This window comes from Oncorhynchus nerka, linkage group LG9a (genome assembly GCF_034236695.1).
Source record: "Oncorhynchus nerka isolate Pitt River linkage group LG9a, Oner_Uvic_2.0, whole genome shotgun sequence".
Classification (NCBI taxonomy): Eukaryota; Metazoa; Chordata; class Actinopteri; order Salmoniformes; family Salmonidae; genus Oncorhynchus; species Oncorhynchus nerka.
The window spans coordinates 32,698,039-32,841,665 of NC_088404.1; the positions used below are offsets into that span (position 1 = coordinate 32,698,039).

Genomic DNA, 143,627 nt, shown 5'->3' on the forward strand with positions numbered 1-143,627 from the left:
CACCTGTCCATCTGCTCATTTGAATTCCATTCTATCAGATGTCCACTCAAGCTTTACATTGTCGTCATCTATTGCCCACCATGCGCCCTTGGAGAGTTCCTCAATGAGCTTGACACCGTAATTAATAAGCTTATTTCCTGACGATGGCTCACCGCTCTTCATACTTGGCAACTTCAACCTCTTGACGTCTGCCTTCAGTTAATTACTTTCCAACTCTCTCTTTCCCCTCCTTGGCTCTTTTGACCTCACATTTTCTCAATTCCCTCCCACTCACAAGGAAGGCAATACATTGACCTCATCTTTACTAGAGGCTGTTCGCCTACTATTCTAATAGTATCCCCCCTCCAGGTCTCTGATCACTACTTTGTTTCCTTTTCTGTCTCCCTTTCCTCCAACCCTATCCACTCATGCCCTACCCAGATAGTCATGTGCCATCGCAATCTTAACCTTCTCGCTCCTACTACTCTCTCCTCTTCTATCCTATCATCTTTCCCTTCTGCTAAATTCTTCTCCCTCCGGTCTCCTGATTCTGCTTATTTGACCCTACTCTCCTCTCTTTCCTCATCCTATGACTCACATGGTCCCCTTTCGTCCTGGTCGGGCCTCCCCTCCTGCTCCGTGGCTGAGGGACTCATTGCAAATTTACACAACAGGGCTGCGGGCAGCCGAGAATTTTTTGAAAATATAAACTTCCATGGGACCTATCATCCTTTCACTACCTCCTCTACCTTTTCACTGCATCTGCTGCTTAAGCCACTTTCTATCACTCTAAATGTCAAGCTTCTGCCTCTCACCCTAGGAAATTATTTTCCTCCACCTTCTCCCTCCTTAATCCTCCACCCACTCCCACTCCGCCGACAACTTTGTCAACCACTTTGAAAAGAAGGTTGATGACATTTTCTCCTCATTCAGTCAGCCTATTGAGTCCACTGGTCCCACTCATACGGAACTACCTTACTCCTTGACCTCTTTCTCACCTCTCTCTCCAGACAGAATCCTGTGACTAGTGATGTCTGGGCACCCGACAATCTGCCCACTCAACCCCATCCCCTCCTACCGTCTCCCATTCCTCACTTCCCTCAACTCATCCCTGACCACTGGCTGTGTCCCCTCTGATTTCAAAATGGCCTGAGTTGCTCCTGTTATGTCTGTACAGTAGGATAGTCACTCAACAGGTTATTGGTTACAGTTGTTGACCCTGGTGTTATGTTACACCCCACATTCTGTATTGTTCAGTTGACATTATGGTTGCTTCTATCCTTTAAACTTAACATTTGGCGACTAGGATGGCTGAATTTTCCCTACCACCACCCTCTCCCTTTGTCGCTCTGCCTGGTGAACCCCCGGTTCCATGGATTAGAAGAAGGGATACTGGTCTGTAGTTGTTGACATCGGAGGGATCGAGTGTAGGTTTTTTCAGAAGGGGTGCAACTCTCGCTCTCTTGAGGACGGAAGGGACGTAGCCAGCGGTCAGGGATGAGTTGATGAGCGAGGTGAGGTAAGGGAGAAGGTCTCCGGAAATGGTCTGGAGAAGAGAGGAGGGGATAGGGTCAAGCGGGCAGGTTGTTGGGCGGCCGGCCGTCACAAGACGCGAGATTTCATCTGGAGAGAGAGGGGAGAAAGAGGTCAGAGCACAGGGTAGGGCAGTGTGAGCAGAACCAGCGGTGTCGTTTGACTTAGCAAACGAGGATCGGATGTCGTCGACCTTCTTTTCAAAATGGTTGACGAAGTCATCTGCAGAGAGGGAGGAGGGGGAGGGGGAGGAGGATTCAGGAGGGAGGAGAAGGTGGCAAAGAGCTTCCTAGGGTTAGAGGCAGATGCTTGGAATTTAGAGTGGTAGAAAGTGGCTTTAGCAGCAGAGACAGAAGAGGAAAATGTAGAGAGGAGGGAGTGAAAGGATGCCAGGTCCGCAGGGAGGCGAGTTTTCCTCCATTTCCGCTCGGCTGCCCGGAGCCCTGTTCTGTGAGCTCGCAATGAGTCGTCGAGCCACGGAGCGGGAGGGGAGGACCGAGCCGGCCTGGAGGATAGGGGACATAGAGAGTCAAAGGATGCAGAAAGGGAGGAGAGGAGGGTTGAGGAGGCAGAATCAGGAGATAGGTTGGAGAAGGTTTGAGCAGAGGGAAGAGATGATAGGATGGAAGAGGAGAGAGTAGCGGGGGAGAGAGAGCGAAGGTTGGGACGGCGCGATACCATCTGAGTAGGGGCAGTGTGGGAAGTGTTGGATGAGAGCGAGAGGGAAAAGGATACAAGGTAGTGGTCGGAGACTTGGAGGGGAGTTGCAGTGAGGTTAGTGGAAGAACAGCATCTAGTAAAGATGAGGTCGAGCGTATTGCCTGCCTTGTGAGTAGGGGGGGAAGGTGAGAGGGTGAGGTCAAAAGAGGAGAGGATCGGCAGTTCGGCAGTTCCAGAGGCTACCGGAGACCTGGAACTCCACGTGGGTCGTGCGCGCTGGGACCACCAGATTAGGGTGGCCGCGGCCACGCGGTGTGGAGCGTTTGTATGGTCTGTGCAGAGAGGAGAGAACAGGGATAGACAGACACATAGTTGACAGGCTACAGACGAGGCTACGCTAATGCAAAGGAGATTGGAATGACAAGTGGACTACACGTCTCGAATGTTCAGAAAGTTAAGCCTACGTAGCAAGAATCTTATTGACTAAAATAATTAAAATGATACAGTACTGCTGAAGTAGGCTAGCTGGCAGTGGCTGCGTTGTTGACTTTGTAGGCTAGCTGGCAGTGGCTGCGTTGTTGGCACTACACTAATCAAGTCGTTCCGTTGAGTGTGATAGTTTCTACAGTGGTGCTATTCGGGGGCTAGCTGGCTAGCTAGCAGTGTTGATTACGTTGCGTTAAAAGAACGACAATAGCTGGCTAGCTAACCTAGAAAATCGCTCTAGACTACACAATTATCTTTGATACAAAGACGGCTATGTAGCTAGCTATGTAGCTAGCTACGATCAAACAAATCAAACCGTTGTACTGTAATGAAATTAAATGAAAATGTGATACTACCTGTGGAGCGAATGCGACCGGGTTGTTGAGTGAGGAAGTTCTATTCGGTAGACGTTGGCTAGCTGTTGGCTAGCTAGCAGTGTCTCCTACGTTAAGGACGACAAATAGCTGGCTAGCTAACCTCGGTAAATTAAGATAATCACTCTAAGACTACACACTCTAAACTACACAATTATCTTGGATACGAAGACAGCAAAGACAACTATGTAGCTAGCTAACACTACACTAATCAAGTCGTTCAGTTGAGTGTAATAGTTTTTACAGTGCTGCTATTCGGAAGACGGTGGACGTTTGCTAACTGGCTAGCTGGCTAGCTGCTGGGCAGATAGCAGTGTAGCCTACGTTAGGACGACGAAATACGATAATTACCCTAAACTGTTCGATGGCTTGGACTGCCTCACCTCCTTTGCACACTAGACCCCCGTCATACAACCTGTACGCCACATCCCACTGGCCCTTCGCGCAGATGTTGATGCCGAGCTCTGGCGCCAGATAGAGGAAGACATCATCGAGCATATCGATGCATCCCCCTGGATCTCAAACCTAGATGTGGTAAAAAAAAAAGTATCATCAGTGGGCCTGCGTACCTGTGTAGACAAACAAGGCCATCATCCCAGACAAATACCCCCTGCAAAAGAGCCCACTGACCTGTTCTACGGCTTCACTGTGTTCACCAAGCTGGACTACAGCAGTGAAATCTACAGGTGCCGCTACACCCCAGCAGCCGCAACCAACTTAGGGGTTTTCCGCTACAGGTGTCATGTTCTTTTGGCAGCAGCTGAGGGCAGAGCTTAATCCAAATGCATGGGAGGGAATCCCAGGAGTTGTTCATTGGCCCACCACCATGGTCCATGATGAGCACCTACACAGCGTGTTGACTGCACTGCCAAAACACTATGTCACTCTCAATGGAGAAAAGTGTTTATTCTCTGTCCCGGCCATTGACTTTGTGGGATTTCTCTGTATGCCTGGCAGATAACTCTGCTTGGATGTCGGCCCACCATCTCAACCAAGACGGAGCTTCTCATCCTCCCAGGGAAGGCCTGCCCACTCAAAAACCTCTCCATCACAGTTGACATCAACAGTGTCACCCTCTCTGTGTGCAAAGAACCTTGGCATGACCCTGGACAACACCGTCGTTCTCTGCAAACATCAAAGCAGTGACTCGCTCCTGCAGGTTCATGCTCTACAACATCTGTAGAGTACGACCCTACCTCACACAGGAAATGGAGCATGTCCTAATCCAGGCACTTGTCATCTCCTGTCTGGCCTACTGCAACTCGCTGTTGTCTGGGCTCCCCGCTTGTGCCATCAGACCCCTGCAATTTATCCAGAATGATGCAGCACACCTGACTTTTAACCTTCTCAAGTTCTCCCATGTCACCCTGCTGCTCCACACACTCCACTGGCTTCCAGTCAAAGCTTGCGTCGACTACAAGACCATGGTGCTTGTCTACGGAGCAGCAAGAGGAACTGCCCCTCCTTACCTTTAGATAATACTCAAACCCTACACCCCAACCCGAGTACCCCATTACGCCACCTCTCGTCTATTCCTTTCGCACCCCTACAGGCATTTGCCTGTGCTTAGCTCCATTCCTTTTATCCTACAAAACTCTATAGTCCATGACAAGCACACCCACAACATGATGCAGCCCCAACCATTCTTGAAAATATGGAGAGTGGTACTCCGTGATGTGCTGGATTTGCCCCAAACATTTTCTACTCAGGACAAAGTAAACTCAGTAAAAAAAAGAAAAGTCCTCTCACTATCAACTGCGTTTATTTTCAGCAAACTTAACGTGTGTAAATATTTATATGAACATAACAAGATTCAACAGAAAAACTGAACAAGTTCCACAGACATGTGACTAACAGAAATGGAATAATGTGTCCCTGAACAAAGGGGGAGTTCAAAATCAAAAGTAACAGTCAGTATCTGGTGTGGCCACCAGCTGCATGAAGTACTGCTGTGCATCTCCTCCTCATGGACTGCACCATATTTGCCAAGGCACCTGCATGTTCCCGGACATTTCTGTGGGGAATGGCCATAGCCCTCACCCTCCGATCCAACGGGTCCCAGACGTGATCAATGAGATTGAGATCCGGGCTCTTCTTCGCTGGCCATGGCAGAACACTGACATTCCTGTCTTACAGGAAATCATGCATAGAACAAGCAGTATGCTGGTGGCATTGTCATGCTGGAGGGTCTTGTCAAGATGAGCCTGCAGGAAGGGTACCACATGAGGGAGTAGGATGTCTTCCCTGTAAAGCACAGCGTTGAGATTGCCGGCAATGACAACAAGCTCAGTCCGATGATGCTGTGACACCTCCCCAGACCATGACGGACCTTCCACCTCCAAATCGATCCCCCTCCAGAGTACAGACGTCGGAGTAACGCTCATTCCTTTGACGATAAACGTGAATCCGACCATCCCCCTTGGTGAGACAAAACCGAGACTCGTCAGTGAAGAGTACTTTTTGCCAGTCCTGTCTTGTCCAGCGACAGTGGGTTTGTGCCTATAGGCGACCATGTTGCCGGTGATGTCTGGTGAGGACCTGCAAGCCCTCAGTCCAGCCTCTCTCAGGCTATTGCGGACAGTCGGAGCACTGATGGAGGGATTGTGTGTTCCTTGTGTAACTTGTGCAGTTGTTGTTGCAATCCTGTACCTGTTCCGCAGGTGTGATGTTTGGATGTACTGATCCTGTGCAGGTGTTGATACACGTGGCCTGCCACTGCGAGGATGATCAGCTGTCCGTCCTGTCTCCCTGTTGCGCTGTCTTAGACGTCTCACATTACTGACATTAGGGCTAGGCGATATGGCAAATCAATTATCACGATATATGTATTTTTTTTCTTCATTCGATAACGATATTTATCACGATATGAATCAAATCATATTTAATAAGGTGCGTATCTGCTTCAGCCTCAAGAATGCCTCATGCCTGAACAAACCACTAGGCAGGTAGCCGAAAGCATTGTCAGCTCGGGGATTCCTTTGACAGCTCTTTGGTCTTGGCCATAGTGGAGTTTGGAGTGTGACTGTTTGAGGTTGTGGACAGGTGTATTTTATACTGATAACAAGTTCAAACAGGTGCCATTAATACAGGGAACGAGTGCAGGACAGAGGAGCCTCTTAAAGAAGTTGTTACAGGTCTGTGAGAGCCAGAAATCTTGCTTGTTTGTAGGTGACCAAATACTTATTTTCCACCATAATTTGCAAATAAATTCATTAAAAATCCTACAATGTGATTTTCTGGATTTTTTTCTCTCATTTTGTCTGTCATAGTTGAAGTGTACCTATGATGAACATTACAGGCCTCTCATCTTTTTAAGTGGGAGAACTTGCACAATTGGTGGCTGACTAAATACTTTTTTGCCCCACTGTATGCTGAGAACTTGTTGGCTGCTTTTCCTTCACTCTGCGGTCCAACTAATCCCAACCCATCTCAATTGGGTTGAGGTCAGGTGATTGTGGAGGCCAGGTCATCTGATGCAGCACTCCATCACACTCCTTGGTCAAATAGCCCTTACACAGCCTGAGGTGTGTTTTGGGTCATTGTCATGTTGAGAAAAAAAGGATACTTCCACTAAGTGCAAACCAGTTGGGATGGCGTATCGCTGCAGAATGCTGTGGTAGCCATGTTGGTTAAGTGTGCCTTGAATTCTAAATAAATCACCAGAAACCATAACACCTCCTCCATGGTTCACGCTGGAAATCACACATGCGGAGATCATCTGTTCATATCCTCTGAGTCTCACAAAGACACGGTGATTGGATCCAAAAATCTCAAATTTGGACTCATCAGACCAAAGGACAGATTTCCACCAGTCTAATGTCCGTTGCTTGTGTTTCTTGGCCCAATCAAGTCTCTTTTTATTGGTGTCCTTTAGTAGTGGTTTCTTTGCAGCAATTCGACCATGATGGCCTGATTCGCACAGTCTCCTCTGAACAGCTGACGTTGAGATGTGTCTGTTACTTGAAGTCTGACTACGTCATTTCCGGTCACAACTTGCAGGCTTGTTTTCGAGTTGCTGTGCGTTTTGTTGCCAACCTATTTTGCTACCTGACAACTTTACGGTTTTCACTTTTTAATTACCGTTCATATATTTATTTATTTTTTCCTCAACTTTTTCACTCCGGACGCTTTATCTGGACACGATTCGTCAGGACCTCCAACAGCCGAAGCTAAGTAGTAGCATTAACATGATACCTTCTAATTGCAGCCGCTGTACTCGCATTACGGCGAGGATAGCTGTGCTGCAAGCCCGGCTTCAGACGCAATCGTTAGGCAAGGGTAATTTCAGTGTAGGAAAGGATGAAACAGCGTCTGTGCCACCAGTAAGTACAGATAGTAGTATAAATCCCCTGGCACAGTCCCCGCAGCCGGACAACTTTCTCACGGTTTCTGTCCTCCTGTTACGGGTCTGAGACGCCGAAGCTTCCCACCATTAGCTCTGACAAATTGAAAACTCTAGTCATTGGCGACTCCATTACCCGCAGTATTAGACTTAAAGCGAATCATCCAGCGATCATACACTGTTTACCCGGGGGCAGGGCTACCAACGTTAAGGCTAATCTGAAGATGGTGCTGGCTAAAGCTAAAACTGGCGAGTGTAGAGAGTATAGAGATATTGTTATCCACGTCGGCACCAACGATGTTAGGATGAAACAGTCAGAGATCACCAAGCGCAACATAGCTTCTGCGTGCATATCAGCTAGAAAGATGTGTCGGCATCGAGTAATTGTCTCTGGCCCCCTCCCAGTTAGGGGGAGTGATGAGCTCTACAGCAGAGTCTCACAACTCAATCGCTGGTTGAAAACTGTTTTCTGCCCCTCCCAAAAGATAGAATTTGTAGATAATTGGCCCTCTTTCTGGGACTCACCCACAAACAGGACCAAGCCTGACCTGCTGAGGAGTGACGGACTCCATCCTAGCTGGAGGGGTGCTCTCATCTTATCTACCAACATAGACAGGGCTCTAACTCCTCTAGCTCCACAATGAAATAGGGTGCAGGCCAGGCAGCAGGCTGTTAGCCAGCCTGCCAGCATAGTGGAGTCTGCCACTAGCAGTCAGTGTAGTCAGCTCAGCTATCACCATTGAGACCGTGTCTGTGCCTCGACCTAGGTTGGGCAAAACTAAACATGGCGGTGTTCGCCTTAGCAATCTCACTAGGATAAAGACCACCTCCATTCCTGTCATTACTGAAAGAGATCATGATACCTCACATCTCAAAATAGGGCTACTTAATGTTAGATCCCTTACTTCAAAGGCAATTATAGTCAATGAACTAATCACTGATCATAATCTTGATGTGATTGGCCTGACTGAAACATGGCTTAAGCCTGATGAATTTACTGTTTTAAATGAGGCCTCACCTCCTGGCTACACTAGTGACCATATCCCCTGTGCATCCCGCAAAGGCGGAGGTGTTGCTAACATTTACGATAGCAAACTTCAATTTACAAAAAAAAAAGACGTTTTCGTCTTTTGAGCTTCTAGTCATGAAATCTATGCAGCCTACTCAATCACTTTTTATAGCTACTGTTTACAGGCCTCCTGAGCCATATACAGCGTTTCTCACTGAGTTCCCTGAATTCCTATCGGACCTTGTAGTCATAGCAGATAATATTCTAATCTTTGGTGACTTTAATATTCACATGGAAAAGTCCACAGACCCACTCCAAAAGGCTTTCGGAGCCATCATCGACTCAGTGGGTTTTGTCCAACATGTCTCTGGACCCACTCACTGTCACAGTCATACGCTGGACCTAGTTTTGTCCCATGGAATAAATGTTGTGGATCTTAATGTTTTTCCTCATAATCCTGGACTATCGGACCACCATTTTATTACGTTTGCAATTGCAACAAATAATCTGCTCAGACCCCAACCAAGGAACATCAAAAGTTATAGCACAGACAACACAAAGATTCCTTGATGCCCTTCCAGACTCCCTCTGCCTACCCAAGGACGCCAGAGGACAAAAATCAGTTAACCACCTAACTGAGGATCTCAATTTAACCTTGCGCAATACCCTAGATGCAGTTGCACCCCTAAAAACTAAAAAAAAATCTCATAAGAAACTAGCTCCCTGGTACACAGAAAATACCCAAGCTCTGAAGCAAGCTTCCAGAAAATTGGAACGGAAATGGCGCCACACCAAACTGGAAGTCTTCCGACTAGCTTGGAAGGACGGTACCGTGCAGTACCGAAGAGCCCTTACTGCTGCTCGATCATCCTATTTTTCTAACTTAATTGAGGAAAATAAGAACAATCCGAAATTCCTTTTTGATACTGTCGCAAAGCTAACTAAAAAGCAGCATTCCCCAAGAGAGGATACTGGCCCCCCAATGGTGGAACAAACTCCCTCACGACGCCAGGACAGCGGAGTCAATCACCACCTTCCGGAGACACCTGAAACCCCACCTCTTTAAGGAATACCTAGGATAGGATAAAGTAATCCCTCTCACCCCCCCCCCTTAAAAGATTTAGATGCACTACTGTTCCACTGGATGTCATAAGGTGAATGCACCAATTTGTAAGTCGCTCTGGATAAGAGCGTCTGCTAAATGACTTAAATGTAAATGTAGGATGACTTTCACTTTAGCAGTGATAAATTCATGAACTTCTTTGAGGAAAAGATTATGATTATTAGAAAGCAGATTACGGACTCCTCTTTAAACCTGCGTATTCCTCCAAACCTCAGTTGTCCTGAGTCTGCACAACTCTGCCAGGACCTAGGATCAAGAGAGACGCTCAAGTGTTTTAGTACTATATCTCTTGACACAATGATGAAAATAATCATGGCCTCTAAACCTTCAAGCTGCATACTGGACCCTATTCCAACTAAACTACTGAAAGAGCTGCTTCCTGTGCTTGGCCCTCCTATGTTGAACATAATAAACGGCTCTCTATCCACTGGATGTGTACCAAACTCACTAAAAGTGGCAGTAATAAAGCCTCTCTTGAAAAAGCCAAACCTTGACCCAGAAAATATAAAAAACTATCGGCCTATATCGAATCTTCCATTCCTCTCAAAATTTTTAGAGAGGGCTGTTGCGCAGCAACTCACTGCCTTCCTGAAGACAAACAATGTATACGCAATGCTTCAGTCTGGTTTTAGACCCCATCATAGCACTGAGACGGCACTTGTGAAGGTGGTAAATGACATTTTAATGGCATCGGACCGAGGCTCTGCATCTGTCCTCGTGCTCCTAGACCTTAGTGCTGCTTTTGATACCATCGATCACCACATTCTTTTGGAGAGATTGGAAACCCAAATTGGTCTACACGGACATGTTCTGACCTGGTTTAGATCTTATCTGTTGGAAAGATATCAGTTTGTCTCTGTGAATGGTTTGTCCTCTGACAAATCAACTGTAAATGTCGGTGTTCCTCAAGGTTCCGTTTTAGGACCACTATTGTTTTCACTATATATTTTACCTCTTGGGGATGTTATTCGAAAACATAATGTAAACTTTCACTGCTATGCGGATGACACACAGCTGTACATTTCAATGAAACATGGTGAAGCCCCAAAATTGCCCTCGCTAGAAGCATGTGTTTCAGACATAAGGAAGTGGATGGCTGCAAACTTTCTACTATTAAACTCGGACAAAACAGAGATGCTTGTTCTAGGTCCCAAGAAACAAAGAGATCTTCTGTTTAATCTGACAATTAATCTTAATGGTTGTACAGTCGTCTCAAATAAAACTGTGAAGGAACTCGGCGTTACTCTGGACCCTGATCTCTCTTTTGAAGAACATATCAAGACCATTTCGAGGACAGCTTTTTTCCATCTATGTAACATTGCAAAAATCAGAAACTTTCTGTCCAAAAATGATGCAGAAAAATTAATCCATGCTTTTGTCACTTCTAGGTTAGACTACTGCAATGCTCTATTTTCCGGCTACCCGGATAAAGCACTAAATAAACTTCAGTTAGTGCTAAATACGGCTGCTAGAATCCTGACTAGAACCAAAAAATTTGATCATATTACTCCAGTGCTAGCCTCTACACTGGCTTCCTTTCAAAGCAAGGGCTGATTTCAAGGTTTTACTGCTAACCTACAAAGCATTACATGGGCTTGCTCCTACCTATCTGTCTGATTTGGTCCTGCCGTACATACCTACACGTACGCTACGGTCACAAGACGCAGGCCTCCTAATTGTCCCTAGAATTTCTAAGCAAACAGCTGGAGGCAGGGCTTTCTCCTATAGAGCTCCATTTTTATGGAACGGTCTGCCTACCCATGTCAGAGACGCAAACTCGGTCTCAACCTTTAAGTCTTTACTGAAGACTCATCTCTTCAGTGGGTCATATGATTGAGTGTAGTCTGGCCCAGGAGTGGGAAGGTGAACGGAAAGGCTCTGGAGCAACGAACCGCCCTTGCTGTCTCTGCCTGGCCGGTTCCCCTCTTTCCACTGGGATTCTCTGCCTCTAACCCTATTACAGGGGCTGAGTCACTGGCTTACTGGGGCTCTCTCATGCCGTCCCTGGAGGGGGTGCGTCACCTGAGTGGGTTGATTCACTGTTGTGGCCATCCTGTCTGGGTTGGCGCCCCCCCCCCCCTTGGGTTGTGCCGTGGCGGAGATCTTTGTGGGCTATACTCAGCCTTGTCTCAGGATGGTAAGTTGGTGGTTGAAGATATCCCTCTAGTGGTGTGGGGGCTGTGCTTTGGCAAAGTGGGTGGGGTTATATCCTTCCTGTTTGGCCCTGTCCGGGGGTGTCCTCGGATGGGGCCACAGTGTCTCCTGACCCCTCCTGTCTCAGCCTCCAGTATTTATGCTGCAGTAGTTTATGTGTCGGGGGGCTGGGGTCAGTTTGTTTTATCTGGAGTACTTCTCCTGTCCTATTCGGTGTCCTGTGTGAATCTAAGTGTGCGTTCTCTAATTCTCTCCTTCTCTCTTTCTTTCTCTCTCTCGGAGGACCTGAGCCCTAGGACCATGCCCCAGGACCACCTGACATGATGACTCCTTGCTGTCCCCAGTCCACCTGGCCATGCTGCTGTTCCAGTTTCAACTGACCTGAGCCCTAGGACCATGCCCCAGGACTACCTGACATGATGACTCCTTGCTGTCCCCAGTCCACCTGACTGTGCTGCTGCTCCAGTTTCAACTGTTCTGCCTTATTATTATTCGACCATGCTGGTCATTTATGAACATTTGAACGTCTTGGCCATGTTCTGTTATAATCTCCACCCGGCACAGCCAGAAGAGGACTGGCCACCCCACATAGCCTGGTTCCTCTCTAGGTTTCTTCCTAGGTTTTGGCTTTTCTAGGGAGTTTTTCCTAGCCACCGTGCTTCTACACCTGCATTGCTTGCTGTTTGGGGTTTTAGGCTGGGTTTCTGTACAGCACTTTGAGATATCAGCTGATGTACGAAGGGCTATATAAATAAATTTGATTTGAATTTGATTTGATTTGAAGTCTGAAGCATTTATTTGGGCTGCATTCTGAGGTGCAGTTAACTCTTCTGCAGAAGAGGTAACTCTGGGTCTTCCTTTCCTGTGGCGGTCCTCAGGAGAGCCAGTTTCATCATAGCGCTTGATGTTTTTTGCGACTGCACTTGAAGAAACTTTCAAAGTTCCCGTATAGACTGACCTTCATGTCTTTAGGTAATGATGGACCATTGTTTCTCTTTGCTTATTTGAGCTGTTCTTGCCATAATATTTTATTTTTTATTTTATTTTATTTCACCTTTATTTAACCAGGTAGGCTAGTTGAGAACAAGTTCTCATTTGCAACTACGACCTGGCCAAGATAAAGCATAGCAGTGTGAACAGACAACACAGAGTTACACATGGAATAAACAATTAACAAGTCAATAATACAATAGAAAAAAAAATGGGCAGTCTATATACAATGTGTGCAAAAGGCATGAGGAGGTAGGCGAATAATACAATTTTGCAGATTAACACTGGGGTGATAAATGATCAGATGGTCATGTACAGGTAGAGATATTGGTGTGCAAAAGAGCAGAAAAGTAAATAAATAAATAAATAAAAAACAGTATAAAAACAGTATGGGAATGAGGTAGGTGAAAATGGGTGGTCTATTTACCAATAGACTATGTACAGCTGCAGCGATCGGTTAGCTGCTCGGATAGCTGATGTTTGAAGTTGGTGAGGGAGATAAAAGTCTCCAACTTCAGCGATTTTTGCAGTTCGTTCCAGTCACAGGCAGCAGAGTACTGGAACGAAAGGCGGCCAAATGAGGTGTTGGCTTTAGGGATGATCAGTGAGATACACCTGCTGGAGCGTGTGCTACGGATGGGTGTTGCCATCGTGACCAGTGAACTGAGATAAGGCGGAGCTTTACCTAGCATGGACTTGTAGATGACCTGGAGCCAGTGGGTCTGGCGACGAATATGTAGCGAGGGCCAGCCGACTAGAGCATACAAGTCGCAGTGGTGGGTGGTATAAGGTGCTTTGGTGACAAAACGGATGGCACTATGATAGACTGCATCCAGTTTGCTGAGTAGAGTGTTGGAAGCCATTTTGTAGATGACATCGCCGAAATCGAGGATCGGTAGGATAGTCAGTTTTACTAGGGTAAGCTTGGCGGCGTGAGTGAAGGAGGCTTTGTTGCGGAATAGAAAGCCGACTCTTGATTTGATTTTCGATTGGAGATGTTTGATGTGAGTCTGGAAGGAGAGTTTGCAGTCTAGCCAGACACCTAGGTACTTATAGATGTCCACATATTCAAGGTCGGAACCATCCAGGGTGGTGATGCTAGTCGGGCATGCGGGTGCAGGCAGCGATCGGTTGAAAAGCATGCATTTGGTTTTACTAGCGTTTAAGAGCAGTTGGAGGCCACGGAAGGAGTGCTGTATGGCATTGAAGCTCGTTTGGAGGTTAGATAGCACAGTGTCCAATGACGGGCCGAAAGTATATAGAATGGTGTCGTCTGCGTAGAGGTGGATCAGGGAATCGCCCGCAGCAAGAGCAACATCATTGATATATACAGAGAAAAGAGTCGGCCCGAGAATTGAACCCTGTGGCACTCCCATAGAGACTGCCAGAGGACCGCACAGCATGCCCTCCGATTTGACACACTGAACTCTGTCTGCAAAGTAATTGGTGAACCAGGCAAGGCAGTCATCCGAGAAACCGAGGCTATTGAGTCTGCCGATAAGAATATGGTGATTGACAGAGTCGAAAGCCTTGGCGAGGTCGATGAAGACGGCTGCACAGTACTGTCTTTTATCGATGGCGGTAATGATATCGTTTAGTACCTTGAGCGTGGCTGAGGTGCACCCGTGACCGGTTCGGAAACCAGATTGCACAGCGGAGAAGGTACGGTGGGATTCGAGATGGTCAGTGACCTGTTTGTTGACTTGGCTTTCAAGACCTTAGATAGGCAGGGCAGGATGGATATAGGTCTATAGCAGTTTGGGTCCAGGGTGTCTCCCCTTTGAAGAGGGGGATGACTGCGGCAGCTTTCCAATCCTTGGGGATCTCAGACGATATGAAAGAGAGGTTGAACAGGCTGGTAATAGGGGTTGCGACAATGGCGGCAGATAGTTTCAGAAATAGAGGGTCCAGATTGTCAAGCCCAGCTGATTTGTACGGGTCTAGGTTTTGCAGCTCTTTCAGAACATCTGCTATCTGGATTTGGGTAAAGGAGAACCTGGAGAGGCTTGGGCGAGGAGCTGCGGGGGGGCGGAGCTGTTGGCCGAGGTTGGAGTAGCCAGGCGGAAGGCATGGCCAGCCGTTGAGAAGTGCTTATTGAAGCTTTCGATAATCGTGGATTTATCGGTGGAGACCGTGTTACCTAGCCTCAGTGCAGTGGGCAGCTGGGAGGAGGTGCTCTTGTTCTCCATGGACTTCACAGTGTCCCAGAACTTTTTGGAGTTGGAGCTACAGGATGCAAACTTCTGCCTGAAGAAGCTGGCCTTAGCTTTCCTGACCGACTGCGTGTATTGGTTCCTGACTTCCCTGAACAGTTGCATATCACGGGGCTATTCGATGCTATTGCAGTCCGCCACAGGATGTTTTTGTGCTGGTCGAGGGCAGTCAGGTCTGGAGTGAACCAAGGGCTGTATCTGTTCTTGGTTCTGCATTTTTGAACGGAGCATGCTTATCTAAAATGGTGAGGAAGTTACTTTTAAAGAATGACCAGGCATCCTCAACTGACGGGATGAGGTCAATGTCCTTCCAGGATACCCGGGCCAGGTCGATTAGAAAGGCCTGCTCACAGAAGTGTTTTAGGGAGCGTTTGACAGTGATGAGGGGTGGTCGTTTGACTGCGGCTCCGTGGCGGATACAGGCAATGAGGCAGTGATCGCTGAGATCCTGGTTGAAGACAGCGGAGGTGTATTTGGAGGGCCAGTTGGTCAGGATGACGTCTATGAGGGTGCCCTTGTTTACAGAGTTAGGGTTGTACCTGGTGGGTTCCTTGATGATTTGAGTGAGATTGAGGGCATCTAGCTTACATTGTAGGACTGCCGGGTGTTAAGCATATCCCAGTTTAGGTCACCTAACAGAACAAACTCTGAAGCTAGATGGGGGCGATCAATTCACAAATGGTGTCCAGGGCACAGCTGGGAGCTGAGGGTGGCCGGTAGCAGGCGGCAACAGTGAGAGACTTATTTCTGGAGAGGGTAATTTTCAAAATTAGTAGTTCGAACTGTTTGGGTATGGACCTGGAAAGTATGACATTACTTTGCAGGCTATCTCTGCAGTAGACTGCAACTCCGCCCCTTTGGTAGTTCTATCTTGACGGAAGATGTTATAGTTGGGTATGGAAATCTCTGAATTTTTGGTGGCCTTCCTGAGCCAGGATTCAGACACGGCAAGGACATCAGGGTTAGCAGAGTGTGCTAAAGCAGTGAGTAAAACAAACTTAGGGAGGAGGCTTCTGATGTTGACATGCATAAAACCAAGGCTTTTTCGATCACAGAAGTCAACAAATGAGGGTACCTGGGGACATGCAGGGCCTGGGTTTACCTCCACATCACCCGCGGAACAGAGAAGGAGTAGTATGAGGGTGCGGCTAAAGGCTATCAAAACTGGTCGCCTAGAGCGTTGGGGGCAGAGGATAAGAGGAGCAGGTTTCTGGGCATGGTAGAATATATTCAGGGCATAATGCGCAGACAGGGGTATGGTGGGGTGCGGGTACAGCGGAGGTAAGCCCAGGCACTGGGTGATGATGAGACAGGTTGTATCTCTGGACATGCTGGTTGTAATGGGTGAGGTCACCGCATGTGTGGGAGGTGGGACAAAGGAGGTAACAGGGGTATGCAGAGTGGGTCTAGGGGCTCCATTGTGAACTAAAACAATTATAACTAACCTGAACAACAGTATACAAGGCATATTGACATCTGAGACAGACATACAGCGAGGCATACAGTAATCACAGGTGTTGAATTTGGAAAGCTAGCTAAAAACAGTAGGCGAGGCTAATCCGCTAGCACAACAAACAGCAGGTAAAATGGCGTTGACTAGGCAACGGGGCCGACAGGTAAGACAAACAAGCAGAAAGGAGTACCGTGATTAATGGACAGTCCAGCGTGCGTCAGCTATGTAGCCAAGAGATCAGTGTCCAGGGGGCAGCGGTGGATGGGCAGGGGGGCTGGGCTGGCGAGTGTTATCCAGGTTTTTTTTTAAAACTAACAATGACTAACTAGCTTGTAGCTAGTTAGCTGGTTAGCGTCTGGAGGTTCTTGAGTGTGTCATAAAAATAAAAATAAGAGTAAAAGTAATAGCGATTCCGTATCACATTGGGTGAGGCAGGTTTCCGGAAGGTAAAACAAATTAAAAATCAAAAAGAGATAGAAAGTAAATGGGGTCAGAGAGTGATTGGGACGCGGTGGTTCAGACAGTTAGCAGGTCTGTGCTAACAAGCTAACAGTTCGTAGGCCCGAGCTAGACAAGGTAGCAGTTAGCGGACCGGAGCTTGACAAGCTAGCCGTTAGCAGGCCGAATTAGCAAGCAGGGAGATAGCGAGGGCTAGAGAGTTAACCTTTGGGGGACGTCGCGATGGGGTGAGTCTGTTTATTCCTCTTCATGCGGTGAGCTGGAGATACAGCGATTCAGAAAGCTCAAGGGCCTTGGCCAGCAGATGGATCTTTGGCGATGTCGCAGCGGAAAAGCCTGTTGAAACCCCTCGGACGATTATGTCGGCGGACCAGTCGTGATGGATCGGCGGGCTCCGTGTCGGCAGTAGAGGGTCAGTAGAGGGTCCAGGCCAATTGGCAAATTAGGTATTTTTGGACCTCTTCGCTAGTCGGGAGATGGGCTTAGCTCGAGGCTAGCTCCAGGCTAACTGGTGCTTGCTCTGGGACAGAGACGTTAGCCAGGAGTAGCCACTCGGATTGCAGCTAGCTATTTACGATGATCCGGTATAAAGGTTCAGAGCTTGCGGTAGGAATCCGGAGATGTGGTAGAGAAAAAGCAGTCTGATATGCTTTGGGTAGATGTCGCGCTGGTGTCCTAGTTAGCGTTGAAGACCGCTAGCAGTGGCTAGCTAGTAGCTAGTTAGCGGCTAGCTTCTGATGAGGGTTCCGATTCTAAAGTATAGAAAAAGCAGATCCGTACCACATTGGGTGATGCGGGTTGCAGGAGAGTATATTCAGCCTGTAGTTGGAAAGTGGGATTAAAATATGTACGAAATATATACAGAAAAAAAAGAGGAAAAACTATATTTACACTATACAGGACGGGACAAGACAAAACACACGTCCGACTGCTACGCCATCTGGACTTTGGACTTTATATTTGACCAAATAGGGCTATCTTCTGTATACCACCCCTACCTTGTAACACAACTGATAGGCTGAAATGCATTAAGAAGGAAATAAAGTAACTTTTAACAAGGCACACCTGTTAAATGAAATGCCTTCTTGATGCTGGTTGAGAGAAGGCCAAGAGTGTGCAAAGCTGTCAAGGCAAAGGGTGGCTACTTTGAAGAATATAAAATATATTTTTGTTTAGCTTTTTTGGTTACTACATGATTCCATATGTGTTATTTCATAGTTTTGATATCTTCACTATTATTCTAAAATGTAGAAAATAGTAACAAATTTAAATAAATAAAAACCTTGAATGAGTAGGTGTGTCCAAACTTGACTGGCACTGTATGTTATGTAGGAAAAAGTCAGTTATAAATGATTCTGTCTTGGTTAAAAACAAGTTGTCATAGGCATTTGATTATATTTTCAATATACTTGCCCTCTCGTAAAATTCTGTAAGAGTAATGTGAACACCAATTATTTATAGTGCCAAAAATAAAGGGTTAAATACATAAAACAAATAATGTTCTGATCCTTCTTATATCGCCCAGATATAGGACATACACTTCAGAAAAACTTTCTCTGTTCCATGTAGTGAATATGTTAGTCAATGTGTTTGTATGGGCTAATAGCAGTATGTCCAAATACAATGTTCATCAAATACTTATTAAATATTGTTGGGGGATACTTCAAGCTGTCTTAGAATTAAAACAGCAATAGTATCCTTGGTATGACCTTAAAACAATTCCATATAGCTTAGTAGGCATGATTACCAACAATGAGACAGCCTACAGGGAGGAGGTGAGGGCCCTCGGAGTGTGGTGTCAGGTAAATAGCCTCTCACTCAATGTCAGCAAAACAAAAAAGAGATGATCGTGGACTTCAGGAAACAGCATTGGCCACTTTAATAAATGGAACACTAGTCACTTTAATAATTCCACTTTAAGAATGTGTACATGTCTTGCATTACTCATTTCATGTATATACTGTATCCTATCTATTCTTTACTTTATCTATTGCATCTTAGCCGCTGTCATTGCTCATCCATATATTTTCTACTTATATATTCTTATTCTTTTACTAGATTGTGTATTAGGTTTTGTTGTGGAATTTGTTAGATATTACTGTTGGATATAGAAGCATAAGCATTTCGCTACACTCGCAATAACATCTGCTAATCATGTATGTGACCAATTAAATGTTGTTTGATAACTCCACCGCTTCTATTCATAATATAATACCATTTAAAAAAAAGAAATCCAGAAAATGTTTTAATTAATCAGTATATTTGATGTTAAGTGGCACGATGGATGCATTTACTCATGCTTTTTCCATAACCTAGTCCTCTGATCGGAGAAAAACAGCGGGAACCGGGATTCATCAGACCAGGCAATGTTTTTCCAAATGTCCAGTTGTTTCGTTCTTTAGCCCACACAAATGTTGTACTGGACTGTCAGTTGACTAATTGTAGCCCGTCTGTTGCTCTGCACAATTTGCCTCCTTTGTCCTCTTTAATCAATCACCCGTGTTCAACCACCGGCCTGCGGGTTGGCCAGATGTCCTTTGGGTGGAGGACTATTGATACACACAAACCCATTAGCGTTGCAATCTAGTGCACGGGACACCTACTACCATACCCTGTTCAAAGGCACTTCAATTTTTAGTCTTGCCTATTCACCCTCTGAATGGCACACATACACAACCCATGTCGAAAGGCTTCGAAATCCTTCTTTAACCTGTCTCCTCCCCTTCCTTCATCTACACTGCTTGAAGTGAATTTAACAGGTGACATCAATAAGGGATTATAGCTTTCACCTGGTCATATGTCATGGAGAGGGGTAGAAAGTGCCCCATAAATTAACATTATATATACATTCTACAGACCCTAGTGAATAATCCCAACACCTAAATAAATTTTCTCTCTAAAAACCAATGTATAATATACCGTGTATGCATTGGGGGCATTTATTTGACCTTGGAACATGTTTTAAACCCCAAATGTAATGAAAATATCACTCAACAGTATTTAATATTTCTTAATGTTTAACATTTAAACAATTTTTCATATATCATGAATAAATACAGATTAATATTGGAACTCTTCTACTATTACATGAGAGACTTTTATTATGAACGTTTCCGAAATTTCGTGACCCGGAAGTACTTTTTGAGTGTTGCTGACGACACACTGACGCTAGTCAAATTCAGCAGAAAACGAGGAAGCGGAGATATGAAGTACTGTATCTCTGGAGAAAGTATCTAACGGGTGGCATACAGTAATCTACCGAGGGGACATTACCACAATTATAAGAAAGAGCTAGAAACTAACAAGGTTATTTACAAATATCTTTGACATTACTCTCCAGCCTTCAAGGGGGACATCTCACCACTGGTAACGTAATACAGTATCCTTTTATCCCCGTTTTATTTTTGTAGCTAGCTACTGTAACTTTAGTTATTTTTGTTGAAGTTAGCTAGCCTAACTAGCTAGTTAGTTTTCTAACTGTTACTGCCTAATTTACAGTTTTTATGCGATGTTATTGGTAGCAAGTTAACTAGCTAGCTATGTCTGATCATTCAAGTTAATTTAGCCAGCTAACTGAATCTGACAGCGAGTTGGGACTCAATTCATTCTGAACTACAACCAGCCAAGTCAAACAGCGATGCAGTCGGGCCAAAATGTGATGGAGTGTCACAGTGAAGGGGCGCTTGACAAATCTGACAAGACGGCGACTTTGAGATACATTCCCACTCTGAAGACTGACACTGGTCCAACCGTGGATAATAAAAATGTTGGGGACACCCTGGTCATCAATGAGAGCAACCTCAGGGCGCCGAGTCCCCGTGGAGCAAATGGTGATGACGACTCTGAAGCAGAGTCGTACCGGGATGGGCGGACAGAGGTGGTGGACATGGATATGAAAGGCAGAGCGTTCGCCTGGTGCCGAGACTTCCTTTCCGGGTCATGGAAAAGCATTCCCGAGGCAGATTTTCAGATCAGCATTGTCAGGTAATCTGGGATGAGGATTGAAAGATCTGGGACTTTTTCTCACACAGGCAAATCATAATCTCTCTCTCTCAAACACACACTTAAAATAATGCCACACTATCTGACATAACTTTGAGTATCCTATATGGTATTGTACTGTGCTCCACACCGTCCACGTTAGCACACATGAACGTGACAATCCAATGTCCAATTTCTCTTTCTCTCTGTTTGTCTACAGTGGTGGACTCAGCAACCTGCTGTTCATGTGCAGTCTGCCAGACCATGCCCACACTATTGGAGATGAACCTCGCAGGGTCTTGTTGCGAGTTTATGGGGCCATCCTACAGGTCAGCCACTTTAAATCAAGCCGATAATTGTCCCAGATGGCTAATGGAGTTTGTCTAGCTATAGCCTAGATTTAGTTTAACTCTTCCTGTTCACATTGAAGTGACTGGGAATTTATAATCAGAATTAGAATCGCCTTGATTCGCCAAGTAAATAAATACATCTTGCTGATACTGGCTTTCTAGAACACAGTCTGAATTAAAGCTTTGCAAAAACTTGGCAAGTTTCTGTACAAGCCAGAATGTTGAATACAATTACAATTGAAGTCGGAAGTTTACATGCACCTTAGCCAAATACATTGAAACTCAGTTTTTCACAATTCCTGACATTTAATCCTAGTAAAAATTCCCTGTCTTCAGTCAGTTAGGATCACCACTTTTATTTAAAGAATTTGAAATGTCAGAATAATAGTTGAAAAAAATGATTTAATTCAAGCTTTTATTTCTTTCATCACTTTCCCGGGTCAGAAGTTTACATACAGTCAATTAGTATTTGGTAGTATTGGCTTTTAAACTGTTTAACTTGGGTCAAACATTTCGGGTAGCCTTCCACAAGCTTCCCAAAATAATCTGGGTGAATTTTGTCCCATTCCTCCTGACAGAGCTGGTGTAACTGAGTCAGGTTTGTAGGCCTCCTTGCTCACACATGCTTTTTCAGTTCTGCCCACACATTTCTATAGGATTGAGGTCAGGGCTTTGTGAAGGCCACTCCAATACCTTGACTTTGTTGTCCTTAAGCCATTTTGCCACAACTTTGGAAGTATGCCTGGGGTCATTGTCCCATTTGTGACCAAGCTTTAACTTCCTGACTGATGTCTTGAGATGTTGCTTCAATCTAGCCACATAATTTTCCTTACTCACGATGCCATCTATTTTGTGAAGTGCACCAGTCCCTCCTGCAGCAAAGCACCCCCACAACATGATGCTGCAACCCTGTGCTTCACGTTTGGGATGGTGTTCTTTGGCTTGCAAGCCTCCCCCTTTTTCCTCCAAACATAACGATGGTCATATTGGCTAAACAGTTCTATTTTTGTTTCATCAGACCAGAGGACATTTCTCCAAAAAGTACGATCTTTGTCCCCATGTGTAATTAGTTGCAAACCTTAGTCTGTCTTTTTTATGTCAGTTTTGGAGCAGTAGCTTCTTCCTTGCTGAGCGGCCTTTCAGGTTATGTCGATTATAGGACTCGTTTTTACTGTGGATATAGATACTTTTGTACCCGTTTCCTCCAGCATCTTCACAAGGTCCTTTGCTGTTGTTCTGGGATTGATTGGCCCTTTTCGCACCAATGTACGTTCATCTCTAGGAGACAGAACGCGTCTCCTTCTTGAGCGGTATGACGGCTGCATGGTCCTATGGTGTTTATACTTGTGTACTATTGTTTGTACTGACTTGTGGAGGTCCACAATTTTTTCCCGAGGTCTTGGCTGATTTCTTTTGATTTTCTCATGTCAAGCAAAGAGGCACTGAATTTGAAGGTAGGCCTTGAAATACATCCACAGGGTACACCTCCAATTGACTCAAATGGTGTCAATTATCCTATTAGAAGCTTCTAAAGCCATAACATAATTTTCTGGAATTTTCAAGCTGTTTAAAGGCACAGTCAACTTAGTGTTTGTAAACTTCTGACCCACTGGAATTGTGATACAGTTAAACAATTGGTGGGAAAATTACTTGTCATGCACAAAGTAGATGTCCTAACCAACCTGCCAAAACTATAGTTTGTTAACAAGACATTTGTGGAGTGGTTGAAAAATGAGTTTTAATGACTCCAACCTAAGTGTATGTAAACTTCCGACTTCTACTGTACATACACACTGATTATACAAAACATTACGACATAGCTTTCACATGTTCAGTCTATAATCCCTTATTGATGTCACCTGTAAAATCGACTATGTACAGAAAGTGCTGCAATTTCTAAATTATTCACCTGATATGTGTAAAAAAAAATACCCTCAAAGCAAAGCTGACAGTCTGCACTTACAGAGCCAAAACAATGAAATGTGTCACTGTCCCAATACTTTTGGAGCTCACTGTATTGAAACATCAATTTTCAATAGTATCGCATCGCAATACATATAGAATCGCAAAACAATAGTATCGTGAGGTCCCTGGCATTTACCCTAGAATATATAGATGAGAAGAATAGACGATGTGCAAGTGACATTATCCTAAGTCATACTTCTGGGGTCATGTCCTGGCTCTTTTGAATGTGCTTCAAGATTGTCATCATATTCATGAAAATGTGGTAATTTAAGTGTGTGTGTATATACACTGCTCAAAAAAATAAAGGGAACACTTAAACAACACAATGTAACTCCGTCAATCACACTTCTGTGAAATCAAACTGTCCACTTAGGACGCAACACTGATTGACAATAAATTTCACATGCTGTTGTGCAAATGGAATAGACAACAGGTGGAAATTATAGGCATTTAGCAAGACACCCCAATAAAGGAGTGGTTCTGCAGGTGGTGACCACAGACCACTTCTCAGTTCCTATGCTTCCTAGCTGATGTTTTGGTCACTTTTGAATGCTGGCGGTGCTTTCACTCTAGTGGTAGCATGAGACGGAGTCTACAACCCACACAAGTGGCTCAGGTAGTGCAGCTCATCCAGGATGGAAAAATCAATGCGAGCTGTGGCAAGAAGGTTTGCTGTGTCTGTCAGCGTAGTGTCCAGAGCATGGAGGCGCTACCAGGAGACAGGCCAGTACATCAAGAGACGTGGAGGAGGCCGTAGGAGGGCAACAACCCAGCAGCAGGACCACTACCTCTGCCTTTGTGCAAGGAGGAGCAGGAGGAGGCCCTGCAAAATAACCTCCAGCAGGCCACAAATGTGCATGTGCCTGCTCAAACGGTCAGAAACCGACTCCATGAGGGTGGTATGAGGGCCCGACGTCCACAGGTGGGGGTTGTGCTTACAGCCTAACACCGTGCAGGACGTTTGGCATTTGCCAGAGAACACCAAGATTGGCAAATTTGCCACTGGCACCCTGTGCTCTTCACAGATGACAGCAGGTTCACACTGAGCACGTGACAGATGTGACAGAGTCTGGAGACGCCGTGGAGAACGTTCTGCTGCCTGCAACATCCTCCGGCATGACCGGTTTGGCAGTGGGTCAGTCATGGTGTGGGGTGGCATTTCTTTGGGGGGCCGCACAGCCCTCCATGTGCTCGCCAGAGGTAGCCTGACTGCCATTAGGTACCGAGATGAGATCCTCAGACCCCTTGTGAGACCATATGCTGGTGCGGTTGGCCCTGGTTTCCTCCTAATGCAAGATAATGCTAGACCTCATGTGACTGGAGTGTGTCAGCAGTTCCTGTAAGAGGAAGGCATTGATGCTATGGACTGGCCCGCTCGTTCCCCAGACCTGAATCCAATTGAACACATCTGGGACATCATGTCTCGCTCCATCCACCAACGCCACGTTGCACCACAGACTGTCCAGGAGTTGGCGGATGCTTTTGTCCAGGTCTGGGAGGAGATCCCTCAGGAGACCATCCGCCACCTCATCAGGAGCATTCCCAGGCATTGTAGGGAAGTCATACAGGCACGTGGAGGCCACACGCACTACAGAGCCTCATTTTGACTTGTTTTAAGGACATTACATCAAAGTTGGATCCGCCTGTAGTGTGGTTTCCCACTTTAATTTTGAGTGTCACTCCAAATCCAGACCTCCGTGGGTTGATAAATTTGATTTCCATTGATCATTTTTATGTGATTTTTGTTGTCAGCACATTCAACTATGTAAAGAAAAAAGTATTTAATAAGAATATTTCATTCAGATCTAGGATGTGTTATTGTAGTGTTCCCTTTATATATATATACATACATACATACATACATACATACATACATACATTGCAGTGAAAAAGTATTTTCCCTGCTGCTGATTTTTGATGCTGAATGTTATCAGATCTTCAACCAAAACCTAATATTAGATCAAGGGGACCTGAGTTAACAAATAAAGTTATGAAACACCCAATTCCCCTGTGTGATAAAGTAATTGCCCCCTTACACTCATTACTGGTTGTGCCACTTTTAGCTGCAATGACTGCAACCAAATGCTTCCTGTAGTTGTTGATCAGTCTCACATTGCTGTGGAGGAATTTTGGCCCACTCTTGCATTGCAGAACTGCTTTAACTCAGCGACATTTGTAGGTTTTCAAGCATGAACTACTCGTTTCAAGTGCTGCCACCAATATCTCAATTGGGATTAGGTTTGGACTTTTGACTAGGCCATTCCAAAACTTAAAATGTTTTGCTTTTTAAGCATTTTCATCTTGACTTGATTGTGTGTTTTGGATCATTGTCTTGCTGCATGACTCTGCTGTGCTTCAGCTCACAGACGGATGGCCTGACATTCTCAAGTATAATTCACTGATACGGAAAATAATTCATTGTTCCTTCTATTAAGGCAAGTCGTCCAGGTCCTGAGGCAGCAAAGCATCCCCAAACTATCACATTACCACCACCATGCTTGACCATTGTTATTCAGTATCAAAAATATGCAAAAGTAGAAAAAATTAGAAAGGGGCAAATACTTTTTCACAGCACTGTGTGTGTGTAATATATATATATATATATATATATATATATATATATATATATATATGTGTGTGTATTGATTTAGCCATACCTGATTTCCTTTTATCAAAATATTTGACGCTCAAGAAGTAAGACACATTGCCAATAGTCTTATTCGGACCACGTCTCCTGCTGCTTTGATAGTCAGTGTTCCTGCTGAGGATTTAGGGGATGGTAAGAACCCATTTGTTACAGGCCATTTGTGTATTATATTAGATTAAGCAGTTAAAAAAAAATCTTTGCCAGCCAATACTTTTTTTCAAATGTTTAATTGTAGACCAGCAAGCTGTCAAAATATTTGTAGTTCATGTCTTTAGATTTAATGAAACGGATTAAACTTTTTGGGTCGTGCTACTTCTTGGCCGTAAAATACGGCAAGTTAATTCACTTGGAAACACGTTTTAAACAGTTTAAAAAATATATATCTTAATTCGTCGCATTTTCATGACTTTGACGGTGCAACTTTGAGGCTCATTCTTAACCTACAAAATAAGTAATATAGAAATAAAATGACGTGTCGCTTGCACATCGTATTATAATTAAACAATGCCTTTGTTTATTCAAAGCAACTTAGTCATGATGTGTGCTTACTTTTGAGTAATCCCGGGAATCAAATGGACTATTCTGGCGTTGCAAGTGCAATGCTCTACCACTTGAGCTACATGGGCTAAGCATTGCTACACCACATGAGCTAAGCATTGCCACATTCCATATACAATATGTACATTGTAGATCTACACCGGATGAGAATTCCTGTGTTGAGATTAGTCATGTAGAAGCCTATTGTCTGTTTTTCTCATATTTGCTTTATGTACAAAAAATGCAATGCGATAGGGAAGGATTCATGACAAAGACATGGCAGAGGCTAGACCTTACATCAAACATACAGATTACTGTTATGTACTCAATATTACACAGTCCCTGAGCAGAACATATTCAGTCCTCATCAGCAACCTATGAATTGCTTCAATGGTTTCTGACTCATCTCGTGTGTGTGAACAGGGAGTGGATTCTCTGGTCTTGGAGAGTGTGATGTTTGCCATCCTGGCGGAGAGAGCCCTGGGGCCACGGCTCTATGGAATCTTCCCTGAGGGACGCCTGGAACAGTACCTACCGGTATGCACACACACACACACACACACACACGAGAATAATAAAATCTATAAATATTGTAATATCCAGACCTTGCAACTTTTGCTGTGTGTTAGGTAGGCACACATTCATAACTGACTGAAACTTTGAAAAGGCTTTTAATTAAGTACAACTGGAATTTATATAAATGCCTAGAATATTTCAATTTTGGAGAATCTCATACAATGGTTTAAAGTGATGTATTTATTATGGATCCCCATTAGCTGCTGCCAGGGCAGCAACATTTATTTGAAAAACATTACAATACATTCAGATTTCACAAACACTGTGCCCTCGGGGCCCTACTCCACCACTACCACATATCTACAATACAAAATCCACGTGTACGTGTGTATAGTGCATATGTTACTGTGTGTAGGCACAGACACATGTTTATGTTTGTTGCTTCACAGTCCCCGCTGTTCCATAAGGTGTCTTTTATTTGATCCATTTTCAAATAATGCTGTAATGTATCAAAATGTGGAAAAAGGGAAGCGATCTGAATACTTTCTGTAAGCACTGTATATATTTTGTGTGTTTTTGTTTTAATATATGGGGGATTGGAAATGATGCATAGATTGCAGCTTCCAATGTATCTGCAATATTAAAGCTGATCTCACCATAATAATATATATTTATTTTATTTATAATTACTTGAATATAACTTATGAATGCCTCATGAGCTTAGTTTAACTGTAGTACCTGATCAGAATCCCAAATAAAAGCTTTTTTACATCATTGTAAACAAATGTATACCCTCAACATGGTTAACTATAATCTCATGAATGGTCAGTCCTTGCTTCAGCCCCATCTCTTTGCTGTTTACCAAATTAGTGGTGGGAATATCCCTTTGTTATTGTTTGAACAGCAGACTGCCCCTTTAAAAACAGTATCAGTTTAACAATGTGCAATACCTATGCATCGCTATATTGATCAATCAGTGCTTCCAGAATGCATGATGTTGACGGGTCTTCTCTCTGACCATCACATTACTTGTAATTTCTTATTTACACTTTCTGACAAAGGCTCGAATAGATTTGACATTCGCAAACTGTCTGTTTCAACCATGTGTTTGAAAGTATCTCTCTGCCTTCGTGTTTTTCACTGTGAGCTAAATGTATACAGATTCCCTTTCACATTCCATGTGTGTAGAGAAATGTCTGCATATCCTTTTGTGTCCTGTGTTTATTTTACCATACGCACTTGTGATGTGTGTTCATAAAAATGTCTCTCAAACTCATATCGAACTCAACATACAGGTTGACAATAACATATCTCAATTGATAGTTTTAAGTTAGCATCTTTGTACTGATTGAGGGGGGACGGCGCTGGGATTTATGACTGACGAGTGCACCTTCTTTCCATAAAGGTCCAGACTTTTGGGCAGATGTTGCAGAAATGTCCCATACATTTTAAGTGAATATGAGTGTAAAGTCCTGTATCTTTGTGCTTATCTCCTAGAGCAACCGCCTGCGTACAGAGCAGCTCTTTGTTCCGGAACTGTCCGCTGAGATCGCCTCAAAGATGGCCCGCTTCCATAGGATGGTCATGCCCTTTAACAAGGAACCCAAGTGGCTGTTCGGGACCATTGGCAGGTGAGGATAGGATGGAACTGCGCTCTCCAAGTCAAAGCCTACACCAAGTATTGCCTGAGGAGTACTGTAAAATTATGTATTGATTTGAGGTAACTGTTTGCAGGTAGTACTTTTCATCAGCTGTTTTCCACAATACTCAATCATGCTCTGTCTGGTGTTGTCTCAGGTACATGGATCAGGTGATGAACTTAAAGTTTGCCCGGGAGGCTCACGTCAAGAAATACAACAAGCTGATTAAGTACGACCTCCCGGCAGAGCTGGAGAGTCTCCGGTGAGTCAGGAGATACTGGGGAAGGGAATGGTTGGAAAGGACAATGATCTGGCAAGGGAGATGTCTGGGAATGGCAAGGCTATGGGAGGAGGTGGGAGTGGCCAGGGAAAGTAATGCTATGGCGGGGGAGCTAAAAGGGGAAAACAGGAATGTTTAGGGAAGGCGGGAGCGTTGGTAGATCCATGTCACAATAGACCTCACTCAACTGCACACAAAGACACACACACATACACATGAGCAATCTCTCACATCCACAAACATGTTACTCTCTAATAAATATGTAGTTCTCTCTCTGCAGCCGTTAGAAAGTTGACCTCTCCCCCAGTGCCTTTCTCTGACACTGCCCTATCAGGAGACTGTTGGACTTTAGCTTCCTGTGACACCACACACACCCAGACCAGCAGTGTGTGCCCCATAGAGATAGTTAGAGAAGGACGCAACTTTGTATTTGGCCTATTATGTGTCTCAGAGCATGGGCAGTACCATTGAGGCCATCTCCATTTTGAAGTAGTACATTTTCTTCTACTACTTCCATGAGTTTGTAACAAACTGAAAGGGTGCATACTGCCACCTGAGGGGTATACCATGTACCAGGTTTGAGGAGTTAGTGAGGTAACATTAGTCAACTCTGAGTTCAACTCAAGATAACCGGTCATACGAAATGGCTCACCTGTTAGCCAGGTACATTTCTATGGCAATGAATCCTTCAGAACTAACCTGCTATGGGCAGGCTAACTCCATTTTATCCTGAATGAGCCACAAGTTGAGGACTAATGAAATCAGATGCCCTCCCTCTGGCAAAGATTGTCATCATCCCCTTCATTTGAGGAAGACAACTGATCAAATATTTTACTAATATAATTTAAAAAATCACATCACACATTTAGTATGATAGCCTTTGCTTTACAAACTGTATGTTTTTCTCGTGGTTGTAGCCTTTGCTAGTGTACCCATGAGTTTAACAGTCAAATTAAGGTTCCAAAACCCTTCTATGGATGATGTCTATGACCACAACACGTCAAGCTGTTCCACAGATAGATGGAGCAATAGGAGTGGGAAAATGGTGCTCGTGCATTAATAAGCACACCAAAGACGGCATTAACAATAAATAAAGACTGCACATAAAGGCCTATTTCACACCATAGCCTGCTGATTTTGCAAGATAATGTTTCTTTCATTTTGATATCGGCACAAATGAAAATGTGGCACTGAGTCGCCCAAGGATTCACGTTTCAGCATTGTCTCAATGAAGAGTTCGGCCTTTCACAAGCCATGTGTGAGATGCACGCACAGTTACAAGCCTGCTAGAGCTAGCGGCAACTGGACGAGCAATATTCACCGTCGTAGTACGGATAAAGCTTGACCTGGAATGTGAAGCTAACTGAAGCTGGATAGCTTTATAAAAGCCTGAGTAGATTGCTCTGTAGTATACCTCTCCAGAGTGTGTTGTTTGAACAGGTATAAGGCAAAGATTGGCGATTATTGCCACTTGCTGTTTATGGAATGTTTGCTCAAGTGTAATTCAATGGCTGATCCTTCCCAATGACTTGGATGGAATTATTTGAACCTTCCGTAACCCATAGGAAGTCCCACTGAGTTAACTACTTCAAAATGTTGAAACTCAATGGTGCTTCGGCGCTGCCCATGCTCAAATGTGCTTTTGGGCACTAGAGATGTCTATCGAAGTCTATGGTGTGCCCTTACTGTCTGGCAGCCAGTTCCCTACACACCTCAAGGTCGCCTGCTCTAATAATAATGATAGCTCACATTCATATAGTTTTCTACTACGTCAAGGTGCATTCAAGCGATCAGTCACATTTTATCACATGCTTAACAGCAACCTGGACCAATATTATACGCATCTGTACAGCTTTGTTATATCATTAGTGGTGTATCTACATGTCAATGTACTAGCTACGAATTGCTTTGTAATAGTTGTAGAGCTACTGAAAGTGTTACCACATACAGTGCCCTCAGTAATTATTGAGTCAGTGACAATTTGTTGTTTTGGCTCTGTACTCCAGCACTTGATTTGAAATGATACATTATTTACAGATATCATACCCCTCCAGCATCCTCACTCATCACTCATTCAGGGCTATCTGTAATCATGGTAGCATCCACATTAATGTGGAAGTGTTTAGAAACATATTCTATTATTTACAATAAAAGTGATTCCAAAATGACACAATACATTATTTACCATTCATTTCTATTGGGCACAAAATAATCTCAAAAGCAACCAAAAAAACAGCAAATGGATCCAACAAGTTTTTAGTGTCACAAACTTGATGAAGTCTTTGTATGCTAGGAATATGGGACTAAATACTGAACTTTTGCCTACTTTAATACCTACATAAGTGAATTTCTTCCAATACTTTTGGTCCCCTAAAATGGGGGAGGGACTATGTACAAAAAGTGCTGTAATATCTAAATGGATTAAACTCTCTAAAATTAAATCTATCTGTACTATAACCTCATAGTCATTGTATCATTTCAAATGAAAGTGCTGGAGAACAGAGCCAAAACAGCAACACATTTGTCACTGGCTGGCACTGCATCTAAACCTACAGTTGGCTAATCTTAGTGTGGTTGAGACTCTTCTGTATATCTACCTGTGACTATATCAGGAGCATAGATCAACATATCTTACAGAACCTGCATTCTGAACATGGCTGCTCAATCAATCACAAATATCACAATCGCGTATTTTACTTTTGCTCAGTTCATTTCCTATTGAGCTACCCTTGGAGAGTCAGAGGCATGCATGACATGCCATTATTGCACAATCCAACTAAATAGTTACTCCTCTGCTATGTCATGGTGTCCAGTACTCATTGCTTCCCATAACTACTCTACCGTCATGATCATGCACTTGAAACCGTGAAGGGAGTAATCAGGTCTACCAAATAGTAAAGGGAATGTGTGTTGTGTAATTCCGTAGTCTGTCTTTGTCTACAATAAAACATATATTTTTTGATATTGTACAGAGTGATACAATGAACTGTTGACATGTACCATAACCTCTGCCACTTAAAGTTAACTGAAAGTTGAAGTGTGTACATAATACATGAATGTCATGTTCTCTCTCTCCCTCTGACAGAGTGTTGTTGTCAGCGACCCCATCTCCAGTGGTGTTCTGTCATAATGATGTGCAAGAAGGTAAAGGTCTATCTTTGTGCTCTCTTCCCTTCATTCTCTCTACCATCACCCTCGCTCCCCTCTAACCATATTTACCTCTAATTTGGGCTGCTTGACCCTCCCCCTGGCTCAACAGTGGATGTCCGTCACTTCCTGAAAGGACAGGATATTAACGAAGTTGGAGAAAGAAGGGGTGGAGGGTATCTATTTTTAGAGACTGAACACATTCATATGCAACACCCTCAGGCAGGTGCAAACCAATAGAGTACATGGTACAGGTGGTGGCTGTAGATTGCCTATGTATACATGCAGTTGACTCCTGAAGTGCACATCAGGACACACTGAATGTACAGTCATATTTAACTCTGGAGGAGGAAGTGGGAGTGTTGTAACCTCCTGTCTCTTGTCCTCAGGTAACATTTTGATGCTGGAGGACAGAGACCACACCTCCACTGGGAAACTCATGCTCATAGACTTTGAGTACAGCAGCTACAACTACAGGTAAAGGCCTTTTGTGTACATACACACTCAACTCTTACACCTGTAGTTTTAGTTGTGACCACACACACTCTCAGCTACAACTACACAGGATGCAGGAGGAAACTGGTACAAAAGTATCTATATCCACAGTAAAACGAGTCCTAGATCGACATAACCTGAAAGGCCGCTCAGCAAGGAAGAAGCCACTGCTCCAAAACCACCATAAGAAAACCAGACTACGGTTTGCAACTGCACATGGGGACAAATATCGTACTTTTTGGAGAAATGTCCTCTGGTCTGATGAAACAAAAATAGAACTGTTTGGCTATAATGACCATCGTTATGTTTAGAGGAGAAAGGGGGAGGCTTGCAAGCCGAAGTACACCATCCCGACCGTGAAGCCCGGGGGTGGCAGCATCATGTTGTGGGGGTGCTTTGTTGCAGGAGGGACTGGTGCACTTCACAAAATAGGTGGCATCATGAGGGAGGTAAATTATGTGGATATATTGAAGCAACATCTCAAGACATCAGTCAGGAAGTTAAAGCTTGGTCACAAATGGGTCTTCCAAATGAACAATGACCCCAAGCATACTTCCAAAGTTGTGGCAAAATGGCTTTAGGACAACTAAGTCGAGGTATTGGAGTGGCCATCACAAAGCCCCGACCTCAATTCTATAGAACATTTGTGGGCCGAACTGAAAAAGCATGTGCGAGCGAGCGAGGAGGCCTACAAACCTGACTCAGTTACACCAGCTCTGTCAGGAAGAATGGGCCAAAATTCACCCAATTTATTGTGGGAAGCTTGTGGAAGATTACTCGACACATTTGACCCAAGTTAAACAATTTAAAGGCAATGCTACCAAATACTAATTGACTGTATGTAAACTTCTGACCCACTGGGAATGTGATGAAAGAAATAAAAGCTGAAATAAATCATTCTCTCTCCTATTATTCTGACATTTCACATTCTTAAAATAAAGTGGTGTTCCTAACTGAGGGGATTTTTACTTGGATTAAATGTCAGGAATTGTGAAACTGAGTTTCAATGTATTTAAACTTCTGAATTCAACTGTATGTCTCTACAAGTAAAAGGGACAGATCTAAGTATTATATTATCCATATGTAGTGGCGCTTGTCTCTTTCTTTGATTGTCGTCTTAGATTGTGCTGCAATGTGTTTGGTTGTTTAGGGGTTTTGACTTTGGGAACCACTTCTGTGAGTGGTGCTATGACTACACATACAACCAGTGGCCCTTCTACAAGTGTACACCTGACAACTACCCCAGCAGAGAACAACAGGTGACTATAACCTCTACCACACCTATATCAAAATGCCCTATAACATATCTATGCAAACACAGTGGTTGTGTCCGAATACCCATGCTGACGTACTGCATACTATGTACTCGTCATTGCATACTATTTAGTACATACTGTTTAGTAAAAAGTATGCAGTATGCCATGGTCGTAACGTAATATTGGTTGGTGACTGGTTGAGTGGGTGCGGTAGGGCAGAGTACGGGTGGATTTTTCCAAATTTGACAGACATGCATCGCATTGATAATAGCTCATTTCCAAGTTCACTACATTTCTCTATTCTCTGAATAGAATAGGAAGAGTTATATTCCTACCCAGGCTGGTTATTGGCATCACGTTCAACCTATACCATAGCCCATCTATCCAATAACTGAAGACAGAAACCGATAATTTGGTTCCATTTCAACATGATTTATTAGTGAAACCAAAGTGCTGTAACATATATAAATACAATTGCTTTGTACACACACACTTTTTAAATGTTCAAATCAAAAGGCTACTGCACAGAAAAATGTGGACGGTCAGGTGATGCGCTAATTCAGAACCACTGGACATCAACATAATAAACTAAAGCACTGATTATCAGAATGATTGCCAAAGCTTGATCCATAAGATAAATAATTACATGGGTTCAAATCAAAAGGCCTGCTTTAACATGACATCAACAACGCAGCCGAGTCCCCGTGCCAACACATTCAGAAATCAAAATATGGTTTTGCATTTAGTTTAATAGCTCTGACAAAGGTCAAGAGAACAAGAAACACTTTTTTAATGAGAAAACAGAAATCCACTTTGGGTATAAAAAAAAAAGACGTTTTTTCAAAGATGTAGACTACGATGAAAAATCTGTGATAATTTTAAGGAGAACAAAAACAACTTCATTTGAACACAACCGCAGAAGCGTTGCTATTCGGCATCTTCCCAATTAAGTAGCATAGTTTTGTTGTTTGGCTAAATAAAGATAACTCAGGTCTATCACGCGCAGCCCACCTCTTCCAATGCATTGTGGAAAAGTGTGCATCAAATTTTACCAGATGAAGAGCCAAAATTAGTATATCATCCTGGCATTTAAACCATACTCGATTTTAGAAAATTCACGTACTATAAAATTCTGTTTTCGCATACTGAGAATACGTCATGTGTAATTGCGTTGTTTCCCGCTATTTGTTGATTTCCCCACATCTAACTGATCAGCTGTTGTCAAAGCCAAATGAGTATGACATCCGGGCATTTAAAGTATGCTCGATTTCTAAATGTGGAATACTATGAAATGTTCTTTTTTTGCATATTCAAACGGCCTACTGTTTAGGATGCAAGTGTGGGTATTTGGACTCTCTTTCTCTCATGCATACTTCTCCCCATTATCACACTCCCTTTTCTCCCTATGAACTATCAGTATGAAGTTTCTGTCTCTTGACTTTTCTTCTGGTAGTAGTGTGATGCAAAGGTTAGCATCCATACAAGGGAATACCGTTAATAAGTGATCATTTCTAGATCAATGGGCGTGTTCGAGGGGATCCATTTTGTCTAGTCGGTTACCATCATTAGTCACCACTTTTAAAAGTGTGTTGTATTATGGGGATAAACATTTCATGACTTGCAACTACATGTCAACTGCATGGTTTAAAAAATCATGATCAAAGGTCATGTAGTTTTTTATGAAGTTGCTGCAGTTGCTTCTCACCAACTTCACCATGCAGCCATTGACGGGCTAGTAAGAGGCACTATTTGTCAATGGATAATTAGGTTGTTTTTGGTTGACCGACGCGACCATGACCTGACTAAAACAGGAACCAACTTTTGCCGCGATTCTAAAGCTACAGGGGATACAAATTAAAGTGATATTCAAGATCTCTCTCTAACCAATTAATTGTACACATACATTTTCAGTTTGAGTGTGTGATCTAGAAACATGTATTACAATATTAATAAAGAAAAACCTTTAAACAATAGCAGCTATATTAACACTGCCTTGTTATGAGCCTTGCTATTGGAAAACCACTACAATGTCTGACTTTCATCTGTCGCAGATGCACCTCCCCCGACTTCAATCATTAACTGTCTACAGTCAAACACACCCATTATCTGTCATCAGTCACTATAACATGTTCATGAGTCCACCACAGAAATCCTTCCAGTGAGCACATGTCACGTTCACTGTTGGTATCCCAGTCTTACATCATTATTCTAATAAACACATTATAGCTAGTGTAACTTTCTTTACCAACCACACCAGTAGCCTCAGTGTATCTAGTTTTCCTCAGTGTGGGACATAATGTACATAATGTATGTCTGTCCAGTCTTGTAGATCACTGTTTTTCTGACCACACTCTAATTGAAACAAAACTATGCGTGCACATTTCCAGAACTCATGAAGTCAGCTGGTCTAATACAATGACGCAATTGCAAATGCATTATTTTTAAGTTAATGATACAAGCCAGGGAATTCCATTTATAGATGAAGTCGATGTGGTGTCCCTCATCTCTGAGCGAGTGTGTTTCTCTGCAGCTGCATTTCATCCGCAACTACCTGGAGGAGACGGGAGGCTATTCAGAGAGCACCATGCACGAGGACCAAGCTCGTATAGAGCAAGACTTGCTGGTCGAAGCCAATCGGTAGGACACAGACTTCTACCACAGATGAATCCAAAAAGGACAGTTCACTCATAAATCAAATATATATATATATATATATATTTTTTAAAATTATTATCTTAAAAGGAGTCTACAATATGTGCTCTGTTTTGTAACAATAATCATAAATGATTGGATTTATATTGCTTTTCCACCTAGAGCTTTACATAATAAGAGGGAAAAGTCACTACCAATGTGGTACTTACTTTTGAAAATGTCTAATCAGTGTTGATTTTGGTATGAACTATTCAATGCTACTGTATCCACATGTACAGTAAGTAGCCAGTCTTTTGGCAGTTAATCTAGGGATGAATGATTTCCCCACAGATTCGCCATGGCATCTCACTTCCTCTGGGGCCTGTGGTCTATCATTCAAGCCAGGATATCCAAGATCGAGTTTGGCTACATGGTAAGTACATTAGTAGACTTTACTTCACCTGGTGAGATAGACTTCACCTCACTAGAATGAAAGGATCCAGTAGAGCTTCAGCGTACTGGAACATTGATTGTCATTCACGTGACATTGCAGGTGTTTAGTGGTCACTCTTCCCTGTTGCTCTTGTTTATTTGCCGAGCGATTTGTTCTATGACCTGGCTAAATAGTGCTTCTAAAACACACGATCCCTCTTGAAGTTTACACCTGTTCATTTGATCTCTGTCGTTTCAGGACTATGCCCAGTCACGATTTGATGCCTACTTCAAGCAGAAAAAGTTATTTTCCTAAATCGCTAAAAGAACAGATTGACTTCAATGGAATGTACTGTCATTTTTATATCTGCTGATTCTTCCTGTACGCAACTGTCCTGATGCAGAAACGTAGTTAGCTAGGCATATCTGTTAAGTGTTGAAACCAAACCAAATATGAGGGGTAAACGCCCACTGAAGAGTCTTAGGTGGATTTTTACAAAATGATCTATTGTTTGAACTTGATGTTTCTAATATACCAGGACCCCATCCGTCTAGTAGCATCCAATACGTTGTACTGACTGCGACAAGTAACAGTGAAGCAGGGACTCAGCTGCACTCCAACAAAATGCACTTATCTTCCCCTACTATGAAATGTGAAATTCTGTGAAAATGCACAGCAAAAAAAAGCATGTTATTTGTTTCCATTAGTTCTGATCTACTGGTTCCATACATTTATGTTTCAAACCCTGTAGTCATGTGCTTTATTTGAGTCTTTCAACTCTGCTTCTTTCTTTACCCCACCTCGTAATTTAATTGTTGTTGAACTTCAGAACGCCCTTGATTTCAGGGTCGAAATATGCTCATTTTGTGCCGTCTTTTTTATTTTTCCTTGACTTGTTTGTTAAATGCCTGTTCTATGCATGGACACAATACAGCATGGCAGAGAATCAAGCTGCATATCACAACTCTGTTCATACTGTAGTTCTGTTTCTTTGTAGTGCAGTAGGGAAATCTGGACTCTTGGCCCTATTCATTCAGAACTAGTAAGAAAAGAACATGCTCCATTGCATAGTAAGTCAAATATGTTCTTAAGCAGGATGTTGTTTTTGACCTTTCTCTATGACTGGTTCTGATTGAATTGGGCTTAAACCCCATGTATGACCTGTCTGTTTTAGCATTTTCTCTAGTCAAACTATATATAGAGGGGTTGCAGTTGTCAGAAATCACTTAACAATCATGCCAGGTGCCATGTTGGACGACCAGTCACTGTGGTGGCAGAATGGTGCAGCCTGCTGGCTGTTTGTGAGCATGCACACTGCATTGCACTGCCAATTTTTTTCTTAGCAAGGCCATTTGTTTTCTCAGCTACAATGTCTTGGCTGCCAATAACGGCACAGAAATTGACCATGGTGATGAACCAAGTAGGTTTAGGCACTGTTATCATTCAGCTTGGGGTTGCCACTCAGTTGTCAGAAGAATTGATGCGGTGGTCTTCCAACATGGCTGCCAGGAGGTGTCGCATTTCACCTCCTGGCACAAGTGTTTTGTGTCATTCTACCTCTTCACAACAATGGGGGTCATTTTACACTTTGAATGATAAATGAGTAAATGTAGACCTGAAACTAAATGATTAAAAAATGAACATTTTTTGGGTTATAGACAATAACAGCTTATTGCACAAACTCTCAGAAGAGAGCAGTATATGAAGAAAAAAAAAATATATAGCTTTTGTCTGGCTTTGATGTTATTGCATTCTGGCTAGGTTTACCATTCATTCTAAAGCTGTTCCATTACTAGTAAACTGGTATAGAACTGTCTGTCACGGTTTGACTCTGCCCAAGGTTTGGATGTTTGTCCTTTTCCATTTCTGACCAAGAACCACAATGGTTAAAGAAAGCTGTCCATGACTTTGAACAACAGATGTTGTATCTTATTTAAATGTGCATTTGGCTCCTGTGCATGTCTGCCTGCCTAACATTATTAAAACAAAATGGAATATCTGCATGCTTTTGGAATTCAGATCCAAAGATTTTGAAAATGGGATCATGTTTTTTTTTTTTTTCCAATGGCAATCATTTGAACACATGGAAATGTTTTTCAGTATAATTTGTTATAATTTATTTGTTTGCCCAGTGAAGTGCTCTTTGTTTTGATGTGAGTTATAATAAAGGTGGACCTGTGAGTTTACCCTTTTGTATGTTAGAATATATGTTGTGGATGTAGGCCAATGTTCGATTTCCGAGAATATGAAACTGCCTAGTATAGAAGCCAGTGTCTCGTCAACTAGCTAAATTAAGTAACTTTCTTTCATTGCACATCAATCCTGTCCAAAACCCTTTGATGTTCTTGATAGTCTCCCTGCAATGCAGCTGCTGTGTAAGTATAACTGAACTGCAAATAAACATGCTTGATACCTGATTATGTCTTCATTTATTGATGATTAGAAATGAAATCAAATGTTATGGCAAAAGTTATTTTAATCTCAAATCTATACTGTAGAAAATACATTTTCAGGAATGGGAGCTCCCCCTAATGGGACAATTCATAGCAGATTTTTGGAAGTCCTATTTCTAACTTGCAGACTTGGTCCATTTCAAATCGATCCCTGGCTTCATGGCACTTCATGTCAGTCTGCAAGAATTTGATAGATATTCAATATGCCAATAGCTGCACCTCTTACGAGCTGGGAGTTTCACTGTATCACTTATATCTGTTCCTAATTTCCAGTGCATAGAAGGTAGGGGATATGGGGAGTAGCTAGGGCATGATTTAGAATAAGCACGAGTCCCCCATGAGGCCTAAAATCAGTCCTGTAGAGCTGTTTTCCTGCACAGAGTTCCAATGCGGGTATATAACTGACTGTCTGCTCACTCTGCTCTCACATGGGGATCAAAGCTGGATTTATGCAAATTTGGGATGTCATTTTTAGGGGTCCAAGCAACAGTTGCTGGAGGCCAATTGTATTTCTTGCCATTTGTTCTGTTGCGTATCCACTAGTGTGTGGTGTTTAGGCCAGTCTTATAACTGCTGGTCTGTAACTTATCAGACAAGTTAATCTGAGCTGCTACCTATCAAGGAGATAAATGTTTGTTAGGACCCTGGAGTGTCTGTTCATTTTCCATCGTGCTCTGGATTGTTTCTGTATAATGTTAGCGCTTCTCCTTGTTCTCTCTATCAGGATGTTGTTCAATGTTTCCAGGATCTAAGGTTAAATATCTGTTTCTCACAGTTGGTGTCGAGTGTAGGGCCGTTTCTCTTCCTGTGACAAATATGACTACAATATTAGCATAATTGTTCAAAAGTATTACATAATTCTTTAAAGAAATTATACAGATTTTTGACAAGTCCCAACACTGTTTTAAGAGAAAGTTATGTACTTAAATGTAAATGTACAAGAAAGGTAGGTCCCTTTGAATATTAGGGTGCATTTGTAAATTCAACTCTGGCTAGCTACTCTGATTTCTGCGCACTCTCGTCTGAGTGTGCCAGAGTGCAGAATATCTGATGAATTTATGAACGCTCAACACCTGTTGAATATGACTGGTGTCAGTAGAAATGCAATTAAATTGTTCCCAGCAGCACAGTTCGTCACTAACAATCTAGATAACATGAAAATAGCCTAACCAGATCTACTAAGGAGAATAAAATAGAGTGCGGTGTTCTCTCATTTGTGTCTGGAAGTAGCTAGCCAACTTTAGCCAATTACCTTGGGCACTTGACTGTCGTGAGGTCAATGCTTGGATCAACCGTATTCCTCGGCCAGAGCGCCCAGCTTGTGCTCCGAAATGCTCAATTTACGATCAGACAATCTGACAACCCTCTGAATTTACCAACGACCCAGAGAGCACTCTGACACACTGTAGGCAATTTACGACCGCACCCTTAGTAAATCTCGTCTCCTCAGTATGATGAGTCTTCTTAAGACAGTGTGTAACAGTTGTGCTGCTGTGGATCAGCGGGTGGTTGAAGTATGCTTTAGAGAGGGTGTGGCAAACGCCTAGCTGACATCATCAGGTGACTCAGGTGAAGGACAGGGTGTCAGAGGAGTGGCAGACCAATGAGGCATATCATACCTATGACCATGGAGATGGAAGCGGAACCATGGTTACAGTGCAGACCAGCACACATACCTTCCACGTAAGTTAACAGCTACTGTATGTCATCACATCATCCCTGCATTGCCTTTAGAAATGGTAACGCTCACTTCTCCATTATGTAGTGTGTCCCATCAGACTTTGCAGCATTTTGCCATAGCTTGACATAATGACAACGCTAACCTTCCATCTCTGTGTATAAGGTAAGCCTGGGTCATCGGTCTGACTGTAATGAGTACTTCAGAGCCATGTCCCAGTCCAGTATGAGAGAAACCTCAGAGAGCCTGATTCTCCTGGACCACATTCCCTTCTCAGTTTTCCACTCCCTTCTACAATTCTGCTTCTGGAATGACTTCCAGCTCCTCCTGAGGAACGCTGGAGAACACATCTAAGTGGGTATTATTCCTCATATATCATACTTAATTTTCCATTCATGGAAATTCATCTGGCCCAGGCTGGCACATCACACACAGCACAAGCAATTTATTGTTTGTAAGGTTGTAATGTTTCTAATGTGGCAACGCTCTCTTTCTGTCTGACTCTGGAGGTGGGCAGCTGGCTGAGACCTTGGTGTCGCAGTGCCTTTTGGCCCTGTCAGGTGTTCTAACCCCAGACACCTGCCTGTCCTACCTGGCTCTAGCCCGGGACATCTGCTGTACTGAGCTGGAGACGACTGTGTTCTTCTACCTCAGCAGGCACCTGCTGGAGCTGCCTCACCTCACCAGGTGCAGCATGACATACTGTACACCCATTCCCCCCATACCTGACCGCAATCAGCCTACTTGATGGGTTTCAAGTTCCACACCAAATAAATAATCTTAAATTGCAAGGAGTGAACTCTCCTTTCAATTGAAAACTGTTTATTCATATTGTGAATGCATTGCCAGGTGTCTGCCGGCTGAAGGCATGGCTGAACTGACCTCTCTGAGGTAGCAGGGTGAGCTCTGGCTCTGCAGCATGAGGAAGGAGAACCTGAACTCCTGGAACGACCCAGAAGCCGGCCGCCACCTCTTCACCCTGGATGGGTCAGAGGTCACCGGTGACTGGCATCCAATAACAGAGCTCCCCTTCATGGCTGATAAGTGGTGCTTCACTGCAGTGATTCTATTCAACTACCTCTACCTCATTGGGGGCTACAGGCAATGGGCCAAGAGGGTCTGGGAGTTTAAAATGGCCTCCTTTAGGTACAACCCCTTCATAGCATGCAATGGCCACATCAAGATTGTGGCTCTACAAATGTCTACCTTTTGCCTACACACATAAGTACATTTTTTTATACAAAAAGCATTACAAGAATATTGACGTCTTGATTTTGTCCAAAGTAACAATAATTCAAATCAGGTAAATTGATAAAACACACGTTCTTTAACCTCAATGTCAACTTGTTTGGACATCGCATTGTGGTTTTTAGCTGTATGCATGATGTATTTTGGATGTTTTCATTCTATTTTCAACACTTTCAGACAATGCGATTAATCACGATAACAAAAAAATGTGTGCACTAAAATTGCAAATAGTGAACTCGAGTTGAACTACCTCTGTCCAACCATAGGTGTGTGTGTGTGCTCCACTGCAGGTTTGTTGTCTCCTTTCTGCCTCTGACTGACTTTCAGTTCACCCTGTTCCTGTCCCATGACCTCCCTCTGGCCACAAGCCTGGGCCCCTGTCTCTATGTCCTGGGGAACATCCAGAGGACTGGAGAAAAGCTGCTACTACAGTATGACTCCAGGCAAGGTCAAACAGTCTTGTCTCAGGTAGTGAGTGGAGTTGTTCATTTCAACCTTACATGTTGGTCAATTGCAAGCTGCAATCTAATGAATAACAGCATTGAACCACCTTACACACACACACACACACACGTTCGTACGTGCACACACACTTGTTCTCTCTCTTTCCCAGAATTGTGGTCTGAGCTGCTCCCTACCCTAACCAAAGCCACTGTTGACCTTCCCAGTCTCTACTTCCTGGGCACCACCGACCGGCTGTTTGTGATTGGAGGAAATAACTCAGAGAACGTGGTGGCAGCATTCTGTGTGGTGTCTGGGCAGTGGGGGCAGGTGAGACAACCACCTGAGTGTTATCTTGAATGAGATTAAGTTGTTTTAAATGCCATAGGCCTATCTATCTAATCCTCCCGTATCTGGTCCTAGGTGAAAGGGGCTGAGAAGGTGGCGTTAGCTGGTGTGAGCGGACCAAGTAATTGGGCGTCACTCTAAAGCGGAAAGGTGGAATAAACGAGTCAGGAGTAGGTTTTCTTGATTGAACACAGTTCTCTATTGAGGGCATTTGGGCAACACAAACACTCCAACATAATAAATGAAAATCTCCCAAGGACAAAACATACATCTTCTTCTCCAGATTTAACAGGAACACAATACGACTATCTTTAAACTACAACAAAAGTCACAGGATTGTCACCGTCTTCATGGTTAGCTCCTCTGTCTCTGTGGCCATCTTCCAGAGATAGTTTTCACCCCTTCTCTGCTGGTTCCATACTCTCTCTTATAGGGGAAGGAGAATATGTCATTAGTACCGTCAGCTGTGCTTAATTGCCTCTGGTTACCTTGTCTCCCGTGCCTTGTTGGGCTACTATCCATGAGCCCAGCCTGCCCTCTGGTGGTCCTTCCACACTGGACAAGGGACAGTGTTGGGTGACCAGGTATACATGCCAGGTATAGAACACAGCACTGCTGTAATGCTGGATCGTCACTCCCTCTCTCTCACTGTCCTCCCTCCTCTACCCATCTGCACCCGCTATGAAGTCCTACTTCAACTCTCCTTCTGACACAAACGTTCATCAATCAATCTGATTTGCCTTGGTTTGCTCTGTTTGGGGTTCAGGCCCAGATTTTTATTGAGCGTATCTGGAAAAAGGCAACGTGGGTCTTTGCTGGGGTGGCAGGGTAGCCTAGTGGTTAGAGCGTTGGCCTAGTAACCGAAAGTTTGCAAGTTCATATCCCCGAGCTGACAAGGTACAAATCTGTTGTTCTGCCCCTGAATAGGCAGTTAACCCACTGTTCCTAGGCCTACATTGAAAATAAGAATTTGTTCTTAACTGACTTGCTAGTTAAAATTAAAATAAATTGCTTTATGAGGACTGTACCCGTTCTGTGTCAGCAACAATAAGCCATGCTTTCGCTCTGCCTTTAATGACATCTTGAACTAAAGTAGTCTAAAGGAGAAAACTCACCCGACAATTGTCGGTACAGTAGGGGGTCATTTGTTTGCCATTCGTTCACTTGGTGACGGCGCGTTGTGTAATATGCGTATATAAAAAAAATACTTTTCTCCCGTTTCTACATATCGAATCGGTTTGGCTCGATTTGCAAATTACGTTCAGAACTCTGTTCAGAGGGGCTAAGTACTCTCAGCTGGCAGACAATACTACCGATCTGTACATGCCTTAAATCTCTACCCAGAGGAGGATGGGCTCCCAATCTCGTTTCCGTCCTTTTAAAGAATTCCTATGGAGTTTGCCTTTCCCACCGTTGCCTTTGTTTACTCTTTTTGGGGGTTTTACTTACTAATAACCACTTTGTGACAAACGTGTTTGTGAAATAAAGGTTAAAGAGCAGTTAAACATATTTGAAACATAAAGCCATTGATCTTAACTAATCCAATGACTCTTGGGTGTCTGACTAAAGCTTAAAACCTGTCAGACCATGAGAGAAACAGTGAGTGACATATCCACAAGTGTAGTGACATTAAAAGGGAACATGGTGGGTTATTACATGACATATAGCCACTATAGACGCACTGCTTACCGAGAGACAGCGAGATGAAACTTGCCTCAAAACATGCCTTAGAACTATTCATTATTAATGAACCATTTGTCACTGGTTGCCCTGAATGACACTTAATATATATGTAAATAGATTGATGAATCAACATAATGTATTTATAAGTGTACTCTGTAGGGGTTTGAACACTATGTGGTCAGCAGACACGTGAGGTTACAGTCTAGCTCTCGATAGTGTCCAGTTACAGATAGAAAAGTCTGAGGGGGGGGGCATAGGGGAAGTACAGAGAGAGGGGGAGGGAGGGAGGGAGGGAGAAAGCATAGGGGATAGCATTGCTCTCAGTACCTGAGGAAAGCCACTTCAAGGGCATAGGAATCACACACAGAACACAGAGAGGTTCAGCCCCAGTCCAGAGGAATTCCACTGAGAGAAACCACAGTCAAGGCCTTCTTCTGTTTCACTTCAGCAACCTTGAATTGAATCCCTAAGCAAAAAGGTATGGAATTACTGAATGTTTGGTTTTTAGATTGCTATAATGTGTCATTTCTTAGGCTACTGTAGCTGTCCATGACACACTAATGTATGTAATACTGTAACCTAGTATAGTTAGATACCATATGGATTTGTTGTTGGTGCTGGCTATTGTGCATTTCAGATGTTTGACAAACAAAGCAAGCCAAAAGTTAGTAATTGTGTAGGCTCCTTGTGGCACAAAGCCTATTTATTGGAATATGTTTTTATGAATTCACCTTGCAAAATGTTTCATTATGTGGTTTGTGGTGTAGTAGACCTCGCATGCTCTTCCTAGTCTGCAGTGTTTATATTTTTAAACCAGTCCTACATCTGAGCGCATGCCAGTAGCCTAGGCTATATCTGTCATTTCAACTTTGCCCCACTTAGCTGCTGGCCTGTCATATGACATGGAAAAAGAAATTCAAGCCCACTTTTCAGTCAACCGGGCCACAACATAAACAGACTTATGACCTCCACATACAGTTAGAAAATATTTAACAAATCCCTGAAATTACAAGAGGGCTGGATTACCGAACGCGCAAGCAGGGCATGTGCCACGGGGCCCCTGAGATGGCATATGAACACCTCATAAGCAATGACAAAATGTGTAGAATTCCAGGAAATTAGCTTTAAAACTGCAACAACAACAAAAAAGGAGGTAGCAAATGTGGTAATGCAGCCCTGTTTCTCTCACCAGAAATTGATTAAGGGTTGACTTTGATTCCCACATCCATCCATTAGCCTAAAGTTCGTTTGGTTTGATAATTGTGCAAGAGCAAACATTTTAAAATAAATTCACGTGTGTAAACAATTGAAGTTCAACGTCCCTGTCTATCTATCTTTCTTAACAGGGTCTTCAACGTCACCGGGATGGCGGAGGCACATCAGGCGGTTGGCTTCCAGTTCACCGTCACCCCAGATGGCATCGACCTCCACCTGAGCCGCGAGGTACTCAAACACATCTACCTGTCAGGAGTGACATCATGGATAAAGCGCGCCATAAGATTTAAGGTTTGTTTTCGAATGATTAAGTAGCCCTACAGTCATTACCAAACCTGAACCTGATAGCTAGTTTGGTTTTTGTTGCAGTCCAGCACTAAAACAACTGATTCAAGTTATTATTATGGCCTTGATTGAATCAGGTGTGTGTAGCCTAGTGCTTGGCTGGGACATAGGCTAGCACATCCAGGAATAGCCTTGTTGGTCTGTTTGTAGGCTAACTATCTAAATTAACATTAAATTATTTTATTTCAGAATGGGATATTGACAGGGGTCTACCCTGCCAGCCCATCCAGTTGGCTGATTGCTGTGATAGCCATCATGAGCACCATGTATGCCAGGATAGACCCATCACTGGGAATGATAGATACCATCAAGAGGACCCTGCCTGTCAGGTCAGTGAGCAAATAATTTAATGATGAAGAGGCATTGGGGAAGAGCGATGCATATTTTTTCAGATTAAGTATGTAACTGTTGGTATCCATTGATAGAATGTCCTGTTAAAGGACAATAAACATAATTTAGATGTGAGGTTCTCTCCTCTCTCCAGTGACTACATGACAGTGCAGACCCAGACAGTGCTGAGTGCCATCCTGTTTGCCACGGGCCTGTGGCTCTCTCTCATCCTCATGCTGAGGTACATTCTCAAGGCCCTTCTCTCCTACCACGCCTGGATCTTTGAGTCCCACGGCAAAATGAGCTTCTGCACCAAACTCTGGCTGGTACGTCTGTCAAATGTCTCTATTTCAATAGAAACATGACCAAAAGAGCAGCTCACTTATAGTTCAGAATCAAGACAATATATTTTCTGAGCTCTTATTGTCATTTATGAGTATTTGATTATTCTGACAATTAACCCAGTCATTGTGTTGTGTTGTTTCTCTTCAGAGTCTGGTCAAGATGTTCTCTGGGCGCAGACCTCTCCTCTACAGCTTCCAGGCCTCCCTACCCAGACTACCTGTGCCTAGCGTGGACGACACCATAACCAGGGTGAGAGAGAGGGGGTTATGTGTCTCATATGCTTAGATTAAAAACAATATGAAACTGATCAAATGTTTTCAGGAAAGTGATGGACCAGGACCAGTGTAGAACCATATATGTACACTACATATCAGTATTATATCATATAATCGCTTTGTGACCTTGCAGTACCTGGAGTCAGTGCGCCCCCTGCTGGATGATGAGCAGTACAACCAGATGGAGGTGGTGGCCAATGACTTCAAGAGAGATGAGGCACCCAAACTCCAGAAATACCTCATCCTCAAATCCTGGTGGGCTACTAACTACGTACGTATTCTGAAGTGTGATGTCAGGTTACATGAAACGATAATGTGGTAACTTTATTTATTAAGTTGTTTTGGTGAGTGCTCAAAGTGCTCTTTAGAACAAATGATTGTAATAGATTATGTTTTTACAGGTGAGTGATTGGTGGGAGGAGTACATCTACCTGAGAGGCAGGAGTCCCATCATGGTCAACAGTAACTTCTACGCCATGGTAAGACATGTCTATATGGGTACTCATACAGGGAACATGGCATTGCTTGAGATGTATCCAGTAACCTTTACCTAATGATGTATTTGATGATCTGCTTTAGGATCTGCTGTACGTGATTCCCACACACAGACAGGCAGCTCGGGCAGGGAATGTGGTTCACGCTATGCTGCAGTACCGACGCAAACTAGAGAGAGGAGAACATGCACCGGTAACGAGTACCCCTCTCTCTGTCTCTCTCACCCCCTCTCTCTCCCTCTTTGTACCCTTGAGAGTATTCAGGTCCCTCCCCCATTTCCCCTTTGGCCCTCAGCCCTCTCTCTACCACTTAAATAACCCAGGTCATCTCCCTCCTTCTCTGTTAACCTAAATCCTCCTCCCACTGCCTTCGACTTGTTTCTGGTCTTAGGGCATTTCCATTTCAAATGCCCCATGAGCACTAACATATGAAGTCCATAGGAACACATCAAATTTGGTGTCAAATGAAAGCTAAGAGTCTATTTTTTGAAAAATTAAGGCATATATACATTTTCCCTGCTAAAAATTAGGAATAAGCAAAGGCTTAGATCTTTGGTCAAACTCATGGAAAAGAGGTCCTAGAAAACATCTAGCAGAAAAAGTATTTAAGGTATTGGAAATACATAAAAACACAATAACAAATATCAACACTTATATTTTGTTTTGCAGAAATGATTTGCCTTCTGTAAGTTTAACTCTTAGAACTACCCATCCCGGATCCGGGAGAATTGTCATCAACTACACTAATTAGCATAGCGCAACGGTCAAAAAATATTACTAGAAAATATTCATATTCATGAATCACAAGTGAAATATAGTTAAACACAGCTTAGCCTTTTGTTAATCACCCTGTCATCTCAGATTTTTAAATTATGCTTTACAGCCAAAGCAAGACAAGCGTTTGTGTAAGTTTATCGATAGCCTAGCATAGCATTATGTCCAGCTAGCAGCAGGAAGCTTGGTCACGAAAATCAGAAAAGCAATCAAATTAACCGTTTACCTTTGATGATCTTCCGATGTTTCCACTAACGAGACTCCCAGTTAGACAGCAAATGTTCCTTTTGTTCCATAAAGATTATTTTTATACCCAAAATTCCTCCATTTGTTTGTCACTTTATGTTGAGACCGGAAATAGCGGTAACGACAACACCGGGAAAAAAAATCAAATTATATCCATAATATCGACAGAAACATGGCAAACGTTTTTTATCATCAATCCTCAAGGTGTTTTTCAAATATCTATTCGATAATATATCAACCGGGACAATAGGCTTTTCAGTAGGACCGAGAGGAAAAATGACTACCTCTGTCTTTTACGCAATAATCACTGAGAGCCCTCAGCTGGCCTCTTACGCAATGTAGTCGTTTACGCTCATTCTTCAACATAAAGGCGTGAAACTACGTCATAATGCTGTAGACACTTTAGGGAATACGTAGAAAAAGGAATCTGGTTGATATCTCTTTCAGTGGCCAATAGGGGTGCATAGGAAGACAACGGTTTCAAAACATGAGTCACTTCCTGATTGGATTTTTCTTAGGCTTTCGCCTGCAATATCAGTTCTGTTATACTCACAGACAATATTTCGACAGTTTTGGAAACTTTAGAATGTTTTCTATCCTAAGCTGTCAATTATATGCATATTCTAGCATCTGGTCCTGAGAAAAAGGCGGTTTACTTTGGGAACGTTATTTTTCCAAAAATGAAAATAGTGCCCCCTAGTTTCAAAAGGTTAATTCATATATATTGTATTTCTGTGACCAAATACCCACATATCTTTGAGATAAAAAAGAAAATATATAATTAAAGTTCAGAGGTAAAAAGTAAAAGTAGACCTACCAAATAGTTAGTGTTTTTACTGATAACAATTTGGTTGATGATATATTAAGTGATTAAAGCGTGTCATGAACTGGACCCATTATGTTATGTTACCACCGGCTGTTATTCCACTTCACTAACCAAAATATATGTTTTTCAAAATCAAGTGGTCATATCATAGCTGTCACCCGATTCTTTCTGCAAAGATCTTTGAATCATAATTCGGAGTAGATATTTAAGAGTTTTTGTCAGCATATTTTGGTGGGATTCCATTAACAGCTAGTTTTCAGTTTTCCCCTCCCCACTCAGACCACTCCCAGACAGTCCTAGTGAAATTCCTGCTTGAGAAATTGCTCTTTGCTAAGAAGCTTTTTCTGTGCATTTTTGACCAAGCATAGTAGTAAGATTTATACATTTTTTTATTGTATTTAACTAGTGAAGTCAGTTAAGAACAAATTCTTGTTTACAATGACAGCCTACCGGGGAACAGTGGGTTAACTGCCTTGTTCAGGGGCAGAACAACAGATTTTTACCTTGTCAGCTCGGGGATTCGATCCAGCAACCTTTCAGTTACTGGCCCAACGCTCTAACCACTAGACTACCCCCCACCTAGTGGTTAGATTAAGGTACTTAATTGTTACCCAGAAATGATTTGTTGTGGTGATAAAAATGGCTGCTTTGGACTTTTAAATGTAGTCCTTGTGCATAGAGTTGTATGGTTTGCTTATCTTTGCAGTCAATGGTTTTTGTTTGGCATACTCTCTCTCTAGTTGAGGGCTCTGGGGGTGGTGCCCATGTGTTCCTATCAGATGGAGAGGATGTTCAACACCACACGTATCCCTGGCATAGAGACAGGTGAGCACACTGCTGCCTTCTGGCATAACACTATCAAACTATCGCTGGGTAGTTTCATGAATCAATATGAACATGAGTTTGTGTCAGACACATCTTCTGACCATCTTAAACAAAAACTTTCATTCAAGAGAAGTGTGCATTCCCCAACCCCTTATAATGTTCTATGTCCTCACCCCCTCTCCTACTCCTTGGTCCAGACTTTGTTCAGCACCTGAGTGACCGGAAGCACCTGGTGGTGTACCATAAGGGCCGCTTCTTTAAGGTGTGGCTGTACTACGGGGGGCGTCACCTCTGGCCCTCTGAGCTGGAGACTCAGTTCCAGAGGATCCTCGACGACACCACGGAGCCACAGCCTGGGGAACTCAAACTGGCTGCCCTCACAGCCGGCAACAGGTATACACACATATAGGCACGAAAGCGCAACCTCCCCTCCTTCCTCACACACACACATCAGAAATAAAATGTCCACCTCTTATCCTCTCCCAGAGTTCCTTGGGCGCGGTCTCGTCTGAAGTACTTCAGCCAGGGTGTTAACAAAGCCTCTCTGGAGGCCATCGAGACGTCAGCCTTCTTCCTCACCCTTGACGACGAGGCACACGGTTACGACCCTGACAAGCTGAGATCATTGGACCTGTACGCCAAGTCCCTGCTGCACGGGAAGTGTTATGACAGGTGAGACAAATCGGAAGTGTTATGACAGGTGAGACAAATGGGAAGTGTTATGACAGGTGAGACAAATCGGAAGTGTTATGACAGGTGAGACAAATGGGAAGTGTTATGACAGGTGAGACAAATCGGAAGTGTTATGACAGGTGAGACAAATGGGAAGTTCTATGACAGGTGAGACAAATGGGAAGTGTTATGACAGGTGAGACAAATGGGAAGTGTTATGACAGGTGAGACAAATCGGAAGTGTTATGACAGGTGAGACAAATCGGAAGTGTTATGACAGGTGAGACAAATGGGAAGTGTTATGACAGGTGAGACAAATGGGAAGTTCAGGTGAGACAAATGGGAAGTTTTATGACAGGTGAGACAAATGGGAGAGTTCTATGAAGTGTTATGACAGTGAGACAAATGGGAAGTTCTGTTATGACAGGTGAGACAAATGGGAAGTTCTATGACAGGTGAGACAAATGGGAAGTTCTATGACAGGTGAGACAAATGGGAAGTTCTATGACAGGTGAGACAAATGGGAAGTTCTATGACAGGTGAGACAAATGGGAAGTTCTATGACAGGTGAGACAATGACAGGTGAGACAAATGGGAAGGTGAGACAAATGTTTATGACAGGTGAGACAAATGGGAAGTGTTACGACAGGTGAGACAAATGGAAAGTGTTACGACAGGTGAGACAAATGGGAAGTGTTACGACAGGTGAGACAAATGGGAAGTTCTATGACAGGTGAGACAAATGGGAAGTTCTATGACAGGTGAGACAAATGGGAAGTTCTATGACAGGTGAAACAAATGGGAAGTGTTATGACAGGTGAGACAAATGGGAAGTGTTATGACAGGTGAGACAAATCGGAAGTGTTATGACAGGTGAGACAAATGGGAAGTGTTATGACAGGTGAGACAAATCGGAAGTGTTATGACAGGTGAGACAAATGGGAAGTTCTATGACAGGTGAGACAAATGGGAAGTGTTATGACAGGTGAGACAAATCGGAAGTGTTATGACAGGTGAGACAAATGGGAAGTTCTATGACAGGTGAGACAAATGGGAAGTGTTATGACAGGTGAGACAAATGGGAAGTGTTATGACAGGTGAGACAAATCGGAAGTGTTATGACAGGTGAGACAAATCGGAAGTGTTATGACAGGTGAGACAAATGGGAAGTGTTATGACAGGTGAGACAAATGGGAAGTGTTATGACAGGTGAGACAAATGGGAAGTTCTATGACAGGTGAGACAAATGGGAAGTTCTATGACAGGTGAGACAAATGGGAAGTTCTATGACAGGTGAGACAAATGGGAAGTTCTATGACAGGTGAGACAAATGGGAAGTTCTATGACAGGTGAGACAAATGGGAAGTTCTATGACAGGTGAGACAAATGGGAAGTTCTATGACAGGTGAGACAATGACAGGTGAGACAAATGGGAAGTGTTATGACAGGTGAGACAAATGGGAAGTGTTACGACAGGTGAGACAAATGGAAAGTGTTACGACAGGTGAGACAAATGGGAAGTGTTACGACAGGTGAGACAAATGGGAAGTTCTATGACAGGTGAGACAAATGGGAAGTTCTATGACAGGTGAGACAAATGGGAAGTTCTATGACAGGTGAGACAAATGGGAAGTTCTATGACAGGTGAGACAAATGACAATGACAGGTGAGACAAATGGGAAGTGTTATGACAGGTGAGACAAATGGGAAGTGTTACGACAGGTGAGACAAATGGAAAGTGTTAAGTGTTACGACAGGTGAGACAAATGGGAAGTGACAGGTGAGACAAATGGGAAGTTCTATGACAGGTGAGACAAATGGGAAGTTCTATGACAGGTGAGACAAATGGGAAGTTCTATGAAGTTCAGACAGTGAGACAAATGGGAAGTTCTATGACAGGTGAGACAAATGGGAAGTTCTATGACAGGTGAGACAAATGGGAAGTTCTATGACAGGTGAGACAAATGGGAAGTTCTATGACAGAGACAAATGGGAAGTTCTATGACAGGTGAGACAAATGGGAAGTGAGACAAATGAGACAAAAAGTTCTATGACAGGTGAGACAAATGGGAAGTTCTATGACAGGTGAGACAAATGGGAAGTTCTATGACAGGTGAGACAAATGGGAAGTTCTATGACAGGTGAGACAAATGGGAAGTTCTATGACAGGTGAGACAAATGGGAAGTTCTATGACAGGTGAGACAAATGGGAAGTGTTATGACAGGTGAGACAAATGGGAAGTGTTATGACAGGTGAGACAAATGGGAAGTTCTATGACAGGTGAGACAAATGGGAAGTGTTATGACAGGTGAGACAAATGGGAAGTGTTATGACAGGTGAGACAAATGGGAAGTGTTATGACAGGTGAGACAAATGGGAAGTGTTATGACAGGTGAGACGGGACAGAAAAGAAAAAAAGATGCGTTGTAAAGTAGGCCTATTTCAGTGAGAATAGTTTAGCGCTATATTGCTTTTATGTGCACTGCCTTTATGATGTGTGTTTCAGTGTTTAACCTGATATGCCTTCTCTCTCTCAGGTGGTTTGACAAATCCTTCACCCTGATCGCTTATAAGAATGGTAAACTAGGGGTCAATGCAGAACACTCGTGGGCAGACGCTCCCATTGTAGGACACATGTGGGAGGTAATGTTATTGATGCTCACGGCAAAAAAAAATGTGGAAAAAAAGGAGAAAAATGTACAATTTATACCTAATTTCCTGCAGTTCTGCCCATTTTGCATGTGGTGGAGAGACATTTCTGCAGTTTTAAAGCTAATTTTCACAAATTCTACACAATTTGCCATGACTTATTGTAACAGTATAACTTTAGACCGTCCCCTCGCCCATACCCGGGCGCAAACCAGGGACCCTCTGCACACATCAACAACAGTCCCCCACGAAGCATCGTTACCCATCGCTCCACAAAAGCCACGGCCCCATATTAATATGACATCTGAGTGAGAATGACTAACATAATCTATGTGGGCCCCCAGGAGGTCAGGGCCCCTGGGCACGTGCCCGGTCGGTATTCGGCCATGATTACTACAAGCTGGCTAGAATAACTACAAATCAAAAAATGTGCATGGCTGCACCTTTTGTTTTCTACTATTCTTACTCTGAACAGTTAGTTGAGACCCTGACTGAGTTCCTTTTTTGGGGGTTGGGGGCCCCCTAGCGACCGCTTATGTCTGGAGCCGGCCCTGTTGATGGTGTATTAATGATGTATTACAAACATGTTATTCTAAAACACAATATATGACATGGTGTGATTCATTGGGAAGTGTGTTGTGTGAATCTAATGGTTGCTGTGCTGCTGTCTCTGTGTAGTACGTCCTAGCAACAGACTGCTTCCATCTGGGTTACACAGAGGAGGGACACTGCAAAGGAGACATCAACAAGGGCCTGCCTCCCACCGCCAAACTACAATGGGACATTCCATTGGAGGTATGGCTTCTAATGTGTTAAGGATCAAAAGTTGTAGCTTTAGTAAAGAGGAAAAGCTAGTTTAGTGTGTTCAGTAGACCAGTCAGTAGTTTCTACAGGCTGTCTTGTGTCTTGTCTGAGCCTTTCTGTTCTCTGGTCTCTCCTCATCACTCAGTGCCAGGAGGTCATTGAGGATTCCTACATGGTTGCCAAGGAGATAGCTGATGACGTGGACTTCCATGGCTGTCTGTTTGATGAGTTTGGGAAAGGCCTGATCAAGACGAGTAGGACCAGTCCTGATGCCTTCATACAGCTAGCACTGCAGCTGGCTCAATTCAGGGTGTGTGTGTGTGTGTGTGTGTGTCTGTGTGTGTGCGTGTGTGTGTCAGTCACGAATAGACAAGACAAACAATATCATGTCTCTAATAAACTGAATTTATTTGTTGTCTATGCATTGTAGGATAAGGGGGAGTTCTGTCTGACGTATGAGGCCTCGATGACCCGGATGTTCCGTGAGGGTAGGACAGAGACGGTTCGCTCCTGCACCATAGAGTCCACAGCCTTCGTCAGAGCCATGCAAGACAAGAACACTAAGGTGAGGACACACACCTTAAACACACACCTCTCTTACTGTGTACCTTTGTTAATCATTTCAGAGGCAATATAGAATGCACTAATGACAGCACAGGAGCAGTAACAGTTCCCTTCCACATACATGCTATGCATGCTAGATATAGATCATCAGATGTTTGACTATATCTGTGGTTAAACACAGTGTGGGTGCAGCACTGCAGGTGAGTAGCCTTGTCTGTGGGAGTTACTGATAGACAGTGACATGATGTAACTCTGCCAGTGAGGCTCAGGTCATTCTGACTCTGAGAACTAGGTGACCAGGACCCAAATGTCTGTTTCTTGTACCTATCTAGCCAGAGGAGGGTGTCCTCTAGAGCAAGCATGACCAACCCTCCTTCTGGAGAGCTACTGGCTATGCACATTTTGCTTTTGTTCCAGCCCTGCACTAACATACCTGATTTAGCTATTCAAAGTGCTGATGAACAGTTGATTAGTACAATCATGTGTGTCTGAGTAGGGCTGGAGCAAAACCCTGCAAACCCAGTAGCTCTGCAGGTGGAGGACTGGCCACCACTGCACTATCTGTTGTGTTTTTTAGGTTTTGATTGAATATCATCTGTTGTTGTCTCTGTGAGCAGAGTGCCCAGAGGTTGGACCTCTTCCGGAAGGCTGCAGACAAACACCAGAATATGTATCGTCTGGCCATGACAGGCTCTGGCATCGACAGACACCTCTTCTGTCTTTACATCATGTCCAAGTACCTCAACATCGACTCACCATTCCTCAAACAGGTCAGCTCGCTTCTGAGTGTTTGTGTAGTCAACACCATTATATGTCTTAAATTATACTTTGGAGATTTACACTTACCCATCTTCTCAATTGACCCCCCCCCCCCTTCTCTCTCCCCCCTGTGTAGGTGTTGTCAGAGCCCTGGAGGTTGTCCACTAGTCAGACTCCTCAACAGCAGCTCAACATGGTCGACATCAACAAGTTCCCAAGATACGTGGGTGCAGGAGGGGGGTTTGGCCCTGTGAGTCTACCGCACGCACACAACACACACAAACACATTAAGAAATTAGCTGGGACCAGATTCTCAAGTCCTACTGCCATTGTGTCCTCTGTTACTTCATCGGTCTGCTTCTTACTTCTATGAAGTAGTCAATGTCGGGGCGGCAGGGTAGCCTAGTGGTTAGAGCGTTGGACTAGTAACCGGAAGGTTGCAAGTTCAAACGCCCGAGCTGACAAGGTACAAATCTGTCGTTCTGCCCCTGAACAGGCAGTTAACCCACTGTTCCCAGGCCGTCATTGAAAATAAGAATTTGTTCTTAACTGACTTGCCTGGTTAAATAAAGGTAAAAAAAAATAAAAAAAATGTTAGGGGTGATTGGTACTGTCTCTCCTGCGCCCCCAGGTGGCTGATGACGGCTATGGCGTCTCTTACATCATTGTAGGAGAGAACCTCATCACATTCCACATCTCCAGCAAGTTCTCCAGCCCTGAGACGGTGAGACCATTGTGTCACACTACATGATGAACCATAGAGTATATAGCACTTACATACTACCTTAATGACAATCTAGCTGGATCTTTATCAGGTCAAACAACTGTCTCTTTCTCTGTAGGACTCGTACCGCTTTGGACAGAACATTCGACAGGCCATGCTGGACATTCGTGCGCTATTCGACCAAAACGACAAGAAAGAGATGTGATGAGTAGACAGGCTGAAAGGTCTTTATAGACTTCATACCACATTTTCATGCTCTGTGACATTACATTATTTCCAAAACGGCTAGTCTCTTCTGGGTAATGCCTTTAGAATGGGTCAAGTTATAGATATTTTGGATATTTACTCAGTTAGCAGGAGGGAACTGTTTTGTAGAAATAAATATTTAATAAAGCATTATGACTTTATTTCGCACTATCCCTTCTATAAAATGGCAGTGAATTTTTAACATAGTATTGAACCAATTTTGGCAAGAGCAATGAAGCACAAAATGCCTTGGTAGCCTTAAAGAACATTGATTCATATGATATAGTAATGTAGGTTAAGGATAGGCAAGGCATCTGTTTAGTTCAAAGGCAGTTATATTTGCATCTGATTGTAATATGTGTACACTTGTAAATAGCACTGTTTTGAGTATTTAAGTGTTGTAATATATAAGGTAGTATATCTGAATCTGTTATCTGAATCGTATGTACAGTTGAAGTCGAAAGTTTACATACACTTCTGTTGGAGTCATTAAAACTCGTTTATCAACCACTCCACAAATTTCTTGTTAACAAACTATAGTTTTGGCAAGTAATTTTTCCAACAATTGTTTACAGATTATTTGACTTATAACTCACTATCACAATTCCAGTGGGTCAGAAGTTTACATACACTATGTTGAATGTGCCTTTAAACAGCTTGGAAAATTCCAGAAAAGTATGTCATGGCTTTAGAAGCTTGTGATAGGCTAATTGACATCATTTGAGTCAATTGGAGGTGTACTTGTGGATGTATTTCAAGGCCTACCTTCAAACTCAGTGCCTCTTTGCTTGACATCATGGGAAAATCAAATTAAATCATCCAAGACAAGCAATTTCCAAACGCCTGAAGGTACCACGTTCATCTGTACAAACAATAGTAAGCAAGTATAAACACCATGGGACCACGCAGCCATCATACCCGCTCAGGAAGGAGATGCATTCTGTCTCCTAGAGATGAACATTTGTTTGTGCGAAAAGTGCAAATCAATCCCAAAACAACAGCAAAGGACCTTGTGAAGATTCTGGAGGAAACAGGTACAAAAGTATCTATATCCACAGTAACACTAGTCCTATATCGACATAACCTGAAAGGCCGCTCAGCAAGGAAGAAGCTACTGCTCCAAAACCGCCATAAAAAGAGCCAGACTATGGTTTGCAACTGCACATGGGGACAAAGATTGTATTTTTTGGAGAAATGTCCTCTGGTCTGATGAAACAAAAATAGAACTGTTTGGCCATAATGACCATCGTTATGCTTGGAGGGAAAAGGGGGAGGCTTGCAAGCTGAAGAACACCATCTCAACCGTGAAGCACGAGGGTGGCAGCATCATGTTGTGGGGGTGCTTTGCTGCAGGAGGGACTGGTGCACTTCACAAAATAGATGGCATCATGAGGGAGGGAAATTATGTGTATATATTGATGCAACATCTCAAGACATCAGTCAGGAAGTTAAAGCTTAGTCACAAATGGGTCTTACAAATGGACAATGACCCCAAGCATACTTCCAAGTTGTGGTAAAATGGCTTAAGGACAACAAAATCCTTAAGCCACCCAACTTATTGTGGGAAGCTTGTGGAAGGCTACCTGAAACGTTTGAACCAAGTTAAACAATGTAAAGGCAATGCTACCAAATACCAATTGAGTCTAAACTTCTGACCCACTGGGAATGTGATGAAAGAAATAAAAGCTGAAATAATAGTTCTCTACTATTATTCTGACATTTCACATTCTTAAAATAAAGTGATCCTAACTGACCTAAAACAGGGAATTTTTATTAGGATTAAATGTCAGGAATTGTGAAAAACTGAGTTTAAATGTATTTGGCTAAGGTGTATGTAAACTTAAGAATTCAACTGTATCAGGTTCAGGTTCAACTGTATGTGTTTAGAGTGTATTATAATAAAGGATATGTTGATTGTTTGTTTTACCTCTTCTTTGGACTTGAACACATAAAAATGTATACTCTCATACCTGAACTGTGTGGCCAACTACACCACATACATTTCATACACATACATTTCCAGTTGCCATGTATAGCAGAGGAAGTACATTCTGGTGTGCAAAATACTTAGTTACTACATGGCATAATGACAACATCCTGCTTTAAGAAACAATAGGAGAGAACAAACGCAGTCATTCAGTGTAAGAGAGGATCCAGTGTTATTTCAGTTTGTAAGCAGAGTGCAATACAACCCTTTATGGTACCAGACATGAGAAAAGGCCTTGATTCAGATGACTGGAGTACTAAGGGCTAGATTCAATCAGATTGACATCTGCATAGCGGTTGTTTTGGCGATGTTGGAACTGCATAGAGCTGTGAAATCCACAAGCATCTCATTGTGTTACCTTATTGTGGACACTGCCGTTGGATACACTGAAACCACACCCGACTATAATGCAACATCCCATGCAGCCACGTTAGAAGTTCAAACACTTGAATTAGACTGATACGCTATAAATTCCCCATTCAAATGAACATGAAAACATGCTTTAGCCTAACATCAATGGTTTGACATCTAATTCATTCTTTCTTAACACCGATAGCCTACACTTTCTAGAGCCGTTTTCAACTTCTAACCCGGTAGGATTAAGGGAGTGGTTTGTGACATACAGAAGCAGCCACTCACCGATAGAATATCTCATACCTCAGTTACAACTCTAAAACATCTGCTATGCGGATGTCGGCCAATGCTGGTTAATGCTCCATCTGATTTGAATCTAAGACTACACTTATCCCAACCAGGATGATTAGACGCAGATTGTACATTTATTGGGATAGTGTGGCAAATCTAGTGTTGGAAAATCTGAGCAAAGTACTTTACCGGTATACAAATTGTATGGAACCTCTAGGTACTGGAAGATTCTATAGAAAATCAGCTAGTGTAAGCTCTGCTGCAGATGGATGCACTGGTACTATTTTCATGGAGCAAAGTGTCAACCAAGACTTGAACACTCACCATTTCATCTGCCTCTTACAATACCTGCTTCCTTAAAAAGGTAGGTGTGTGCAATACAACAGAGTTGAGACACCATGCTCAGACTTCTTCCGAATCCTACTCAGTATGATCACATCTCCATAGGCAAGTATATCAAACTATACCAGGACGTTCTGTTTATTGCCTGTAAGATGACAGAATGGATTTAATGTCCTTGTAACTGATTCTATCACTGATTAGAAGTACAAAACAGCAATATGAACAGAGGGAGTCCAATTTGATAATGCATTCCTTTAGATCCATCAATTTGATAGTGCTCTTGTAAAACTGGCAAGAAAATAAAAATCTATTTGAATAATTTGTTTTTTGGGGGGATACAAAAAGTGAAAGTAAAAAAAGCAACCCTTATGTTCACTCTTTCCAGGCATTGGTTACAGCTTTAAACTACAACTACGTTTTTAAACTGTACACAAAGTGAACGGACAAACAAAAACGCTATATCACTACCCATCGCTTTAAAAAAACAAACTCACATACTTGTCGAGAACAAGCACCCTTTAAAAAGAGCCCTGGAGGCAACGGACACCAGAGTCTCCTAAAGATTCTAAATGAATCAACAGAATCGGATAATCATAATCTATTCTTAAACCCAGAAGCTGCCTGCCTCTTCAGTCAAACATAACAGATTGCAACAGACAAAAGGCAAATGGATTTTTACTTGTTTTCTTTTTAGGGATTTTTTTGTTTTTGTTGATAAGTGCGTCCATTGTGTGATGACCTGCCCCTAAGGCTTCTGTCGGTCTGAGGCAGGTGTACATACACCTCAACCCAGTTAATTGTATATACAGTGCCTTGCGAAAGTATTCGGCCCCCTTGAACTTTGCGACCTTTTGCCACATTTCAGGCTTCAAACATAAAGATATAAAACTGTATTTTTTTGTGAAGAATCAACAACAAGTGGGACACAATCATGAAATGATTTTTTTTAACAAATCAAAAACTGAAAAATTGGGCGTGCAAAATTATTCAGCCCCCTTAAGTTAATACTTTGTAGCGCCACCTTTTGCTGCGATTACAGCTGTAAGTCGCTTGGGGTATGTCTCTATCAGTTTTGCACATCGAGAGACTGAAATTTTTTCCCATTCCTCCTTGCAAAACAGCTCGAGCTCAGTGAGGTTGGATGGAGAGCATTTGTGAACAGCAGTTTTCAGTTCTTTCCACAGATTCTCGATTGGATTCAGGTCTGGACTTTGACTTGGCCATTCTAACACCTGGATATGTTTATTTTTGAACCATTCCATTGTAGATTTTGCTTTATGTTTTGGATCATTGTCTTGTTGGAAGACAAATCTCCGTCCCAGTCTCAGGTCTTTAGTAGACTCCATCAGGTTTTCTTCCAGAATGGTCCTGTATTTGGCTCCATCCATCTTCCCATCAATTTTAACCATCTTCCCTGTCCCTGCTGAAGAGAAGCAGGCCCAAACCATGATGCTGCCACCACCATGTTTGACAGTGGGGATGGTGTGTTCAGGGTGATGTGCTGTGTTGCTTTTACGCCAAACATAACGTTTTGCATTGTTGCCAAAAAGTTCAATTTTGGTTTCATCTGACCAGAGCACCTTCTTCCACATGTTTGGTGTGTCTCCCAGGTGGCTTGTGGCAAACTTTAAACAACACTTTTTATGGATATCTTTAAGAAATGGCTTTCTTCTTGCCACTCTTCCATAAAGGCCAGATTTGTGCAATATACGACTGATTGTTGTCCTATGGACAGAGTGTCCCACCTCAGCTGTAGATCTCCGCAGTTCATCCAGAGTGATCATGGGCCTCTTGGCTGCATCTCTGATCAGTCTTCTCCTTGTATGAGCTGAAAGTTTAGAGGGACGGCCAGGTCTTGGTAGATTTGCAGTGGTCTGATACTCCTTCCATTTCAATATTATCGCTTGCACAGTGCTCCTTGGGATGTTTAAAGCTTGGGAAATCTTTTTGTATCCAAATCCGGCTTTAAACTTCTTCACAACAGTATCTCGGACCTGCCTGGTGTGTTCCTTGTTCTTCATGATGCTCTCTGCGCTTTTAACGGACCTCTGAGACTATCACAGTGCAGGTGCATTTATACGGAGACTTGATTACACACAGGTGGATTGTATTTATCATCATTAGTCATTTAGGTCAACATTGGATCATTCAGAGATCCTCACTGAACTTCTGGAGAGAGTTTGCTGCACTGAAAGTAAAGGGGCTGAATAATTTTGCACGCCCAATTTTTCAGTTTTTGATTTGTTAAAAAAGTTTGAAATATCCAATAAATGTCGTTCCACTTCATGATTGTGTTGTTGATTCTTCACAAAAAATACAGTTTTATATCTTTATGTTTGAAGCCTGAAATGTGGCAAAAGGTCACAAAGTTCAAGGGGGCCGAATACTTTCGCAAGGCACTGTGTATATATATATACACGTGTATACATTTGACACACTCTAGGATGGTTTTCTATGAGTCTCAAAAAAACTCGGCCGAGCTCTGTGGTTCCGGTCTGCATTGCAGGGGAGAGGAAAGGTATTATGAGGTTGCACCGGGTGTGGGATTGACATTCTGTGTGGAGAGCTGAGGAGCGACCTCGATGATTCGTGGTTTGTCGATGATGCGGGCGGTGCGGTTGCCCTTCTCCACAATGCCGATGATCCAGGCCTGGTAGCCCTCGCCGTATTTAGGAGATTTGATCTCAGCACAGAAACGAGCTGCCTGCTCCCTGGGAAGACAGATCAACAGACCCCCTATAGATAGAGACAGAGATGGCTGATGAGTATGTGTGTGAAAGAGGTGAGAGAACCTAGACAGACAACAGGCCGACAAAAACACATGCACGGCCAGAGACACAAACATTCACACATACCTGATGTCTCGGGGCAGGTGCCGTGCATGAGTCCGAACATGTTCCCGCAGGCCTTGGACACAGCGGCCATCTTGGCGAGCACAGGGAGGTTGTGAATGACGAATGAGACCTCGCTACGCTGTTGCCGTGCCAATGTCTGGGCGTGGCCCAGAATCCCGAAGCCAGTGATGTCAGTGGCGGCGTGAGCGTTGAAGGTGTGCATCAGACCTGCAGCTGGAGAGATAAAAACAACAAATACATCAATATTCACATTACATTCATCCAAACAATGGTAGAAGTTACACAGGAGAGAAGGGGAAGAACAACTTGAGGACAGGTACTTGTTCTGTTGAGTCGGGCGGTGTGTGTACCTGTCCTGTTGAGCCGGGCCATGTTCATCATAGCTTCCTGATAGGCCAGCTCTACATCCTCCTGAGTCACCACCAGCTTGATCTTATTCCACTTGTCCGGCTGAGGGACAGACATATACACACGATTTTAGACCACTTTTGAGGCACGGCAATGACTGATAAAGCGCTGATTGGGTCCAGCTGTCCCTCCCATTGATATTTTTTGAGGGATACAGACGTCTCATTCATTACATTGACATTTTGGTGTTTAAGTTACAATACAGTAAATCAAAGGAGAGGTTTGTGTGTTGAGACTTACAATGTCCAGCCACTGGTGTACCGCCACAGCCACCTGAGTCCCAAGAGGTTTGGTGAGAATCAACACATCTCCTGGCACTGCGTTGTCTGGCCTGGAAGACATCATCACCATAGCTATCATTACTATCACAACACAGCACACAGCTCAAATGATCAAAGCAATTAGAGTTTAGAGGCTCAGAGAGAGATCTGAATAATAGTGAAATCCCCAAAAGAGTGAAAGACAGGAGGGCAGCTGTCTGTGAGGAGAGGGTTCTTACATGATGAACTCATTGGGTTGACAGACCGTGGTGGCCACCCCACCCAGGACCACCCAGGGGTTAAGAACAGTCTGTCCCCCCGTAACAGACGTGCCTGCTTCCTCCGACGCATCTTTGAACCCCTGGATGATCAGAGGCATCACCTTGTCCCGCTCCTGACAGGGACTCAGAGACAGGGGAGGGACTATTTAGTGGCTGGGTGCTACACATTGGTATATATATATATATATATATATATGTGTGTATGTGTGTGGCCATGCACCTTTTCTGACAGTTTGTTACTGATCCCCAGCAGCATCAACATGTTGTCACATTCCGTCACTCCCATTGCGTACAGGTCACTTAGAACATTGGCACACGCAATTCGCCCCTATAGACACAGACAGGAATAAAGAAGGCATTATTGACATGATTTACTGTAGATATGAATGAAGATAACACATACTCTGCTCAAGGTGAAAGAAACGACTCCAGTCCAAAGCTCTCAGTAACTACTCAATCTATACGATACTCACAGGACCTAAAGCATGTAAGGTATGCCTGAAAACATTAACACAAAGAGGGGTAGAGAATGAGAACCTACCATCATATAGGGGTCGTCCACTATGGGGTAGATGTAGTCTGTCGTCTGGACTAGAGAAAGGCCCCCATGCCTGAGGGGGATGACACAGGTGTCCATACCAATGCCTGCAAAGAACAGTTATTATTAAAACTGTCAAAGTTATCTGAAGAATGGATGTGAATAAAGTGTGTGTGTGTGTTCATACCAAGTCTGGGCATGACGGCTCCAAGGAACTGTTCATCCTCCTGATAGTGGTTCTCCTGCAGGGCTTCTAGAAGCTTCTGTAGCACATCCTGGGGTACCTATGGAATAACAAGCAGATTACCTCAGAACTACAAGTCAAGCTTAATCATCATCCTAATGTGTTGCATTTGTAGTGCTTTTCTCAAACTCACCAAACTTTACATTGTATAGTTATGAAAATAAAGTAAATGTCTGCTCATTGCTCCCAAACATGACTTACTGTTGACGCTAGAGACACAGCAAGGAAACTTTTGAAAGCAGCAAAGACTAAGTGGCCAATAACATTCTATTCACTGACATTATACCAGTAGCCGGTCTTCGATGTACCCTAATAACTCTGTTCACAGCGCCAGGGGTGTAGAGAAACCCACCTTGCAGCCCGTTCCTTTGAGCTCAGTGAAGCGTGTGAGTCTGAAGCTCTTGTCTAGCTCGTAGCTCTCTGGGTTAAACGACTCTCTGACAGACATGGCTGGAGACACTTTGGGACCTCAGTCAATAACCTGAGGACAGAAGATAGGGAGAAGGGGAGAGAGGGATGAGAAACATGGCTGGAGTAACACTGGACAGTCACCCCTGACAACATCTCTTCTCTGTTCAACCAATTAGCATCCAGGATCAGGATACAGCAAAAAAGGAGAGAAGGACCGAGGGATGAGTAAAGGAAAGAGGTTGTGAAACTTGAAATATTCTGTTTTGGTGTAACTACTACTAAACTGAAAAGGTAAAGGCATAGTGGATGCTTATGCAGACATTTGATGAGCACAATTTTGTACCTCAAAGTGCTATTAATGAAGATTAGGTTATATCTAAAAAAAAATGACAAAGTAAGTAAAAATACAAAAAACGAATCTAACTAAAAAAAGCTGTGCATGTATGTACAGTGCCTTGCAAAAATATTCACCCCCCTTGGCGTTTTTTCCTATTTTGTTGCATTACAACCTGTCATTTTAATGGATTTTTATTTGGATTTCATGTAATGGACATACACAAAATAGTTCAAATTGGTGAAGTGAAATGAAACAAATAACTTGTTTCAAAGAAAAAAAGAAAGAAAAAAAAGAAAAGTGGTGCATGCATTTGTATTCACCCCCTTTGCTATTAAGCCCCTAAATAAGACCTGGTGCAACCAATTACCTTCAGAAGTCATATCGTTAGTTAAACAAAGTCCACCTGTGTGCAATCTAAGTCTCACATGATCTCAGTATATATACACCTGTTCTGAAAGGCCCCAGAGTCTGCAACACCAAGCAAGCACCACTATGAAGACCAAGGAGCTCTCCAAACAGGTCAAGGACAAAGTTGTGGAGAGTACAGATCAGGGTTGAGTTATAAAAAAATATATATCTGAAACTGAACATCCCACGGAGCACCATTAAATCCATTGTTCAAAAATTTAAAGAAAATGGCACCACAACAAACCTGCCAAGAGAGGGCCACCCACCAAAACTCACAGACCAGGCAAGGAGGGCATTAATCAGAGAGGCAACAAAGAGACCAAAGATAACCTTGACAGAGCTGCAAAGCTCAACAGCGGAGATTGGAGTATCTGTCCATAGGACCACTTTAAGCCGTACACTCCACAGAGCTGGGCTTTACGGAAGAGTGGCCAGAAAAAAATAAGCAAACATGTTTGGTGTTCACCAAAAGGCATGTGGGAGACTCCCCAAACATATGGAAGAAGGTCCTCTGGTCAGATGAGACTAAAATGTCGCTTTTTGGCCATCAAGGAAAACACTGTCTGGCGCAAACCCAACACCTCTCATCACCCCGAGAACAACATCCCCACAGTGAAGCATGGTGGTGGCAGCATCATTTTTTTTCCATCGGCAGGGACTGGGAATCTGGCCAGAATGATGGATGGCACTAAATACAAGGAAATTCTTGAAGGAAACCTGTTTGTCTTCCAGAGATTTTAGACTGGGACGGAGGTTCACCTTCCAGAAGGACAATGACCCTAAGCATACTACTAAAGCAACACTCGAGTGGTTTAAGGGGAAACATTTAAATGTCTTGGAATGACCTAGTCAAAGCCCAGACTTAAATCCAATTGAGAATCTGTGGTATGACTTAAAAGATTGCTGTACACCAGCAGAACCCATCCAACTTGAAGAATGGGCAAAAATCAAAGTGGCTAGATGTGCCAAGCTTATAGAGACATACCCCAAGAAACTTGCAGATGTAGTTTGCTGCTAAAGGTGGCTCTACAAAGTATTGATTTTGGAGGTGTGAATAGTTATGCATGCTCAAGTTTTCCGTTTTCCATTTGTTTAACAAAAAATATGTTGCATCTTCAAAGTGTTAGGCATGTTGTGTAAATCAAATGATACAAACCCCCCAAAAATCCATTTTAATTCCAGGTTGTATGGCAACAAAATAGGAAAAATGCCATGGGGGATGAATACTTTCGCAAGCCACTATCTTTAAAGCTGAATCAGTTGATCAATGGCTTGAACTTGTTGCAAAATCCAATAAATCATAAATTAATCACTCAAAAAAAGGGAAAAGTTAATTTCTTAGATCAAATTAAATTGTATTTGTCAAATGCGCCAAATAGAAGTTGTAGACATGACAGTGAAATGCTTACTTACAAGCTCTTTACCAACGATGCAGTTAAATAAGCCATATACAATGATTACCAATACCATGTCAATGTGCAGGGATACATGGTAATTAAGGTAGATATGTACATGTAGACAGGGGTAAAGTGAATAGGCATCGGATAGATTGAAACTAGCAGCAGCGTATGTGTGTACATATGTGATAATGTGTGCGTTAGATTTTTTTATATGCGGGATAAGTCCATCCACACAAATTGTTCCGAAGATCATCTAAGAAACGAGAGCTAGTATTTGATTGTTCTAGTGAGCACAGGTGTGGTTTTCTGAGATAATCAATTAAAATCCCATCATGCTTTGGGCCATGTGTAAAAATGCCCAGTCGCCCATTATTTTGGCTACCATGGCAAGAAGAGGTCTGTCACTTTGAAAGAGAGGTCTCAAAGTAGCATAGGGGGCTTAAAGGTTGTGCGTCTCAGTCACCAGATCTAAACCCAATTGAACACTTATGGGAGATTCTAGAGCGGTACCAGAGACAGCGTTTTACGCCACCATCAACAAGACACCAAATTATGGAATTGTTCTAGGAAGAAAGGTGTCGCATCCCTCCAACAGAGTTTCAGACACTTGTAGAATCTATGCCAAGGCGCATTGAAGCTGTTCTAGTGGCTCGAGGTGGCGCAACACCCTATTAAGACACTATGTTGGTGTTTTCTTTATTTTGGCAGTTACCTGTAGTTTTGGCCAAATTCACAAGTCTTCCATTTATATCCTTTAACATAAACACCTGTTTACAGTGACAAGTACAGCCGAGAAAACACAGACTAAACGTGGTTTCACATTGAGCTATGTTTTCCTCTAGTTCTGCAGAGTATAAAAACTGTGCTTTTGTTGACCACTCACTGACATAACAACCAGAGACCAGTTTGCATTTATTTATTCACATATTTGTTTCACTTTGCTGTGACATATTAAAAGCAATGATTTATATATAAACCTTGATTTGCTGATTCTATGTATTGGCCAATAAGAGGCTTTGAAGCCACAAGTTAGCCATATTGGCACTCACCAGAAGAAGCAGTCCCTCCATAGGAATGAATGGAATTCTACAGTATTTCAATTAAATGTTTCAGGGACAAAATTACATGTATTTAAGTATTTTGTTGTTGTAGTGCAGACAGTAACATTGAAACTTTCAAAAAAGGTAGCTGTAAATGACAAATGTTTTTGTATATGTTTGTTTATTTTATGTTTAGCACACAAACTATGCATGAAGGTGTCTAAATACAATAAACAAATCTAGACATTAATACATGCATTTCTATAGCTTCCAAAATATATAATTTTTTTTAAACTTTGGGGGAGTGCCAAGATGGTGGATTCAAAACAGCGCCTCCTGTCAGTCATCTAGAATATACCATTGATGAGAAGCGTGGACGTTGGACATAGAATCAGACCTAACTAGTCGATCTGGTCTCGGGCAATTTCATGGCTAAATAAAACAAAAATAGAATACATTAAATATTAAACACAATCCCAGGCGTCACTGTGTGATCCTGTATTTTATCATGGCTCCGGATAAATTGTTGCGCTTGGGGTCCTAGTCAGTTTGGCTTCTGAAACAGTGCGAGGAGGATATGAAGTTGGGCTGGTGTGCACCGGCTCAAATTAAATCATGCACCAGACATTTTCAGCCAAATCAAATTCTGCAGTCAAAAGTTACCAATATTAATCAATTAGCTAACTACAGACATTAAAATAATCTGTTATCAATAATTGTGTGAGTTTTTCCTGTCTTGCAGCTGCATGCTTGTAGCCTGCCCAGAGAACTAACATTGGCTAAGTAATAGCCTGTTTGCTAATCAATGAGTTTAGCTAGCTGATGTGCTAACTATTAATCAAGTGGGACATCGTTTGTGTGACTAATCGAGCTTCATACAATAGTTAAAATGCGGATAAAACAAAACTGTATTATTAATCATTTAAATTAGCGAAACCAGAACGAAAACTAGCAGTTTATGGTTTCGAAGTAACCGGGAAAGCAGTGCATAAAAATGTCGGCGGTGGAAAAAATTAACCCCTTCTTGTACAGCGCCATGCGAGACGTGCTACAACAGACTTTGTAACAATAAAATAACGCCATACATGCAATTTGCACACAGTTTGTAATCATATGCTGCATTACATATATGTAAAATACCCCCCCTTTGCATTTATAGGGCTGAACCAGAGTTATATTCGTATAACATTTCCCCTTTAATTGCTCTCACCAGTTTATCCTTACCGGTTTTGCTTTAGCGGCGGGTCTCCAGAAACAAGAGAAGGGACAGTACCAGAATGCATTTGGAGTAAATCGGGTGTCCTTGAAGATAGCCTGACGAAAAATCTATTAACTTTTATTTTTTGTTTTACAACAGAATATATTTCATTTTATCGCGTTGGGAAATGCATAAAATAAATAGATGTACATGCATCAGATAATATCACAAGGTGAGGACCGTCATCACAACGGGGGAAATCTTGAGGTAAAAGCACGAGATCACAAAGGGTCCTTCGCAAGGAGACTGGCGCCTTTAACTCCCCTTTAAAGAACCGCAGAGTCTGGCAATAAAAAGTCAACAATGGATTGTACCTTTAATTTAGTCTTCCCTCCAATATGTTAGAGATCAGTATGCAATCACAAATGTTCTAATCAAGTTTATAGCGTTTACAATAGAAACAGTGCATGCATAATGTTATATGATTGTACATTTATTGTGAAATTAGCTCTGAATTCCAGGTTATATGTACAGTATCCGTTTTTATAAAATGTGTGGTTTTAACCACGTGGAAAGAGACTGATCATTTTCCTTTTAAATTAATGCCTGAATTAAAGGTTTGCATTAGCCGACTTGCTAAATGTAATTCTAATCAGCTCATACAATTATACACCTTATATGTCAGGACTAAGACACTGATAAAATGAAGGGGTACCATAGCATTGATACATCTGATAATAACTGGATAGACCTGACATGACAGACTGGTCTCATAGACTAGACGTAACATAGTAAACGTAAATCCGGGATGTTCAAATTGGTATATGTTACGTTTGGTGTGGTTACATAAGGAAGCATGTTACTTAATGAGGTACAAACAAAAGGACAGTGGTTGGATGGGTAGGCATATAATGTGAACGTCTAGCCAACCCAAAGGTTGTGTTCGAATCTCATCACAGAAAACTTTAGCATATTGAGCTAATTAGCAACTTTGCAACTCCTTACCATGTTAGCTAACCCTAACCCTTTAACTGAACTCCTAAGCCTAGCTAACATTAGCCAGCTCGCTAATTTTAGTGTTAGCCACCTCTAGCTAACGTTAGCCATAACAAATTGGAATTTGTAACATATTGTACATTTAGCAAATTTGTAACTTCCTACATTTGCAAATTCGTAACATGTCGTTCGAATTACAAATTTGTTAAAATAAAATATTATTTGTCACATACACATGGTTAGCAGATGTTAATGCGAGTGTAGCGAAATGCTTGTGCTTCTAGTTCCGACAATGCAGTAATAACCAACGAGTAATCTAGCTAACAATTCCAAAACTACTACCTTATACACACAAGTGTAAAGGGATAAATAATATGTACATAAATATATATGAATGAGTACTGGTACAGAGCGGCATAGGCAAGATGCAGTAGATGGTATCGAGTACAGTATATACATATGAGATGAGTATGTAAACAAAGTGGCATAGTTTAAAGTGGCTAGTGATACATGTATTACATAAAGATGCAGTAGATGATATAGAGTACAGTATATACGTATACATATGAGATAAATAATGTAGGGTATGTAAACATTATATTAAGTAGCATTGTTTAAAGTGGATAGTGATATATTTTACATCAATTCCCATTATTAAAGTGGCTGGAGTTGTGTTGGCAGCAGCCACTCAATGATAGTGGTGGCTGTTTAACAGTCTGATGGCCTTGAGATAGAAGCTGTTTTTCAGTCTCTCGGTCCCAGCTTTGATGCACCTGTATTGACCTCGCCTTCTGGATGATAGCGGGGTGAACAGGCAGTGGCTTGGGTGGTTGTTGTCCTTGATGATCTTTATGGCCTTCCTGTGACATCGGGTGGTGTAGGTGTCCTGGAGGGCAGGTAGTTTGCGTTGTGCAGACCTCACTACCCTCTGGAGAGCCTTACGGTTGTTGGCGGAGCAGTTGCCGTACCAGGCGGTGATACAGCCCGACAGGATGCTCTCGATTGTGCATCTGTAGAAGTTTGTGAGTGCTTTTGGTGACAAGCCAAATTTCTTCAGCCTCCTGAGGTTGAAGAGGCGCTGCTGCGCCTTCTTCACAATGCTGTCTGTGTGGGTGGACCAATTCAGTTTGTCTGTGATGTGTATGCCGAGGAACTTAAAACTTACTACCCTCTCCACTACTGTTCCATCGATGTGGATAGGGGGGTGTTCCCTCTGCTGTTTCCTGAAGTCCACAATCATCTCCTTAGTTTTGTTGACGTTGAGTGTGAGGTTATTTTCCTGACACTACACTCCGAGGGCCCTCACCTCCTCCTTGTAGGCCGTCTCGTCGTTGTTGGTAATCAAGCCTACCACTGTTGTGTCGTCCGCAAACTTGATGATTGAGTTGGAGGCGTGCGTGGCCACGCAGTCGTGGGTGAACGGGGAGTACAGGAGAGGGCTCAGAACGCACACTTGTGGGGCCCCAGTGTTGAGGATCAGCAGGGTGGAGATGTTGTTTCCTACACTCACCACCTGGGGGCGGCCCGTCAGGAAGTCCAGTACCCAGTTGCACAGGGCGGGGTCGAGACCCAGGGTCTCGAGCTTGATGACGAGCTTGGAGGGCACTATGGTGTTAATTGCCGAGATGTAGGTGATGAACAGCATTAGTAGTCTCTCAAAGCACTTCATAATGACGGAAGTGAGTGCTACGAGGCGGTAGTCGTTTAGCTCAGTTACCTTAGCTTTCTTGGGAACAGGAACAATGGTGGCCCTCTTGAAGCATGTGGGAACAGCAGACTGGGATTGGGATTGATGAATATGTCCGTAAACACACCAGCCAGCTGGTCTGCGCATGCTCTGAGGGCGCGGCTGGGGATGCTGTCTGGGCCTGCAGCCTTGCGAGGGTTAACACGTTTAAATGTTTTACTCACCTCGGCTGCAGTGAAGGAGAGTCCGCATGTTTTGGTTGCGGGCCGTGTCAGTGGCATTGTATTGTCCTCAAAGTGGGCAAAAAAGTTATTTAGTCTGCCTGGGAGCAAGGCATCCTGGTCCGTGATTGGGCTGGTTTTCTTTTTGTAATCCGTGATTGACTGTAGACCCTGCCACATACCTCTTGTGAGTTACATATCGTACAAATGTAATTCATAACATTTTGTAATGAAACAAGCAGGGAGCAGGTCTCGAACCCTCAACCTTCTGGCCCAAAATCCAGTGTGCCATCGACTGTGCCCCAAAAGCATGCTCAAGTGGCAGAGTCGATATTCGCGCTTATAAACCCAGGGTCGTTACACAACTCCCTCCTTTCAAAGTGCGCGTCCTCGTGCTAGCTTATGTCGTGGAGGATCGTTACAAAATTTAACACTTACAAGAACTTGTGAATTCAATATAGGCTTTTAATACAAACATATCAGAAGCCTAGATGGTCCGCGGAACACACACTTTTCCAGAGCACTGGCTCTGTTTTTATACACATACAACATATGAGTCCATCCCACATGCAAATGAAGTTACTTCCCTCAGTCCATCTGCCACCATTATATCCCAATCTGTGCATCCTGCTTGTTCACGCCCAATAATGCCCATATCTGCTTTCAGTCAAGTTATAATGGTGACAGGACCTCTTCATGTCCCAAAAATAATACATGCCCATCTTATCCTATGGGCCCCTTAAGTTTAGCTTGGTGTGTTCTTTGGTATGTCTGTCCTTATTAGGACTAGTAGACTATGTGTCTCTTCTCTTCATGTCCTAAAAATATATGCTAAAATGTCTATAGTCCATCCGTTGGTCATTTGGCTGACCCCCTCCTTTGTGTGTCCCTCTGACCTTGGTATGTCCAGCTGTCCTATGCTCTCATGGCCTTACTTTGGTTTCCTGTCCTATACAATAGACAATGCATTTTACCAGAATGGCAAATGCACTCTAAGTGTATCTTTCTCTTGTGGTACAGTATTATGTTTCTCCCTATATGTACATCTTGCTCCCACACTTACAACTCAACGTCTTATAGGAACATGCTCAATGGCCAAGCACAAGCACGTTCGTGGATGCAAGGTCACTTCTGACACCAATATAATGAAACCCAGGGTCGTTAGAATATTGTTCGACTTACATTCGTAACATATCATGTGAAATGGATGATGGGCATCCACAAATTAATACATACCATACGAAATGTAACATATATTGTAGCAAATTTGTGTGGGAAGCTCCAACCGGAACTCGAACCCGGGTCCAGTGATCCGTTATGCCAAGAGTCCCAAACCTCTTGATGAAGTCGCTAGGTGTTGTGTAAGGTCACTACATAATCCCCTTCCTCTGGGAGAGTGTGTCCCCATGCTTCTATATACTAAGTCCCTCACATGGACACGCCTTTCCAATGGCCCCACGGCCGCCATCCCACTTTTGACACCACTGTAGTAAATGTTTGGGGTAGCTCCAACCGGGATTCAAACCCGGTCCTGCGACTGTCAAGCCAACACCGTAACTGTTACGCCAAGAGTTATGAACTGCTTGACGCAGTCACTAGGTGTTGTGTTAAGGTCGCTACAATATTATACTAAATGGAGTGTCTTGGATTTACATACAGAATAATACGACATGCTCTGAGACCACATTGAATATGAGGGTTAAACCACGAGAACATAAACCATAATTTACAGTAGACAATTCCTAATTTCAAAATGTTTTCCCCTGTGAATAGAAAAGGGGAGAAGGCTTCCCAGCTGAAAAGTTATTTGCTGTGAAGAAACAGAATCATTAGATAATTTATTCAGGTATTGTCCGCATGTAGCTTGTTTCTGGTCACAGGTTCAGGAATGGCAAAAAAAAATCTAAACATTAATTTAAATGAACCCTACAAATAGCAGTGTTGGGTGATTTGGAAAGCCATAGTCAATCAATCAACAATATAATAATGCTCTTGGGAAAAATGTTAATCTTTAACGTACAATCTGTGGTACTATGCGATTAGAGAAGTTCATGATTCATGTGAGACATCACAGCACAGTAAAGAAATATATGGCGTGTGGAAATCAAAAGGGGGTGATCAATGGAGATATGTGAGATGGGCTGAGAGTAGCAGAGGGCTGGGTTTAAAAATCTAATGATGGTAATATTTATTACCGGCCGTGACACTGCTGTCAAGGCAACGGAAGGAGGGTGGGGAGATGGCGGAAAAGGAAATAAGGAAGAAAGAGGAGGATATTCTGAATAAACATGGAGTGGGGGACTACAGAGGCCTTCTGAAAGATCTGGTGAAGAATATGATGGACAAGAAAAAAGGAGAGATATGGATTATGCTTTGAGTGAATATGGAACGCAGGATCGCTCAGAACTTTTGGAAGAGCTTGAGGGGGAAATGGAACCTGATGAGAGTGAAGATGAATTAAATGTGGTGGCAGGTGCAGTGGTGACTTCTGAGAAGAAGTTGAGTGTAGAGGGAAGTAGTCATGTGAGGAAGGTGGGTGTCAAGTGTAAAAACAGCAATACCTGCTCCAGTAGTTCGGAGATGGAACTTGTTGAGAGTGAGGGTGAAGTACCTGCGGCGAGGACCACCAAATTCGGGACTTTTCCCAAGAATGATAATGATGATTTTACCACAGTGGGAGTGAGATTTGTAGAGAGAATGGATCCTTGCTTTTTGGTTGATCCATATGTGGTGTCAGTTTGGGTAAAGGAAAGGTTGGGGACTGTTGAGTTGGTGAAGGTAAATTGGACTCATGATTATTTGTTACGTTTCTTCCACCCAGAGGGAGCGGGCGCTCCAGATTACAAGATTAGGGACAAGAATTGTAACCTGCTTTGCTCTCCGGAGTGTGGTATCGGTGGAGAAAGTTGTGTGTGTTAGTTGTGGGGGTGATCATGGGGCTGGAGATCGGAGGTGTCCGGTGAAAGAAAGGCAGGTTGAGGTTGCCAGGGTTAGAGTACAGTAGTACAGAAAGTGTTGTATGCCGAAGCAGTGAAGAGAGTGGTAGAGGAAGATGGGTACAGGGTGAGGGATCCTGAGAGGATTCCTGTGAGTAGGCAGAGATCAAGAGAGTGATGGGAAGAATATGTGCTGCTTTTTCGACTCTCCCTCACTCTGTCTCTCTCTCTACTGCACCTGCTATCTCGACCTCAGAATCCTCAGTTATGAAAAGCCAACTGACATTTACCCCTGAGGTGCTGACCTGTTGCACCCTCTACAACCACTGTGATTATTATTTAAAAAAGGGAGTTAGCAATCAGTTGACAACAGATACTCAAAACAGACATATTTTTGCCTCTAAAAATAAAAGTTCAATACAAACATTTGTAAAATACGGAAAATTATTAATTTGATAATCCCCAATAAAACCATAACCATTGTATCAGATAGAACACTCTGACGGAGCTGATGTTAGACAAAAATCTGACAGAGTTGATGTTTTACAGAGTTGACAAAAATAGCATTTGTTGCTTTATGACTCTAAAACCTAATTAAAATGTAAGTGCATTCAAGACCCCTTGACTTTTCCACATTTTGTCACGTTACAGCCTTATTCTAAAATGGATTAAATAGTTTTGTTCCCCTCATCAATCTACACACAATACCCCACAATGACAAATCCAAAACAGGTTTTACATTTTTTAGCTAATTTATTAAAAAAAATAAAAAACAGAAATATCACAGTATTCAGACTCTTTACTCAGTACTTTGTTGAAGCACCTTTTGCAGTGATTACAGCCTTAAGTATTCTTGGGTATGACACTACAACCTTGGCACACCAGTTTTTGTTGAGTTTCTCCCATTCTTCTCTGCAGATCCTCTCAAGCTCTGACAGATTGTAATGGGGAGTGTCACTGCACAGCTATTTCCAGGTCTCTCCTGCATTGTCTTGGCTGTGGGCTTAAGGTCGTTGTCCTGTTTGAAGGTGAACCTTTGCCCCAGTTTGAGGTCCTGAGCGCTCGGCAGCAGGTTTTCATCAAGGATCTTTCTGTACTTTGCTCCGTTCATCTTTCCCTTGATACTGACTAGTCTCCCAGTCCCTGCCGCTGAAAAATATCCCCACAGCATGATGCTGCCACCACCATGCTTCACCGTAAGGATGGTGCCAGGTTTCCTCCAGACGTGAATCTTGGAATTCAAGCCAATGAGTTCAATCTTGGTTTCTTAACACCAGATAATCTTGTTTCTTATGGTCTGAGAGTTCTTTAGGTGCCTTTTGACAAACTCTAAGTGTTATGTGACTTTTACTGAGGAGTGGCTTCCATCTAGCTACTCTGATTGGTGGAGTGGTGCAGAGATGGTTGTCCTTCTGGAAGGTTCTCCCATCTCCACAGAGGAACGCTGGAACTCTGTCAGAGTGACCATTGGGTTCTAGGTCACCTTCCTGACTAAGGCCCTTCTCCCCCGATTGCTCAGTTTGGCCCGGTGGCCAGCTCTCGGAAGAGTCTTGGTGGTTACAAACTTCTTCCATTTAAGAATGATGGAGGCCACTGTGTTCTTAGGGAACTTCAATGCTGCAGAAATGTTTTGGTACCCTTCCCCAGATCTGTGCCTCGACACAATCCTGTCTTGGAGCTCTACGGATAATGGGCCGATGTCTCCTTGCTGTCCCCAGTCCACCTGGGCATGCTGCTGCTCCAGTTTCAAATGTTCTGATAGCGGCTATGGAACCCTGACCTGCTGTTTTGGACTCTCTCTCTACCGCACCTACTGTCTCTAACTCTGAATAATTGGCTATGAAAAGCCACCTGACATTTTCTCCCGAGGTGCTGACCTGTTGCACCCTCTACAACCACTGTGATTATTATTATCTGATCCTGCTGGTCATCTATGAATGTTTGAACATCTTGGCCATGTTCTGTTATAATCTCCACCTGGAACAGCCAGAAGAGGACTGGCTTGGTTCCTCTTTAGATTTCTTCCTAGGTTCTGGCCTTTCTAGGGAGTTTTTCCTAGCCACTGTGCTTCCACATCTGCATTGTTTGGGGTTTTAGGCTGGGTTTCTGTACAGCACTTTGTGACATTGGCTGAAATAAAATACATTTGATTAAATTCCTTCGACCCCATGGCTTGATTTTGTTCTGACATGCACTGTCAACTGTGGGACCTTATATAGACAGGTGTGTGCCTTTACAAATCATGTACAATCAATTAAATTTACCACAGGTGGACTCCAATTAAGTTTTAGAAACATCTAAAGGATGATCAATAGAAACAGGATGCACCTCTACAACTATATGTTAATAGTTGTTATTATTTTTACAATGTAGCTACTTCATCGTTCACATATAAGAATAACAAAAGACAGCCATTACTTCAAATTTACCACCCTTAGTCCTTTTTTAAAATGTATTTATTTTTCTATTTTATTTTTATTAACAACAAATCAATACAGGAAGTACATGTGGGAACACAAGTATATATGAATAATATACAATGGACAATTGGGCTAGGGGGTTCAATATCACCTTACACAAGGACCTTAAGGGACATACATACACTTATTATTCTAACAGCTTTTTTGTTAGTGTAAGATCTTAGTGTAAGATCTTCATAAATGTGTTCAATTACAAATCTACTGATGTCTACAGTTTTCTTACATGAATACAATGCCAAAAAAGATGCAACACTGTTTCTGGGTGGTCATTACAAAAGGAGCCATTTGAGTTGATGTTTTCCTTAAACTTCTTCATATAGTGGTTGGCAGGATAATATTTATGAATAATTTTAAAGGAAACTTCCTTAATTGTTTAACAAGTAGGTATGTGTGTGGCAACATCCAAACTTTTTTCCAACAGATATTATCAATAAATCCATTCCAATAAGGCATGACATGAGGTAATGACATGAGGTAGATAGATACAAACCTAGTTTCAGTAGGATGTTGTATCTGTCAGAGTCTAGGTGATGTGGGTAAGGCGGAGTCAGGCGCAGGACACAGAGATGAGTAATAATAGTAACTTTACTCAAAAATAATCTTCCAACAAGGAGAACGAAAATCCAGAATCACATAAACGAGACAACTGACAACAATAAACACGCACAAAACCATGATGGCTCCAGAGGGTTAAATAGGGAAATAATTAAATGAAATAAATAATTAAACGAAATATAATTAATATAATATAATTAATTAATATAATATAATAATTAATATAATATATTAATTAAATAATTAATCAAAATAAATACTAACGTAATGGGAACCAGGTCTGTACAATACAGACAAAACAAATGGAAAAAGAAATGTAGATCGGTGGAGGCTAGAAAGCTGGTGACGTCGACTGCCGAACGCCGCCCGAACAAGGAGAGGCACCAACTTCGACGGAAGTCGTGACAGTATTGCTCTGTTGTTGAATGGACCAAAAGAGAAACAAATCTTTCCTACTGATGAGTCAACAGGGTCAACAGAAGGTAGGCTCCGAGGGTCAGGTCTTGACACGTTCCTGAATAATAAAGCAACACCTGAGGGAATGGCATCTAAAACAATTGCAAAATATTTAGGTGTTATAGGGACCTTGTAATGTGATAATAATTCCTTATAACTGAGTAAAATACCCTCTGCATTTACCAGTTGGCTCACCAATAGGATATTATTTTGGAACCAATATTCTAAAAACAAAGAAGTATTTTTATACAATATATCCCGATTATTCCATATATAATATCTGTGTGGAGAAAAATTATGCTTATAAATGAAGGACCATGACAAGAAAACCTGCCGATGAAAAGTAAAAAGTTTCACTGGAACTTCAATATTATAATTGTAAACCAATATGAAGTTAAGGCCACCAAAAGTAGAGAAGACATGATGAGGAATAAAATTCCACATAGAAGTAGTGGGTCTTCTTAGGAATTGTTTTATCCAACTGATCTTAAAAGTATTATTTGAGGTAGTAAAGTCCAGAAAATTCAGCCCACCATTCTCATAAGTTTTCATTACAACAGTTGTCCTAATGTAATTGGGTACGGTTTCTCCACAGAAAGTTGAAAAGCATCTGGTCTATCTCCTTGCTTATTTTACTGTCAAATGTGTCATATGTTAGTCTAGAGATACCTTCAGCCTTGGTTATTAGGACGCTTCCTTTAAAAGATAAGTCCCTATGTAGCCATTGATTTAGCTTCTTCTGTTTTTTTTATTTTTAATAATAGGGTTAAAATTTAGTAAGCCTCTATACTTCTGATCCTTTGTAATGGTTCTGCCTAAATATGTAAGTACTTATTTTACTGGAATACCATAATATGAAGGTGTCACAATCTTTGACAGCCATGAGTTCATATTTACTAATGTTAAGATATAGACCAGAGGCTTTGGAAAAGGATTGTATCACATTGATCGATATGGGAATTTGGTTAGCATCTTTCAGAAAAAATGTAGTATTGTCAGGCTTATAATAATTTCTTTACCAGCTATGGAAATACCTTGTACAGGACTATTATTTAAAGAATTTGTAAGAAGTTGGGTGATTAATAAAAACAGGTATGGAGAGATAGGACAACCTTGCCTAATTCCTCTCTTTAACTCAAATCTAGTGCCATATTTCCATTTGATAGAGCTGTTACCATTTGTATAGAGGGTCTTAACAGCCTTACAGAAAAAATCCCCAAAGCCAAGTCTCTCAAGGGAGTGGAAGAGGAACTGATGCTCTACTGTGTCAAATGCTTTATAAAACTCTAAAAACAATATGAAGTTATCCTCGGTTATTAGGTCTGAGTAGTCAAGTATGCCTGGCCGGTTCCCCTCTTTCCACTGGGATTCTCTGCATCTAACTCTATTACAGGGGCTGAGTCACTGGCTTACTGGGGCTCTTTCATACCGTCCCTAGGAGGGGTGCGTCACTTGAGTGGGTTGAGTTACTGATGTGATCTTTCTGTCTGGGTTGGCGCCCCCCCTTGGGTTGTGCCGTGGCGGAGATCTTTGTGGGCTATACTCGGCCTTGTCTCAGGATGGTAAGTTGGTGGTTGAAGATATCCCTCTAGTGGTGTGGGGGCTGTGCTTTGGCAAAGTGGGTGGGGTTATATCCTTCCTGTTTGGCCCTGTCCGGGGGTGTCCTCGGATGGGGCCACAGTGTCTCCTGACCCCTCCTGTCTCAGCCTCCAGTATTTATGCTGCAGTAGTTTATGTGTCGGTGGGCTAGGGTCAGTTTGTTATATCTGGAGTACTTCTCCTGTCCTATTCGGTGTCCTGTGTGAATTTATGTGTGCTCTCTCTAATTCTCTCTTTCGCTCTTTCTTTCTCTCTCTCGGAGGACCTGAGCCCTAGGACCATGCCTCAGGACTACCTGACATGATGACTCCTTACTGTCCCCAGTCCACCTGGCCGTGCTGCTGCTCCAGTTTCAACTGTTCTGCCTTATTATTATTCGACCATGCTGGTCATTTATGAACATTTGAACATCTTGGCCATGTTCTGTTATAATCTCCACCCGGCACAGCCAGAAGAGGACTGGCCACCCCACATAGCCTGGTTCCTCTCTAGGTTTCTTCCTAGGTTTTGGCCTTTCTAGGGAGTTTTTCCTAGCCACCGTGCTTCTACACCTGCATTGCTTGCTGTTTGGGGTTTTAGGCTGGGTTTCTGTACAGCACTTTGAGATATCAACTGATGTACGAAGGGCTATATAAATACATTTTATTTGATTTGGGTTTAATACTAGTCTGACATTGTTAGAAATATGTCTGTTCCTCATGTAGCCAGACTGTGTTTCATCAATGATTGCATCCAGGACTTCTTTAATACTTTTTGCAAGTAGTAAGGCCCATATCTTATAGTCATTATTAATAAGACAAATTGGACGCCAGTTATCGATGAGCAGCACTTATTTTTTGGGCTTAGGTATCAGTGTTATTAACCCCTGACTCATTGTAGGAGGGAGAACATTGTTTTTAATACTCTCTAAAAAATACTTCAAATAGGAAGGGAGCTAATAAAAAAAATAATAATTTGTAAAATTATGATGTAATTCCATCAACTGCTGATGATTTATTGTTCTTTAGATGTTTGATAGACTCTATAATCTCTTAAAGTTTGATGGGTTCATCACACTGTTTAGATGCTATATCACTGATAGAGTGAACATTATTCAGTGAGTCAAAAATCATATCTGTGGATTCATAAGAGTACGTAGAGCTATTCAATTTTCTGTAAACATTGCTACGCCATGACGTGAATATTCACGTTGGAGGAAATCTTATTCACGTCCGGGTCAGATTGGGAAAAATGCTGGAAACAAACAGCTGATCCGGTCTACATATTTGAACTGTAAAGACTAATGAAATAACGACATATTTGATAATTAATATGGATTTCTTAAAAGCTGAAATCGTGAGGAAGAGAAAACTAATTGAAGACAAAGATCTTATTAATGTGAGTAGCTGCTAGCTAGTATGTTTACTAGTCAGCTAGATAATTGAGCTAGCTAGAGTTGCTTTAAGTTAGCTAGGCTAGGATAATTAGCTAGGTTGCTTGGCGTGGGCAGGTACATGAACGTTTAATTGAATTTTTACTCAAAATAGTAGCTAGCTAGCCAACGTTAGCTTAAAAGTACAAGTTGGGTGAGCCTGCGTCATGATAACATTAAGAGCTATAGGGCTCTGAGGTTAGCGGCATGCTTGCGCCAGCTAACTAGTTATCTTAGCTTATTTTCAAGAGCTCATCTACGTTAGTTAGCTAAGTATTATTTTTTACATTTTAAAATGTTGCATCTTATTGTTGGTATGCGGTGTCAATGATTCTATTCACAGGATTCAAAGAAATACTTCAAACGAGCCGATCTTGCCCGAAAAGAAGAAGATGAGTATTTCGAAAGATGTGGCTACAAGGTAATATCACAGCGTTTCTATTTTTTAAATTTAATTTAATTTTGTTTAACAGCGTTTCTAAATCTAGAGGCGAGACATCCAGGAAAACTTGCGAAGGAGACTAAAGAAAGGCGTATGCATGCTTCCCAGCCGAAACAGTTCGTACATATATTATGAATACAGTTTGGGACGTTTTAGACTTGACACTTTTTGTTGTTGTTGACTCAACCCGAAGTCTACGCTACTTCGTCGGTGATTGGTCAACAGTAGGGATTCTTCAGGGATGTCTTTGTCATTCAATGAGGGACTAATTTTCATGCCAATTGTTTTCATTCAGAAATCGTGCACCAAATGACTTAGAAGTACAATTGTGTGACTAAGGTTTTCTTTGGCAAAAACTCAATTAGTCATTAATTTACTTATCTTTGATTAATTCTGATTATTTTAAGGAAGTGTGTACTGGCCATGGTGTCTCAAAATGGACAAACAGTAGTATTTGAAAAATGAGGGGGGAAAGCACAAGGTCTTAAAGGAGTATGCAAGCACACTTGTTTGGTTTGCCTAGTTTACTTCAGCTAGCCTCCAGCCGAACTGAAGCATGCCTTTAGTAGACCATTCCGGGGTTTGGGATTTGAAGTAAAATAAATACTTTACCAGGTAAGTTGACTGAGAACACATTCTCATATTCATCAATGACCTGGAGAATAGTTATGGGGGGATGAATGAGCCGATTGGAAGCTGAGGATGATTAGGTGGCCATGATGGTATGAGGGCCAGATTGAGAATTTAGCCAGGACACCGGGGTTAACACCCCTACTCTGATAAATGCTATGGGAACTTTAGTGACCACAGAGAGTCAGGACACCTGTTAAATGTCCCATCTGAAAGACTGCACCCTACACAGGGCAATGTCCCCGATCACTGCCCTGGGCGTTGGGATATTGTAATTTTTTTAGACCAGAGGAAAGAGTGCCTCTTACTGGTCCCCCAACACCACTTCCAGCAGCATCTGGTCTCCCATCCAGGATCAACCCTGCTTAGCGTCAGAGGAAAGCCAGCATTGGGATGCAGGGTAATATCCTGCTGGATTAAGTCGATGAGAGAAGTGAAATTCTTCCTTAGTTATTCATTTTCTCAATCTAAATGTGAATATGTACAGTTCTAGGAACACAAATCCCTCTACTTTCATATCACATCAAAATGCACTTACTGTGCTGTTTTGAGACGGTTTTAAGTTGCAGTCGACAGTATTTTTCAGTGACAACGCGTTTGTGGCCGCCTGCTGTTTACACACAGGTGTTCAGAGACGCCGATGTAGTCCCTCGGTCTTGTCTGTTTTCCGTAAACAAGTGCTGTAACATGGAAATATGACCGTGTGGGAACCCTAACCCTACAAAAGTATCAGTTTTGTTTTTTGAAAATGTCTCACTGATAGAATAATAAAGACCTTATCTTTCATAAAACCATACTGCAAGCGATGCGTGGTAATGTTCAGACCGAGTGCCGGGGCTCTTAACAAAACTCCCCTGTACAGAAGACGCCTTCATCCAATGACTCTTATGTGTAATGTAATAGAACTGCAATTTATGATCAAAGGCTCATTTCCTGTTCTCTCTTATTCTCTCTCCCTTGTGCCCTTCATCTTACTCCTTGTTTCGAGATTCTCTTTTCCTCTCTGTCCGCCACCTTCTTCCATTCCCTTCCTATCTCTGCACTGTCTGTTCAATCTCCACTTTTTTTCTCCCCTCAGTGACTTGTTTTCAGAGTTACAGTGCAGCCTACGACTAGACCCCCTTACAGGGTTGTGTGGTGGTGTTTTTCTGATGTTGTATAGCCTGTGTTGACTGTGCTCTCTTCCCACCTTGTGAACGCTGCCCTGCAGGTTCAGAAAGAGGCACCTGAGAGACAGGTAGGGGATGATGGCACAGCAAAGGCAGGGAGCATGTCTCGAGGATGATTGACCGTAGGCAGTGGTGTGTCCCAAAAATCTTGCAAAGCTCCCCTTTCCACTGCTTCTTCCCTTCAATTGTACCTGTCTGCAAGGACTTGATAAGAGTTCAAAATATGGAGGAAATGTATCTAGCAGCAAGCTAGCTATATACAGTCCAAAAATAACCCATTACCTAGCTCTTTCCTCCAGGCTGCTTCAATGTTACCTGAATGTAAGCACAGTGTAAAAATATATTATGATTGCTCCACCCATCCTTCCAATAAGCTTAGAGCTTCAGTCATGTTGCTTAGACCTGTCCAATTTAAGTGGTGGATGTGTGGGTTGTATTCAGTCCCTTCACTGATCAGTTGTCTGGAAGGAGGGGGCAAGGAATGGAGAGTTGGGACATAGCCATGTTGAGCATGAGTTTAGGCTCTGTTGTCAGTTTATCCTTTTGCTTTTTAAAGTTTTGGGTTAATCAGGCTTTGCCTCTTATATTTCAAATGAGTTTGATATGGGCCTTTGTAGCAGAAACAACTTTGTTTTTCCCCATTTGTGTTTGCAGGTTTTGCCTTACTTTTGAGAATCGCTCATGTGTGGGGAGAACTGCATTTCAATTCAGCTGACTAATACAGCTCTAAATGTGCCTATAAAGTGGGTTTTAGCTTACAAATGCAGCACCTGCACCTGACTTGAATTCTTTGTGCATTTTGGGGGCTTTTGTGTTGTACTTTTTAAAATTATTTTGATTGTGCTCTTCCTAGAAACACAATCTTAAAGTGAAGAGATGCATGTGCTTCTAAAAGCATGACCCATCAGTAGGGTTGCACATTTTGGGGAATATTCAGAGGTGGAAACTTTCTGTGGGAATTAACAGGAATATATGGGAATTAACATTAATGCATTGAATATATTTACCATATCATATGGAGACAAACATAAACCTTCTATCTTATCATGTAGATATGATTCAATCCTAACAATAGAAATAAAAAACAATTAAAGTTACGCATTGAACTTTAATTAATTGATTTGACTCACATGGGGTAATTTCACTGAACAACAAAATGGAATGTTGAATGATCCCCAATGATCCGTCGCACCTACCCAAAAAAACATTTTCAACATACAACTGTAAAATAATCTTCCTCTCAGGCTTCTGTCTTCTCCCTGGACCTCTGTCCACCTCTTGAACATCAGACTCTGAGGCCTTATCTTCACTGTCACTTTCCAACCTTGGGAATGGCTTGTTGTCAGGCAAAAAAAAAAGCCTAAAATTTGGTGTGTGTGTGTTCCCAAACAAGGACTAGTTGCGGCTGTAGTTGGTGGGATTTGGAGGATCATGGAGGCAACAGGGGAAAGAGCCTCAGTCCCTTCCGCCAGGTGGCTGATAGGATACAGTTGAAGTCGGAAGTTTACATACACTTAGTTTGGAGTCATTAAAACTCATTTTTCAACCACTCCACAAATTTCTTGTTAACAAACTATAGTTTTGGCAAGTCTGTTAAGACATCTACTTTGTGGATGACACAAGTAAATTTTCCAACAATTGTTAACAGACTGATTATTTCGCTGTATCACAATTCCAGTTGGTCAGAAGTTTACAAACTGAGTTGACTGTGCCTTTTAAACAACTTGGAAAATTACATAAAATGATGTCATGCTTTAGAAGCTTCTGATAGGCTAATTGACATCATTTGAGTCAATTGGAGGTGTACCTGTGGATGTATTTCAAGGCCTAACTTCAAACACAGTGCCTCTTTGCTTGACATCATGGGGAAATCAAAAGAAACCAGCCAAGACCTCATAAAAAGTTGTAGCCCTCCACAACTCTGGTTCATCCTTGCGAGCAATTTCCAAACGCCTGAAGGTACCACATTCATCTGTACAAACACTAGTACGCAAGTATAAACACCATGGGACCACGCAGCCGTCATACCGCTCAGGAAGGAGACGCATTCTGTCTCCTAGAGATGAACGTACATTGGTGCGAAAAGGGGAAATCAATCCCAGAACAACAGCAAAGGACCTAGTGAAGATGCTGGAGGAAACCGGTACAAAAGTATCTATATCCACAGTAAAACGAGTCCTATATCGACATAACCTGAAAGGCCGCTCAGCAAGGAAGAAGCCACTGCTCCAAAACCGCCATAGGAAAGCCAGACTACGGTTTGCAACTGCACATGGAGACAAAGATCATACTTTTTGGAGAAATGTCCTCTGGTCTGACGAAACAAAAATAGAACTGTTTGGCCATAATGACCATCGTTATGTTTGGAGGAAAAAGGGGGAAGCTTGCAAGCCGAAGAACACCATCCCAACCGTGAAGCACGGGGGTGGCAGCATCATGTTGTGGGGGTGCTTTGCTGCAGGAGGGCCTTGTGCACTTCACAAAAAGATGGCATCATGAGGAAGAAGAATTATGTTGATATATTGAAGCAACATTTCAAGACATCAGTCAGGAAGTTAAAGCTTGGTCGCAAATGGGTCTTCCAAATGGACAATGACCTCAAGCATACTTCCAAGATTGTTGCAAAATTACTTAGGGACAACAAAGTCACGGTATTGGAGTGGCCATCACAAATCCCTGACCTCCATCATATATACATTTGTGGGCAGAACTGAAAAAGCGTGTGTGAGCAAGGAGGCCTACAAACCTGACTCAGTTACACCAGCTCTGTCAGGAGGAATGGGTCAAAATTCACCCAACTTATTGTGGGAAGCTTGTGGAAGGCTACCCAAAACGTTTGACCCAAGTTAAGCAATTTATAGGCAATGCTACCAAATACTAATTGAGTATGTGAACTTCTGACCCACTGGGAATGTGATGAAAGAAATAAAAGCTGAAATAAATAATTCTCTACTATTCTGACATTTTCACATTCTTAATAAAGTGGTGATCCTAACTGACCTAAGACAGGGAATTGTTACTAGGATTAAATGTCAGTAATTGTGAAACACTGAGTTTAAATGTATTTGGCTAAGGTGTATGCAAACTTCTGACTTCTGATTTCAACTGCATGTTGGCACAGCTGCCATATTGCATCTCCATCCCAAAGCCCTTGCTTGGAAGTGCCCTTGGCCAGACTGCCAAGAACTTTGCTCTCATCCAGGCCAAGGTGGTGAGACGACACTGTAGTGATGGCAACATAGGTCTTGTTGATCTCTACACCAGACAGGATACTCTTGCCAGCATTCTTGGGGTTCAACATGTACACTGTGGCGTGTATGGGCTTCTGGCAGAAGTCTTCACATTTTTTGATGTTTTTCAGAACTGCAGTTTCCTCTGCTTGGAGCAACAGTGAAGTGGGCAGCGCAGTATGGATTTCTTCTTACATATGCAAGCAGAGTTTGAATATCAGACATGATGGCATTGTCTCCCTCATTCCGTGCAATGGCTACTGCTATAGGTTTCCGGCTGTTTACCACTCTCTCCCAAAATACATCATCCAGAAAGATTCTCTTGATGGGGCTCTCCATATCGGCAGACTGTGATATGGCCATTTCTTGGAGAGCCTCCTTCCCCTCCAGGATACTGTCAAACATGATGACAACACCACCCCAACGGGTGTTGCTTGGCAACTTCAATGTGGTGTTCTTATTCTCTCTTTGCTTGATGAGGTAGATTGCTGCTATAACTTGATGACCCTTCACATACCTAACCATTTCCTTGGCTCTCTTGTAGTGTATCCATTGTTTTCAGTATCATGATGTCCTTGAGGAGCAGATTCAGTGCATGAGCAGCACAGCCAATGGGTGTGATGTGAGGGTAGGACTCCTCCACTTCAGACCAAGCAGCCTTCATGTTTGTAGCATTGTCACCAGTGCAAATACCTTCTGTGGTCCAAGTCATTGACTGACTTCAGCTCATCTGCAATGTAGAGACCGGTGTGTCTGTCCCTTGTCTGTGCTCTTGTAGAATACTGGTTGAGGGTTGGAGATGTAGTTAATTATTCCTTGCCCACGAACATTCGACCAACCATCAGAGATGATTGCAATAGTCTGCTTTATCTGATTTGCTTGATCTTCACTTGAACTCTGTTGAACTCTGCATACAGCACACTAGTAGATGAAGCATGTCTTGTTGGAGGGGTGTATCCTGGGTGAAGAACATTCAGAAATCTCTTCCAATACACATTGCCTGTGAGCATCAGAGGTGAACTAGTTGCATGCAAGGCATTCATCAGCATTTCTGACTACGCTCCTCCAATGAGTCAAAAACACTTCAAATTCCAGGAGAACCATGAGCTGTTGCTACTGATAAGGTGCCTGATTCATAATTTTCACCTCGAATAGAAGTAGAGGGACTTTTTTCAGGTTGTTTGTTGTGAACGCTGAGGGAACTTTATGCACTTGGCCAGATTCTGCATCTTTGTTGCATTCTTCACATATTTGCCACAGTATTTGCAAATGTACACAGCTTTTCATTCTACATTAGCTGTAGTGAAATGTCTTCATGTACAGATAAATAGTCAAGCAGTTAGATTAAACAACTCCTTTTGTAAGATGTTTTAAAGAGGTCTTAAAATAAAACATGTATGGAAACAGGTGAATTAACACTCCTCAGTTAGCAGGCTCAAGCAAGCTAAAACCCACATGGTAACAAAAACTAATCAGCCGAAATTAACAAGTTAGAAATGATTTAAACACACTTTGCTGTAGGCTACTATTTACTTATTAACATAAATCATGTCAGAAAATATATTCACCCCTCCCTGTATTGTAATCAAAACATACCAAAAAGCATGTAGTCCTTGGCTCGGACAGTACTAGTGTGGGCTCAATAGCATCTCATTTGTGTGCAAGATCTTGAGAATCACCTGAACATGTGATGGAAGAGTGCACTGTGCATGCAGAGGGTTGCAATTCCATTGAATTGGGAATAGTTTAACCAAAATATGCCACAAGACCTAGAATTGCCATGTGTATCCCACAAAGGTTCCCTGTTATAGGCAAACTTTTTTTAAATGAATCTAAGCAAAATTCCCGGGCTTAATTTCCCATGGAAAATTTCCGGATAGTTTCCGACCCTTTGCAACCCAACCCGACGTATATTTGAAAGATGAAATTGCTATGCAGTGGTTTAATAATTTAAAACATGATTTTTAACAGCCATGAATATGGTCTACATGCAACAGTGTTTTTCCTATGTTCATGCTGCTATGAAATGGTATGATGGATTTGTATACCAGCAGTCTTTCTGTTTACAGTATTGGTTTGCTTTGGAAGAGACTGCTGGTCCCAGGTGAGTCAGCAGCAATAGATAATGTCTCTGCATGACAGTACGGAGTGAGCACGCTCTACCTCTTCTGCTGGCATTTTCGCCGTTTGAGGATGATTATGATAAAACTTCACCAGCTGAGAGAGGAGGTTTCACTCTCGCCAAAATCTGTCCCAAATAAGCCCAATGCGTTTCTATGGGCTTATTATGGACCTACGCTTGTTGAATGCCTTCCTGCTAACTCCTATTGTTAGGACGGCGACATGAGCACCTTGTCATTATATATACAGATCTCTGGTGAGAGCCAATTGTATTGGAGACATCTGAGTTTAGCCACTAGAGCCCCACAGTGGAGGTGTCATAATACTTAGAAACCTAGCGGTCAAACAGGGAAATGGTTTGAATAATTTTTTTCCACTATTCATTTTTCTCATAGCGTTTATTTTAAGTTATTCTAAAATACCCTGTGTTTTGTGTATCCTTACCCTGACGTGACATTGAGAACCATGTAATTATTTATCAATATATTAGTCTTTACTCATTTAAAAATGCTAATTAGCATCAAAGTAGACATGCAAAACAACATCTTTGCAAGCTTCTGCATGTCATCTCTAGCTGATACCTTTTGCTAACAGGTATTGTGTCAATTTAAAACTTGCACAAGACAGTTCATAAAATTGTAAATGTAAGAGATGTTGCCAATTTATTCAGTACTACGTTTAGCTAATATTAGAATCTCTGGATTAATTTACCTTTGCCTTGATTTGGCAGTCTCGTCCAGATCATGGCATTTGTAGCTCTTTGCTAGCCTAATTAGCATTTTTGGAGGTAAATACAGGCGAATAGATAAGTCACATTGTCAAAAAAAGATTTACATGGTTATCAAAACCACATGCCAGGTTAAGCCTATATGAACAGCCCTTATTTTAAGTGTTCCTAAAATCCCCTTTGGGAAAAATGAATGGAACCTGTTTGAACGCTGGTTATTATGACTCATACTGTGGTACACTATAGCAGTGAAAGCAGGAAACTAACCCATGCCCCTCTCTCTCCCTTTTACCTCTGTGTTATCTCAAAGATGGAGAAGAAAGAGGAGAAAGCAGATCCCTCCACCTCGTCCAATAGCACTTTAGAGTTGGAGCTGACTGAGGAGAAGCTGCCAATGTCGCTCTCTCGGCAGGAGGTGAGTCAGCCAATCAGAGATGGTTTTTATTGTGTCAAGCCTCCTGGGTTCTGTTCAGTTGGTATGAACAGGGAGGAGACGTGCTCGTTTGTTTGTCCAGGTGATCCGGCGGCTGAGGGAGCGAGGGGAACCGGTGCGTCTGTTTGCAGAGTCAGACTACGAGGCCTTCCAGAGGCTCAGGAAGATTGAGATTCTCGCTCCGGAAGTCAACAAGGTAACATCCTGTCACTGTTATGAGGCAGGGTGGTGGTGCGAACTTGCTCTTTGTTTTTGTGGTGGGTTTTATATTGTTTTTGTAAGGTTAAAGAAGAGTTGGACACACTTTTAAACACTCACCTCTCATTGTCCCTGGTAGTGTTGTGTACATGCTAGCCCAGAACATTATACCTGACTTTTCAGGAACTGACAACCTGTGATGTAAAGATGATCACCTGTGTTACTGTGTATTCTCTGGGCAGGGTTTGAGGAACGACCTGAAGGCAGCCATGGATAAGATTGATGCACAGTACCTGAATGAGATCGTAGGGGGCACTGGGGAGCCGGGTGAGGTGGACACACAATTCGACCTAAGAGTGCACGAGGCAGACACAACCATCGAGGAGCTGGAGGTACACAGCGACTGGAGAGTCACTAAAGCCACTATATTTGTTCTTAACTCAGGGTTTAAGGGCCACATTTAAATCCACAATTGTAAATAAAAAAGTGCTGAATGTCCCTCTTCTACCACAGATCAAACAAAGTCCTATGTGTCAATGCATCACAAGAACGATGTATTCCCTTTGTCCTCTTGTTTGGTATTTGTTGTCCTACAGGCCCTGGGTAAATCTCTGGGAACGGGAGATGACAATGGGGACCAGGATGTCATCGACAAAGTCCTTAGGGTGAGACTGAGAGCGTTATGTTCAGCTTTTTGCTTCAGGGAGAGTTGTTTGCTAATTCAACAGTTGCTGATGTGATCTCTATCCAGTGTTGTAATTATTTATTGTAATGCTGCGATGGAGATGTAAAAAAAATATATAACGTTTGTGTGCTTAACATGGTTGTGTTATGGTCAGTAGTTTCTTGGCAGTTGTGGATATAGTTTGTTGTGGTCTGTAGTTCCTGCTGGGAGTCTGGGCGAAGGACCTGAACGGTCGAGAGGACCACGTGAAGCGCAGCGTCCAGGGCAAGCTGGCCAGCGCCACCCAGAAACAGACTGAGTCCTACCTCAAACCTCTATTCCGGAAACTACGCAAGAAGGTGTGTTCACCTCAGAACTGCCCCCTGTGAAATGAGTATGGTGGATATGGTCTTGTTTTATTGTCATTCTTTATGTTTTTTAGAGTTTGCCAGCAGACATCAAAGAATCAATCACAGACATCATTAAATTCATGCTGCAGAGAGAATATGTAAAGGTATTGAACTTGTTTTCTACCTGTTGTCACTTATCACTTATATTGGGTGTTTAGTATGATGTAACTAAACTAAGATTGGGCGGTTGTCCTTAAACTGTGCTTGTCTGTTCCAGGCGAACGATGCATACCTGCAGATGGCCATTGGTAATGCCCCCTGGCCCATCGGGGTGACCATGGTGGGCATCCACGCCCGTACGGGGCGAGAGAAGATCTTCTCCAAACACGTGGCCCACGTCCTCAACGACGAGACCCAGAGAAAATACATCCAGGTTAGGACCTCCGGGTTAACCTCTGAATATAACTTGGATCAAAGATGACCCCTAACCTCTGGTTTAACCCAAATAGAGTATCATAAGTAAGATAGCTGACTGCTCAGCCTTCTTGTGAACATATCTTAACGTCTGCTCTCTCTTCAACAGGGACTAAAAAGGTTGATGACTATCTGCCAGAAACACTTCTCCACAGACCCCTCAAAGTGCGTGGAGTACAATGCCCTGTAGTACACTGACTGTCTACACCTGTGGTTACCAAGCCTTGTCTTAGAGTCCTGGGGTGCGCAGGCTTTTGTTCCAACCTAGTGCTACAGCACCTAATTCAATTGACTATGGTCTTAGTGATCATAAAATACGTTGAATCAGGTGCGCTAGTGCTGGGTTGGAAGGAAAGCATACTTGTATACTTTGTAGTCTTACAGGATCAGGATTGGTATCCACTGGTTGGTTACACGTCTGGAAATCACAATAGCTGAGGAAGTCTCTGTACTTCTGTCTACATACCTGTCAATGGAGATCCAGCTGTTCATGTATATTTGGAGGCTCAATTTTTGCCACTGTTTACCGTTTTGGCTTTTTTTTTTATTTTTAGGGTGTACAGGTTACTCAAATGAACGATTTAAATATCCCTTCTAAGATTAGTCTTTCTCCAGTGTGCTAGTTCTATATCTTTGTAAGAATAGCCATGATGTGTAAGTTTTATTATGCAAAGCTTTGAAAAAAGAAGCTTTAAATTCAAGAATGAGAAAACAGCAGTTGAAACCTGTCAAAGTTTACATCTCTGAATGGTAAACTGTTCTTATTAATGCAATACATATTTCTAAATTCAGGGGGTGTTCGGTGTCAGTCCATTTATTCCTTTATTGAGAAGTAATATTATTTAGAGAATACATTTTGATGGAACTTTTAGATAACTGCAAATGTTCCCTAGCTTTATAATTTCCCAAAGCACAAGAAGATCATTTAAATGAGAAGCGTTCGCTATATAGCTGTAAAATTATTAATCTATAAACTCCAGAGGCCAACAGCAGAGCCAATGTTTATTATACACTTGTCTGTCTACACACCAACGCATTGCTGCAAATCTTTACGCGCTGACCAGACACTGCTGTGAATGTTGCCAAATAAATGTACACATGTTAACAAATGTTCGCGCACGTCTGCGTGGCCAGGCGCTAAAATGGAATTTGGTTCTATTTGTGAAGTTTAATGCCCTGCAAATCCTGCCTCTCCCATCTCATTTGTTTTTAGGAGCATATACCCATGTGATTGAAAGATGAATTGAGGTTCATACTCCAGTCAGTTGTGGTAATGCACCTTTAGTTGGTTGCCAATTGCTATATAAAATGTCAAAAGAAGAAAAACCTGAAGGAGAGATAACGAGAAACAAATTTGGTTGACTGTTAATCTGTGGATTAATTGTAGGAGTAGAGATCCTTGGGCATTTCAGGTAAAATAACAACTCAAATTTATATCCCAGGGCAAATTAGCTAACAGCTAGCTAAATTGCCGTACATGTTTAACGCTTTTCGACCAGTCCTCAAATTAATATAGTTGGTTCAGAGTTAGTTTTGATATTTCAACCTGCATGTCCTGATCGAATCTGGTGTGGGGGGGACAAAATTAATATGTTAGACCTTTGCGCCACTCGGCAGCAAATGTTAAAATAAAAAAGACAGTCGGACCTTCAAACTTCAATAACTCGCAAACGACCTCAGGTAAGACACTATGAAGGGGAAAAAAATATGTGCAACATTGCACAGGTCTTATTTGACACATTCCGAACCGAGTTTCGTACATCGCAATGGTGTAGGCAGCCTAGCGCACCGTCAATGCAACTAGTTAGGGTCCGTCAAAAAAGTGCATGATCACAATATTCAAAATATCAATACCTCTTCAACTGCTTGATTTAGCAACCTCATTTCAATTGTCCATTATTCCTAACATGGAGAGAAATGTTGCACACCCTTGGGTTTTCTCATAAAATTATTCATTTTATACATACAGAAGGGCAAAAAAGTATTTAGTCAGCCACCAATTGTGCAAGTTCTCCCACTTAAAAAGATGAGGCCTGTAATTTTCATCATAGGTACACTTCAGCTATGACAGACAAAATGAGAAGAAAAAAATCCAGAAAAATCACATTGTATGATTTGTAATTTATTTGCAAATTCTGGTGGAAAATAAGCATTTGGTCACCTACAAACAAGCAAGATTTCTGGCTCTCACTGACCTGTAACTTTAAGAGGCTCCTCTGTCCTCCACTCGTTACCTGTATTAATGGCACCTGTTTGAACTTGTTATCAGTATAAAATACACCTGTCCACAACCTCAAACAGTCACACTCCAAACTCCACTATGGCCAAGACCAAAGAGCTGTCAAAGGACACCAGAAACAAAATTGTAGACCTGCACCAGGCTGGGAAGACTGAATCTGCAAAAGGTAAGCAGCTTGGTTTGAAGAAATCAACTGTGGGAGCAATTATTAGGAAATGTAAGACATATAAGATCCCTGATAATCTCCCTCGATCTGGGGCTCCACGCAAGATCTCACCCCGTGGGGTCAAAATGATCACAAGAACGGTGAGCAAAAATCCCAGAACCACACGGGGGGACCTAGTGAATGACCTGCAGAGAGCTGGGACCAAAGTAACAAAGCCTACCAAAGCCTACACACTACGCCGCCAGGGACTCAAATCCTGCAGTGCCAGACGTGTCCCCCCTGCTTAAGCCAGTATATGTCCAGGCCCGTCTGAAGTTTGCTAGAGAGCATTTGGATGATCCAGAAGAAGATTGGGAGAATGCCATATGGTTAGATGAAACCAAAATATAACTTTTTGGTAAAAACTCAACTCGTCGTGTTTGGAGGACAAAGAATGCTGAGTTGCGTCCAAAGAACACCATACCTACTGTGAAGCATGGGGGTGGAAACATCATGCTTTGGGGCTGTTTTTCTGCAAAGGGACCAGGACGACTGATCCGTGTAAAGGAAAGAATGAATGGGGCCATGTATCGTGAGATTTTGAGCGAAAACCTCCTTCCATCAGCAAGGGCATTGAATATGAAATGTGGCTGAGTCTTTCAGCATGACAATGATCCCTAACACACCGCCCGGGCAATGAAGGAGTGGCTTCGTAAGAAGCATTTCAAGGTCCTGGAGTGGCCTAGCCAGTCTCCAGATCTCAACCCCATAGAAAATCTTGAGGGAGTTGAAAGTCAGTGTTGCCCAGCAACAGCCCCAAAACATCACTGCTCTAGAGGAGATATGCATGGAGGAATGGGCCAAAATATCAGCAACGGTGTGTGAAACCTTGTGAAGATTTACAGAAAACGTTTGACCTCTGTCATTGCCAACAAAGGGTATATAACAAAGTATTGAGATAAACTTGTTATTGACCAAATACTTATTTTCCACCATAATCTGCAAATAAATTCATAAAAAATCCTAGAATGTGATTTTCTGGATTTTTTTTCTCATTTTGTCTGTCATAGTTGAAGTGTACCTATGATAAATTACAGGCCTCATCTTTTTAAGTGGGAGAACTTGCACAATTGGTGGCTGACTAAATACTTTTTTTGCCCCACTGTACATGTATGTGTTCCAGTCAAAAGTTTGGACACACCTACTCATTCAAGGGTTTCTTAATTTTTACTATTTTCTACATTGTAGAATAATAGTGAAGACATTAAAAATATGAAATACACATATGGAAGCGGTGCTACAGGGAGACAGGACGGAGAGCTGATCGTCCTCGCAGTGGCAGACAATGTAACACCTGCACAGGATCGGTACATCCGAACATCAAACCTGCGGGACAGGTACAGGATGGCAACAACAACTGCCCGAGTTACACCAGGAACACACCAGGAACACACAATCCCTCCATCAGTGCTCAGACTGTCCCCAATAGGCTGAGAGAGGCTGGACAGTGGCTTGTTGTAAGGCAGGTCCTCAGCAGACACTACTGGCAACAACATCGCCTATGGGCACAAACCCACCGTTGCTTGACCAGACAGGACTGGCAAAAAGTGCTTTTCACTGATGAGTCACGGTTTTGTCTCACCAGGGGTGATGGTTGGATTCGCGTTTATCGTCGAAGGAATGAGCGTTACACCGTAGCCAGTACTCTGGAGCGGGATCGATTTGGTCGTGGAGGGTCCGTCATGGTCTGGGGCAATGTGTCACAGCATCATCGGACTGAGCTTGTTGTCATCGCAGGCAATCTCAATGCTCTGCGTTACAAGGAAGACATCCTCCTCCCTCATGTGGTACCCTTCCTGCAGGCTCATCCTGCCATGACCCTCCAGCATGACAATGCAACCAGCCATACTGCTCGTTCTATGCATGATTTCCTGCAAGACAGGACTGTCAGTGTTCTGCCATGGCCAGCAAAGAACCCAGATCTCAATCCCATTGAGCATGTCTGGGACCTGTTGGATCAGAGGGTGAGGGCTAGGGCCATTCCCCCCAGAAATGTCCGGGAACTTGCAGGTACTTCCGGCGCCGACAGAGATGGCCGCCTCGCTTCGCGTTCCTAGGAAACTATGCAGTATTTTGTTTTTTTTACGTGTTATTTCTTACATTGGTACCCCAGGTAATCTTAGGTTTCATTACATACAGACGGGAAAAACTACTGACTATAAGAGCAACGTCAACTCACCATCATTATGACCAGGAATATGACTTTCGCGAAGCGGATCCTGTGTTCTGCCTTCCACCCAGGACAACGGAATGGATCCCAGCCGGCGACCCAAAACATCGACGTTGTAATGGAGGCAAACGAAGCAGTCTTCTGGTCAGGCTCCAGAGACGGGCACATCGCGCGCCACTCCCTACCATACTACTCGCCAATGTCCAGTCTCTTGACAACAAGGTTGATGAAATCCGAGCAAGGGTAGCATTCCAGAGAGACAGAGACTGTAACGTTCTTTGCTTCACGGAAACATGGCTCACTCGAGAGACGCTAACGGAGTCGGTGCAGCCAGCTGGTTTCTTCACACATCGCGCCGACAGAAACAAACATCTTTCTGGTAAGAAGATATGATATGCCTTATGATTAACGAGACGTGGTGTGATCATAACAACATACAGGAACTCAAGTCCTTCTGTTCACCTGACTTAGAATTCCTCACAATCAAATGTCGACCACATTATCTACCAAGGAAATTCTCTTCGATTATAATCACAGCCGTATATATTCCCCCCCAAGCAGACATGTCGATGGCCCTGAACGAACTTGATTTGACTTTGCAAACTGGAAACCACATATCCTGAGGCTGCATTCATTGTAGCTGGGGATTTTAACAAGACTAATCTGAAAACAAGACTCCATTAATTGTATCAGCATATCGATTGCTCAACCAGGGCTGGTAAAACCCTGGATCATTTGTTATTCTAACTTCCGCGAAGCATATAAGGCCCTCCCCCGCCCTCCTTTCGGAAAAGCTGACCACGACTCCATTTTGTTGCTCCCTGCCTACAGACAGAAACTAAAACAAGAAGCTCCCGCGCTCAGGTCTGTTCAACGCTGGTGAAAACCAATCTGATTCCATGCTTCAAGACTGCTTCGATCACGTGGATTGGGATATGTTCCGCATTGCTTCCAACAACAACATTGATGAATACGCTGATTCGGTGAGCGAGTTCATTAGAAAGTGCATTGACAATGTCGTTCCCATAGCAACGATTAAAACATTCCCAAACCAGAAACCGTGGATTGATGGCAGCATTCGTGTGAAACTGAAAGCGGGAACCACTGCTTTTAACCAGGGCAAGGTGACCGGAAACCTGACCGAATGCAAACAGTGTAGCTATTCCCTCCGCAAGGCAATCAAACAAGCTAAGCGTCAGTATAGAGACAAAGTAGAATCACAATTCAACGGCTCAGATACAAGTATGTGGCAGGGTCTACAGTCAATCACTGATTACAAAAAGAAAACCAGCCCTGTCACGGACCAGGATGTCTTGCTCCCAGACAGACTAAATAACTTTTTTGCCCACTTTGAGGACAATACAGTGCCACTGACACGACCCACAACCAAAACCTGCCGACTCTCCTTCACTGCAGCCGACTTGAGTAAAACATTTAAACGTGTTAACCCTCGCAAGGCTGCAGGCCCAGACGGCATCCCCAGCCGCGTCCTCAGAGCATGCGCAGACCAGCTGGCTGGTGTGTTTACGGACATATTCAATCAATCCTTATCCCAGTCTGCTGTTCCCACATGCTTCAAGAGGGCCACCATTGTCCCTGTTCCCAAGAAAGCTAAGGTATCTGAGCTAAACGACTGCCTCGTAGCACTCACTTCCGTCATCATGAATTGCTTTGAGAGACGAGTCAACAACCATATCACCTCCACCCTACCTGACACCCTAGACCCACTCCAATTTGTTTACCGCCCAAATAGGTCCACAGACGACGCAATCGCAACCACACTGCCCTAACCCATCTGGACAAGAGGAATACCTATGTGAGAATGCTGTTCATCGACTATAGCTCAGCATTTAACACCATAGTACCCTCCAAACTCGTCATCAAGTTCGAGACCCTGGGACTCGACCCCGCACTGTGCAACTGGGTACTGGACTTCCTGACGGGACGCCCCCAGGTGGTGAGGGTAGGTAACAACATCTCCACCCCGCTGATCCTCAACACTGGGGTCCCACAAGGGTGCGTTCTGAGCCCTCTCCTGTACTCCCTGTTCCCCCATGGCTGCGTGGCCATGCACGCCTCCAACTCAATCATCAAGTTTGCTGACGACTACAGTGGTAGGCTTGATTACCAACAACGACGAGACGGCCTACAGGGAGGAGGTGAGGGCACTCAGAGTGTGGTGTCAGGAAAATAACCTCACACTCAAAGTCAACAAAACAAAGGAGATGATCGTGTACTTCAGGAAACAGCAGAGGGAGCCTCCCCCCTATCCACATACAGTAGTGGAGAGGGTAGTAAGTTAAGTTCCTCGGCGTACACATCACAGACAAACTGAATTGGTCCACCCACACAGACAGCATCGTGAAGAAGGCGCAGCAGTGCCTCTTCAACCTCAGGAGGCTGAAGAAATTTGGCTTGTCACCAAAAGCACTCACAAACTTCTACAGATGCACAATCGAGAGCATCCTGTCGGGCTGTATCACCGCCTGGTACGGCAACTGCTCCGCCCACAACCGTAAGGCTCTCCAGAGGGTAGTGAGGTCTGCACAACGCATCACCGGGGGCAAACTACCTGCCCTCCAGGACACCTACACCACCCGATGTCACAGGAAGGCCATAAAGATCATCAAGGACAACAACCACCCGAGCCACTGCCTGTTCACCCCGCTATCATCCAGAAGGCGAGGTCAGTACAGGTGCATCAAAGCTGGGACCGAGAGACTGAAAAACAGCCTCTATCTCAAGGCCATCAGACTGTTAAACAGCCACCACTAACATTGAGTGGCAGCTGCCAACACACTGACTCAACTCCAGCCACTTTAATAATGGGAATTGATGGAAATTATATCACTAGCCACTTTAAACAATGCTACTTAATATAATGTTTACATACCCTACATTACTCATCTCATATGTATATGTATATACTGTACTCTATAATCTACTGCATCTTTATGTAATAGATGTATCACTAGCCACTATAAACTATGCCACTTTGTTTACATACCCTACATTACTCATCGCATATGTATATACTGTACTCGATACCATCTTCTGCATCTTGCCTATGCCGTTCTGTACCATCACTCATTCATATATCTCTATGTACATATTCTTTATCCCTTTACACTTGTGTGTATAAGGTAGTAGTTTTGGAATTGTTAGGTTAGATTACTCGTTGGTTATTACTGCATTGTCGGAACTAGAAGCACAAGCATTTCGCTACACTTGCATTAACATCTGCTAACCATGTGTATGTGACAAATACATTTGATTTGATTTGAGGCGTCTTGGTGGAAGAGTGGGGTAACATCTCACAGTAAGAACGGGCAAATCTGGTGCAGTCCATGAGGAGGAGATGAACTGCAGTACTTTATGCAGCTGGTGGCCACACCAGACACTGACTGTTACTTTTGATTTTGACCCCCCCGTTGTTCAGGGACACATTATTCCATTTCTTTTAGTCACATGTCCGTGGAAATTGTTCAGTTTATGTCTCAGTTGTTGAATCTTATGTTCATACAAATATTTACACGTTACGTTTGCTGAAAATAAACGCAGTTGACAGTGAGAGGACTTTTCTTTTTTTGCTGTGTGTGTTTGTGTGTATGTATATATATATATATATATATACTGTATATATAAGAGAGTGTGTGTGTTCAATTGTAAAATCACTTACAATATAATAGCTCTTTGATGACATGACCTAGGCACCTCAAACCAACTTCATATTGTTGACAGGATAGGGACACACATTGCACAGCATTTGGTTTTCCCCAAAAGCACTTACATGAGTTTATATAAATATTTTAAACTTTATAATTTCTATAGCTCTTCAACCACATGACTTAGCAACTACAGTTCAACTTGAATTTCTTCCTTACATAGAGAGTTTGTTGCACAGCATTTGGCTTTTTAATAAAATGATTCAATTACTCCTTGACCATGTGACCTAAACACTTCAAAAAAACATTGAAATGTTCACAAAGTAGGAACACATCGCACACCCTTTGGAGTTCTGAAAAAGGGTTACATTTATTTTACCTTAATTTATTCCTTACATAAAGAGTTAGGTTGCACAGCCTTTGTTTTCTTCCCACAAAATTATTCCAATATTATTTTTTGACCATATTACTCCAGTGCTAGCCTCTCTACACTGGCTTCCTGTTAAAGCTAGGGCTGATTTCAAGTTTTTACTGTTAACATACAAATCATTGCATGGACTCGCTCCTACTTATCTCTCTGATTTGGTCCTGTCGTACATAAAGTACCTACACGTAGGGGCTGTGGCAGTCATACATTTTTGTCAGCCAGTGATTGTCAAGCAAATAACTGCCTGTCTCAAGGTAATTGACCATTAATTAACATAAACACTTATCTCCTGGTTTTCACGCGTAGTCTACAAGCCACTGATGCTGACATTCGGAACATCTACATTTACAAAAAATTATATAGCCTATACTATCACAATAAATCTATTATTTTAGATGGGTCTAAAGAAACATCATATGAAGAAAATGTCATTTATTTCAGAAGAACAGAATAGTTGTCCTTGTGTTAGGCCCTGATCTGGCTCTGCCATATGGCTGTGGGCTACACTAGTTAGTTTAGTAGACAAGATTTGTTTTGAATTCCATGGCATTATTTTATACTATAAAGAATACAATTGAACATAGCTGAAGAAACACCTACTTTTGTACCTGTTTCCTCCAGCATCTTCACAAGGTCCTTTGCTGTTGTTCTGGGATTGATTTGCACTTTTCGTAACAAAGTACGTTCATCTCTAGGAAACAGAACGTGTCTCCTTCCTGGTTTGATGGCTGTGTGGTCCCATAGTGTTTATACTTGCGTACTATTGTTTGTACAGATGAATGTGGTACCTTCAGGCATTTGGAATCAGACTTGTGGTCTACAATTTTTTTTCTGAGGTCTTGGGTGATTTCTTTAGATTTTCCCATGATGTCAAGCAAAGAGGCTCTGAGTTTGAAGGTAGGCCTTGAAATACATCCACAGGCACACCTCCAATTGACTCAAATTATGTCAATTAGCCAATTATCAGAAGCTTCTAAAGCCATGACATAATTTTCTGGAATTTTCCAAGCTGTTTAAAGGCACAGTCAACTTAGTGTATGTAAACTTCTGACCCACTGGAATTGTAATACAGTTAATTACAAGTGAAATAATCTGTCTGTTCACAATTTTTGTAAAAACTACTTGTGGCATGCACTAACTAAACCAACTTGCCAAAACTATAGTTTGTTAACAATACATTTGTTGAGTGGTTGAAAAACAAGTTTTAATTAAAATTTTAATAAGTTTTAAGTGTATGTAAACTTCCGACTTCAACTGTATATTCTTAATTTAGAGTTGTTTATGCAACTTTAGTTGAGATACAAACATTGGGCTGGATTTTTAATAGATTCTAAGGCTGCATGATATGACTAATGATGCATGAAAGGCATGAGCTCTGCTTTGTTTTTTTTGTACAGGCTGCTCACACTTTATCAGTCTCTCATTTACAATTTGGCAAACACTTGATAATGCCTTCAATTTCCCAGTGGCATTCCCTTTGTGTGGCCGTATTTCCTCCTAAAAAAACATGCCTTTTGCGGGTAGTGGCCGTTGTGCCCTTTTGGCTGATTATAATAATTATAATTCCCTTCTCCTGGCTGTGTGCGCCGAAGTATATCTCACTCACATGGCTCTCTCAGATAGCTCAATTCTTATTAGCCGATGCCCGTCAAGTGATCGGGTTCTTCTCACAAGCTACAGTTGAAGACAGACACATCAGGGATGCAACTACACGAGTCCTTATTGAATAACGAGGCTGAAGAGCTGTCCAAGAGCTTATTGAATAACGAAGAGCTGTCCACATTTACTTCCATCAGCCAACAAGATGAGTAGGGCTAATGAACAGCAAAAGCACTAGCCTATGTCAATCTACTACCACCCATATTTATAAAGTTGACTTAATCTGTGCGAGAAATAAAAATTCCAAACATAGTCTGGGACAGTTATGGGATGCGATAGATCTCAAATAATACAACCACCAGCATCAAAAAAATGTTTTAAAGCAATGAGGCTGACGCAACAGATCAGAACGTTTAGCTTACAATGTTGATAAACTATTAGGCTATTTCTTCACATTATCAGAATAGCAATGCACACACGGCAGTAGGCTATAAACTACACGTGACTGTTCCAAAATGCAATCAATTAGCGGGAAAACACCATTCTCAAAAGTGACTGCAAATGGTATTATGCATGTCATGCTTTTATTATAAAGGTGCATTTTTATGGTGAAAATGATCTTCCTTCAACTTGAAACTCTACACCCTTTGTAAAGCGGATTAATGTGCTTAATTTTAAGAAGTTACTTGACCATTAGTTGTGATACAATCCTTATCAAAACATATAGGCCTATGGGAAGCCTAGTTACCGTGACTAATCAGTCACATGGAATTTGACTGCAGTCATGACTCCTGACTGCAGGTGTGGCGGTAATACGGTCATCGTAACAGTCCTACCAACAGGTACTCTGCTGTCACAAGATGCAGGCCTCTTTATTGTCCCTATAATTTCAAAGGAAACAGCTTTCGGCAGAGATTTTATGGAGTGGTCTGCCAATCCATGTGAGGGAAGTAGACTCGATGTCAACCGTTAAGTATTTTCTGAAGACTCATCTAATTTCAGTAGGTCCTATGATTGAGTGTAGTGTGGCCCAGGGGTGCGACGGTGAACAGCAAGGCACTGGCGAGAGGAACCACCCTTGTTGTGTCTACCTGGCTGGCTCCCCACTCTCTCCTGGGATCCTCTGCCTCTGACCCTTTTACGGAGGACGAGTCACTGGCATGCTCACGCTCTCTCAGGGTGCATCACGTCATGCCAGGCTCTGTTCACTATACTCGACTCCCTTGGGTGGGTCGAGTCACTGACGTAATCTTCCTGTCCGGTTTTGCACCCCCTAGTGCTTGTATGGTGGGGAAAATCTTTCTGGGCTATACTTGACCTTGTCTCATTACATTTACATTTAAGTCATTTAGCAGACGCTCTTATCCAGAGCGACTTACAAATTGGTGCATTCACCTTATGACATCTCATGGCATCTCATGGTAGTAAGTTAGTGGTCTGTTGTTTTCCCTTGATTGGTGTGGGGGCTGTGCTTTGTCAGAGTGGGTGGTATTTATCCTGCCTGATTGGCCCTGTCCGGGAGTAATTTTGGACGGGGCCACAGTGTTGCCCAACCTCAGTCCCCGTATCTATGCTGTAATATCCTATGTGCCGAGGGGCTAGGGTCAGTCTGTCCTCCTCTATCTCTATTTCTCCACACACACACACACACACACACACACACACACACACACACACACACACACACACACACACACACAGACACACACACACACACACACACACACAGACACACAGACACACAGACACACACACACACACACACACACACACACACACACACACACACACACACACACACACAGACACACACACACACACACACACAGACACACAGACACACACACACACACACACACACAGACACACACACACACACACACACACAGATTGATTTTTATCTTATTGTTCTCATTCCAAGTGGAACCCTCTGCAAAGGTTTCTTACACATGTGGTTCCCTTATGAGGCCAAGCAGAAGTAGACTATACATTCTACTTAGTAGCTTTTTTCCTAGGAGTGTACAACAGTAATCCACTCTCATTTGCCATTCAGTTCCTGTGATGTGTTGCTGGAATTATGTAATTTATCATAGTTTGTCAAATGTTTTTTTTATTGAATATTTAAATCCAATTTCTAGTGGTATATTTATCTTTCAAGTCCCTGCAGGGTAGGATGCCGTCCAAGAAGTCGCCCAGCCCTGAGAGGGTGGAGAGGAGCATCTGATTGTTCACAGTGTCGAAGGCAGCGGATAGATCTAGGAGGATGAGAACAGAGGAGATAGTCATCTTTGGCAGTGGGGAGAGCCTTCATGACACAGAGGAGAGTAGTCTCAGTTGATTGACCCGTCTTGAAGCCCGACTGGTTAGGCTGAAGCCGATTGTTCTGAGAGAGATGGTGAGAGAGTTGGTCAGAGACAGAACGCTCAAGTCTTTTGGAAAGAAAAGAAAGACGGGATAATAGGCTGTTATTTTTCACATCAGAGGGGTTGAATGTTGGGTTCTTGGTGAGGGGACATTTGCAGTCAGAGGGGATGCAGAGTGGTGGTCAGGGATCAGTTGATGAGGGAAGTGAGGAATGAGAAAAGGTCTCCAGAGATGGTCTTGAGAAGGGAGGAGGGGATGGGGTTGAGTGAGCAGGTTGTCAGATAGCTGGGCCTCATGAGTCGCAGGATTTCATCTGGAGAGAGAGGGGAGAAAGAGGTCAAAGTGTAGGGTAGTTCTGTGTGAGTGGGACCAGTGGACTCAATAGGCTGAGTGAATGAGGAGCCTAAGTCGTTGACAAAGTTGTCAGCAGAGAGAGAGGGGGTGGGGTATTAATTTCAAGTTGTATGTGCACAAGTACAGTGAAATGCCTTTCTTGCATGCTCCAAACCCAACAATGTAGGGATGAATATCAATGTAGTACTAAAAATAACATAAGGTAGAACAAAAACACACAAAATTAAATAAGAAAAACACACGGTAAGAAGCTATGTGCAGGGTCAGTTCTAATACCATATTTACAATGTGGCAGGGACATTGGAGTGATAGAGGTAGATATACATTTACATTTAAGTCATTTAGCAGACGCTCTTATCCAGAGCGACTTACAAATTGGTGCATTCACCTTATGACATCCAGTGGAACAGTAGTGCATCTAAATCTTTTAAGGGGGGGGGGGTGAGAGGGATTACTTTATCCTATCCTAGATATGTATATGTGACTAGGCATCAGGATATGTGATAAACAGATTAGCACCTGTGTAAATGATGATTGAATGTGAGTGTGTGTCCATGGGTGTAGAGTCTATATAAATGTTTATGCATGTTATGTCTGAGATGGCGTGTGAGTGTGTGTAGAGTCCTATGAGTGTGCATAGAGACAGTACAAAAATAATAAAATACAAGGGTCAACTCAGATAGTCCATGTTAGGTATTTAGCAGTCTTATGGCTTGGGGATAGAAGCTGCTCAGGAGCCTGATGGTGTCGGACTTGCTGCTGTCTATGGCTTGAGTGTCTGGAGGTAGAAGAGTTTCCTAGGGTTAGAGGCAGAAGCTTGACATTTACAAGCTGGAACAGTTTCCTAGGGTTAGAGGCAGAAGCTTGACATTTACAAGCTGGAACAGTTTCCTAGGGTTAGAGGCTTGACATTTACAAGCTGGAACAGTTTCCTAGGGTTAGAGGCTTGACATTTACAAGCTGGAACAGTTTCCTAGTGTTAGAGGCAGAAGCTTGACATTTACAAGCTGGAACAGTTTCCTAGGGTTAGAGGCAGAAGCTTGACATTACATTTACATTTTTACATTTAAGTCATTTAGCAGACGCTCTTATCCAGAGTGACTTACAAATTGGTGCATTCACCTTATGACCTCCAGTGGAACAGTAGTGCATCTAAATATTTTCAGGGGGAGGGGGGGTGAGAGGGATTACTTTATCCTATCCTAGGTATTCCTTAAAGAGGTGGGGTTTCAGGTGTCTCCGGAAGGTGGTGATTGACTCCGCTGTCCTGGCGTCGTGAGGGAGTTTGTTCCACCATTGGGGGGCCAGAGCAGCGAACAGTTTTGACTGGGCTGAGCGGGAACTGTACTTCCTCAGTGGTAGGGAGGCGAGCAGGCCAGAGGTGGATGAACGCAGTGCCCTTGTTTGGGTGTAGGGCCTGATCAGAGCCTGGAGGTACTGAGGTGCCGTTCCCCTCACAGCTCCGTAGGCAAGCACCATGGTCTTGTAGCGGATGCGAGCTTCAACTGGAAGCCAGTGGAGGGAGCGGAGGAGCGGGGTGACGTGAGAGAACTTGGGAAGGTTGAACACCAGACGGGCTGCGGCGTTCTGGATGAGTTGTAGGGGTTTAATGGCACAGGCAGGGAGCCCAGCCAACAGCGAGTTGCAGTAATCCAGACGGGAGATGACAAGTGCCTGGATTAGGACCTGCGCCGCTTCCTGTGTGAGGCAGGGTCGTACTCTGCGGATGTTGTAGAGCATGAACCTACAGGAACGGGCCACCGCCTTGATGTTAGTTGAGAACGACAGGGTGTTGTCCAGGATCACGCCAAGGTTCTTAGCGCTCTGGGAGGAGGACACAATGGAGTTGTCAACCGTGATGGCGAGATCATGGAACGGGCAGTCCTTCCCGGGAGGAAGAGCAGCTCCGTCTTGCCGAGGTTCAGCTTGAGGTGGTGATCCGTCATCCACACGGATATGTCTGCCAGACATGCAGAGATGCGATTCGCCACCTGGTCATCAGAAGGGGGAAAGGAGAAGATTAATTGTGTGTCGTCTGCATAGCAATGATAGGAGAGACCATGTGAGGTTATGACAGAGCCAAGTGACTTGGTGTATAGCGAGAATAGGAGAGGGCCTAGAACAGAGCCCTGGGGGACACCAGTGGTGAGAGCACGTGGTGTGGAGACGGATTCTCGCCACGCCACCTGGTAGGAGCGACCTGTCAGGTAGGACGCAATCCAAGCGTGGGCCGCGCCGGAGATGCCCAACTCGGAGAGGGTGGAGAGGAGGATCTGATGGTTCACAGTATCGAAGGCAGCCGATAGGTCTAGAAGGATGAGAGCAGAGGAGAGAGAGTTAGCTTTAGCAGTGCGGAGCGCCTCCGTGATACAGAGAAGAGCAGTCTCAGTTGAATGACTAGTCTTGAAACCTGACTGATTTGGATCAAGAAGGTCATTCTGAGAGAGATAGCGGGAGAGCTGGCCAAGGACGGCACGTTCAAGAGTTTTGGAGAGAAAAGAAAGAAGGGATACTGGTCTGTAGTTGTTGACATCGGAGGGATCGAGTGTAGGTTTTTTCAGAAGGGGTGCAACTCTCGCTCTCTTGAAGACGGAAGGGACGTAGCCAGCGGTCAGGGATGAGTTGATGAGCGAGGTGAGGTAAGGGAGGAGGTCTCCGGAAATGGTCTGGAGAAGAGAGGAGGGGATAGGGTCAAGCGGGCAGGTTGTAGGGCGGCCGGCCGTCACAAGACGCGAGATTTCATCTGGAGAGAGAGGGGAGAAAGAGGTCAGAGCACAGGGTAGGGCAGTGTGAGCAGAACCAGCGGTGTCGTTTGACTTAGCAAACGAGGATCGGATGTCGTCGACCTTCTTTTCAAAATGGTTGACGAAGTCATCTGCAGAGAGGGAGGAGGGGGAGGGGGAGGAGGATTCAGGAGGGAGGAGAAGGTTGCAAAGAGCTTCCTAGGGTTAGAGGCAGATGCTTGGAATTTAGAGTGGTAGAAAGTGGCTTTAGCAGCAGAGAGAGAAGAGGAAAATGTAGAGAGGAGGGAGTGAAAGGATGTCAGGTCCGCAGGGAGGCGAGTTTTCCTCCATTTCCGCTCGGCTGCCCGGAGCCCTGTTCTGTGAGCTCGCAATGAGTCGTCGAGCCACGGAGCGGGAGGGGAGGACCGAGCCGGCCTGGAGGATAGGGGACATAGAGAGTCAAAGGATGCAGAAAGGGAGGAGAGGAGGGTTGAGGAGGCAGAATCAGGAGATAGGTTGGAGAAGGTTTGAGCAGAGGGAAGAGATGATAGGATGGAAGAGGAGAGAGTAGCGGGGGAGAGAGAGCGAAGGTTGGGACGGCGCGATACCATCCGAGTAGGGGCAGTGTGGGAAGTGTTGGATGAGAGCGAGAGGGAAAAGGATACAAGGTAGTGGTCGGAGACTTGGAGGAGTTGCAACGAGGTTAGTGGAAGAACAGCATCTAGTAAAGATGAGGTTGAGCGTATTTCCTGCCTTGTGAGTAGGGGGAAGGTGAGAGGGTGAGGTCAAAAGAGGAGAGGAGTGGAAAGAAGGAGGCAGAGAGGAATGAGTCAAAGGTAGGCGTGGGGAGGTTAAAGTCGCCCAGAACTGTGAGAGGTGAGCCGTCCTCAGGAAAGGAGCTTATCAAGGCATCAAGCTCATTGATGAACTCTCCGAGGGAACCTGGAGGGCGATAAATGATAAGGATGTTAAGCTTGAAAGGGCTGGTAACTGTGACAGCATGGAATTCAAAGGAGGCGATAGACAGATGGGTAAGGGGAGAAAGAGAGAATGACCACTTGGGAGAGATGAGGATCCCGGTGCCACCACCCCGCTGACCAGAAGCTCTCGGGGTGTGCGAGAACACGTGGGCAGACGAAGAGAGAGCAGTAGGAGTAGCAGTGTTGTCTGTGGTGATCCATGTTTCCGTCAGTGCCAAGAAGTCGAGGGACTGGAGGGAGACATAGGCGGAGATGAACTCTGCCTTGTTGGCCGCAGATCGGCAGTTCCAGAGGCTACCGGAGACCTGGAACTCCACGTGGGTCGTGCGCGCTGGGACCACCAGATTAGGTGGCGCGGCCACGCGGTGTGGAGCGTTTGTATGGTCTGTGCAGAGAGGAGAGAACAGGGATAGACAGACACATAGTTGACAGGCTACACAAGAGGCTACGCTAATGCAAAGGAGATTGGAATGACAAGTGGACTACACGTCACGAGTGTTCAGAGAGTTAAGCTTACGTAGCAAGAATCTTATTGACTAAAATGATTAAAATGATACAGTACTGCTGAAGTAGGCTAGCTGGCAGAGGCTGCGTTGTTGACTAAGTAGGCTAGTTGGCATTGGCTGCGTTGTTGACACTACACTAATCAAGTCGTTCCGTTGAGTGTAATAGTTTCTACTGTGCTGCTATTCGGGGCTAGCTGGCTAGCTAGCAGTGTTGATTACGTTACGTTGCGTTAAAAGAACGACAATAGCTGGCTAACTAACCTAGGAAATCGCTCTAGACTACACAATTATCTTTGATACAAAGACGGCTATGTAGCTAGCTATGTAGCTAGCTACGATCAAACAAATCAAGCCGTTGTACTGTAATGAAATGAAATGAAAAATGTGATACTACCTGTGGAGCGAAGCGAAATGCGACCGGATTGTTGAGTGCAGAAGTTCTGTTCGGTAGACGTTGGCTAGCTGTTGGCTAGCTAGCAGAGTCTCCTATGTTAAGGACGACATAAAACTACACACTCTAAACTACACAATTATCTTGGGTACGAAGACAGCAAAGACAACTATGTAGCTAGCTAACACTACACTAATCAAGTCGTTCAGTTGAGTGTAATAGTTGTGCTGCTAATCGGTAGACGGTGGACTAGCTAACGGTGGACGTTAGCTAGCTGGCTAGCTGCAGGGCAGTGTAGACTGCGTTAGGACGACGAAATACGATAATTACGCAATTATCTATGATACAAAGACGGCTGTGTAGCTAGCTAAGAAGAAATTGATAAGATTAGACAAATCAAACCGTTGTACTATAATGAAATGTAATGAAATGTAATGAAATGTAATACTACCTGCGGACCGAGTGCAGATGCGACCGCTCGCTCCAACCCGGAAATTTACAAGCTGGAACAGTTTCCTAGGGTTAGAGGCTTGACATTTACAAGCTGGAACAGTTTCCCAGGGTTAGGGGCAGAAGCTTGACATTTACAAGCTGGAACAGTTTCCTAGGGTTAGGGGCAGAAGCTTGACATTTACAAGCTGGAACAGTTTCCTAGTGTTAGAGGCTTGACATTTACAAGCTGGAACAGTTTCCTAGGGTTAGAGGCAGAAGCTTGACATTTACAAGCTGGAACAGTTTCCTAGTGTTAGAGGCAGGAGCTTGACATTTACAAGCTGGAACAGTTTCCTAGTGTTAGGGGCAGAAGCTTGGCATTTACAAGCTGGAACAGTTTCCTAGGGTTAGAGGCTTGACATTTACAAGCTGGAACAGTTTCCCAGGGTTAGGGGCAGAAGCTTGACATTTACAAGCTGGAACAGTTTCCTAGGGTTAGGGGCAGAAGCTTGACATTTACAAGCTGGAACAGTTTCCTAGTGTTAGAGGCTTGACATTTACAAGCTGGAACAGTTTCCTAGGGTTAGATGCAGAAGCTTGGCATTTACAAGCTGGAACAGTTTCCTAGGGTTAGAGGCAGAAGCTTGACATTTACACGCTGGAACAGTTTCCTAGGGTTAGAAGCTTGACATTTACAAGCTGGAACAGTTTCCTAGTGTTAGAGGCAGAAGCTTGGCATTTACAAGCTGGAACAGTTTCCTAGGGTTAGAGGCTTGACATTTACAAGCTGGAACAGTTTCCTAGGGTTAGAGGCTTGACATTTACAAGCTGGAACAGTTTCCTAGGGTTAGAGGCAGACGCTTGCCATTTACAAGCTGGAACAGTTTCCTAGGGTTAGGGGCAGAAGCTTGGCATTTACAAGCTGGAACAGTTTCCTAGGGTTAGAGGCTTGACATTTACAAGCTGGAACAGTTTCCTAGGGTTAGAGGCAGAAGCTTGGCATTTACAAGCTGGAACAGTTTCCTAGGGTTAGAGGCAGAAGCTTGACATTTACAAGCTGGAACAGTTTCCTAGGGTTAGAGGCTTGACATTTACAAGCTGGAACAGTTTCCTAGGGTTAGAGGCAGAAGCTTGACATTTACAAGCTGGAACAGTTTCCTAGGGTTAGAGGCTTGACATTTACAAGCTGGAACAGTTTCCTAGGGTTAGAGGCAGAAGCTTGACATTTACAAGCTGGAACAGTTTCCTAGGGTTAGAGGCAGAAGCTTGACATTTACAAGCTGGAACAGTTTCCTAGGGTTAGGGGCAGAAGCTTGACATTTACAAGCTGGAACAGTTTCCTAGGGTTAGGGCAGAAGCTTGACATTTACAAGCTGGAACAGTTTCCTAGGGTTAGAGGCAGAAGCTTGACATTTACAAGCTGGAACAGTTTCCTAGGGTTAGAAGCTTGACATTTACAAGCTGGAACAGTTTCCTAGGGTTAGAGGCAGAAGCTTGACATTTACAAGCTGGAACAGTTTCCTAGGGTTAGGGGCAGAAGCTTGACATTTACAAGCTGGAACAGTTTCCTAGGGTTAGGGCAGAAGCTTGGCATTTACAAGCTGGAACAGTTTCCTAGGGTTAGAGGCTTGACATTTACAAGCTGGAACAGTTTCCTAGGGTTAGGGGCAGAAGCTTGACATTTACAAGCTGGAACAGTTTCCTAGGGTTAGGGGCAGAAGCTTGACATTTACAAGCTGGAACCGTTTCCTAGTGTTAGAGGCTTGACATTTACAAGCTGGAACAGTTTCCTAGGGTTAGAGGCAGAAGCTTGGCATTTACAAGCTGGAACAGTTTCCTAGGGTTAGAGGCTTGACATTTACAAGCTGGAACAGTTTCCTAGGGTTAGAGGCTTGACATTTACAAGCTGGAACAGTTTCCTAGGGTTAGAGGCAGAAGCTTGCCATTTACAAGCTGGAACAGTTTCCTAGGGTTAGGGGCAGAAGCTTGGCATTTACAAGCTGGAACAGTTTCCTAGTGTTAGAGGCAGAAGCTTGGCATTTACAAGCTGGAACAGTTTCCTAGGGTTAGAGGCTTGACATTTACAAGCTGGAACAGTTTCCTAGGGTTAGAGGCAGAAGCTTGACATTTACAAGCTGGAACAGTTTCCTAGGGTTAGGGGCAGAAGCGTGACATTTACAAGCTGGAACAGTTTCCTAGGGTTAGAGGCTTGGCATTTACAAGCTGGAACAGTTTCCTAGGGTTAGAGGCTTGACATTTACAAGCTGGAACAGTTTCCCAGGGTTAGGGGCAGAAGCTTGACATTTACAAGCTGGAACAGTTTCCTAGGGTTAGGGGCAGAAGCTTGACATTTACAAGCTGGAACAGTTTCCTAGTGTTAGAGGCTTGACATTTACAAGCTGGAACAGTTTCCTAGGGTTAGAGGCAGAAGCTTGACATTTACAAGCTGGAACAGTTTCCTAGTGTTAGAGGCAGGAGCTTGACATTTACAAGCTGGAACAGTTTCCTAGTGTTAGGGGCAGAAGCTTGGCATTTACAAGCTGGAACAGTTTCCTAGGGTTAGAGGCTTGACATTTACAAGCTGGAACAGTTTCCCAGGGTTAGGGGCAGAAGCTTGACATTTACAAGCTGGAACAGTTTCCTAGGGTTAGGGGCAGAAGCTTGACATTTACAAGCTGGAACAGTTTCCTAGTGTTAGAGGCTTGACATTTACAAGCTGGAACAGTTTCCTAGGGTTAGATGCAGAAGCTTGGCATTTACAAGCTGGAACAGTTTCCTAGGGTTAGAGGCAGAAGCTTGACATTTACACGCTGGAACAGTTTCCTAGGGTTAGAAGCTTGACATTTACAAGCTGGAACAGTTTCCTAGTGTTAGAGGCAGAAGCTTGGCATTTACAAGCTGGAACAGTTTCCTAGGGTTAGAGGCTTGACATTTACAAGCTGGAACAGTTTCCTAGGGTTAGAGGCTTGACATTTACAAGCTGGAACAGTTTCCTAGGGTTAGAGGCAGACGCTTGCCATTTACAAGCTGGAACAGTTTCCTAGGGTTAGGGGCAGAAGCTTGGCATTTACAAGCTGGAACAGTTTCCTAGGGTTAGAGGCTTGACATTTACAAGCTGGAACAGTTTCCTAGGGTTAGAGGCAGAAGCTTGGCATTTACAAGCTGGAACAGTTTCCTAGGGTTAGAGGCAGAAGCTTGACATTTACAAGCTGGAACAGTTTCCTAGGGTTAGAGGCTTGACATTTACAAGCTGGAACAGTTTCCTAGGGTTAGAGGCAGAAGCTTGACATTTACAAGCTGGAACAGTTTCCTAGGGTTAGAGGCTTGACATTTACAAGCTGGAACAGTTTCCTAGGGTTAGAGGCAGAAGCTTGACATTTACAAGCTGGAACAGTTTCCTAGGGTTAGAGGCAGAAGCTTGACATTTACAAGCTGGAACAGTTTCCTAGGGTTAGGGGCAGAAGCTTGACATTTACAAGCTGGAACAGTTTCCTAGGGTTAGGGGCAGAAGCTTGACATTTACAAGCTGGAACAGTTTCCTAGGGTTAGAGGCAGAAGCTTGACATTTACAAGCTGGAACAGTTTCCTAGGGTTAGAAGCTTGACATTTACAAGCTGGAACAGTTTCCTAGGGTTAGAGGCAGAAGCTTGACATTTACAAGCTGGAACAGTTTCCTAGGGTTAGGGGCAGAAGCTTGACATTTACAAGCTGGAACAGTTTCCTAGGGTTAGGGGCAGAAGCTTGGCATTTACAAGCTGGAACAGTTTCCTAGGGTTAGAGGCTTGACATTTACAAGCTGGAACAGTTTCCTAGGGTTAGGGGCAGAAGCTTGACATTTACAAGCTGGAACAGTTTCCTAGAGTTAGGGGCAGAAGCTTGACATTTACAAGCTGGAACAGTTTCCTAGTGTTAGAGGCTTGACATTTACAAGCTGGAACAGTTTCCTAGGGTTAGAGGCAGAAGCTTGGCATTTACAAGCTGGAACAGTTTCCTAGGGTTAGAGGCTTGACATTTACAAGCTGGAACAGTTTCCTAGGGTTAGAGGCTTGACATTTACAAGCTGGAACAGTTTCCTAGGGTTAGAGGCAGAAGCTTGCCATTTACAAGCTGGAACAGTTTCCTAGGGTTAGGGGCAGAAGCTTGGCATTTACAAGCTGGAATAGTTTCCTAGTGTTAGAGGCAGAAGCTTGGCATTTACAAGCTGGAACAGTTTCCTAGGGTTAGAGGCTTGACATTTACAAGCTGGAACAGTTTCCTAGGGTTAGAGGCAGAAGCTTGACATTTACAAGCTGGAACAGTTTCCTAGGGTTAGGGGCAGAAGCGTGACATTTACAAGCTGGAACAGTTTCCTAGGGTTAGAGGCTTGGCATTTACAAGCTGGAACAGTTTCCTAGGGTTAGAGGCTTGACATTTACAAGCTGGAACAGTTTCCTAGGGTTAGGGGCAGAAGCTTGACATTTACAAGCTGGAACAGTTTCCTAGGGTTAGAGGCTTGACATTTACAAGCTGGAACAGTTTCCTAGGGTTAGAGGCAGAAGCTTGACATTTACAAGCTGGAACAGTTTCCTAGGGTTAGAGGCAGAAGCTTGACATTTACAAGCTGGAACAGTTTCCTAGTGTTAGAGGCAGAAGCTTGACATTTACAAGCTGGAACAGTTTCCTAGGGTTAGAGGCTTGACATTTACAAGCTGGTACAGTTTCCTAGGGTTAGGGGCAGAAGCTTGACATTTACAAGCTGGAACAGTTTCCTAGGGTTAGAGGCAGAAGCTTGACATTTACAAGCTGGAACAGTTTCCTAGGGTTAGAAGCTTGACATTTACAAGCTGGAACAGTTTCCTAGTGTTAGAGGCAGAAGCTTGGCATTTACAAGCTGGAACAGTTTCCTAGGGTTAGAGGCTTGACATTTACAAGCTGGAACAGTTTCCCAGGGTTAGAGGCTTGACATTTACAAGCTGGAACAGTTTCCTAGGGTTAGAGGCAGAAGCTTGACATTTACAAGCTGGAACAGTTTCCTAGGGTTAGAGGCTTGACATTTACAAGCTGGAAGAGTTTCCTAGGGTTAGAGGCTTGACATTTACAAGCTGGAACAGTTTCCTAGGGTTAGAGGCAGAAGCTTGGCATTTACACGCTGGAACAGTTTCCTAGTGTTAGAGGCAGAAGCTTGGCATTTACAAGCTGGAACAGTTTCCTAGGGTTAGAGGCTTGACATTTACAAGCTGGAACAGTTTCCTAGGGTTAGAGGCTTGACATTTACAAGCTGGAACAGTTTCCGAGGGTTAGAGGCTTGACATTTACAAGCTGGAACAGTTTCCTAGGGTTAGAGGCAGAAGCTTGACATTTACAAGCTGGAACAGTTTCCTAGGGTTAGGGGCAGAAGCTTGACATTTACAAGCTGGAACAGTTTCCTAGGGTTAGAGGCTTGACATTTACAAGCTGGAACAGTTTCCTAGGGTTAGAGGCAGAAGCTTGGCATTTACAAGCTGGAACAGTTTCCTAGGGTTAGAGGCAGAAGGTTGACATTTACAAGCTGGAACAGTTTCCTAGGGTTAGGGGCAGAAGCTTGGCATTTACAAGCTGGAACAGTTTCCTAGGGTTAGAGGCTTGACATTTACAAGCTGGAACAGTTTCCGAGGGTTAGAGGCTTGACATTTACAAGCTGGAACAGTTTCCTAGGGTTAGGGGCAGAAGCTTGACATTTACAAGCTGGAACAGTTTCCTAGGGTTAGGGGCAGAAGCTTGACATTTACAAGCTGGAACAGTTTCCTAGGGTTAGAGGCAGAAGCTTGACATTTACAAGCTGGAACAGTTTCCTAGGGTTAGAAGCTTGACATTTACAAGCTGGAACAGTTTCCTAGGGTTAGAGGCAGAAGCTTGACATTTACAAGCTGGAACAGTTTCCTAGGGTTAGGGGCAGAAGCTTGACATTTACAAGCTGGAACAGTTTCCTAGGGTTAGGGGCAGAAGCTTGGCATTTACAAGCTGGAACAGTTTCCTAGGGTTAGAGGCTTGACATTTACAAGCTGGAACAGTTTCCTAGGGTTAGGGGCAGAAGCTTGACATTTACAAGCTGGAACAGTTTCCTAGGGTTAGGGCAGAAGCTTGACATTTACAAGCTGGAACAGTTTCCTAGTGTTAGAGGCTTGACATTTACAAGCTGGAACAGTTTCCTAGGGTTAGAGGCAGAAGCTTGGCATTTACAAGCTGGAACAGTTTCCTAGGGTTAGAGGCTTGACATTTACAAGCTGGAACAGTTTCCTAGGGTTAGAGGCTTGACATTTACAAGCTGGAACAGTTTCCTAGGGTTAGAGGCAGAAGCTTGCCATTTACAAGCTGGAACAGTTTCCTAGGGTTAGGGGCAGAAGCTTGGCATTTACAAGCTGGAACAGTTTCCTAGGGTTAGAGGCAGAAGCTTGGCATTTACAAGCTGGAACAGTTTCCTAGGGTTAGAGGCTTGACATTTACAAGCTGGAACAGACATTTACAAGCTGGAACAGTTTCCTAGGGTTAGAGGCAGAAGCTTGACATTTACAAGCTGGAACAGTTTCCTAGGGTTAGAGGCTTGGCATTTACAAGCTGGAACAGTTTCCTAGGGTTAGAGGCTTGACATTTACAAGCTGGAACAGTTTCCTAGGGTTAGGGGCAGAAGCTTGACATTTACAAGCTGGAACAGTTTCCTAGGGTTAGAGGCTTGACATTTACAAGCTGGAACAGTTTCCTAGGGTTAGAGGCAGAAGCTTGACATTTACAAGCTGGAACAGTTTCCTAGGGTTAGAGGCAGAAGCTTGACATTTACAAGCTGGAACAGTTTCCTAGTGTTAGAGGCAGAAGCTTGACATTTACAAGCTGGAACAGTTTCCTAGGGTTAGAGGCTTGACATTTACAAGCTGGTACAGTTTCCTAGGGTTAGGGCAGAAGCTTGACATTTACAAGCTGGAACAGTTTCCTAGGGTTAGAGGCAGAAGCTTGACATTTACAAGCTGGAACAGTTTCCTAGGGTTAGAAGCTTGACATTTACAAGCTGGAACAGTTTCCTAGTGTTAGAGGCAGAAGCTTGGCATTTACAAGCTGGAACAGTTTCCTAGGGTTAGAGGCTTGACATTTACAAGCTGGAACAGTTTCCCAGGGTTAGAGGCTTGACATTTACAAGCTGGAACAGTTTCCTATGGTTAGAGGCAGAAGCTTGACATTTACAAGCTGGAACAGTTTCCTAGGGTTAGAGGCTTGACATTTACAAGCTGGAAGAGTTTCCTAGGGTTAGAGGCTTGACATTTACAAGCTGGAACAGTTTCCTAGGGTTAGAGGCAGAAGCTTGGCATTTACACGCTGGAACAGTTTCCTAGTGTTAGAGGCAGAAGCTTGGCATTTACAAGCTGGAACAGTTTCCTAGGGTTAGAGGCTTGACATTTACAAGCTGGAACAGTTTCCTAGGGTTAGAGGCTTGACATTTACAAGCTGGAACAGTTTCCTAGGGTTAGAGGCAGAAGCTTGCCATTTACAAGCTGGAACAGTTTCCTAGGGTTAGGGGCAGAAGCTTGGCATTTACAAGCTGGAACAGTTTCCTAGGGTTAGAGGCTTGACATTTACAAGCTGGAACAGTTTCCTAGGGTTAGAGGCAGAAGCTTGGCATTTACAAACTGGAACAGTTTCCTAGGGTTAGAGGCAGAAGCTTGACATTTACAAGCTGGAACAGTTTCCTAGGGTTAGGGGCAGAAGCTTGGCATTTACAAGCTGGAACAGTTTCCTAGGGTTAGAGGCTTGACATTTACAAGCTGGAACAGTTTCCGAGGGTTAGAGGCTTGACATTTACAAGCTGGAACAGTTTCCTAGGGTTAGGGGCAGAAGCTTGACATTTACAAGCTGGAACAGTTTCCTAGGGTTAGGGGCAGAAGCTTGACATTTACAAGCTGGAACAGTTTCCTAGGGTTAGAGGCAGAAGCTTGACATTTACAAGCTGGAACAGTTTCCTAGGGTTAGAAGCTTGACATTTACAAGCTGGAACAGTTTCCTAGGGTTAGAGGCAGAAGCTTGACATTTACAAGCTGGAACAGTTTCCTAGGGTTAGGGGCAGAAGCTTGACATTTACAAGCTGGAACAGTTTCCTAGGGTTAGGGGCAGAAGCTTGGCATTTACAAGCTGGAACAGTTTCCTAGGGTTAGAGGCTTGACATTTACAAGCTGGAACAGTTTCCTAGGGTTAGGGGCAGAAGCTTGACATTTACAAGCTGGAACAGTTTCCTAGGGTTAGGGGCAGAAGCTTGACATTTACAAGCTGGAACAGTTTCCTAGGGTTAGAGGCTTGACATTTACAAGCTGGAACAGTTTCCGAGGGTTAGAGGCTTGACATTTACAAGCTGGAACAGTTTCCTAGGGTTAGAGGCAGAAGCTTGACATTTACAAGCTGGAACAGTTTCCTAGGGTTAGGGGCAGAAGCTTGACATTTACAAGCTGGAACAGTTTCCTAGGGTTAGAGGCTTGACATTTACAAGCTGGAACAGTTTCCTAGGGTTAGAGGCAGAAGCTTGGCATTTACAAGCTGGAACAGTTTCCTAGGGTTAGAGGCAGAAGGTTGACATTTACAAGCTGGAACAGTTTCCTAGGGTTAGGGGCAGAAGCTTGGCATTTACAAGCTGGAACAGTTTCCTAGGGTTAGAGGCTTGACATTTACAAGCTGGAACAGTTTCCGAGGGTTAGAGGCTTGACATTTACAAGCTGGAACAGTTTCCTAGGGTTAGGGGCAGAAGCTTGACATTTACAAGCTGGAACAGTTTCCTAGGGTTAGGGGCAGAAGCTTGACATTTACAAGCTGGAACAGTTTCCTAGGGTTAGAGGCAGAAGCTTGACATTTACAAGCTGGAACAGTTTCCTAGGGTTAGAAGCTTGACATTTACAAGCTGGAACAGTTTCCTAGGGTTAGAGGCAGAAGCTTGACATTTACAAGCTGGAACAGTTTCCTAGGGTTAGGGGCAGAAGCTTGACATTTACAAGCTGGAACAGTTTCCTAGGGTTAGGGGCAGAAGCTTGGCATTTACAAGCTGGAACAGTTTCCTAGGGTTAGAGGCTTGACATTTACAAGCTGGAACAGTTTCCTAGGGTTAGGGGCAGAAGCTTGACATTTACAAGCTGGAACAGTTTCCTAGGGTTAGGGGCAGAAGCTTGACATTTACAAGCTGGAACAGTTTCCTAGTGTTAGAGGCTTGACATTTACAAGCTGGAACAGTTTCCTAGGGTTAGAGGCAGAAGCTTGGCATTTACAAGCTGGAACAGTTTCCTAGGGTTAGAGGCTTGACATTTACAAGCTGGAACAGTTTCCTAGGGTTAGAGGCTTGACATTTACAAGCTGGAACAGTTTCCTAGGGTTAGAGGCAGAAGCTTGCCATTTACAAGCTGGAACAGTTTCCTAGGGTTAGGGGCAGAAGCTTGGCATTTACAAGCTGGAACAGTTTCCTAGGGTTAGAGGCAGAAGCTTGGCATTTACAAGCTGGAACAGTTTCCTAGGGTTAGAGGCTTGACATTTACAAGCTGGAACAGTTTCCTAGGGTTAGAGGCAGAAGCTTGACATTTACAAGCTGGAACAGTTTCCTAGGGTTAGGGGCAGAAGCGTGACATTTACAAGCTGGAACAGTTTCCTAGGGTTAGAGGCTTGGCATTTACAAGCTGGAACAGTTTCCTAGGGTTAGAGGCTTGACATTTACAAGCTGGAACAGTTTCCTAGGGTTAGGGGCAGAAGCTTGACATTTACAAGCTGGAACAGTTTCCTAGGGTTAGAGGCTTGACATTTACAAGCTGGAACAGTTTCCTAGGGTTAGAGGCAGAAGCTTGACATTTACAAGCTGGAACAGTTTCCTAGGGTTAGAGGCAGAAGCTTGACATTTACAAGCTGGAACAGTTTCCTAGTGTTAGAGGCAGAAGCTTGACATTTACAAGCTGGAACAGTTTCCTAGGGTTAGAGGCTTGACATTTACAAGCTGGTACAGTTTCCTAGGGTTAGGGGCAGAAGCTTGACATTTACAAGCTGGAACAGTTTCCTAGGGTTAGAGGCAGAAGCTTGACATTTACAAGCTGGAACAGTTTCCTAGGGTTAGAAGCTTGACATTTACAAGCTGGAACAGTTTCCTAGTGTTAGAGGCAGAAGCTTGGCATTTACAAGCTGGAACAGTTTCCTAGGGTTAGAGGCTTGACATTTACAAGCTGGAACAGTTTCCCAGGGTTAGAGGCTTGACATTTACAAGCTGGAACAGTTTCCTATGGTTAGAGGCAGAAGCTTGACATTTACAAGCTGGAACAGTTTCCTAGGGTTAGAGGCTTGACATTTACAAGCTGGAAGAGTTTCCTAGGGTTAGAGGCTTGACATTTACAAGCTGGAACAGTTTCCTAGGGTTAGAGGCAGAAGCTTGGCATTTACACGCTGGAACAGTTTCCTAGTGTTAGAGGCAGAAGCTTGGCATTTACAAGCTGGAACAGTTTCCTAGGGTTAGAGGCTTGACATTTACAAGCTGGAACAGTTTCCTAGGGTTAGAGGCTTGACATTTACAAGCTGGAACAGTTTCCTAGCGTTAGAGGCAGAAGCTTGCCATTTACAAGCTGGAACAGTTTCCTAGGGTTAGGGGCAGAAGCTTGGCATTTACAAGCTGGAACAGTTTCCTAGGGTTAGAGGCTTGACATTTACAAGCTGGAACAGTTTCCTAGGGTTAGAGGCAGAAGCTTGGCATTTACAAACTGGAACAGTTTCCTAGGGTTAGAGGCAGAAGCTTGACATTTACAAGCTGGAACAGTTTCCTAGGGTTAGGGGCAGAAGCTTGGCATTTACAAGCTGGAACAGTTTCCTAGGGTTAGAGGCTTGACATTTACAAGCTGGAACAGTTTCCGAGGGTTAGAGGCTTGACATTTACAAGCTGGAACAGTTTCCTAGGGTTAGGGGCAGAAGCTTGACATTTACAAGCTGGAACAGTTTCCTAGGGTTAGGGGCAGAAGCTTGACATTTACAAGCTGGAACAGTTTCCTAGGGTTAGAGGCAGAAGCTTGACATTTACAAGCTGGAACAGTTTCCTAGGGTTAGAAGCTTGACATTTACAAGCTGGAACAGTTTCCTAGGGTTAGAGGCAGAAGCTTGACATTTACAAGCTGGAACAGTTTCCTAGGGTTAGGGGCAGAAGCTTGACATTTACAAGCTGGAACAGTTTCCTAGGGTTAGGGGCAGAAGCTTGGCATTTACAAGCTGGAACAGTTTCCTAGGGTTAGAGGCTTGACATTTACAAGCTGGAACAGTTTCCTAGGGTTAGGGGCAGAAGCTTGACATTTACAAGCTGGAACAGTTTCCTAGGGTTAGGGGCAGAAGCTTGACATTTACAAGCTGGAACAGTTTCCTAGTGTTAGAGGCTTGACATTTACAAGCTGGAACAGTTTCCTAGGGTTAGAGGCAGAAGCTTGGCATTTACAAGCTGGAACAGTTTCCTAGGGTTAGAGGCTTGACATTTACAAGCTGGAACAGTTTCCTAGGGTTAGAGGCTTGACATTTACAAGCTGGAACAGTTTCCTAGGGTTAGAGGCAGAAGCTTGCCATTTACAAGCTGGAACAGTTTCCTAGGGTTAGGGGCAGAAGCTTGGCATTTACAAGCTGGAACAGTTTCCTAGGGTTAGAGGCAGAAGCTTGGCATTTACAAGCTGGAACAGTTTCCTAGGGTTAGAGGCTTGACATTTACAAGCTGGAACAGTTTCCTAGGGTTAGAGGCAGAAGCTTGACATTTACAAGCTGGAACAGTTTCCTAGGGTTAGGGGCAGAAGCGTGACATTTACAAGCTGGAACAGTTTCCTAGGGTTAGAGGCTTGGCATTTACAAGCTGGAACAGTTTCCTAGGGTTAGAGGCTTGACATTTACAAGCTGGAACAGTTTCCTAGGGTTAGGGGCAGAAGCTTGACATTTACAAGCTGGAACAGTTTCCTAGGGTTAGAGGCTTGACATTTACAAGCTGGAACAGTTTCCTAGGGTTAGAGGCAGAAGCTTGACATTTACAAGCTGGAACAGTTTCCTAGGGTTAGAGGCAGAAGCTTGACATTTACAAGCTGGAACAGTTTCCTAGTGTTAGAGGCAGAAGCTTGGCATTTACAAGCTGGAACAGTTTCCTAGGGTTAGAGGCTTGACATTTACAAGCTGGAACAGTTTCCCAGGGTTAGAGGCTTGACATTTACAAGCTGGAACAGTTTCCTATGGTTAGAGGCAGAAGCTTGACATTTACAAGCTGGAACAGTTTCCTAGGGTTAGAGGCTTGACATTTACAAGCTGGAAGAGTTTCCTAGGGTTAGAGGCTTGACATTTACAAGCTGGAACAGTTTCCTAGGGTTAGAGGCAGAAGCTTGGCATTTACACGCTGGAACAGTTTCCTAGTGTTTGAGGCAGAAGCTTGGCATTTACAAGCTGGAACAGTTTCCTAGGGTTAGAGGCTTGACATTTACAAGCTGGAACAGTTTCCTAGGGTTAGAGGCTTGACATTTACAAGCTGGAACAGTTTCCTAGGGTTAGAGGCAGAAGCTTGCCATTTACAAGCTGGAACAGTTTCCTAGGGTTAGGGGCAGAAGCTTGGCATTTACAAGCTGGAACAGTTTCCTAGGGTTAGAGGCTTGACATTTACAAGCTGGAACAGTTTCCTAGGGTTAGAGGCAGAAGCTTGGCATTTACAAACTGGAACAGTTTCCTAGGGTTAGAGGCAGAAGCTTGACATTTACAAGCTGGAACAGTTTCCTAGGGTTAGGGGCAGAAGCTTGGCATTTACAAGCTGGAACAGTTTCCTAGGGTTAGAGGCTTGACATTTACAAGCTGGAACAGTTTCCGAGGGTTAGAGGCTTGACATTTACAAGCTGGAACAGTTTCCTAGGGTTAGAGGCAGAAGCTTGACATTTACAAGCTGGAACAGTTTCCTAGGGTTAGGGGCAGAAGCTTGACATTTACAAGCTGGAACAGTTTCCTAGGGTTAGAGGCTTGACATTTACAAGCTGGAACAGTTTCCTAGGGTTAGAGGCAGAAGCTTGGCATTTACAAGCTGGAACAGTTTCCTAGGGTTAGAGGCAGAAGGTTGACATTTACAAGCTGGAACAGTTTCCTAGGGTTAGGGGCAGAAGCTTGGCATTTACAAGCTGGAACAGTTTCCTAGGGTTAGAGGCTTGACATTTACAAGCTGGAACAGTTTCCGAGGGTTAGAGGCTTGACATTTACAAGCTGGAACAGTTTCCTAGTGTTAGAGGCTTGACATTTACAAGCTGGAACAGTTTCCTATGGTTAGAGGCAGAAGCTTGGCATTTACACGCTGGAACAGTTTCCTAGGGTTAGAGGCAGAAGCTTGGCATTTACAAGCTGGAACAGTTTCCTAGGGTTAGAGGCAGAAGCTTGGCATTTACAAGCTGGAACAGTTTCCTAGGGTTAGAGGCAGAAGCTTGACATTTACAAGCTGGAACAGTTTCCTAGGGTTAGGGGCAGAAGCTTGGCATTTACAAGCTGGAACAGTTTCCTAGGGTTAGAGGCTTGACATTTACAAGCTGGAACAGTTTCCGAGGGTTAGAGGCTTGACATTTACAAGCTGGAACAGTTTCCTAGGGTTAGAGGCAGAAGCTTGACATTTACAAGCTGGAACAGTTTCCTAGGGTTAGGGGCAGAAGCTTGACATTTACAAGCTGGAACAGTTTCCTAGGGTTAGGGGCAGAAGCTTGACATTTACAAGCTGGAACAGTTTCCTAGGGTTAGGGGCAGAAGCTTGACATTTACAAGCTGGAACAGTTTCCTAGGGTTAGAGGCAGAAGCTTGACATTTACAAGCTGGAACAGTTTCCTAGGGTTAGAAGCTTGACATTTACAAGCTGGAACAGTTTCCTAGGGTTAGGGGCAGAAGCTTGACATTTACAAGCTGGAACAGTTTCCTAGGGTTAGGGGCAGAAGCTTGGCATTTACAAGCTGGAACAGTTTCCTAGGGTTAGAGGCTTGACATTTACAAGCTGGAACAGTTTCCTAGGGTTAGAGGCTTGACATTTACAAGCTGGAACAGTTTCCTAGGGTTAGGGGCAGAAGCTTGGCATTTACAAGCTGGAACAGTTTCCTAGGGTTAGAGGCAGAAGCTTGGCATTTACAAGCTGGAACAGTTTCCTAGGGTTAGAGGCTTGACATTTACAAGCTGGAACAGTTTCCTAGGGTTAGAGGCAGAAGCTTGACATTTACAAGCTGGAACAGTTTCCTAGGGTTAGGGGCAGAAGCGTGACATTTACAAGCTGGAACAGTTTCCTAGGGTTAGAGGCTTGGCATTTACAAGCTGGAACAGTTTCCTAGGGTTAGAGGCTTGACATTTACAAGCTGGAACAGTTTCCTAGGGTTAGGGGCAGAAGCTTGACATTTACAAGCTGGAACAGTTTCCTAGGGTTAGAGGCTTGACATTTACAAGCTGGAACAGTTTCCTAGGGTTAGAGGCAGAAGCTTGACATTTACAAGCTGGAACAGTTTCCTAGGGTTAGAGGCAGAAGCTTGACATTTACAAGCTGGAACAGTTTCCTAGTGTTAGAGGCAGAAGCTTGACATTTACAAGCTGGAACAGTTTCCTAGGGTTAGAGGCTTGACATTTACAAGCTGGTACAGTTTCCTAGGGTTAGGGGCAGAAGCTTGACATTTACAAGCTGGAACAGTTTCCGAGGGTTAGAGGCTTGACATTTACAAGCTGGAACAGTTTCCTAGGGTTAGAGGCAGAAGCTTGACATTTACAAGCTGGAACAGTTTCCTAGGGTTAGGGGCAGAAGCTTGACATTTACAAGCTGGAACAGTTTCCTAGGGTTAGGGGCAGAAGCTTGACATTTACAAGCTGGAACAGTTTCCTAGGGTTAGGGGCAGAAGCTTGACATTTACAAGCTGGAACAGTTTCCTAGGGTTAGAGGCAGAAGCTTGACATTTACAAGCTGGAACAGTTTCCTAGGGTTAGAAGCTTGACATTTACAAGCTGGAACAGTTTCCTAGGGTTAGGGGCAGAAGCTTGACATTTACAAGCTGGAACAGTTTCCTAGGGTTAGGGGCAGAAGCTTGGCATTTACAAGCTGGAACAGTTTCCTAGGGTTAGAGGCTTGACATTTACAAGCTGGAACAGTTTCCTAGGGTTAGAGGCTTGACATTTACAAGCTGGAACAGTTTCCTAGGGTTAGGGGCAGAAGCTTGGCATTTACAAGCTGGAACAGTTTCCTAGGGTTAGAGGCAGAAGCTTGGCATTTACAAGCTGGAACAGTTTCCTAGGGTTAGAGGCTTGACATTTACAAGCTGGAACAGTTTCCTAGGGTTAGAGGCAGAAGCTTGACATTTACAAGCTGGAACAGTTTCCTAGGGTTAGGGGCAGAAGCGTGACATTTACAAGCTGGAACAGTTTCCTAGGGTTAGAGGCTTGGCATTTACAAGCTGGAACAGTTTCCTAGGGTTAGAGGCTTGACATTTACAAGCTGGAACAGTTTCCTAGGTTAGGGGCAGAAGCTTGACATTTACAAGCTGGAACAGTTTCCTAGGGTTAGAGGCTTGACATTTACAAGCTGGAACAGTTTCCTAGGGTTAGAGGCAGAAGCTTGACATTTACAAGCTGGAACAGTTTCCTAGGGTTAGAGGCAGAAGCTTGACATTTACAAGCTGGAACAGTTTCCTAGTGTTAGAGGCAGAAGCTTGACATTTACAAGCTGGAACAGTTTCCTAGGGTTAGAGGCTTGACATTTACAAGCTGGTACAGTTTCCTAGGGTTAGGGGCAGAAGCTTGACATTTACAAGCTGGAACAGTTTCCTAGGGTTAGAGGCAGAAGCTTGACATTTACAAGCTGGAACAGTTTCCTAGGGTTAGAAGCTTGACATTTACAAGCTGGAACAGTTTCCTAGTGTTAGAGGCAGAAGCTTGGCATTTACAAGCTGGAACAGTTTCCTAGGGTTAGAGGCTTGACATTTACAAGCTGGAACAGTTTCCTAGGGTTAGAGGCTTGACATTTACAAGCTGGAACAGTTTCCTAGGGTTAGAGGCAGAAGCTTGACATTTACAAGCTGGAACAGTTTCCTAGGGTTAGAGGCTTGACATTTACAAGCTGGAACAGTTTCCTATGGTTAGGGGCAGAGGCTTGACATTTACAAGCTGGAACAGTTTCCTAGGGTTAGAGGCAGAAGCTTGAAATTTACAAGCTGGAACAGTTTCCTAGGGTTAGAGGCTTGACATTTACAAGCTGGAACAGTTTCCTAGGGTTAGAGGCAGAAGCTTGACATGTACAAGCTGGAACAGTTTCCTAGGGTTAGGGGCAGAAGCTTGACATTTACAAGCTGGAACAGTTTCCTAGGGTTAGAGGCTTGACATTTACAAGCTGGAACAGTTTCCTAGGGTTAGGGGCAGAAGCTTGACATTTACAAGCTGGAACAGTTTCCTAGGGTTAGAGGCTTGACATTTACAAGCTGGAACAGTTTCCTAGGGTTAGAAGCTTGACATTTACAAGCTGGAACAGTTTCCTATGGTTATAGGCTTGACATTTACAAGCTGGAACAGTTTCCTAGGGTTAGGGGCAGAAGCTTGGCATTTACAAGCTGGAACAGTTTCCTAGGGTTAGGGGCAGAAGCTTGACATTTACAAGCTGGAACAGTTTCCTAGGGTTAGAGGCAGAAGCTTGACATTTACAAGCTGGAACAGTTTCCTAGGGTTAGAGGCTTGACATTTACAAGCTGGAACAGTTTCCTATGGTTAGGGGCAGAAGCTTGACATTTACAAGCTGGAACAGTTTCCTAGGGTTAGAGGCAGAAGCTTGAAATTTACAAGCTGGAACAGTTTCCTAGGGTTAGAGGCTTGACATTTACAAGCTGGAACAGTTTCCTAGGGTTAGAGGCAGAAGCTTGACATTTACAAGCTGGAACAGTTTCCTAGGGTTAGGGGCAGAAGCTTGACATTTACAAGCTGGAACAGTTTCCTAGGGTTAGAGGCTTGACATTTACAAGCTGGAACAGTTTCCTAGGGTTAGGGGCAGAAGCTTGACATTTACAAGCTGGAACAGTTTCCTAGGGTTAGAGGCAGAAGCTTGACATTTACAAGCTGGAACAGTTTCCTAGGGTTAGAGGATTGACATTTACAAGCTGGAACAGTTTTCTAGGGTTAGAGGCAGAAGCTTGACATTTACAAGCTGGAACAGTTTCCTAGTGTTAGAGGCAGAAGCTTGACATTTACAAGCTGGAACAGTTTCCTAGGGTTAGAGGCTTGACATTTACAAGCTGGAACAGTTTCCTATGGTTAGAGGCAGAAGCTTGACATTTACAAGCTGGAACAGTTTCCTAGGGTTAGGGGCAGATGCTTGACATTTACAAGCTGGAACAGTTTCCTAGGGTTAGAGGCAGAAGCTTGACATTTACAAGCTGGAACAGTTTCCTAGGGTTAGAGGCTTGACATTTACAAGCTGGAACAGTTTCCTAGGGTTAGAGGCTTGACATTTACAAGCTAGAACAGTTTCCTAGGGTTAGAGGCAGAAGCTTGACATTTACAAGCTGGAACAGTTTCCTAGGGTTAGAGGCTTGACATTTACAAGCTGGAACAGTTTCCTAGGGTTAGAGGCTTGACATTTACAAGCTGGAACAGTTTCCTAGGGTTAGAGGCTTGACATTTACAAGCTGGAACAGTTTCCTAGGGTTAGAGGCTTGACATTTACAAGCTGGAACAGTTTCCTAGGGTTAGAGGCTTGACATTTACAAGCTGGAACAGTGTCCTAGGGTTAGGGGCAGAAGCTTGGCATTTACAAGCTGGAACAGTTTCCTAGGGTTAGGGGCAGAAGCTTGACATTTACAAGCTGGAACAGTTTCCCAGGGTTAGAGGCAGAAGCTTGACATTTACAAGCTGGAACAGTTTCCTAGGGTTAGAGGCTTGACATTTACAAGCTGGAACAGTTTCCTAGGGTTAGAGGCAGAAGCTTGACATTTACAAGCTGGAACAGTTTCCTAGGGTTAGAGGCAGAAGCTTGACATTTACAAGCTGGAACAGTTTCCTAGTGTTAGAGGCAGAAGCTTGATATTTACAAGCTGGAACAGTTTCCTAGGGTTAGAGGCTTGACATTTACAAGCTGGAACAGTTTCCTATGGTTAGAGGCAGAAGCTTGACATTTACAAGCTGGAACAGTTTCCTAGGGTTAGGGGCAGAAGCTTGACATTTACAAGCTGGAACAGTTTCCTAGGGTTAGAGGCAGAAGCTTGACATTTACAAGCTGGAACAGTTTCCTAGGGTTAGAGGCTTGACATTTACAAGCTGGAACAGTTTCCTAGGGTTAGAGGCTTGACATTTACAAGCTGGAACAGTTTCCTAGGGTTAGGGGCAGAAGCTTGACATTTACAAGCTGGAACAGTTTCCTAGGGTTAGGGGCAGAAGCTTGACATTTACAAGCTGGAACAGTTTCCTAGGGTTAGAGGCAGAAGCTTGACATTTACAAGCTGGAACAGTTTCCTAGGGTTAGAGGCTTGACATTTACAAGCTGGAACAGTTTCCTATGGTTAGGGGCAGAAGCTTGACATTTACAAGCTGGAACAGTTTCCTAGGGTTAGAGGCAGAAGCTTGAAATTTACAAGCTGGAACAGTTTCCTAGTGTTAGAGGCTTGACATTTACAAGCTGGAACAGTTTCCTAGGGTTAGAGGCAGAAGCTTGACATTTACAAGCTGGAACAGTTTCCTAGGGTTAGGGGCAGAAGCTTGACATTTACAAGCTGGAACAGTTTCCTAGGGTTAGAGGCAGAAGCTTGACATTTACAAGCTGGAACAGTTTCCTAGGGTTAGAGGCTTGACATTTACAAGCTGGAACAGTTTCCTAGGGTTAGGGGCAGAAGCTTGACATTTACAAGCTGGAACAGTTTCCTAGGGTTAGAGGCTTGACATTTACAAGCTGGAACAGTTTCCTAGGGTTAGAAGCTTGACATTTACAAGCTGGAACAGTTTCCTAGGGTTAGAGGCTTGACATTTACAAGCTGGAACAGTTTCCTAGAGTTAGGGGCAGAAGCTTGACATTTACAAGCTGGAACAGTTTCCTAGGGTTAGAAGCTTGACATTTACAAGCTGGAACAGTTTCCTAGGGTTAGGGGCAGAGGCTTTACATTTACAAGCTGGAACAGTTTCCTAGGGTTAGGGGCAGAAGCTTGGCATTTACAAGCTGGAACAGTTTCCTAGGGTTAGGGGCAGAAGCTTGACATTTACAAGCTGGAACAGTTTCCTAGGGTTAGGGGCAGAAGCTTGACATTTACAAGCTGGAACAGTTTCCTATGGTTAGGGGCAGAGGCTTTACATTTACAAGCTGGAACAGTTTCCTAGGGTTAGGGGCAGAAGCTTGACATTTACAAGCTGGAACAGTTTCCTATGGTTAGGGGCAGAAGCTTGACATTTACAAGCTGGAACAGTTTCCTAGGGTTAGAGGCTTGACATTTACAAGCTGGAACAGTTTCCTAGGGTTAGGGGCAGAAGCTTGACATTTACAAGCTGGAACAGTTTCCTAGGGTTAGAGGCTTGACATTTACAAGCTGGAACAGTTTCCTAGGGTTAGAAGCTTGACATTTACAAGCTGGAACAGTTTCCTAGGGTTAGAGGCTTGACATTTACAAGCTGGAACAGTTTCCTAGAGTTAGGGGCAGAAGCTTGACATTTACAAGCTGGAACAGTTTCCTAGGGTTAGAAGCTTGACATTTACAAGCTGGAACAGTTTCCTAGGGTTAGGGGCAGAGGCTTTACATTTACAAGCTGGAACAGTTTCCTAGGGTTAGGGGCAGAAGCTTGGCATTTACAAGCTGGAACAGTTTCCTAGGGTTAGGGGCAGAAGCTTGACATTTACAAGCTGGAACAGTTTCCTAGGGTTAGGGGCAGAAGCTTGACATTTACAAGCTGGAACAGTTTCCTAGGGTTAGGGGCAGAGGCTTTACATTTACAAGCTGGAACAGTTTCCTAGGGTTAGGGGCAGAAGCTTGACATTTACAAGCTGGAACAGTTTCCTATGGTTAGGGGCAGAAGCTTGACATTTACAAGCTGGAACAGTTTCCTAGGGTTAGAGGCTTGACATTTACAAGCTGGAACAGTTTCCTAGGGTTAGGGGCAGAAGCTTGACATTTACAAGCTGGAAAAGTTTCCTCGGGTTAGAGGCAGAAGCTTGACATTTACAGTGATAGAAAGTGGCTTTAGCAGCAGATACAGAAGAAGAGAAAGTCGAAAGGAGGGAGTGAAAGGATATGTCCCTCTAGGAAGTTTAGTTTTCCTCCATTTTCAATCAGCTGCCTGCAGCCCTGTTCAGTTAGAAGGGTTGCCACCAAGGGGAGGTATAGAAAACACACATCATTGACAAAGCTACAAAAGAGCAACATGAGATTTAAAATAACTAGGTAAGACACTCAAGTGAGAGAGTGGTGTGGTGGAGCCCTCCTCTCTTTCCTTCCCTGGCAGAACCGTTTTTGTTTCGGCGACCGCCTTAATTTGACCCTTTAATCCTGGCGTATGTGTCAACAATCATCTGCCAGTTATAAGCAGTCAGCAGCTCACACACCTAGTAGGCCCCTGGGAAGACAGACAGCACTTAAAGTAGATGGCCCTAGCTAGCAAAAATACAGTACTAGACAACAGATTAAGACAAGAATTATACTTCTCACTCCTGGAGATATCAGGAGTCCTCTAGCTATAGCGAGGGATTGGAGATATATTTAGAAACTGGAGGTAGACATGGTCATTGGTGATCATCAGCAGTGTCTGGAAACATGGAATAAAGTATGAAATAAATATTCAGAACAAATTGGTAATAAAAGTGATAGACTTGTAAAATAAGCAAGGGCTTCTATTAAAGAGTTATAGACCATTCACATAAGACACACAAAAAATGCATATATTGCATATCACTGTGTGGAGAAAGCAAAGGAGGTCTTCTTTGACTTCAGAAAGAAGGCTGATTTTGATACCTCAGTTGACCCTCAATTGAGAACAGGTAGAGAGGTTCAGCAGTTTCAATTACTTGGGGACTATCAGAGAGAAGCCTCAACATCAAGCTGAGGAAGGTAGTCAGTATCAAATCCAATTTTATTGGATATTTGTCAGATGTTATTGCGGGTGTAGCGAAATGCTTGTGTTTCTAGCTCCAACAGTGCAGTAGTATCTAAAAATTTACAACAATACACACAAATCTAAAAGTAAAAGAATGGAATTAAGAAATATATGAATATTAGGACGAGCAATGTCGGAGTGGCATTCACTAAAATACAGTAGAATAGAATACAGTATATACAGTACTAGTCAAGTTTGGACACGCCTACTCATTCAAGGGTTTTTCTTTCTTTTTTCTTTTTTTCCGCATTGTAGAATAATATTGAAGACGTCAAAACTATGAAATAACACCAAAAAAGTGTTCTTCAAAGTGGCCACACTTTTCCTTGTAAGTTCTTGAAACGTTCGCATTGACTGACTTTCATGTCTTAAAGTAATGATGCACTGTCATTTCCTTTTGCATATTTGAGCTGCTCTTGCCATAATATGGACTTGGTATTTTACCAAATAGGGATATCTTCTGTATACCAACCCTACCTTGTAACAACACAACTGATTGGTTCAAACTCAAATTCCACACCTGTTAAGTGAAATGCATGCCAGGTGACTACCTCATGTAGCTGGTTTAGAGGATGCCAAGAGTGTTCAAAGCTGGCATCAAGGCAAAAGGTGGCTACTTTGAAGAATCTCAAATATAAAATGTATTTTGAATTGTTTAACACTTGTTTTTGGTTACTACATGATTCCAAACGTGTTATTTTCATAATTTTGATGTCTTCAGTATTATTCTACAATGTAGAAAATTTTAAAAAATTAAGAGAAACCCTGGAATGAGTAGGTGTGTCCAAACTTTTCACTGGTACTGTACATTTGAGATGAGTAAAGTAGTATGCAAACATTATTAAAGTGACGAGTGTTCCATTATTAAAGTGGCCAGTGATTTGGGGTGGCAGGTAGCCTAGTGGTTAGAGCTTTGTGCCAGTAACCAAAAGGTTGCTAGATTGAACCCCCGAGCTGACAAGATAAAAATCTGTTGTTTGGCCCCTGAACAAGGCAGTTAACCCACTGTTCCTAGGCTGTCATTATAAATAAGAATTTGTTCTGAACTGACTTTCCTAGTTAAATAAAATAAAAATGCTATGTCCATGTATAGGCAGCGGCCTCTAAGGTCCAGGGTTGAGTAACCAGGTGGTAGCTGGCTAGTAATGACTATTTAACTGTTGTGTCGTTGGAAAACATGATGATTGAGTTGGAGGCGTGCATGGCCACGCATTCATGGGTGAACAGGGAGTACAGGAGGGGGCTGAGCACACGCCCTTGTGGGGCCCCTGTGTTGAGGATCAGAGAAGTGGAAGTGTTTCATATCTTCACCACCTGGGGGCGGCCCGTCAGCGGGGTTCAGACCCAGGGCCACAAGCTTAATGATGAGCTTAGAGGGTACTATGGCATTGAATGCTGATCTATAGTCAATGAACAGCATTCTTATGTAGGTATTCTTCTTGCCCAGATGGGATAGGGCAGAGCGATGGCGACCTCATCACTGTGGATCTATTCGGACATTAAGCAAATTGAAGTGGGTCTAGGGTGTCAGGTAAGGTAGAGGTTATATGATCCTTAACTATCCTCTCAAAGCACTTTATGATGACAGAAGTGAGTGCTACGTGGCGATAGTCATTTAGTGCAGTTACCTTTGCTTTCTTGGGTACAGGAACAATGGTGGACATCTTGAAGAAAGTGGGGACAGCAGACTGGAATAGGGAGAGTTCTTATATGTCCTTAAACACTCCAGCCAGCTGGTCTGCGCATGCTCTGAGGACGCAGCTAGGGATGCTGTCTGGGCCGGCAGCCTTGCGCGGGTTAACACGCTTCAATGCATTACTCAAGTTGGCCACGGAGAACTAGAGCCCACAGTCCTTGGGAGCAGGCCGTGTTGGTGGCACTGTGTTATCCTCAAAGCGGGCGAAAAAGGTGTTTTAGCTAATCCGGGAGCAAGATGTCGGTGTCCGTGACGTGGCTGGTTATCCCTTTGTAATCCGTGATTACATACGTCTTGTGTTTGAGCCGTTGAATTGCGTCTCCACTTTGTCTCTGTACTGAAGTTATGCCTATTTTATTGCCTTACGGATGGAATAACGACACTGTTTGTATTCAACCATATTCTTAGTCACCTTGCCATGGTTAAATTCGGTGGTTTGCGCTTTCAGTTTTAGGTCAATGCTGCCTTCTATCCACGGTTTCAAATCAAATCAAATTTATTTATATAGCCCTTCGTACATCAGCTGATATCTCAAAGTGCTGTACAGAAACCCAGCCTAAAACCCCAAACAGCAAGCAATGCAGGTGTAGAAGCATTTGATTTGATTTGATTTGATATCCACGGTTTCTGGTTTGGTAGGTTTTAATAGTCACAGTGGGAACAACATTTGATGGTGAGGTTTTCTAGGTTAGGTGAGCAAAATAATTTGAGTTTCTGTATGTTATCACAATCACACCATGAGTAGATAATCATGAAACATACACCACCGCCTTTCTTCTTCCCGGAGAGTTCTTTATTCCTGTCTGCGCAACGTACTGAGAACCCAGCTGGCTGTATGGACAGGGACAGTATATCCCAAGAGAGCCATGATTCCGTGAAACAGAGTATGTTACAGTCCCTGATGTCTTTTTGGAAGGAGATCCTCGCCCTGAGCTCGTCTACGTTATTGTCCAGAGATTTAACATTAGCAAGTAATATACTCGGAAGTGGTGGATGGTGTGCACGCCTCCTGAGACGGACTAGAAGTCCACTCCGAATACCTCTTCTCCGTCTTGGAGCAGCTTCTGGGATAAGTTCAATTGCCCTGGGGGTTACGAACAAAGAATCCAATTCCAATTAGTCATATCTCCGTTTACTCACTTACTTATGGCGCTGCCTATTCCTGATGATTCGTTTTTCAAATCATATGAGCAATAAATATTTTGCTTTATCTGGGATGCTAAACCAGACAAGATAAAGCATGCCTATCTAAAAATGAATATGAATTGGGTGGGTTGAGATTATTAAATATAAAAGCACTAAACCTCTCTAAAAGCTTCACTTATCCAAAAGTTTTACTTGAACCCTAAATGGTTCTCAATTAGATTACTAAGAAAAGCTTATCCATTGTTTAAAAATTGTATTTTTTCCTTTGTGCAGATTGCCATGTCTCATTTTTGAATAATTGAAAATTATACTTTTTCAAAGTATCTATCTTTTTCAAACAAGCATTGCAGAGCTGGCTACAATTTCACCCCCCTGAAAAGATAGAACAAATATTATGGTTGAACTCAAATGTGCTGGTTGATAAAATACCTGTATTTATGGTTAAGATGTTTGAAAGGGTATTTTGCTGCAGGTGGCAGCGGGAGGAGGTACTGTAGGGAACTGCTCTGTCTGCCCAATATAAAGGACCAAAACTGGAGGAATAAAAATAGCATAAATAGGAAAGTATAACAGTTTCATTTGAGGACCAGGATATTGACAGCTGTGCCATACAGATTGCAAAATAGTTGGGAAGAGATTTTTGATGTACCGATTCCATGGTATAGTGTGTGTGAGTTGATATATAAAACGACACAAGATTCAAGACTTCGTGCTTTTCAGCTAAAATTATTATATAGAATTCTTTCCACCAACAAAATGTTGATATTTTGGGGCGTACAATCATCGCAGTTCTGCAGATTTTATTGTGAGGATACAGAATGAATCAATAGACCATTTATTTTGGTATTGCCCTCAGGTAACCTGTTTCTGGTCTCAGGTTCAGGAATGATTGAAATGCATAACATTAATCTAAAATTGACCCTAGAAATGTTAGGAGATCTGGAGAGACCGGGTCATTCAAGTACTAATATACTAATACTCTTGGTAAAAGTATTTATCTTCAACTCACAATCTGTAGATTCTATTCGATTAGATTGAAATTGTATGTTAAACATCACAGCATAAAATATATGTTGCGTAGAAATCCAAAGAGGATGGCCAGCGGAGATAGGTGGGATGGGCTGAGGGAAGCCGAGCATTTGGATGTGTAATTGGAGAGTGGAATTGCTGGGCGGGAGATAGAATGACAGGAAAAATAAAAAGTCAAAGAATTTAGTCAAAATAAAACAAAAATGACACTGCAGGGTCTTGGAGGGCTGGTGGCCTGGCGGTTGGGAGCTTGGGCCGGTGGTTCGTGTCCCCATTTTTGACCTTGTTGGAGATCTGTCGACGTGCCCTTGAGCAGAGCGTTGACCCTGGTTGCTTCTGTGTGTCTCTCTGGATGGGAGTCTGTTAGATAACTAATGTGATGTCGTTGTTGAATGGCTTCACTGCAACTATATTATATGTTTTAAATATTCAATAAAAATCTATCCTTGTGGGGACCTGAAATCCCAAATGTCCCCACAAGGATAGAAAAACAGGAACACACACACAGTGAGGCTAGGATACTGTATACACACTTCCATGGCCCCTGTGTGTGTGTTTCGGGGTGGGGGTTGTACTTTTTTTTAATCATGTTTTTTTAAATGATTGTTTTTACAGGGTCCAGCGGTAGAGAACAGTCTCACCTGTACCCAGCTCTGTGCCCATGAAGAGTGACCGGTCTATGGGAATACCAATAAGGTTCACAATGGTAGACTCGTAATTACAGAAAGAGGACATTCACAATGAAGCAAAGAGGTAGGCGGGACACAGAAAACAACACATAGACAAAATGATACTCATCGCCATGTGAGAGGAAGTGCTACTTTTCGCTCACAAAGATTTGTTTATGCTCCGCTCTTCCATTTTGTGGAATGAAAGCATTTTCATCAAGGACCTCTCTGTTCTTTGGTCCGTTGATTTTTCCCTGGATCCTGACTAGTCTCCCAGTCCCCGTCGCTGAAAAACATCCCCACAGCATTTTTATTTTTAACCTTTATTTAACCAGGCAAGTCAGTTAAAAACAAATTCTTATTTTCAATGATGGCTTAGGAACAGTGGGTTAACTGCCTGTTCAGGGGCAGAATGACAGGTTTGTACCTTGTCAACTCAGGGATTTGAACTTGCAACCTTCCGGTTACTAGTCCAACACTCTAACCACTAGGCTACCCTGCCACACCAAGCATGATGCTTTCACTACTATGCTTCACCATATTTTATTATTATTTGACTAGGCAAGTTAGTTAAAGAACAAATTCTTATTTACAATGACTGCCTACCCCAGCCAAACCCTAACCCGGACAACGCCTGGCCACTTTACCATAAAGGCCTGATTGGTAGAGTGCTGCAGAGATGGTTGTCCTTCTGAAGGTTCTCCCATCTCCACAGAGGAACTCTGGAGCTCTGTCAGAGTGACCATCGGGTTCTTGGTCATCTCCCTGACCAAGGCCCTTCTCCCCCGATTGCTCTGTTTGGCCGGGCGGCCAGCTCTAAGAAGACTATTGGTTGTTCCAAACTTCCTCCATTTAAGAATGATGGAGGCCACTGTGTTCTTGGGGACCGTCAATGCTGCAGAAATGTTTTGGTACCCTTCCCCAGATCTGTGCCTCGACACAATCCTTTCTCGAAGCTCTACGGACAATTCCTTCTACCTCATTGCTTGGTTTTTGCTCTGACATGCACTGTCAACTGTGGAACCTTACATAGACAGGTGTGTGCCTTTCCAAATCATGTCCAGTCAATTGAATTTACCACAGGTGGACTCCAATCAATTTGTAGAAACATTTCAAGGATGATCAATTGGAACAGGATGCACCTGAGCTCAATTTAGAGTCTCATAGCAAAGGGTCTGAATACATATGTAAATATGGTGTTTCTGTTTTCGATTATTAATACATTTGCAAAAAAGTCTAAAAAGCTGTTTTCGCTTTGTCATTATGAGGTATTGTGTGTAGATATGATGAGGATAAAAATGTATTTAATCCATTTTAGAATAAGGCTGGAACGTAACACAATGTGGAAGAAGGGAAAGGGTCTGAATACTTTCCGAAGGCACTGTAGCTCCATTCTTGTGTATTATTTTATTCCTCTAGTGATTCTATTTTATTTGAAACTCTGCATTGTTGGGAATGGCTCGTAAGCAAACATTTCACGGTTAAGTCTACACAGTTGTAATCGGTGCATGTGACAAATAAAATGTAATTTGATTTTGAGTTGCGTACATACAGTAGGTTTGTGGTGTTAAAACCGAATATGTAGTTATGTAGAATTGTAGGTTTTCAAGTCATCACAACCTAAATGCACCTGTACAGAGCCCCTCTTTGTCAAAACATCAAGTTAGTTAGCTTGCTGTTACATTAGATTTGTGTCTATGGCAACAATAGTGTTTTCTTTTCTTTTTGCAGACTATCATGCTGTAGTGTTACAGAGATTGGTTGTGGTGCTCTCGCTTCAGCTCTGAGCTTAATACAGTATGTATTGTAATTCACTGATTTATATAGTGTATACCATTTCTGAATGTACATATTGATTATTAAGGATGTATTTGTTTCATTATTGACTAGATAACATGATTTTTATGAAATTATTGGCACCTCACAAACCCTTCTACTGTACATTCTCAAGCTTAATTTTGGGTCATCAATGTTCATGCAGTTTGGGCTTAATTTCAATCATTGGAAAAACATGTATAAATGTATCTACAAACAGGTGTGTGCTTTTGACCTATTAGGAGCTGTATGCTCAATCCAGCAGTTCCATGTAACCATAAATTACAAATACAGATTTTCTGTAAAAATATATATATATATATTCTAAACATTCTCCTAAATACTTTAAAGGCCCAATGCAAACATATTTTTATATCAATATCAAATCCCTTCTGGGTTACAATGAAGTACCTTACTGTATTAGATTCCATTAAAATGGGCAACAATAGCATACATTCAGATATTACATACATTTCTAAGACAGGACACTACTAGGTGTGATGGCAGTTGAGATGTTTGAATAGACCAGAAGAGGGCAGCAGTTACAACACAAGTCTGTTTGTGCTTTCATTCCAGTCTATGGTATTCAGGGTTTATAACATTTAAAAACTGTTCCAAAGATTTGCAATTTAGTTTACTGTGAACTGTTTCACTTGATTGTCAACATTGTTTCATGGTTGAATTGTGGCTGGAAATGCTTGCCCCATCAGTACAGTATGCCAGCACAAAAACATCCTGTGGTGTTCGCATTAGCATCCAATAGCCCCCGTGATATGCAACTTTTCAGGGAAGTAAGGAACAAATATACTCAGGCAGTTAGGAAAGCTAAGGCCAGCTTTTTCAAGCAGAGATTTGCATCCTGTAGCACAAACTAAAAAAAGTTATGGGACACTGTTAAGTCCATGGAGAATAAGAGCACCTCCTCCCAAATGCCCACTGCACTGAGGCTAGGAAACACTGTCACCACCGATAAATCTGTGATAATTGAGAATTTCAATAAGCATTTTTCTACGGCTGGCCATGCTTTCCACCTGGCTACCCCTACCCCGATCAACAGCCCTCCACCCCCCACAGCAACTCGCCCAAGCCTCCCCACTTCTCCTTCACCCAAATCCAGATAGCTGATGTTCTGAAAGAGCTGCAAAATCTGGACTCCTACAAATCAGCAGGGCTAGACAATCTGGAACCTCTCTTTCTAAAATGATCTGCCGAAATCGTTGCAACCCCTATTACTAGCCTGTTCAACCTCACTTTTATATCGTCTGAGATTCCAATAGATTGGAAAGCTGCCGCGGTCATCCCCCTCTTCAAAGGGGGAGACACTAGACCCAAACTGCTACAGACCTATATCTATTATACCCTGCCTTTCTAAGGTCTTCGAAAGCCAAGTTAACAAACAGATCACTGACCATTTCGAATCGCACCGTACCTTCTCCACTATGCAATATGGTTTCAGAGCTGGTCATGGGTGCAACTCAGCCACGCTCAAGGTCCTAAATGATATCATAACCTCCATCGATAAGAGACATTACTGTGCAGCCGTATTCATCGACCTGGCCAAGGCTTTTGACTCTGTCAATCACAACATTCTTATTGGCAGACTCAACAGCCTTGGTTTCTCAAATGATTGCCTCGCCTGGTTCAGCAACTACTTCTCTGATAGAGTTTAGTGTGTAAAATCGGAGGGCCTGTTGGCCGGACCTCTGGCAGTCTCTATGGGGGTGCCACAGGGTTCAATTCTCGGGCCGATTCTCTTCTCTGTATACATCAATGATGTTGCTCTTGCTGCTGGTGATTCTCTGATCCACCTCTACGCAGACGACACCATTCTGTATACCTCTGGCCCTTCTTGGACACTGTGTTAACAAACCTCCAGACGAGCTTCAATACCATACAACTCTCCTTCCGTGGCCTCCAACTGCTCTTAAATACAAGTAAAACTAAATGCATGCTCTTCAACCAATCGCTTCCCGCACCTGCCCGCCCGTCCAGCATCACTTGTCACGGTTCATGAATCCACTGCCTCCTTCTCTCTTTCTCTTTCTCTCTCTCTCTCTCTCTCTCTCTCTCTCTCTCTCTCTCTCTCTCTCCCGTGTTTGTGTGGGCGTGGTTCCCAATCTCGGCCTGATTGTCTGCGCCAGCTGGAATCACTTATCTTCCCTTTATATGTTCTGTAACCAGTGTTTCTTGTTGTCAGATCGTTGTTACTTCCCTGAGGTTGTGTCGTGTGTCCGTGCTCATCTCTCGCCGCCCTTGTGTGGATTATATGCTGTGCTCCTTCCTACCCATCCGGACACTCTCCCCTGGATTTCTCAGCACGCTATCATAGGAGGATGCGCCCTAGTCCCTGGGTCGGATTCCGTCTGAGTACAGTCTGTCTGTCCTGTTGCTGCTGTAAACTGTATTCATTAAACCATCGTTGCTTGCATCTTCCATCCGCCTCTGTATTGTTACATCACTACTCTGGACAGTTCTGACTTAGAATATGTGGACAAATACAAATACCTAGGTGTCTGGTTAGACTGTAAACTCTCCTTCCAGACTCACATTAAACAACTCCAATCCAAAATTAAATCTAGAATCGGCTTCCTATTTCACAACAAAGCATCCTTCACTCATGCTGCCAAACATACCCTCGTAAAACTGACCATCCTACCGATCCTCAACTTCGGCGATGTCATTTAAAAAATAGCCTCCAACACTCTACTCAACAAATTGGATGCAGTCTATCACAGTGCCATCCGTTTTGTCACCAAAGCCCCATATACTACCCACCACTGCGACCTGTACGCTCTCGTTGGCTGTCCCTCGCTTCATACTTGTCGCCAAACCCACTGGCTCCAGGTCATCTACAAGTCTCTGCTAGGTAAAGCCCCACCTCGTCTCAGCTCACTGGTCACCATAGCAGCACCCACCCGTAGCATAGGCTTCAGCAGGTATATCTCACTGGTCACCCCCAAAGCCAATTCTTCCTTTGGCCGCCTCTCCTTCCAGTTCTCTGCTGCCAATGACTGGAACGAACTGCAAAAATCACTAAAGCTGGAGACTCATATCTCCCTCACTAGTTTAAGCACCAGCTGTCAGAGCAGCTCACAGATCACTGCACCTGTACACAGCCCATCTGTAAATAGCCCATCCAATCTACCTCATCCCCATACTGTATTTATTTATTTATCCTGCTCCTTTGCACCTCAGTATGTCTACTTGCAAATTCATCTTCTGCACATTCTACCACTCCAGTGTTTAATTGCTATATTGTAATTACTTCGCTACCATGGCCTATTTATTGCCTTACCTCCCTTATCCTACCTCATTTGCACACAATGTATATAGACTTTTCTACTGTATTATTGATTGTATGTTTGTTTATTACATGTGTAACTCTGTTGTTGTATGTGTCGAACTGCTTTGCTTTATCTTGGCCAGGTCGCAGCTGCAAATGAGAACTTGTTCTCAACTAGCCTACCTGGTTAAATAAAGGTGAATTAAAATAAATGTTTAAAAATGGTGTGTCACTCAATAGTTTCCAAACTAGGAGTGTGGTAGTCCAGTTTACCTTATCATCTGTACTTAAAAGACATCAGTGAGATCTGTTATCTGCCTGATTTATGTTATTCTATAAATAATCCGCATTGGTTATTAATCCTTCACATGATATGACAAGCCTGTCTTGATGTGTGAAGGAACAGCAGGAGGATGTGTAACAGAATAGACACCGATCTGCTTAAGGTCAGCTTGATGGTGTCTTTTTTTCTGCTGGGATCCATCTCCTAATAAATGGTTCAGCTGACTATATAGCATGGTCCAATCATTATTTGAAACAAGTAGGATTTGGTTCCAGATAGCCTACCAGTTTTGTTGGATTCTTTGATCTTAAAACTAAAGAAAGTATTAATGATATAACACATAGATGAAAGTATCATACATTCTGCTATATTACGTGTGGAATATGCTTTCTGTTACTATACAATTGAGGGACAAATAGGCCAACAATGGTTAGCATTGATTTGTGAAACATTTTCACTGGCTATGTACTGGTAACTGCCAAAATAAAGGAAACACCAACATAAAATGTCTTAATATGGCTTTGGGCCTCCCCGAGTTGACAGAACAGCGTCAATGTACCTTGTCATAGATTCAACAAGTGTCTGGAACTTTATTGGAGGGATTTGACACCATTCATCCACAGGAAATTCCATAATTTGGTGTTTTGTTGGAAAACGCTGTCTCTGGCACCGCTCCAGAATTTCCCATAAGTGTTCAATTGGGTTTAGATCTGATGGCTGAGACTGCCATAGAATATGGTTTACATAGTTTTCATGCTCATCAAACCATTCAATGACCACTTGAGAGACCACAAATGATTCACCAAAAGTTGAAGGTGATCACACAGAATGGCTGTTAATTGCCACTTACCTTGCCCTCTAAGTGGTTGACAGAACCTAAACCATGCCAATAAAATGCACCCCACACCATAACAGAGCTGCCAGATCCCTCATTTCGTCAAGTGTTTCCTTTATTTTGGAAGTTACCTCTGTGTGTAACCATACAGCGATGCATAGAATACAGCAACCGTATTATATTGAGTTACCATGGTAACTTCATCTGTTCCTTTCTGTTATTAGTCTGTTCTCCTGCTGTAAGAACACACACCACTGTTCTACTGTATGTCTCTGCTCTGGCTAAATCACACATTACTGCTCTATGACTGTTCTACAACTGCTATGTTTTATGTATTTGTGTTCATAGGGGTTCATAGTATCTCTATTCCTTTTATGTGTCCTTCAGATTAAGAAAGCTCTCCTTCACAGCTTGCTGGCTTCAGTCCAACCCAACCCCTTTGTCCCACTGCCAACATTGATTCTCAGTTTTACTAGGATTCAAGGTCATTACTTCATATTGCCATGAAAAGCATTTGCACTTATTTTCATCTCAACAATGACCCTCCCTATGAGCATTATCAAAGCACAGAAGGTTGTTTTGGTTCTGTTATATCTAAAAGCCAGAGCAGAGAGAAGCTTAGCGGGAATACTTTACTCTGGCTGACCGGGCCTAGCACAGACCACCCTGAATTTGAAATGGATAGACAAATCTTGTGTAAATGTTCTTCTGGGCCCCCCTCCCTTTCTACCTTCTATGGTAGATGATAGAAATAATCTTGTTTTAGAATATGAAAAACAAATATTGATACTCACTCCCTGTTTGATGAGACACTTATTCTGAAAAGATTTCAGGAGGCTTTGCTTTGTGTGAGTTAACGAAAGCTGGCCATGCAAGCTCCTGACCCATATGAGGACCTCAACTATCTCCCTCCCCCGTCCCTCTGGTGCCCTGACCCGCCATCGCGTGCTGAAGCACTGAGCATTCTGGCACCATCCATGTCCTTCATACTCTACCAAAGGGTTTTAACTTGGTGGTATGCATCCATGACTGGAAGTTACTTTTTCGCAGCAGATTAGGATAATTTACACAACAGGTTAGGATAATTAGGTTAAGTTCGGAAAAGGTTTAGGGTCAGCTAAAATCCTCTTCTTACCTGCTATGAAAAGTCACTTTGGGTCATAGGTGTACTCCATCTAGTCACAACCAATGATATGTATACATAAATCATTGGTCACAACCCTATGAAAGGGACTCCTCATTTGTTGACAACATTCTCAAACAAGAAGCACTGGGGACAAGCAAAACAGAAGAGTGAAATTAACTCTGATTTTCTTCTGATTCACATGTTCTTTGGATTGACATTTATTATAGGCCTACTCTATGCGTTTCTAGTCATGGCATCATGTCAACAAATTACATGTTGGTTTTCATTGCGTGCTACAGCTGAGTGGGGAAGGCAGAGTTGGGGATGTCTGATTGTTGACAGGCTGAATAAAGGAAGGTAGAGCAAGAGAGGGAGATAGGAGTGTTGGTATTGGGGACTAGGGGACAGTGGGTCAGGGTGCATGTTAATGTCTCTGCTCTCAATAGACTGAGCCTGACAGAACAGACACCAGGGCTAGATCAAATAAAATACAATTCTATTGGTCACATACACGTGATTAGCAGATGTCATTGCGGGTGTAGCAAAATGCTTGTGCTTCTAGCTCCGACAGTGCAATAATATCTAACAAATAATATCTAACAAATTACACAACATACACCCAATACACACAAATCTAAGTAGGAATGAATTAAGACTATATACAGATGAAGTTGTAAGTTTACATACACCTTAGCCAAATACATTTAAACTCAGTTTTTCACAATTCCTGACATTTAATCCTAGTAAAAATTCCCTGTCTTAGGTCAGTTAGGATCACCACTTTATTTTAAGAATGTGAAATGTCAGAATAATAGAGAATGATTCATTTCAGCTTTTATTTTTTTCTTCACTTTCCCAGTGGGTCAGAAGATAACATACACTCAATTAGTA

General features: G+C 43.2%; 5 protein-coding genes across 10 annotated transcripts; 4 read left to right on the top strand and 1 right to left on the bottom strand.

Annotated features, from left to right (window-relative positions):
- The first annotated feature begins 19,938 nt into the window (after positions 1–19,938).
- Positions 19,939–39,070, top strand: chkb (choline kinase beta). 3 transcript variants are annotated; one of them, XM_029667917.2, is made up of 12 exons: positions 19,939–20,154; positions 20,398–20,759; positions 20,977–21,085; positions 26,679–26,792; positions 28,269–28,402; positions 28,569–28,673; positions 31,777–31,835; positions 32,228–32,315; positions 33,484–33,592; positions 36,120–36,226; positions 36,572–36,653; positions 36,912–39,070. In XM_029667917.2, exons 2-12 carry the CDS (start codon positions 20,413–20,415, stop codon positions 36,966–36,968), a joined length of 1,311 nt encoding a protein of 436 aa, XP_029523777.1. In that variant the 5' UTR covers positions 19,939–20,154; positions 20,398–20,412; the 3' UTR covers positions 36,969–39,070. The 3 variants fall into 3 exon arrangements, with proteins under 3 accessions (XP_029523777.1, XP_029523776.1, XP_029523778.1); XM_029667916.2 differs by having other exon boundaries at positions 19,939–20,141; positions 20,362–20,759; XM_029667918.2 differs by having other exon boundaries at positions 19,939–20,141.
- Positions 39,071–40,753: 1,683 nt separating this feature from the next.
- On the top strand, positions 40,754–43,531 carry LOC135573294 (uncharacterized). The gene is made up of 7 exons (XM_065022147.1): positions 40,754–40,789; positions 40,950–41,007; positions 41,294–41,471; positions 41,703–41,930; positions 42,323–42,480; positions 42,646–42,832; positions 43,378–43,531. Exons 1-7 carry the CDS (start codon positions 40,754–40,756, stop codon positions 43,529–43,531), a joined length of 999 nt encoding a protein of 332 aa, XP_064878219.1.
- A 1,362-nt stretch (positions 43,532–44,893) lies between these two features.
- Positions 44,894–58,517, top strand: LOC115134194 (carnitine O-palmitoyltransferase 1, liver isoform-like). 2 transcript variants are annotated; one of them, XM_029667921.2, is made up of 19 exons: positions 44,894–44,982; positions 45,851–46,010; positions 46,254–46,393; positions 46,549–46,720; positions 46,887–46,988; positions 47,148–47,285; positions 47,416–47,493; positions 47,594–47,701; positions 50,095–50,179; positions 50,377–50,572; positions 50,666–50,851; positions 53,390–53,495; positions 54,180–54,296; positions 54,451–54,615; positions 54,736–54,870; positions 55,487–55,639; positions 55,765–55,878; positions 56,260–56,352; positions 56,471–58,517. In XM_029667921.2, the coding sequence occupies exons 2-19, from the start codon at positions 45,870–45,872 to the stop codon at positions 56,555–56,557; spliced, it is 2,316 nt and encodes a 771-aa protein (XP_029523781.1). In that variant the 5' UTR covers positions 44,894–44,982; positions 45,851–45,869; the 3' UTR covers positions 56,558–58,517. The 2 variants fall into 2 exon arrangements, with proteins under 2 accessions (XP_029523781.1, XP_064878562.1); XM_065022490.1 differs by lacking the exon at positions 44,894–44,982 and having other exon boundaries at positions 45,844–46,010.
- Positions 58,518–58,733: 216 nt separating this feature from the next.
- Positions 58,734–69,065, bottom strand: LOC115134738 (selenide, water dikinase 1-like). 2 transcript variants are annotated; one of them, XM_029668935.2, is made up of 10 exons: positions 68,979–69,065; positions 64,511–64,639; positions 64,102–64,198; positions 63,918–64,021; positions 63,597–63,704; positions 63,335–63,489; positions 63,076–63,166; positions 62,778–62,877; positions 62,428–62,640; positions 58,734–62,308 (listed from the first exon to the last, which is right to left on the bottom strand). In XM_029668935.2, exons 2-10 carry the CDS (start codon positions 64,604–64,606, stop codon positions 62,094–62,096), a joined length of 1,179 nt encoding a protein of 392 aa, XP_029524795.1. In that variant the 5' UTR covers positions 64,607–64,639; positions 68,979–69,065; the 3' UTR covers positions 58,734–62,093. The 2 variants fall into 2 exon arrangements, with proteins under 2 accessions (XP_029524795.1, XP_029524796.1); XM_029668936.2 differs by having other exon boundaries at positions 68,965–69,025.
- A 12,042-nt stretch (positions 69,066–81,107) lies between these two features.
- Positions 81,108–92,522, top strand: prpf18 (PRP18 pre-mRNA processing factor 18 homolog (yeast)). 2 transcript variants are annotated; one of them, XM_029667922.2, is made up of 11 exons: positions 81,108–81,259; positions 81,637–81,714; positions 83,576–83,602; positions 89,923–90,027; positions 90,128–90,241; positions 90,486–90,635; positions 90,840–90,908; positions 91,126–91,266; positions 91,350–91,421; positions 91,535–91,690; positions 91,841–92,522. In XM_029667922.2, exons 1-11 carry the CDS (start codon positions 81,194–81,196, stop codon positions 91,919–91,921), a joined length of 1,059 nt encoding a protein of 352 aa, XP_029523782.1. In that variant the 5' UTR covers positions 81,108–81,193; the 3' UTR covers positions 91,922–92,522. The 2 variants fall into 2 exon arrangements, with proteins under 2 accessions (XP_029523782.1, XP_029523783.1); XM_029667923.2 differs by lacking the exon at positions 83,576–83,602.
- The last annotated feature ends 51,105 nt before the right edge of the window (positions 92,523–143,627 follow it).

What these genes read in the sequence shown, in the direction of transcription:
- chkb (XM_029667917.2), top strand. Translation starts at nt 20,413, where the DNA reads ATGCAGTCGGGCCAAAATGTGATGGAGTGTCACAGTGAAGGGGCGCTT. An exon ending in CTGTTCGGGACCATTGGCAG is followed by an intron (nt 28,403 to 28,568) that starts GTGAGGATAGGA and finishes GTGTTGTCTCAG; the next exon opens with GTACATGGATCAGGTGATGA. An exon ending in TTGCTGGTCGAAGCCAATCG is followed by an intron (nt 36,227 to 36,571) that starts GTAGGACACAGA and finishes ATTTCCCCACAG; the next exon opens with ATTCGCCATGGCATCTCACT.
- prpf18 (XM_029667922.2), top strand. Translation starts at nt 81,194, where the DNA reads ATGGATTTCTTAAAAGCTGAAATCGTGAGGAAGAGAAAACTAATTGAA. An exon ending in AAGAGGCACCTGAGAGACAG is followed by an intron (nt 83,603 to 89,922) that starts GTAGGGGATGAT and finishes GTTATCTCAAAG; the next exon opens with ATGGAGAAGAAAGAGGAGAA. An exon ending in CCCAGAGAAAATACATCCAG is followed by an intron (nt 91,691 to 91,840) that starts GTTAGGACCTCC and finishes TCTCTTCAACAG; the next exon opens with GGACTAAAAAGGTTGATGAC.
- LOC115134738 (XM_029668935.2), bottom strand. Translation starts at nt 64,606, where the DNA reads ATGTCTGTCAGAGAGTCGTTTAACCCAGAGAGCTACGAGCTAGACAAG. An exon ending in TCAAAGGAACGGGCTGCAAG is followed by an intron (nt 64,199 to 64,510) that starts GTGGGTTTCTCT and finishes GTTATTCCATAG; the next exon opens with GTACCCCAGGATGTGCTACA. An exon ending in CACCTGCCCCGAGACATCAG is followed by an intron (nt 62,309 to 62,427) that starts GTATGTGTGAAT and finishes CTCTATCTATAG; the next exon opens with GGGGTCTGTTGATCTGTCTT.
- LOC135573294 (XM_065022147.1), top strand. Translation starts at nt 40,754, where the DNA reads ATGGTTACAGTGCAGACCAGCACACATACCTTCCAC. An exon ending in CCAGCACACATACCTTCCAC is followed by an intron (nt 40,790 to 40,949) that starts GTAAGTTAACAG and finishes TCTGTGTATAAG; the next exon opens with GTAAGCCTGGGTCATCGGTC. An exon ending in ACAGTATGACTCCAGGCAAG is followed by an intron (nt 42,481 to 42,645) that starts GTCAAACAGTCT and finishes TCTCTTTCCCAG; the next exon opens with AATTGTGGTCTGAGCTGCTC.
- LOC115134194 (XM_029667921.2), top strand. Translation starts at nt 45,870, where the DNA reads ATGGCGGAGGCACATCAGGCGGTTGGCTTCCAGTTCACCGTCACCCCA. An exon ending in TCTGCACCAAACTCTGGCTG is followed by an intron (nt 46,721 to 46,886) that starts GTACGTCTGTCA and finishes GTTTCTCTTCAG; the next exon opens with AGTCTGGTCAAGATGTTCTC. An exon ending in TGCAGCTGGCTCAATTCAGG is followed by an intron (nt 54,616 to 54,735) that starts GTGTGTGTGTGT and finishes TATGCATTGTAG; the next exon opens with GATAAGGGGGAGTTCTGTCT.